General features: G+C 48.7%; 2 protein-coding genes across 2 annotated transcripts; one reads left to right on the top strand and one right to left on the bottom strand.

Annotated features, from left to right (window-relative positions):
- The first annotated feature begins 36,499 nt into the window (after positions 1–36,499).
- Positions 36,500–107,738, top strand: HK1 (hexokinase 1). Its single transcript, XM_058543291.1, has 18 exons — positions 36,500–36,634; positions 55,830–55,992; positions 67,903–68,051; positions 72,957–73,076; positions 76,242–76,337; positions 76,939–77,038; positions 77,152–77,335; positions 85,427–85,582; positions 88,529–88,762; positions 91,021–91,325; positions 92,741–92,889; positions 93,186–93,305; positions 94,690–94,785; positions 96,577–96,676; positions 99,585–99,768; positions 101,699–101,854; positions 104,957–105,190; positions 106,854–107,738. Exons 1-18 carry the CDS (start codon positions 36,572–36,574, stop codon positions 106,996–106,998), a joined length of 2,754 nt encoding a protein of 917 aa, XP_058399274.1. The 5' UTR covers positions 36,500–36,571; the 3' UTR covers positions 106,999–107,738.
- A 2,036-nt stretch (positions 107,739–109,774) lies between these two features.
- TACR2 (tachykinin receptor 2) lies at positions 109,775–123,413 on the bottom strand. The gene is made up of 5 exons (XM_058544368.1): positions 122,861–123,413; positions 118,232–118,426; positions 114,593–114,746; positions 113,171–113,367; positions 109,775–109,985 (listed from the first exon to the last, which is right to left on the bottom strand). Exons 1-5 carry the CDS (start codon positions 123,250–123,252, stop codon positions 109,775–109,777), a joined length of 1,149 nt encoding a protein of 382 aa, XP_058400351.1. The 5' UTR covers positions 123,253–123,413.
- Positions 123,414–142,845: the final 19,432 nt, after the last annotated feature.

Raw genomic sequence — 142,845 nt, 5'->3', positions numbered from 1 at the left:
TGAGTTGATTTTTGTGTGTGGTGTAAGACAGTGGTCTACTTTCATTCTTTTGCGTGTGGCTGTCCAGTTTTCCTAACACCATTTATTGAAGAGATTATCTTTTCCCCATTGTATATTCATGGCTCCTTTGTTGTAAATTAATTTGCCATATATGCGTGAGTTTATTGATCTGGTTCAGATTTTCTATTTCTTTGTGATTCAGTGTTGGTAGGTTGTATGTTTCTAGGAATTTATCCATTTCTTCTAGGTTGTCCAATTTGTTGGCATATAATTGTTCACAGTAGTCTCTTATAATGTTTTGTATTTCTGTAGTATCCATTGTAACATCTCCTCTTTCATTTCTAATTTTATTTGAGTCCTTTCTCTTTTTTTCTTGGTGAGTCTAGCTAAAGGTTTGTCTATTTATCTTTTCAAAAAACCAGTTCTTAGTTTCATTGATCTTTTCTATTGTCTTTCTAGTCTCTATTTCATTTATTTCCACTCTGATCTTTGTTATTTCTTTCCTTCTAGTAAATTTGGGCTTAGTTTGTTCTTTTTTTTCCTAGTTCCTTGAGGTGTAAAGTTAGGTTGTTTATTTGAGATCTTTCTTATTTGTTAATGTAAATGTTTACAGCTATGAACTTCCCTCTTAGAATGACTTTTGCTGCCTCCCGTAAGTTTTGGTATGTTGTATTTCTATTGTCATTTGTCTCAAGATATTTTTTTATTTCTCTTTTGATTTCTTCTTTGATCCATTGGTTGTTCAGTAGCCCAATTAAGAACTGTTTGTTTGCTACTGTCCCATTGAACCTGTGAACACAAGCCCCACTGGCCCCCAGAGTCAGGCCATCAAAGGATGTGTCCTTTGGATGGCAGCCACAAAGGCTGGGGTGCCAGATGTGTGCACAAACTCCTATCATGGAGACACTGGCAACCTGAGGTGGGGCAGAAAGGCAGCACAAAGTTGGTGCCTGCCAATCTCCTTGTTCTCTGGGGAGGATTGCTGTTGGGCTCTAGATGTGTGTTAAATTAGAAGCCTGACCCTCAGGCTGCAGTTTTTTTTTTTTTTTTTTTGTGAGGAAGATCAGCCCTGAGCTAACATCCATGCTAATCCTCCTCTTTTTGCTGAGGAAGACCGGCCCTGAGCTAACATCTATTGCCAATCCTCCTCCTTTTTTTCCCCCAAAGCCCCAGTAGATAGCTGTACGTCATAGTTGCACATCCTTCTAGTCGCTGTATGTGGGACACGGCCTCAGCATGGCCGGAGAGCGGTGCGTCAGTGCGCGCCCAGGATCCGAACCCCGGCCGCCAGTAGCGGAACGTGCGCCCTTAACCGCTAAGCCACGGGGCTGGCCCAAGGCTGCAGCTTTTAAGATCTGCAAATAGGCCTCTTTCACAGAAAAACTGGGTGTTTCAATCTGGTGCCTCTGCACTGTGCCCTAGGGGGATAGGCAGTTAAGAACTGTTTCTCTGTTTGTTACAGTCCTGTGGGACGCACAGATGTAAGCCCCACTGGCCACCAGAGCCAGGCAATCAAGAGGCATCCCCTGGGTGGCGGCTGCAGAACTCGGGGCACCAGATGTGTGCACAAGCTCCTTTCCAGGAAAGACTGGTGACCTGGAGTGAAGCAGAGGAAGAATGCAAAGATGGATTAATGAATTCTCAATTTAAAATATTGTATTTTTTCAATTGTAGGATATCTATGTTCCTTTTTAGCAGTTCAGTTTCTCTATTGACATTCTTCATCTTTTTATCCATTTTTTTCCATCTTTTCTTCTGTTTTTTTTTTACATGTTTATAATAGTTATTTTAAAGTCCTTGTCTGCTAATTCTAACATCTGGGTCACCTGTAGGACTGTTTCTGTTGTCTATTTTTTCTCTTGCTTATAGGTCACATTTTCTTTGCATTACCTATCTATCTCCCTATCTATCTCCCTATCTATCTCCCTATCTATCTATCTATCTGTCTATCTATCTTTTATATTGTGTATAATATCCATAGAGTCTGAAGTAGACATTATTTTCCCCCAGAGAGAGAACAACCCTTTCTTATCTCAACCAGCTAAGATGATGGACTCATTACTTCAGTCTGATATTGAGCTGGATGTGTTTACCTTTAGTTCAAATATCAAGAGTGATGCCAATATTGTGTTTATTGCAGGCCCTCCTTTTTTTTTTAATAATTTTATTTATTTATTTTTTCCCCCAAAGCCCCAGTAGATAGTTGTATGTCATAGCTGCACATCCTTCTAGTTGCTGTATGTGGGACGCGGCCTCAGCATGGCCGGAGAAGCGGTGCGTCGGTGCACGCCCAGGATCTGAACCTGGGCCGCCAGCAGCAGAGCGCACGCACTTAACCACTAAGCCATGGGGCCGGCCCTGCAGGCCCTCCTTTTGAGCAGACTTTTCTCCCCCAAACATAATAATATTTCAGGAAACTTTGCTCTGAATTTCCAATCTAGCCCCCAGTGTCCTCTGCTGCCTAGCACATAGCAAAAATCCTGTGGGCGAACACTGGCAGGTGGGGAAAACGAGCTGTACATTGGAGGCTTCTCCAAATTCAACTTTGTCAAGCCAGCCCACACGGCCATTAAAAGCTGTCTGGTTTCTCATTCTCTCTCAGAGCAGGTTTGCCTCTGCTCTGACAAATCCAACCTCCATCAGCCCATGCCCAGATTCAACAAATGTCCTTAGAGATGAAAGCAGTCACCCATCTCTACTCACCTTGGAAGGATTTTTTTCTGCGCTGGAATTTAGTTTCACTAGACTTCTTTGTATCCATAGCTTCCTAGTGTCTCTAGAAGGAAATATAATTTTTTTGGTTTATCCATTTTTTAAAATTGTTACAGTGAGTACAATGGTCTGCTTCTACCTTCTACATCTTAACCACCAGTTCTAAATATTTTAAATTCCCATTGATTTCTTATTTCATGCATTAGTTATTTAAAAGAGCTTTTAAGTTTGTACCATTATAATTTCCAAAAATATGAAGTTTTAAAATTTATCATTTTGTTATTAACTTCTAACTTAATTGTGTCTTGATTATAGAATATGGTGTGTATCAGGGGTTGGAAAACTTTTTCTGTAAAAGGACAGATAATAAATATTTTAGGCTTTGTGGGTGACATGGTCTGTTCCATTGTAGCATAAAAGGAGCCATAGACAATTTGTAAATAAATGGGTATGGCTGTGTGCTAATAAAACTTTATTACAAAAACAGGGAGAAGGCTGGATTTGGCATATAGGACATAGTTTGCTAACCCCTGGTCTATATTATATTTATTATTTAGAAATCTGTAAGGCTTGCTCTGTGAATATTTCATCTGTGCTTGAAAAGAATATATATTCTCTATTAGATAAAGACTTCTATACATGTCTATTAGATTAAACTTATTAATTTTATCATTCAAATCTTCTATATCTTTGTTGATTTTGTTTGTTTATTTGACCTAACAACAGAGAGAAATGTGTTTAAATCTCCTTTTAAAATGTGGGATTGTCAGATTCTTCCTAAAGGTCTAGCAAATTTTGCTTTAAATATTCAGAGGCCAATTTGTTAGAATTTTAATATCTTCTTTATGAATTGAATTTTTATCATTCTTGCAGTGGCCCTCTTTGTTTAATGATGCTTTTCATTTTATAGACTATATTATCTGATATTAATTCACCAGCTTTCTTTTAGTAGGTATTCACTTGGTATATCTTTTTTCATCCTTTTGCATTCAACTCTTATGTTCTTATGCTTTAGACATGCTTCTTCTAAACAGCATTTGGCAGTATTTTTGTTGCTTAGTACATTTTCATTTCTGTAATTATTAATATATTTGAATTTTTCTACTATCTTAGCTTTTGTCTATTTTATTTATTTAGTTTAATAATTTTATTTATTTTTTTTCCCCCAAAGCCCCAGTAGATAGCTGTATGTCATAGTTGCACATCCTTCTAGTTGCTGTATGTGGGACGCGGCCTCAGCATGGCCGGAGAAGTGGTGCGTCGGTGCGTGCCCAGGATCCGAACCTGGACCGCCAGCAGCGGAGCGCGTGCACTCAACCATTAAGCCACGGGGCCGGCCCTTTATGTCTATTTTAATCTATTTTTTACCTATGTATCCTTTTATATATATTTCCTTTTCCTCCTTTTTTGGGGGGATGGGGCGTGGGAGGTTGATAGATATATCTTCTCCTAAAGAAGACAAGTATTTTAGCATGCATTCATGTACTTTGGTCTCTCCTACCCTTATAGCCCATCATATTGACATTATTTAGAGTTTTAGTTCTGTTATTATTGATAAACTTTCACTTATTTGACTATTTTCTCTAAAAGTGTTTTCAAGGAGAGCCTTTATGTGGCAAACTGAGTATTTATATGCCTGAAAATATTATTATGCCCTTATATTTGAGTGATTATTTGGCTGGATATGAAATTCTAGATTCAAGAATCCTTTTCTTTAATTCGTTAAATGTATTACTCCATTGTTTTCTAAACTTATTGTTGCTGCTGAGAAGCCTAATGTCAATCTGGTTCTTGTTCCTTTTTGGGTCATCTGCTCTGTCTTTCCAGAAGCCTTTAGAATTTTTTTTGTTTTGTCTGTGATAGCCTGTAATGTGGGGTCAATTTCTCCTTGTATCTCTTGTTTAGTACTCTATGACCCTTTCAATCTGGGGTTCTTTGTTTTTACTTAATTGTAGGAAAAGCATCTGTTTGTTCTTTAAATATTTTATATTTCTATTTTTTTCCCCTCTTTTTCTGGAACTCCTATTATCCAGATGTGGGCACTTCTACTTCTATCCTCCATATTGTTTAACTTTTCTATTTCTTTTTCTTTCTCTACCGTTTCCTGGAAGAGTTCCTCAATCTGATCTTCCAGCGCAACAATTTCTTCAGCTGTGTCCATCTATTATGTTTTTGCCTTTTCTTTCTTTCTTTCTTTCTTTCTTTTTTGTTATTATTTACTTATTTATTTATTTTTGTGAGGAAGATCGGCCCTGAGCTAACATCTACCAATCCTCCTCTTTTTGCTGAGGAAGACTGGCCCTGGGCTAACATCCATGCCCATCTTCCTCCACTTTATATGGGACGCTGCCACAGCATGGCCTGACAAGCAGTGCGTCTGTGCGTGCCCGGCATCCGGACCGGCGAACCCCGGGCCGCCCCAGCACAGTGCGCACACTTAACCACTTGCGCCACCGGGCTGGCCCGCCTTTTATTTTCTTAACAGTGTTTTTCAAAGAGCAAAATTTTTAATTTTGATGAAGTCTAATTTATTATTTTTTTCTTTTATGGCTTGTAGTTTTTGTGTTCTACCTCAAAAATATATTCTTGCCTAATTTTCTATTATGTAATTTTTTCAGCTATCTATGTTATGGTTTTCATATATAATATTTCCAGTTTTTTAATAATTATATGTTATTATTTTTAATCTTTCTAAGTGTATCTATCATCCTTATTTATACTCTCGGTCTGCTTCTTATAATATTTCTGCTTCAAATTGTATGGGTTGCCTAGTGTGTTGATGTTCTTTTCAGGTAGTTTTGTTCCTCAGATGTCTAGTTAGTTTTGCCTGGTGAGCTTATGTTCACCCAGGATTACCCACTACTCTGTCTTGGAGTGTGTATGGGTCAGAGCTTAAAGCTAGAGTCAGTCTGAGTGAGTCCGTCCTAGTGAGTCCACTGAGAGGGGGGAGGCAGAGCTCTAGGCTGGAGAGTCCCAGGCCCCCAAATCCACAGTATAACACTCCTGTTAGCTCCAAGTGTCTCCTTTGGTCAGGATTTTTGGGGATTGGCCTTTAGTCTCCTAGGGAGAAGCAGGGCCAGGAGGAAATAGTTCTCTGCATTATCATCTACCAGCCCTTGGGGATGGGTGAGTGATGCCTGAGGCTAGTCAAGCCTCACCTGCTTTCCCCCAAGCTGGGCTTATACCCTGATGTTACCCCATGGACACCTGTACTGGGGTCTGAGTTATTCCTACCCCTAGTGAAGCAGTAGAAAGCATTTGTCTCAGTTTATGTGCACGGAGAGGGAGGAGAGATTTTAATCTCTCTTCTCTAAAGTTCACCATTTTTCACTTGCAAAAACAGACATTTCATATGGTGAAATTGATACACATGGATGTAGTTGTTTCTGTTTATGGCAGTGGTAATAAAAATGGAATTCTATTCTACACATTACTCTGTATCTAGCTTTTTTGGCTTAACAATACATCATGGATAACCATCATGATTTATGTCATCTTTTGTTTTTTTATAGCTCCTTATAAGCCTAAATAAAATAGTATTCACCAGTGCTTATAAAAACAGATTTTTGTGTTTTTTTTTGTGAGGAAGATCAGCCCTGAGCTAACATCCATGCTAATCCTCCTCTTTTTGCTGAGGAAGACCGGCTCTGAGCTAACATCCATTGCCAATCCTCCTCCATTTTTTTCCCCAAAGCCCCAGTAGATAGTTATATGTCATAGTTGGACATCCTTCTAGTTGCTGTATGTGGGACACGGCCTCAGCATGGCCGGAGAAGCAGTGCATTGGTGCGCGCCCGGGATCTGAACCCGGGCCGCCAGTAGCGGAGCGCGTGCACTTAACCACTAAGGCAGGGGGCCGGCCCTTAAAACAGTTTTATAGTGAACTGTGGAGGGACAGGAGACAGGGCTGTGCACAAAAATAAATCTGATGGTGGGATTAGGGCTGAGGAGAGCAGAGGAAAGGAGATTGACATTTCCCAGGGAAACTGACAGGTTAGCCAGTGTCCCAGGTCACATGCATCTTCTTGGAACCTGGCATTTCCTCTGACACCTAAAGGACTTACTATAAAGCACTTACTGCTCACACTATGGCTGCCTGGCTCGCTTTTTTTTGGTATATGGGTGCTTAATCTGGGTTATACCTATCAGCTCTTTGAAGGCTTCATAATTCTGCTCGGCTTCCCCATCCTGCCACTCACCCACACCTTTTCCCTCCTGTGCCTGGCACATAGGCAGCAGCACTTACTGGAGCAAATTGGAAATCCAGCTCTCCTCCCAAAGAGAGCTAGAGCTATGTGGTCAGTCTCTGGCCTCAGATTCTAGTTTGTCTGGATTTCTGAGTCTGCTTGTGAGGTCAGGGAATGCTGCTGGGTAAGGATGGAGTGGACTATCCTGAGATTGAAGCTTGGATCTGAACTATTGGACAGTGTCTGTTTTGCACAAAAGAGAATTGAATTGTAGCTCAGCTGGGAGGTTATTGTGATACCCTGGTGCCCTGCGCCTCCAGGGCACTGGAACCCTGTGGGAGCACATAGCTGGCATTTTTTGCTTGAGATTAGGAAGCCTTTTGCTTCCTCTGTAGAGAGGTTTGAATTCAATGGACTCTTGTGGTATGATGGAGACTTTTTTTTGGTAAAAATAAAACAGAGATTTGGCTCCAGTTGTTACGAGGTAGTGGGCTGACGAGCTTTCTCTCCGGCGTTTGTTGGAAAGCCGGGTTAAGAGCATGTGGTCACATTTTTGTCCGACATCATCAAGAGCATAGAGAAGCTGTGATTCCAGCCTCAGAGGAGGGAGCTTTTATCTCGATGTCTCTCCAAAGACCGTCTTTATGCAAGAAATGTCAGAGCCCCATTTCATAGTAAGTTTCTTTTGATGTTTTATTTGGTTGATAAATTCCCTATCATCACTCAAGGGTTGACATCATCTCCAGATAGTAGTGTCCCCAACAGCCTTCCCAGGCCTGGGGGTCACTGATCGGTGGTGGAATGACCAGGCTAAGAGGCAGGTCCCTGTGTTGTATTTCTTCCTGGGCTTCAGTCTGGCTCTCTGAAACGGGCTGATCATCTCCCTGCCCTCTTCCTCATGTTGCAAACGATGCTGGGAGAGATTGAGGGTACAAGTTTGAAAGAGAATTTAAGCCGCTCTTTTATACTCTGCCACATTTTGTTTTCTCTGAGTTGGGTCTTTTGTTAGCATATTCTTTGGGGTAGAACTTGTCTAGGGTTGACTTTGGTTTCTCAATTTGAAGAAGAAATTGGGTAGTGCCCTGTTGCAGGTAGACTGAGGAGGGTCTACTGGGATTGTATATGCAGAATGGTTAAGTGAATGTGTGAATGAACATACAATTGGTTGGATGTGATGAGGAACCTCAGAATGACACAAGAAACATATTCTGAGGACTATTTCTTCCCGAAACTAAGTAGATCTGGGGCTGTGAAGTAGTTAATACCAATGAATAGTTTAAAAATATGGCCACGAAATTTCTTCCTCACCAGCCAAGTCATGAATGCAGGACTTAAACCACATGGGAGAGGTGTCAGTGAGCTAGGGAACATCAGAGGTTTAGGCCAGAGTTAGCAATCAAATTCTTGTGACTTTTACTTAACATTCTCCAGAATGTAGGACAATCTGCAGGCCCAGCTGAAGGGCACATGTACTTGAAGTTTCTGTCATGTTCACTCTTGCTTTAATAAGAGCATTTATCAGTCCAGGGTCTTATACGTTGGTTGATCCATGATTTTGTCTTCACTAAGAACAGTGAATAAGCAAGATTGTCACCCTTGGGAGGTCATAGTGAAGGAGGAGAGCGTTTCTCTGCAAGAATCCAGAGAACTAAGGCCAACGGAAGGAGGTCAGAGGGAGGCAGATTTCATCATAGACATAACCAGCCAACAGTGGAAAAGGCTGCTTTGAAGGGTGAGGTACCCTTGTCTTAGAGGAGATTAGGAATGGGATATGATGTGCTAGGTTCTTTCCAGTTCTCAAATAAAATGCTTTTAGCTTCTGGAGTCTCATCCCCTGGGTAACTAATCTATGAATTGCTGAGACCCTTGTATTTTATCCTCCAACCCCCAGCCCCTTCAAACTACTTGTCCCATTTCCCTCTACAGCTGCAGACCCCTATTAGGACTTCTTTCAGCATATCATCTATGAATTCCTCTTCCACGTGGAGAGCATGAGAGAGCGGCAGAGAACCAGGATCTATTATACTTTTAAGGAGTGAATCCAGTTGACTGTAGGCTTCTAGAACATGGCTTTCAACTTTAGCAGGTCACAGAATCGCCGGGAGGGCTTGTTAAACACAGATTGTTGGCTCCGTCCCCAAAGTTTTCAATTCCATCTGTCTGAGGCAAGGTCTGAGAATGTGCATTTCTAACAAGTTCCCAGGTAATGCTGCTACCACTGGCCAAGGCACTACACTTTGAGAACCACTGCCCTCGAGGACAGAGGTCCAAGCCAGCCCATTGTCAGCAAGGCCCAAATCTGGAGGGGGCCAGAGGAGAGGGCCTGATAAATATTGGGACATGTCATCCCCCTGCCGCTTTCTCCTCTCTTATGAAGGCTCACTTGGCCCTGCCTCAGGACCATCCGAAGAAAACTCTGACTCCGACCAATGTGTCCCAGATCCAAAGTCACTTCCTGTAGGAAGCCTTGCATGAACCCCCAGGACTAAATGTCATGGCTCCCTTACTTCTTCATGGTAGTTACCACACAATTCACAGTTTGTACTTGTTAATTCGTGTGATTTCTTAATTCATCTCTCTCTCCCCCAGAGACTGTAAGCTCCACGAGGGCAGGATTTAAGGACAGTGGGAAAGAGATGAGGTAGTGGGTAGGGGAAGGGTGATGTGTCACCCCCAGGATTGTGGGAGAGAGTAGAAGAATAGGGGCTTTTATCCCCAAAGAAACGCCTCATGAAGGGAGGAGGGAGAGAGTAGAGAGGTTGAGAGTGCAGGAGCTAGAGCCAGCCTGAGTTCAAATCTCAGCTTGGCTACTCACCAGCTGTATGACCTTGGGAAGTTACTTGACCTCTTTGAGCCTCAGTTTCCTCATCTATAGGGAGGGATGAGGGAGGAGGTGGCCTGGGACATTCACAGGACTTTCGGCTTAGGTTTACCCCAGCTCCATCTGGCACCAACCAGTGGTTTGCTTTCTCTATTTTTTCCACCAACTTGGGCATTTCATTTCTCCACAGATTTTAAAACCTGAGTTGGTGTTACTAGCTCTGAGCTACTCGGTACTCTAAGCCTCAGCTACTGCACCCATAAAAGAAAGAGCTAAAGCCCCATGGCGGGAGAGACCTGGTTCAAAACCGGGCTCTGCCACTGCTGTGTTCCCATGAGCACGTAACTTAACTTCCCTAAGGTTCGGCCTCCCTGGGCATAAGGAAGCGGTTTCTACTTCCTGAAGTTGTTGGGAAGCTTCCTGAGTCAATGCGCATGAAGTCCTTAGCACGGTGCCTGGCACACCTGAGGGCTCAATGCACACGAGCTGCCATTGTCATCACTGTCTTCACCATCCTCTCCACTATTGTCACCATTCCTGTCCCCCGTACCCAAGGTTTCTGTGAGGTCCCAGTGGGACAAAGAACTTCGTAACCATAAAGCACTGTCTGAATGTCAAGGGTGCCAAGTGCCCCAACCCCTGCCCATGAGGCCGCAGTAACATCCTCTTCATTGCACATAAGGCCAGTGCCCTTCCTTCCACAGGATGCTGGTGCAGGCTCTACCCCTTCCAGTCCTTTGGTGACTCTTGATATTATGACAAATGCATCTTTTGTCCCTTTCTGTTCTCAGGACTCCAACTAACCAACCAAAGAACTGTTACCCAGACCATTGTTTCCGAGGAAGAAAAGAGCCAAACACCCACCCACACCTGCTTTGTGCCAAGAATCTACAGTTGGGTTGCAATCTACAGTTATGTTGTCCTTTTGGAAAAATGAGAGTGAGACCAAGTGAAGAGCCGGCAGAGGTGTTTCAAGTTATCCCAAGGCAAGTGAGTGGGTGGCCTCATGGTGGCCTCACTCCTCCCTGAGCAGGCCCTCCCTGGCCTTTTGCATGAGGCAGCTTCCTGTCCTTCTCTGTAAAATAAGATGAATAAAGAGATACCCAAGTCTCATGACCTCGAAGGGTAGATCCTGGAGTTTAAACCCAACTACTTTACTGATGAGGCCCAGAGAGAGACAAACACTTTCCCAAGGTTACACAGTGATTTGTAACTGGACCAAAACTCACTCCAGTTTGGTCTTTTTGTTTGAAGTAACTGGGCTAATGTCATTTACAGTGTGATTTTTTTTTAAAAAAAGGCACATGCTGTGCTCATCATAGCTTGATAAATTGTAAAAGGCCTCTCTCCCCTGAGTACTCGTTTGCCCTTCTTACTAACCTCAGTGTCTGAATTGATGCTCTGCTGTTGAGGGAGAGAGAGTGTAGTAGAAAGGTTGAGGGTGCAGGAGCTGGAGCCAGCCTGAGTTCAAATCTCAGCTTGGCTACTCACCAGCTGTATGACCTTGGGAAGTTACTTGACCTCTTTGAGCCTCAGTTTCCTCATTTATAAAATGGGATAATATTACTTATGAGTGGTGAATTAATGCCTTGAGTTATTTGTAGCAGTGAATGACAAATATGCTCTCAATAAATACTAGCTATAATTACCTCCAAGTGAGTCGCGTAAGTGGAAAAAGGGAAAAATGGGAAGTCAATTGATTAGGGGGTGCATGCTGTCTGAAAAAGAGGCTAAAATGATACAAAAAAAGCATAGCTGCAAATGAACAGGGAATCCAGCCATTAGCAGATGCAAATGAATTGTGGATATTTCTGTTATTAAAATGCTGGGAAATCAGGATCCCTAAATTCAGGTAAATGACACAAAAAATGAAGCATCTCTTTTGAAATTGTGTTCTGATGGTGCCTGTGCCAGCTTTCTTGGGACCAGCAACACTTGGTTTACACAGATGCTTTAGATTCTGAGGAGGGAGATCTGGAGAGATCTGTGTGAGTCCCAGAGAGAGAACCAATGGGCTCCCAGGGTAATTGAGTGGTAGAGGAATGCCAGCTTCCAACACGAAGTAGGTGTGCATGCAGAACGGAACCACTAGATACATCCCAGCCCTCGTGGCAGGCCAGTAGAAATGCCACCAATTTCTACATGAACTCTCAGCCGAGCAGTCTCTTGACAAAAAGCAACGCTGCTTTGAATGACCTTCAAGCTGAGTGCCCTGGGCCAGTCCTGAGGGTTTCTTTCTCCCTTCCGCTCCCGTCTCCTGGGCAACAGTAGATAGTGAGCCATGGAAGAAGGAGATGATAGCATAATCTTCTCTGTCATACGACAGACCTGGGGACTTGAAGCAATAAATACCAAAGGGAAACTTATAACATTTGTTCCCTGTAAGGTTGCTTTGGTGATCCAGAGCAGCGTTGGAACTAGACTTGGGAAGCTGCCCGGGTATCAGAAAGGAAGGCAGGAGTGCATGTGGAATTTGTTAATGAACTGCCTTGAATGCTAGTGGGCAGCTGGGCTTCTGCAGTCTCTCCTTGCAGAGAGCCTGGAACCGGGAGGCATACAGTTCACCCCACTCCAGCATTCAGTAGGCTGAGGCGTGAGGAGGGGTGATGACATGACACAGACTCTGGGGGAGAGGCGGCAGGTGGGGTGGGAAGAAGGTGGGCTCCAGAGCCCGTAAGATCTGAGCCCATGCTTGTCTTTCCATGTCCTGCTGTGTGACCTTGGGCAAGTTACATCACCTCTCTGAATGTCAGCATCCTCATCTATAAACTAGGATTGTATTATCTACCTTGTAATGGTGTGACCAGGATCAAATAATAAAATGTGTAAGAAATGGGATGCACAGTTAGTGCTCTGTGCATGCGACTCTTTCCTCTTGTGGCACTATGAAAGATTGTTGGGCAACAAAGTTTCTTTACTGCCAACTTCCATTCAGGTCATGCTAATAATAGCACCCTTGAGGGATCCAAGTAGCTGTGTGTGATCTTCACAATGACCCTGTGAGGGAGACAGGAGAGTGATTGTTATCAGGTGGCACTGAGGCTTGGCCGGGCTAAGCATCTGCCTTGAGACAATAGGTAGCAGGTGGTGGACCCAGGGCTAGAGCTGGGTCTCTGACTCCTAGTTCGGGGCTCTTCCACTGCAGCCTACTCCTGGGCAGGGACGGGCTCCTTGGGGCTCAGCTATCAACAGCTGTCTACAGCTGTCTACATCACCCCAAAACTTACTGGCTTAAAACAATAAGCTTAGGATTCTGTGTTTCAGCAATTTGGGCTGGGGTCATCTGGGTGATTGTAAAGGAAGAAACATTCCACCTGTGTTTCTCCTTCTCACTACTCACACTGAGCCCTCTGGTCACCAAATGTGTGGGTTTCTTTCCCACACCAAGCAATTCTGTGACACCAGCGGAGTATCCTATAATTTAACTCAATTCTGATACTATCTGGAGACAGTGTCAGACTCCACAGGTTAAGGGCTCAGTCCTACAAGACTGCCTCCTCCCTACAGATGCCAATCACAAGTCCAGGTTGTCACTTGTGCTTCTGACTGACCAGCTATAGATCAGAGGTTCCTATCACTCCCTCCTCACATTCGATTAATTTGCTAGAGCAGCTCATAGAACTCAGGAAAACAGTTTACTTACTAGAGTACCAGTTTATTATAAAAGCATAGACTCAGGAACAGCCAGGTGGAAGACACACATAGGGCAAGGTATGTGGGAAGGGGTACGGAGCTTCCATATCCTCTCTGGGTGCACCACTGTCCTAGTATCTCCATGTGTTCACTAACTTGGAAGCTCTCTGAACCCCATCCTTTGGGGGTTTTATGGAGGCTTCATTAGATAGGCATGATTGGTTAAATCATTGGACATAGATGACTGATTCAATCTCCAGCCTCTTTCCCTTCCCTGGAGGCGGCAAGGGGTGCTGCAAAGTTCCAACCCTCTAATCACATGCTGGGTTCCCCTGGCAACCAGCCCCTCCTTCATTAACATAAACTCAGGTATGGATGAAAGGAGCTTGTCATGAATAACAAGATGCCCCTTTCACCGTATCACTCTGGAGCTATTTTAGTAACTGGAGCTATTTGAGGACAAAATAATAATATATTATTATTTTATTATATATATTATTATAACAAAAGAGTCTCCCATTGCTCTTAGCACTTAGGAAAGTACAGGGGTTTTAGGAGCTGTGTGCCAGGAACAGGAACAAAGGCCAAATATATATTTCTTATTATAAATCACAATATCACAGAGGTTCTGCCCGTCTGAGCCACGTGTGGCTAGTCTCCGTTGGGCTCACTCCTGCATCTCAGTTGGCTCCGTGGTTGGTTGGGGGCTGGCTGGCCTAAGATGCTCTGCTGGGATGGCTCGTTTCTGTCCCATTGTGACATCTCATCGTCCAGCAGGCTAGCTGGGGCTTCTTCCCATGGCAGCAGTGACAAGGGTCCCAAGAGCAGCACGAGAGAGTAAGCCCCCATGCATAAGCACTTTTCTAGTTTTTTCATTTGCTGTTGTCCAATTGGCCAAAGCAAGTCATTGTCCAGGCCCAGGTCTTTGTGGATGGGAACTACCCAAGGGTATGGATACAGAGATGCAGGTCCATGATTGCAACAATCTACACGTGTACAGTGAGCAGGGGAGAAGGTGAGTACCAGGGCTCCACCCTTTCTCCAACCTGGGCTTCTGTGCCATGAACCAAAGGCTGGTGTTCTTATTTTGAAAAGCCTTCTTAGATTCCCAAGTATATATAGTTCCCCACCCTTCTCCCATCACAATGCACTATAATTGCTCTTTAATTGTCATAAGCTCTGCAAGGGCAGGGACCATGTCCATTTTTTCCACTGTGGTGCTCCTGACATCTGGTACTGAGACTGGCATGCAGTTGGTGCCAAATAAATACTTATTGAATGGACATTTGTATAACTTCTCTTTTGAGAATTACAGAGAGGTGTTTTCTCATGTTTCATAACTGGGCTATATCTGGCAGCCTGATACCCCCACCTGGGCTTCTCAGGGTTAGAATAATCTATTGCCCACTGTCAGTTAGTAAGTGTACATAAAACAAAACAAAACAGCTACAATAATAATAATAGTAATTGCCATTTATTTAGAACTTATAGTTGTCGCTTATTAAGTACTTACTGTATGTCAGGCTCTCTGCATTACTTAATCAGCAACACCCGTCAGGAGTGTTCTCTAAACCTTCTACTAAATTCTACTAAACCTTCAGATTCAATGACAGCCACGGGCCACCCTTGGCCCCAGTCTGCCTGCAAGGCTATGAGACAGGAACCACAGTTTGCCAGCAGGGCCATGCCAAGAGCTCCTTTTCTGAGAGAGTCCTTGCAGTAGTCCACACATGGAGCAGCTCAGATGGGAGGAGACAAGATCTCATTGGGCAGGTGCAGGATTTCCCCCTGGCTTAAAAGTCTCCTGCCCCACAAGAGCCAAATTCTCTTGTAACAACTCCACAGGGACATCTTCCAGAGTCCCTGCCTGGGACAAGACAAGAGTCATCTCACTCAGGGAAGCCCAAAGCTATGGCATCTCATCTAGTGTTTAGACTTCCTCCAACCCAGAAGGAATCTACTAACCAGGGGTCATTTTTATCGTTGGAAATGTTGCTCAGTAATATATTTGACCTACTACCCTTATCGGGTAACCAGGGGGAAGAGAACTAGAGAGTTAACATAAGGCCAAATTCTAATGCAGAAAGGGAAAAGGTTATTAATTCTCACCTATTATATCCCCCCTTTTACAGACAAAGACACAGGCTCAGAGCAGTTCAGTAAGCAGCAGAGCAAGGATTAGAACCCAGGTCCCAGGCTGCATTGCTGTTTTCACTGTTAGCTAATCTAGCATAATTAGGAGAACATCTTTTTATGAAAACAGTCAAATCATAAATTACAAAGCAAAATGTGTATTATGTTTAGGTCATGTTCTGCTTTGGACTGTGCCAGCTATTGGAATTTCATTAGCACAGGCTGATGGAGCCTGTCACCTCTTGTCAGTGTCTGTAGAACAAGCTAACAGAGGAGCCGGCAACAAAGCGAGACGGCTTTACACTCTCAGCCAGGGTTCCCCAACGTTTTTGGTCTTGTACTCCATCAGTAAGATAGTTTTGTAGACACATTTCCCCGTACATGTATTTTAATTATTTTGAGATTTTATACATTTATGATTCTACATATGTGAAATGTCCAAAATAGGCAAATCTATAGAGAAAGAAAGTAGATTAGTGGTTGCCGGGGGCTGCGGGGAGGGGCCAGTGGGGAGTGACTGCTGATAGGTATAGGGTTTCTTTTGGGGGTGCTGAAAATGTTCTGGAATTAGATAGTGGTGATGCTTGCACAACCTTATGAATATACTACAAACCACTGAATTATATACAAACTTCAAAGGGTGAATCTTTTGGTATATGAATGATATCTCAATTTAAAAAAATTAAATGCATTTAGTAACATACTAAAATAATGATACATTATAACAAATTGCTTTAAAAAGTTATAGGGTGAGTGGTGGCCGGCCTGGTGGCGTAGCGGTTAAGTTTGAGTGCTCTGCTTTGGCAGCCCGGGGTTTGCAGGTTCAGATCCCGGGCGTGGACCCGTGCACCGCTTGTCAAGCCATGCTGTGGCAGCATCCCATATAAAGTAAAGGAGGATGGGCACAGATGTTAGCCCAGGGCCGATCTTTCTCAGCAAAAAAAAAAAGTCATAGGGTGAGATTTAAAAAGTCATAAATAAAAGTTCTGATATTGTCTTCTCTCACCCCAATAAATTGTCTTGCGCTCTCCCAGTGGACCCACTGCTTTAAGCCACCTCTAAATAGGCTGCGCCTCCAATTATTTGCCATTTATGGCCCTTAGTAAAAGCCCTTTTTGCTTTCACAACTGTTTTGAATTTGAAAATTACTAGTTAATCAACAATAATAATGGTTAACTAACATACGTTGAGTACCTACCAGGTGCCAAGCACTATTCTAAGTGCTCTGTTCGTAAATACCCCTCACATTCCTATGTGATTCTGTTATCACTGTTACTCTCCCCGTTTCACAGTTGAGGAAACTGAGGTTCAGGTAAGTTAAGTAACTTTTCCAGAGTCAAAGCTATCACATAGGGCTTCAAACCAACAGCCCGACCTCGAGGCTGCGTTCATTACCTACTGTGTGCTCAGCACTGGGGACACACTGAGTCCCTGCACCCTGGAGCTTATCCTCTAGTGGCAGGGGACAGTTATCAAGTAACTGTAGGACCAGTACTGATATTTGTAAGTTCTCTGAAGAATATATAAAAGCCAAGTTCTGTGTCTCCTCTCTTCCAGAAACTCTTGAGACCAAAGGATTAAGTATGAGCTTTAAATCAAATCTTGTTCATGTAAACAAATAACAAAAAACTCCCACAAATTTTGTTTATGCCTTTGAGCTGTGCCAGAGATTTAGGGATGACAGGTATCCTGCCAAGACCAACTCTGGCGGAATTCACCAACCCTGAGCTATTGGGATTCAGTGGCTAGACGCCCAGCACTACGCCAGTGTTAGAAGGCTCGACTCTTGGCTTACCCTCTTAGAACTGAAAAGGCCTTAAAGAATAAGGAGGCTTCTGGATTTGCTGCAGCACACTAATTGTTAGGCAAATCACATAACATCTGTAAGCTGTTCAGGACATGGTAGAGACTTAATAAAATTGCTATGAATTTTAACTTAGGATATTGAATAGGGATTCTTGAGTTAGCCTTTCTATATATCAATTATACAGTATAACCAATTAAAATTGATGAGGTCTGTATTTATTGACGTGAAAAATTTTTTATAATATGTTATTCTATGGAAAAAAGTAGATTTAAAAAGAGTATTATAGCATGGTTCCATTTGGGTGTTGTTTTTGGTATGTAGTTACCTGGAGAAAAATCTAAGAAAAGATATATACCAAAATGTTAATAGAAGTTATTTCTGTAGGAGTAAAGGTGATTTTCATTTTTAAACTACTTGCCTATATTTTCTGACTTTTTTTGTGATGAGTGTGCATTGCTTCTATAATCAGAAAAGTAATTTTTACCCAGAGATACTCCCTACCCTGTTTAAATTAGAGAGGGGGAGAGAATGACACCATGATGATCACACTTCTGAAACTTTGGCCTTTGGAAGCTGTCTTGGCCACTTTCCGTTTCTATTTGATTTCCTCCCCAAAGCATGACCCTTTTGCAGACCTCATCTTAAGCAGAGGAGGCTGTAGTTGGTGAGAGGCACCACCTGCAGAAAAGGCTCCAGGGAATTCCTTCCAGAATAATGTCCTGCCAGAAAACTTAGGATATTTTATTTGGGATTATGGATCCTTCTGGAAACAGGGGCCTGCACTCTGCCCACGGTCCTCAGTTTCGGGGATTTGGCCTCCCAAGTGGTGAGGACAGGAATGAGGCTGACGAACCCCTGACGCTGCCTCCTTTGGGCTCTGCTTTTCTCCAGGTGTCCCAGCCTCTGCTGCTGAAAGGAAAAGAGAAGAAAGGCCCCGGGCTCAGCAGGTGTCCTCCCCACCATGGGGCAGACCTGCCAGCGAGGATGGGTAAGATCTCCCCTAGCTTTCTCTGACTTCATGTGGTCACATGCACCCTGGCCCGCTCAGCCCAATCTCTCTGCAGGGTGTTATGTTGGGGTCTGTTCTATGGGATGGCAACCCCAGCCAAGAGCACAGCAGGGACGTGTTGTGGGAAAAGGCAAGGGCCCCTCAGATCTCTCCTCTAATTCTCTGTGCAGGTTAATTCTCAGCTGGGCCAGGTAGGTCTTGACCCAGGGGAGCCCAGAAGATAGTTCATGCAACCCCTCTGGTTAATCCTTTCTTAGACGGTTATGCTGCGAAGTCACGAATGTGTGCTGCAAACAGGAGTGTGGCCTTTTCTCTCTAAGAGAAGCCTTCCTTGGCCAGATTTTACCTTGCCACATAAAAGCAGAAGAGAATTCTTATCTCTTAGAGAGAACTTTGCTTCTCCCCTGGATGTTGAAACAAACCTTGGAAAATGTTTATGGCGCAAATTACATTCTCCCGAGTAGCTGGCTCATTTTAAATTAACCTGTGCTGCAGATGACCGGAGCAAAGACTACAGTTGTTCCCTTTTTACAGTTTAAGAAATTGAGGCACAGTGAGGTTTAAACCCAATGGCAAACACAAGGCTAGGATTTATGGATTGTCCTGGGGGCCAGGACTCTCAGAGCTGCACCTCAGTCACTACCATGGCCCAGCCTGTTTGCTTTGTGAAGACTTTCCCCTGGTCAGCCCTTGGGTGACAAATTAGTTCCCAGATAGCATCTGAAACTGGAGAGGGATTGCAAGCTCAAGGAACTGCTTTTCTGTCCAGGTGAGGGGCCTGGGTATGCCCAGCAGGTGGGCAAATTTCCCTCAGTCCCGTAGGACTGGTTTAAAAGGGAGTGCCCTTTTCATTATTTCTGAGAAGGGCTTTGTAAAGTCCAGCCCAGACACATCCTTCGTATCTCGCAGGGCTTTGAGAGAATCGCATTCGATCCCGTTTCTAACGCCCAAGTGGGAGCTCAGTCTCATTTGCGGAACCCGAGGCGCCTGTTTGGGTTAAAGTGGAGAATGGAGGCCACTAATTACACAAACCCAAAGACTCCCCTTGGCCCCTGGACCTCTGACGCTTCTTCTTTCTCTTCTCCGTTGGTCAACCAGGGCGAAAAAAGTTTTACCTGCTCTGGGAAATGAAGAGCACCTCCAAACTGGGAGGTTTGTTTGAGATGTCATTACACCTCTCTTGGTCCCCACTGCTTCCTTCCTGTGCCACTGCCCAGCTTTGCTAGCCCCAGGCAGAATGCCACTGAGAGTTTAAAGCAAGCCTGGCCAGCCTTGGAGAGGTGGCACAAAGCAGCCAGTGTCACAGGCGCCACGTGGCAGTCAGCAGGCTTGGGCACTGGCATTGGGAGATCAATGGCAAACTCTGGGTCAAGGGCTGGTACTTGGGGGTCCAGAGAGAGGAACATAGGCCCTCAGATAAAAGATGGAAACCCAGGAGTTGAAATTGGTTTGACTGCTCAAGTTGCCCTGGGTAACCAGCAGTTCTTGCTCTGTGTCTCCATAAATCCGTGATCTTTGCTGTGGATACTGCCATTTAATGAGCAATTTCTCTGCATCAGCCGCTCCACTTTATACGTTCTCCTTTAATTTTCACAAAGGCCCAGCAAATTTGGTATCATTCCCATTTTACAGATGGGGAAACTGAGACTTAGGAAAGTTAAATTGCTTGCCCAAGGTTGCACAGCTGGCCAGTGGCAGATCCAGGACATAAACTCAGGTTTCCCTGACTCTAAACCTGTGCTCTTGCTAGCTCCACGTCAAACTCAAGGCTGAAGGTGAGGCGACTTCAACCACAACTTCCTAAGGACAGTTATATCTTGAGTTGTTCCAAGCTTAGAAATGTTGTGCTCTGGATGTTGAATTCCCACTCTTAATCTAAGGAAGAGCCGAAAATTGTATGGTTCCTTCAGTTTCTTTCTCGTTGGCTCCCTGGCTATTGCAAGCCCCAGATGGTAGTTTTCACTGTTGCCTTACTCTTAATTTTCACGAAGGCCTGTAAGTATCTGCAAGCCTTCGTCAGAGCCCTTTCAGCGCGAAGTTTGCTCTCATGGGCGTAGCGGTGTAAGGCCTGTGCTCCCTGGGCCTTGGGCATGTGGAAAGCTTGCCTAGATTGTCCTGGTCACTTGCGCTGTCTATGAGATGCCTTTTCTTGCTTCCCTAGGACCGTGATTTCTATGAAGCTTCTTTGATTGGGGCCTACTCAGAAGAGGGCACGGCTTTTCAGTTCATGAAAAGCAAACATTTATTGAGCACCTACTCTATGTGAGGCAGGACAAGACGTGCTGAAAAGATGGTCCCTGCCCTTCAGGGAGGATACATGGATTACCCCTGAGTCTTACAGCAGCTGGCTGCACGTCTGTGGGCTGCTATGCAACCTTCTAGAAACCTCAGTGTCTTTCCTTATACAGTGGGATTACCTTTTGTGCTCTGTCACTCTGGGTTCCATCCCTTCTCACCCACTAAGAGTGGTGGTTGCAAGTCCCAAAAGCAGCAAGAGAGGGCAAGCCCCCGGCACAGCGTTTTTCCAGCCTCTGCTTACATCACATTGCTCTTGTCCTACTGGCCAAAGCAAGTCACACAGCCAATCCCAGAGTCACTGCGGGAGGAGACTATGTGAGAGCACGGGCACAGGGAGGAGAACTGCTGTGGCTATTTTTTGCAAACAATTTACTACACCCTCCTTATCCCTTCAGCTGCCATCATGAAGAAATCCATATGAGCCTTTCTCTTTTTTTTTTTTTAATATATTTTTTATTTATTATTATTATTATTTTTTTTGTGAGGAAGATCAGCCCTGAGCTAACATCCATGCTAATCCTCCTCTTTTTTTGCTGAGGAAGACGGGCTCTGTGCTAACATCTATTGCCAATCCTCCTCCTTTTTTTTCCCCCAAAGCCCCAGTAGATAGTTGTATGTCATAGTTGCACATCCTTCTAGTTGCTGTATGTGGGATGCAGCCTCAGCATGGCCAGAGAAGTGGTGCATCGGTGCGTGCCCGGGATCCGAACCCGGGCCGCCAGTAGCGAGTGCGTGCACTTAACTGCTAAACCACGGGGCTGGCCCTGAGCCTTTCTCTTGATTGTCAGCAGCTTCCAAAATCTTTGAGGCATGGGAAGTTAAAAAAGGGTTATGAAAGGGCAGGATGCTAACCCACCAAGGATGCTAACTCATCAAGCTGGTCACTGCTTGATGGCTTGTTCCCTCCTTGCTCATTTGGGAAGCATTGCATCCTGAAATCTTGGGGTCACATGGGCCAATACTTAAGCAGGGATAGACCTTTATGTTTTCGTAGCTCCCCTCCCCTCTCTAGCAGCTCAGCCAGTGCTGTGCTTTTGCTTTCATTATTGATTGACACATCTGTCTTCTCTAGTGGATCGTGGGTTCCCTGAGGGAGGACCCACTGTTGTTTTTCATCTTTGAATCTTCACCTCCTAGCACAGTGCCTAGCACATTTGTAAGCACGTAATAAATGTTGATGTGAATAAATTTGTGAATCAGACATTTCTGAGCTCTGCCGCATTTCATCCAGAGATGAAATCATGTTAGAATTTGCCTGGCTATTTCAAGGTTACTTATAGTTACTTTTGCTTTCTGAGCATGATTAGTTATAAGTATCAATATGTCCTGAATGCAAGTTGGTAAGATGCCTTTGTAACACGGTAAGATGCCTTTGTAACACCTTATCTTGTCCTATCTTTCTTTAAGGATACAGCATCTAAAAAGACATTCCAGCCCCCACTTACTCAACATGAGGTAAGAAACCTAAATATTCTTTCCATTTCCTTCTGTAACATTTTCTGTAAAAGAGAGAATTGTGTGGCAATTCCTTTTGGGAGTGCTGATCATGGTTTTAGTGAGCCAAAGAGCCCTGCAGTGGATTCTCAAGGTAAGAACTCTAACCTGTTCCTACTGCGCCCAGCACACCCCCACAGGGCAGGTGTTTTCTGAGACGGTCTTTGTTACTAGGCTCACTTCTTAGCCCTTTCTTGGAAGCAAAATGCTAAGTGTCGGAGCTAACATCCTGTATTTAGCCCTCCTGCCTTGGAGCTGCGTGGCATACTGACTGTGGGAGAGACTCTGGGAGAGGGAATGGAAAGGTCTCTCCTTCTCTTGCCTTTTCCAATGTGGAGAATCAGGCATGCCAGGAACTTGGCACCCATCTCTTCTGCACTTGAACATGGACAAGTTTCAGATCTTTCCTATTGACATATCCCATATGGTTCCAAATCAGAGAATTTTCTGTGCTGTTTGTGATGGCCCCCTAACCTCGCTCCCATTCCCCAAGCTGCCACCTTACCGTGCCTTTGAAATTGCAATAGTGTGGATCTGAGGTGGATTGCTTCATGCGAAGGTGGTGAGGTGAAGTCTTTAACAGCCAACTTGCTGGGAGAAAAGTACAATAACTCTTGATTTCCCCTGCATCTGGGTCCATTATCTGGTCCCAGGTGAGGCCCAAGGTTGGGTCTGGATTCATAGCCACCACTGCCCTGCTCCCCATTCCCCTGATTGAAAAGCTATATTCTCGTTCTTTTGAAAATAAATAAGAGTCTCCAGCCTCTGAGGACTTATGACTGAGAAGTGAAGCTCAATATGCAAAAAAGAAAAAAGCTACAGCACAGGGTGACGTGTGCTTTAAAAGCCAGATGAGGGAGGAGTCAACCCCATCGTGGAGAGAGAACGGAGGTTGGATACAGGAGGCAAGATTTGCAGAGGGTCTTGAAGCAGAAGAAGGAATTTGCAAGGCCAAGGAAGGACATTCCACGCAGAGAGAGCAGCAAGTACCAAAGCAGAGCCTGTGACGGGTGGGAAGCCTGGAGAGGCTGGCTGGTGTGATGTAGTGGGGAAGGCAGGAGGGGAGGCCGATGGAGTTGGGTGGGGCTGGCATTGGATGTCTGGTTAAGGAACTCTATTGATGGGGCCCCAAAGATCTTTAGGCTGAGGAGTCACGTGATTAAGTTGTGTTCTGTCTGGCAGCAGCAAGGAGCATGAGCCTTGGGCATCCAGGGAACCAGACAGGGGGCAGTGGGGACAAGTGTAGAGAAATCTCCAAAGGGGTTGTGTGTGCAAAATGATCCACCACACAGTGGGAAGAAAGTATTACAAGTTGCATTGTTACCAATTTTTTAAGCACCAATCAACACTGGTAGCCTTGCTTGGTCAGCCTTCAAGACGGTTCCTTGTGTCATCCCGTACCCAGGGTCTCTCAAAATGAGAAGGGCTGTTGGTGGCCCCTTCCTTTGTTTCTCGGGACCATTTTCAGCATATTATGAGGCATTATCATATTATAACTACCTGGTTGAAGTAGTTTTATGCATCATGTTATTTGTCTTTAAACTGACCCTCACAAAATAAGCAAGTGGCTTAGAAAGATTTCTGCATAGGAACTGTGGATTAAAGCTAATGATCAGGGCCGGCCCTGTGGCTTAGCAGCTGGGCGTGCGTGCTCCACTACTGGCAGCCTGGGTTCAGATCCCGGGTGCGCACCGACGCACCTCTTCTCTGGCCATGCTGAGGCCCCGTCCCACATACAGCAACTAGAAGGATGCGCAACTATGACGTACAACTATCTACTGGGGCTTTGGGGGGGAAGAAAAAGGAGGAGGATTGGCAATAGATGTTAGCTCAGAGCCGGTCTTCCTCAGCAAAAAGAGGAGGATTAGCACGGATGTTAGCTCAGGGCTGATCTTCCCCCCCCACACACAAAAGCTAATGAACAATGAGAAAAGAAGAGTGCTGACGATTTTCCTATCCTTGCTATAAGCTACTCATCAGCCACATCTTGGGATTAAAAGAAAAAAATAAATATCTGATCAGATATAATAAGTAATCAGCCAAAAAAATTAAAAACAAGCAAGGCTATTTGAATTTTGGTTTTATTTTGTATATTGCTAATGATGAGCTAATCTCTATGTATACAGAGGGCCTTGAGATAATTAGCTAATGATATATTAGCCCACCACATTTTAAAATAGTTTATCCTTTTTATCTCTTTATTTTTTTTACTAAAGTATAGTTTACTAGCAGTCAAATGTATAAATCCTAAGTGTTAGCTCAATAAGTTTGAACACATGTATAAACCTATGTACCCATCACCCAATTCAAGATATAGAACATTTCCATCATTCCCAAAAAACTCCTCATGCCCCTTTCCAATCGCTACTTCCCCATACCCTGTCCTGAGGTTATTATTGTTCTGACTTCTAGCACCATAGCTTAGTTTTCCTGTTTTTGAACCTCATGTAAATTAATCATGCACATGTGCTCTTTTGTACCTGGCTTTAATGTTTTTATATTGCTGCATGTATCAAGAGGTCATTCCTATATGATTTTATATATAGAAAATCCTAAGGTATCCACAAACACAAACCCTCAAAAATTGTTAGAACTAATAAACACATTCAGCAAGTTTCCAGTATACAAATCAATATACAAAAATCAATCATACTTCTATATATTTCAATGAACAATCCAAAAATGAAGGTAAGAAGACAATTTCATTTACAATACCACCAGAAAGAACAAACTAATTAGGAATAAGCTTAAAAGAAGTGCAAAACATACTCTGAAAACTACAAAACGTTGTTGAAAGAAATTAAAGAAGATCTAATAAATGGAAAGACATCCTATGTTCATGGATTGGAAGACTTAATATTGTTAAGACAGCAATACCCCCCAAAGTGATCTACAGATTCAACACAATCCCTACCAAAATCCTAGCTGGCTTCTTTGCAGAAATTGACAAGCTAATCCTAAGATTCTTATGGAAATGGAAGGGACTCAGAATAGCCAAAACATCCTGAATAAGGAGAAGAAAGTTGAAGAACTCACATTTTCTGTTTTCAAAACTTAAAAAGCTACAGTAATCAAGACAGTGTGGTACTGGCATAAGGATAGACATATAGATCAATGGAATAGAACTGAGAGTCTAGAAATAAACCCTTACATTTACAGTCATTTGATTTTTGACTAGGATACGAAAACAATTCAATGGGGTAAGAATAGTCTCTTCAACAAGTGGTGCTGGACAATTGGATATCCACATGCAAAAGAATGAAATTGAACCATTACCTCATACCATACACAAAAATTCAAAATGGATCAAAGATCTAAATGCAATAGCTAAAGTTATAAAACTCTTAGAGATAAACATAGGTATGAATCTTTGTGACCTTGGATTTGGCAATGGTTTCTTAATATGACACCTGTTATGGGCTGAATTGTGTCCCCCCCCCCAAATTCATATATTGAAGTCTAAACCCCCAGTACCTCAGAATGTAATCATATTTGGAGATAAGATCTTTAAAGAGGTAATTAAGTTAAAATGAGGTCTTTAGGGTGGGCCCTAATCCAGTCTGACTGGTGTCTTTCTAAGAACAGGAAATTTGGACATACTAAGACAAATCAGGGATGTATGCACACAGAGAGAAGACCATATGAGGAAGGCAGCCATCTGCAGGCCAAGGAGAGAGGCCTCAGAAGAAACCACACCTGCTGACACTTTGATCTTGGACTTCTAGCCTCCAGAATTGTGAGAAAATAAGTTTCTGTTGTTTAAGCCATCCAGTCTGTGGTATTTTGTTATGGTAGCCCTAGTAAACTAATACAACACCAAAAGAACCCAAAAAGTAGAAACGACCAAATGTCCATCAACTGATGAAACAAATTGTGGTATAGCCAAACAATGGAATATTATTCATAAACAAAAAAGAGTTGAAGTTCAGATATGTACTACAACATGGATGAATCTTAAAAACATTATGCTAACTGAAAGAAGCCAGTCACCAAAGATCATATAGTGTATGATTCCATTTATATGAAATATCCAGGATAGGCACATCTGTAGAGACAGAAAGTAGATTAGTGGTTGCCTAGGGCTGGGGAGCATAGGAGTTTGGGAGGTGACAGCTAATGGGTATAAGGTTTATTTTTGGGATGATGAAAATGTTCTAAAATTGATGGTGGTGATGATCTCACAACTCTGCGATTGTATTAGAAATCACTTCAAATGGGTGAATTATATGGTATGTGAATTATATCTCAATAAAACTGTTACCAAAAAAAAAAGCATTCCTTTTTTATAGCTGAGAAGTATGAAGTGTGTATGGATATACTACGATTTGTTTATCCACTCATCTGCTCATGGACATTTGGGTTGTTTCTAGGTTTGGCTATTTCTAATAAAGCACTGTGAACATTTGTGTATAGATCTTTGTATGGACATATGCTTTAATTTCTCTTGGTAAATACCCAGTAATGCAATTTCTGGGTCATGGGTAGGTGTTTATTGAACTTTATTAGAAAAAGCCAGATAGTTCCAGAGTAGTTGTATCATTTTACACTCCCATTCTTCTCATCTGTTTTCGTGTCTGTGTCTTAGGTATGTTTTATAACATACATAATATATATTTGTACAGTAGTAAGCATTGATAGTTGTAAATAAATATACGTATTATTGTGATACATGATCAAAACATTTTTACTACAGAGATTTCTGAACAAACACGTTCCAGAGCCTGGGGCTAGGAGAGAATTGATATTGCTAAGGACTTTGTACAGTCATGCATCACTTAACAACAGGGATACGGTCTGAGAAATGCGTCGTTAGGTGATTTCATCATTGTGCAAACATCACAGAGTGTACTTACACAAACCTAGATGTTACAGTCTACCACACACCTAGGCTATGTGGTACTAATCTTATGGGACCACCGTTGTATAGGTGGTCCATTGTTGACCGAAATGTCATTATGAGGCACATGACTGTGTTAGTTTCCTAGGGCTGCAATAACAAATTACCACAAACTTGGTGGTTTAAAATAACAGAATTTGGGCCGGCCCCGTGGCTTAGCGGTTGAGTGCGCGCGCTCCGCTACTGGTGGCCCGGGTTCAGATCCCGGGCGCGCACTGACGCACTGCTTCTCTGGCCATGCTGAGGCAGCGTCACACATACAGCAACTAGAAGGATGTGCAACTATGACACACAACTATCTACTGGGGCTTTGGGGGTAAAAAAAAAAAGGAGGAGGATTGGCAATAGATGTTAGCTCAGTGCCGGTCTTCCTCAGCAAAAATAGGAGGATTAGCACGGATGCTAGCTCAGGGCTGATCTTCCTCACACACACAAAAAAAAACAAACAGAATTTTATTATCTCACAGTTCTGTAGGCTGAAAGTCTGAAATCAAGGTGTCAGCAGGGCCATGCTCCCTCCACAGACTCTAGGGAAGAATCCTTGCTTGCCTCTTCCACCTCTGGTGGCTCCAGACGTTCCTTGGTTTGTGGCTGCAGAACCCTTTCTAATCTCTGCCTCCATCTTCACGAGGCATTCTCCCTTTTCTCCCTGTCGTCTCTTCTGCCTCTTATCAGGACAGTCATTGGATTTAGGGCCCACCGGTAATTCAGGATGATCTTATCTCAAGATCCTTAACTTAATTACATATACAAAGACCTTTTTCTAAACAAGGTCACATTCACAGGTTGTGGGGGTTAGGACATATCTTTTTGGGGGGTACCATTCAACCCACTACGGGCCTGTTCTAGCAGAATGAATGGGGAGGGAGGAGAGGATGGATTTAAGAGAGCTTTAGGTTTGATTTGTTTGTTCTTTTTGTTGTTGTTGTTGCTGAGGAAGATTCGCCCTGAGCTAACATCTGCTGCCAATCCTCCTCTTTTTTTGCTTGAGAAAGATTAGCCCTGAGCTAACATCTGTACTAATATTCCTCTACTTTGTATGTGGGTCACCACCACAGTATGGCTGGTGAGTGTAGGATCTTTACCGTGAACCTGGGGCACTGAAGCGGAGCGCGCAGAACTTTAACCACTTGGTCACGGGGCCAGCCCCTGTTTTGTTTGTTCTTGAGACACATTTATAGGTAGACTTGATAGGATTTGGTGACAGATTAGATGTGGGCATTTGGGAGGGGAAAGAGCTCAATCAAGGATGATACCCAGGTTTCCAGCCTCGGCGACAGGGAGATGGTTCTGCTTAGAAGACTCTTCCCAGCCCCTGGCATGGCACACACCCTCATTTTATTTTGGTTTCTGCTCAAATGTCCCATCCTCAGAGAGGCCTTCCCTATCCATACTAACTAAAATGATACTCCTATCCTCTGCTTGATCAACCTGGGTTTTAGTTAGGTTCAGATTTGGCTGGTTGTAACGGAAAACCCACAAATAGCAGTTGGGTTAACACATTGGAATTTTATTTTTCTCTCAAGTTCTAGAAATCTGGAGGTAGTCAGTGAGGGGCTGATATGAGGCACTTTGGTGACAGGGACACAAGCTCCTTCTATTTTATTCTGTTGCTTTGTTTTGTGTGGCTGCCATTCCCAAGGTTATCTCTTAATCCCAGATGGCTGCTGGATCTCCAGCCAGTCTGTCTGTATTTCAGCCATCAGGAAGGAGGAAGGAGGGCCAACAAAGAGGAGGGAAAGCCGCACGATGGCTGTGTCTTAAGGAAGGCTCCTGGAGGCTACCATGAGACACTCTCACTCTCTTCTCTTTAGCCAGAACTTGGTCACCTGGCCACATCTTGTTGCAGGGGAGGCTGGATATGTAGTCTTTATTCTTGGGTGTGGGGGGGAGGTGGTGTCTGAATTCAGCTAAAACTTGGAGCATTCGTTAGTTAAGACAAAGGGAAAATGGAAATCGTAGGATGCAGCTGAGTTGGCTACACTCTGCTTTATTTCTCCTCCTAGCACCTGACCTAATGTATGGTTAATTTGTGATTTGTTTACCCACAGAGACAAGTCTGTCTCTGCCCACCACAATGTGGGCAGGGACTCTGTCTTGCTCAGCAGCACATTTCTAGTAACTAGGAAGTGCAGGACAGATCAGGTCCTTCACATATATTTGTTGAGTGAATGAATGACGAAGCAGGGAATCGAGAAGAAAGAGTAAGTTTAAGAAGAAAATGACCACGATGGGAGACATACAGTCACGCGTTGCATAACGTCGGGGATACGTTGAGAAATGCGTCCTTAGTCGATTTCACCATTGTGCAAACATCATAGAGTGTACTTATGTAAACCTAGAGGGTAGAGCCTATTATGTACCTAGGCTATATGGTACTAATCTTATGGGACCGCTGTCCTATATGTGGTCCATTGTTGACTGAAACGTCGTTATGCAGCACATGACTGTACTGAGTCTCAGGTGCCTTTGAGATATCTAGGAGGTGATGTTTACAGGCAGTTGGAAAGGTGGGTCTTCAGCTCAGGAGAGAGATGAAGACCTTGACTGGTGATTCTTTGGGTAGGGCACCCTGGGTTGGACCCACAGAAGACAGTGAGACAGGAAGGCACACTCAGCCAGTTCAGCAGAATCGACCAAGCCAGATCCTCACCCCCACCCCAGTGGGAGGGGCAACTGCTGCCATACCTCCTGTACAGCCCCCTCTGGTCATGGGGATCTGCCTCACTGCACCAGTTGGCTTGATAACGCCCTTTATAAGAGGGCTCTGCAGAGCTAGGGTCCATGTGCCATGCTTTACAAATCTAACCAGGTACAACTAAGTACCCTGGGGGAGATGCTCCATAACGCAGGTCCTTGGACCCGTCTGTGACTGAGGCATCATTGGGCCTGGGTGGAATAAGAGAAATGAAGAGAATATGGTAAAATGAATATTTCACCTTGTTAGGGCAACAGGATGGTCTGGTGCCTAGCTGTTCCTCTCAGTAGCTGTGTGACCTTGGAGAAGTCACTTAACCTCCCTGTGACTCAGTATTCTTATCCACAAATGGGGATATAACTAGTATCTACCTCACTGGGTTGTTCTGAGGGTCAAACAAGTTAATATAAATAAGAATTTAGAAGAATACTTGGTATGTAGTAAGTTCTACCTAAGCACGGGCTATTGTTATTATAAAGCCAAATGTTTTAGTTTAAAATTCAGTTTAAAAAGCAGTCCTTATTTTTACTTCTCTGGGTTAAAACATCTTTTCCTTCAGGAGCTTACAGTGGTAGGAGATGGAAATTATAACTTCAAACAATATCCTTTCTTAGCAAAATAAAAAGTCAGTACCTAGTTTTTGTTGGTGTGTTCAATTTGGTGGGCTGTGAAATCTCACAGCCTAGGAACCCTGCCTAAGTGGTGACACGAACTCTCTTACACGAGCATTTCTCTATTTTGGTGCTAATTCTCAGGGGCAGGATCGAGGACGTTTTGTTGGCCCTGTGATGGCGGTTGTATGTGGGCGCTGGGGAGAACTATCCCAGGAAACTCAGGGTAACCAGCAGGGTGATTTGAGATTGCTATGTTCCAACAAGATACCGGCTTCTTTTGGAGAGAGCAGGCCTGAGATAAGGAGCAGAGCTGAAGCCAGGCAGGCCTCAGCAGTCTGGTTAACCCTTCTTCCTCCAGGCCATTATTCTTTAGGCACAGGAAGCTTGTCAGGTCCAGAGGCGATGGAATGAGGATGGGATGTCCAGGAAGTGACCACCGCTGGACTGGGCTTCCCTTGGCCCCCCTGAGGGACCATCAGCCCGAGGGGAATAGAAGCCTTCTTAGGACAGAAGCTGGGAAAGGTGCCTCTGGGCGTCAGGCCCTTTCTGCTTTAGGTAAACAGATCAGGGCTGAGCAAGGGGCAGGCCGTCAGGGGCCTTAATGACACCTGCGAGGATTGGGAGACTTAGGTGAAGCAAGAGAGGGGCCTAGGGTGCAAGATCCAGGTGCCAGATTTAAATCTTGCTCACCTAGGTGCCTCTCTTGCCTCAGCTTAATCCCTGCCCTAATACCTGAGGCCTCCTGCCTGTAAATCCCAACTATCAGTTGAAAATTTAAATGCCTACAGGGGCCAGTCAGCAGTGTGTATCAGTGAAGCGTGGGCTGGGTGGGTTGTGGGGCAAGCTGCAGCACCCCTGCCCTGTCTGAAGAGGGCAGTGGGTGCTCAAGTCTAGTGATTGTGGCCACTCATAACATGGGCCCTGTGTGGCTAGACCTTAGGTGCCAGAAACCTGGATTTTAAAGTGAAATCTCCTAATTTTCAAGTGTCGGCTCATGTTTTTAAAACGGTAGGTGGGCCAAGTAAGATATGTTGTAGGCCATGTCTTAGCTTAGTGGTTACCAATTTACAACCTCTGTTATGACATCGTTGGAGGGCAGAACTTTGGGCAAATTAAAGAGGAAAGAAGACAGGCTGAGAATGTGATTTTTCAACCCCAGCCACTCCAGGGGCTGGACACCTGTGCCTCTTCACCAGCCCTCTTACGAAGAAAGCAGAACTGCCTGCAGAATTGATGAGAAAGTCACAATGAACTTTCATCCCAGTGTGCTCTGCATCTGCAGAGCCACTAAGATCCTGGAGGAACCACCTTCCGCATCCTTCAAGAGAGACTGCTAAAATATTACAGGTCAATTCATTTCAGAAATTTCCTCCAGATGTTGTTGTGGAAAGCTAGGGTCTAAATCAGTCGTTCTCATTCCTGGTAGCACCTGAGACTCACCTGGGGAACTTTTATTTTATTTATTTATTTTTGTGAGGAAGATCAGCCCTGAGCTAACATCCAATGCCAATCCTCCTCTTTTTGCTGAGGAAGATTGGCCCTGGGCTCACATCTGTGCCCATCTTCCTCTATTTTATATGCGACGCCCCCACAGCATGGCTTGACAAGCAGTGCATTGGTGCGCGCCTGGGATCCGAACCTGTGAACCCCGCGCTGCTGCAGGGGAGCGCGTGCACTTAACCACTACGCCACTGGGCCAGCCCCCTGGGGAACTTTTAAAAGGTGATGTTTGGACTGCGCCCCAGACCAATTCAGCCATCATCTCTGGGGCTGGGGACTGGGCATCAGCATTTGTAAAAGCTCTCCAGGTGATTTTTTATGCAGCCAGGTTGAAAACCACAGATCTAACTAACACAAATGCTGGGTCAGGCTCCCTTCGTGGTGCTTCTTTTCAGAATATGCGGTGCATGACAGGCCCCCCACTGTGTCAGGATTCCACGAAGCTGCTGTGGTTTGGGCACTAGCCTTAATTCTTTTTTTATTTTCTCTTTATCTTTGAGACCTTATACGAGCTCTATAACCTCGACAATCCTCATTGACTGATTAAGTGAGGATAATGATATTTGCCCTTCTAACCTCACTAGCCTGTTATCAGGAGAAATGAGGCAATAAATGAGCAACTGCTCTGTAAACTGTCAACATTGTGCAAACATTGCTGTCACAAGCACGCTCACAGGCGCTGAGGTACAGCTTTGATCCACTGGAAAGAATTTCTGGAGGAACATTCCTAGTGCCATGGGTCAGGTGTGAATTCTTACATTCTGACTTAGCCGCAGCTTGCATTCTCTTAGTTCTCTTACTGGCAGGTCTGTTTTGTGAGGTGGGAGTCCAGCACTATCTGATCTCCCCATCTCAACTTGAACAAGAGGAAGCACAGTAAATGAACAGAGAAACCCAGGGGACTTCAGGGAGAGGGGAGGCCTATCCGGAGGGTGACAGAATTATGGAACTAGAGTTCCTGTGGTCGAGGTCTTTGCCGCTCTTCCTGAGGGCCAGGGAGTAATCAGCAGGGGGCTTAGCTGGGGTCTAAGAGCTATGTGACAGCAAAAAGAGGCAGCATAACAAAGAAATGCAGAGGCCCGCCCCGTGGTGTAGTGGTTAAGTTCATGCGCTCCACTTTGGCAGCCTGGGGTTAGCAAGTTCGAATCCCAGGCATGGACCCACGCACCGCTCATCACGCCATGCTGTGGCAGCATCCCACATACTGGGATGGGCACGGATGTTAGCTCAGAGCTAATCTTCCTCAGCAAAAAGAGGAGGATTGGCAACAGATGTCAGCTGAGGGCCAATCTTCCTCACCAAAATAAATAAATAAATAAATAAATAAATAAATAAATAAATAAATAAATAAAATAAAAAATAAAGAAATGCATGAGGTGATAACTGGCATGATAGAGGCGGGACACAGCCCCAGCTCTGAGCCTAGCAGAGGGCACAGCAGTGTACTATGGGCTCTGGCCTCAGGAAGCTGTCTGATTGGGGCAGATAAGGCCGGCTCCCTCAGAAGATAGTCAACAATTTCAGGCTGACTGTTATGACTCAGTGTTACTTATCTGAGACCCAGGCTGCAGTGAGGTGGTGGGGAAGGATGGACAGAGCAATGGCTGGGCATCAGAACTGGGTCTGAGTCCCAGCTCCAAACTCTACCACAACCTGACACTGGGCAAGATGGCCCATCAGCTACATCTCAGGTTCCTCATCTGTAAAGAAGAGTCTTGGTCTGGATCTAGATGGACTCTGAGCACTGTCTGAGTTTGTCCTGTGGAGGTGCTGAGGTCTGGGAGACTGGGGTGAGTAGTCATGGTCAGGGAAGGCTTTATGGGAGGGTGGGCCAGCTGGGCCTTAGGCGAGAGGGACACTTGGTCAGGCGGAGGTGAATGGAGAAGGCAGGGCAAGCAAGGAAATATGAACAGGGGCTCAAATGGAATGGACTTGGTGGGGGCTGAGGACAGTGGCAAGTGGCCTTGCTGTGGCCAAGGGTGGAGGAAGAGATGAATGGGGAAGAGTGGAGTCAGATTACAGAAGGCCTCAGACACCAGGCAGAGATGTTTAAATTGCCTCTATCAGGAAGGAAGGGGCTGTGTCAAGCGATTTGGGGCAGAGTTATGATGTGATTAGGCTTCTTTTTAGCAGGAATAATGTGGCCTGGACCTCAGAATGACTTGGATGGTAGGAAGCCAGGAACGAGGGAGGGCAGCTAGAAGACTCTTGTAACATTTCTGGCCTGGGGTGATGAGGCCTGGGGCGATGAGGCCTGGGGCTTGGCAGGAGGCAGTGGGTCCAGCCTAGAGCTATTTCTCAGGAAATATTGACAGGCCTTGGGGCCTGGCTGCATTCAAGGGGTGGGGAGGAGTGAGTCTCTTTGAGAAGTAGCATTGGCAGCTTTCCTGCCAGCAAACAGAACATCTCAGGGTGGCCTGCACTGGGAGGGTCAACTTCATCCTGGCTCCAGCTAAGAGATCTTAGCTCATTCTGGGCTCATTCTACTTGCCAGTGCCAGGCCCTGCGTTAGGTGTGGGAGACAAAGCAATTAGCAAAGCACAGTTCTTGACCCTCAAGCAGCTTCCAGCCATGTGAGTTTGGCAGAATCACATTTGCAGGACTCAATTGGCACTTGAGAACTACCAAATTGTTCTCATTCACCCATTCTTGCTTTATGGCCATGTAGGAAGTAAAGTGTTTGATGGATGCCAGAAAGCCTGCGTTCCTGGTTTATAATGATACTATCCAGGGGGCAGGTCCAGGTTTTGTGGGGCTTGAACTTTAATTAATTTGGGGGACCCTCTTTGGAAAATAATTCAAAATTACAAATATAAAATTGCTAGGCCCTGTCAGGGCCTCGAATTGGGGGGATGCAAGTGAGAAGCCCCAAAGCTTAAACCTCATCAGTTTCCCAATCTTATAATACCTAGCATTTATTATTTATTCTAAGAAGGTATTTTATTCTTAGTAATCCACGACCACCAACAAGGGGTGGGCATTAGTATCTGTCTTATGGATGAGGAAGCAGGCTGAGAGAGGTGAGTCAAGATGCCACTGCCATTATGCGGGGTGGTTTGGGGGGCAGCTGTGCTTTGGGCTGAGTCATCTGGCCTCAAGGGCCACCTCTGAGGTCCTCTTCAGTAGGTGATGGCAGCAGTCAGGCCCCTGAGGTCCCTGAAGAGGGCTGCCCTGGACCTAAGCCATCTCCCCCTGATTCCACTGTACCTTTCCTAGGCCTGCCCAGGGGCCCCCAGGATCCAGGACTGGGGGTGGGGTGGGGTAGGGGAGGGGTTGGACTCTGGCCAGCTCAGCGCACCACGTGTTGCAGGCTTGGTCCCAGGATGGTGGCTTATTTAGGCAGAGGGGCTACATACAACTGGGAGGACAGCAAACCCCAGGGGTGAGCACCGGCTTTGAAAACACGAAGACCCAAGGTCTAACCTACGACTGGATCTACGACTTCCTGGTTGTACAGTCAGGCAAGATACCTGGCCTCACTGAGTCTCAACTTCCTTACCTGTTGAATCCGGATACTAACCACTTCTTTGTATTCTGAGCTCATTACACGTCATCTTGTAAGGCAGTAAAGCTCCTGGTGGTGTCCAGCACACAGAAGCAATTTCTAAGAACCCAACGTTTGCTATCAGTCCTAGTAGCAGCAGTAACACCTCTGATTCCGCACCGCCCCTTCCCGGTTTTAAAGCTGAACGGTTTTCTAGGGATTCCTTCCAGCCTGGCTAACTTCCTCTGCGGAAGTGAAAAAAGTGGCACCTAGGAGGGGCGCCTAAACTGTCCCCCAGACCCCAGCGAGCCAGGGTGCCCAAGAGCAAGAGGCCCGGGGGATGGGGACAGGCTGGGGCCTGCGGCCCAAGTCGCGCCCAGCGGCGTGCGCCCTCCGGGAGAGCCGCAAGAACCGGTGACTCAGGGGCGGGCGCTGTGGGGTGTCGCTCTTGGTTTAGCAATACAACTCCACAGCCGGAGCTTAGGCCGGTCGGGCCAGAGGGGCCGCAGCACGGGTGGGACGGCGTGGAGTTGGGGGATGCAGCGCCGGTGAAAACCCAGGTGGGGCTCCGCGCTCGGCCCCCTAGGCCCGCGAGAGCTAGCTGGCGCGGGGACCGGGGTGCGAGGACGGCGAGGCCTCCGGGCTCCGGTTTCCGCCGGCACAGGCCCAGCTCGCTTTCCACGCCCGCTTCTGCCAGCCCCCTCCCAGCGTCGCCCCCTCCGCGGAACTCCCGGGGGCGAGCCCTCCTTTCCGAGGAAGGGAACCGCCCGGCCGTGGGCTGCCCCGACCGGCACTAAGCCCTCTCGGGCCGCTCGTCCCGGCCGAGTCGGGTGGTGCCTCCTCCCGCGCCCCGCCTGCGCCCCGCCCGGGCTCGGCGCCGCCACGCGTGACGGTGCGCGTCCGAAAGAGCTTCCCGCCTCCGCGCGGGCTCCCTACGTGGGGGACGTGCAGGGTGATGCCGGACAGAGGGGCATTTCGCAGCGTAGCCCACCCCCTTTCCGGCGCAGGAGGGAGAGGCCGCCGCGCCGCGCTGCAGAGGCGCGCGGCAGCCAATGGGCGCCGAGGAGGTGGGCCGGAGGGCGGCTGTTACCCTCCCGGGGACGGGAGCGCGGAGACAGGGAGCGCGCGAGCCGCCGCCGCGCCCCGGCCGTGGGGGAGGAGCCGAGGGGGAGGAGGAGGAGGAGGAGGAGCGGCCGAGCAGCCGCCGGAGGACCACTGCTCGCCTAAGCTGCGGGAAACCGACCCCGGCCCCACGCCTGCCGCCCGGCGTCCCCGACCGCCAGCATGATCGCCGCGCAGCTCCTGGCCTACTACTTCACCGAGCTGAAGGATGATCAAATCAAAAAGGTGAGCCCCCGCCCGCGCCGCCGCCCGGCGCTCGGGCCGCAGCGTTGCATTTCGGCATCCGCTCGCCGCCGCTGCCTCCATCCTCCCGCGCCCAGCTTCCCCTAGGCCAGCACTGGCTGGACTGCAGGGCGGTGGGGAATGCCTTCGCCTTTTGATTCTCCCCAGGATTGTGTGTGTGTGTATGTGAAGACCCCCGAGACGGGGCTGCTTGCTGCAGTGTCCTTGAAACGGGCCAGGGATGTCAGATGGGCCCCCGGGCCATGCGGGGAGGTGGCCATGTGGAGACTGGTGGGCCGGTCCGCAGGCCCTGTTTGGGAGGGTCCGAGCGCGGTGGGCGGAGAGTGGATCGCAGAGATGCTGGGGAGGTGAGCGCGCAGCAGGCTGGGGTGCTGGCGGGAGGCCAGGCATCCCATATTTGGGGTTCCCGGCGGAGCGCGTCGAGTACCCGGGAGAAGCTGTTACCCCGGATCTCCCAGCTATTTCGGCTGCTCCTTAATCTGGGGTCGGGGTGACCCGCCCGGCTTCCCGGAACGAGGAGGGGCGCGGAGGCCACCGGAAACTTTGAGCGGAGGCCTCAGGTCTGGAGCGGCATGCCTGAATGGAATTTTTTATTCCTTTACGTGACTACTCTCTTGAGCTGTAATTTCCAGGCAGACCAGGAAGCTCAAGTAAGAGACTGGTCTTTTGAGTCGGGCGGTGGCCTTGAGATGTATGCTTATGACATGTGTGTACTTGCACATGGACACATCTCCCTGAGGTGTTGCTGCCTTTGACGTCTCCCCAGCATAAAATACTGCCCGCTGGCAGGTCTTAAAGGTATATCTCTCCCTTATGCCAGCTTTGCCACCATGTTTTTAAGAAGCAGCCTAGAATGTAGGGAAATACGCCCATTTTATCAGAGCCAGGCCTGGCACAGGCCCCTGACCCACCCACACCCGGCATGGGTGACATTGTTGCTGGGGTAAGCTGGGATGGACTAGCAAAGTCAACCTGACTTGGGAGTTCAAACGAGGGAGTGCTACCTACAGGTGAGAAGCAGGAGCGGCAGGCCTGGATTTTCTGCCTGGCAAGCCACAGGATGTTCAGTTTTCATCACATCCACCTAAGACAGCCTCCTCCTCCGGCACAATAGGAAACTGGCCTGCTGAGGGCAGTGACCTTATCAAGGTCACCCAGTGAGTTAGAGGCAGAGGCAGGGCAGACCCGGTCTCCGCCTCCCTCTACTGGGAACTTGACCCGGGGCTCCTCCTGGAAGTCAGCTGAGGAGGAGGTGCTGAGACAAAGGCCCTGGGGATGCTGCTTGCATCCGGGATCCTGCACTGAGTGGGGACCAGAGTAGGGTAGTTAGGAGACAGGCCTGAGAAACTGCCACAGTCCCTCACGGCTATAAGTGACAGTGACTCGGGCATAGTCAAACTGTGGGACTCATGCTCACTCCCATGGAGCACCCTGGAGCTTCCTTCTGGCCACTGAGCTCAGGGAGCTGTCATGCCAACACGTGCATTTCCTGAGTTTTCTTCAGTGGTGTTGTGTGTCACTAATGTTCTTCCCATTTCACAGTGGGGAATTTGAGGCATGGATGAGTTCATTGCCTTTTCCCTGCACGTGGTGCCCTCTGTAGCTCAAGACAGCAGACCGCTTGGGTGGGGATGACCTTGTAAGCCTCCAGCATCCACACCCACCACCACCTGTGTGGCCTCCAGGCGCTGAGTTGGGTTGAGGTTTAGACTGCAGTTGGTGGGTAGACACTGTTTATCAGACACGCGGTGTCTGGTGTGGCCCCAGAGCCTTCCACTCCCTGTGGTGGCCTGACTCACCTTCTATCCACCGGGCTCCTGTAGGCATCTGAGTGTGTGACTTCTGAATCAATTGATCCTCATATCCCTCCTCCCCTGAGACTGGAGTTCTGACATTCCCTCCCTGCTCTCCTCTGGCCTCAGAAACTTGCTGGAAGAGGGTCTTAAGGCCAAAGCTTCTGCCAGATAATGTTTCTGGTCAAGGAGATTCTTAAAAACAAGATGGCCTTGCACCTCACTGAGGACTTCTTATGCTGCTTTCTATGGGGGGAGTGTGCGAATTCCTGCCAGGGGATCACCTTGGCCTGCATGATGGGCTGTGTGGCACTGCCAGCCGTGGGTGTGGTCCCCAGGAAGCTTCCTGGGCCTCCTAAGGACATAGCAGACACTTGTTCTGGTCGCCTAGTCAGCTTTCCCAACCCCCACCTGAGCAGATGTTGGGGGACTGCATCTGCTCTCCTGGGACTCAGGACTTTAAATTAGAGACCAGCCCTTCCTCCCCACCACTGACCATGAGAAAGGCAGGGTGGGTGTGCAGGACTCCAAGCTTTGTTCTTCCTGCAAGAGCTGGGCCCTACCTGCTACCTGCCAGGGACCCCACCTGCTGGGCCCTACCTGCTACCTGCTGGGGACCCCTCTGTTTAGTGAGGACAGTCCCCTCTAAACCTGCTGGTGTGGACAGCCATGATGATTCAGCCCTCTAGCCCTAGGCGCCTCTGGGGCTCCGGAAACAGCCCTGACATCCCTTACTAACTCTCATCCATCTTCTTGCCCTCTGGCCTGAGGGTTAGAGGAGGGAAGATGAGGATGGTGCTAGGAAGGTTTTCCAGGGTTGTGCTCAAAAATGATCATAAAAAGGGTATCATTTCTCTCCCCATGGTCTATAAGACATGTCGGTAATTCAACCTCATAAATATATCCTGGGTTGAAACAGGGCAAGTGTCTGCCTTCCTGGCGTGGAGCCCCATTTTCCAGACTGCGTCTGCATAATATTGGTTAATGAGGTGTTGTGAAAGGGTGTCCTGGTGTTAGACTAAAGTAAGCGCAAAACATGTATTTTCCTTTCACTCTTCTATTGCTTTTAGGAGGAAGAGGAGGCACGTGTGTGCTTGTAAAAGATTCCATTCATCAGAATCCCGGACATCTGCTAATTTTGCAACTAGAGGCTTGGTCTTTTGACCTCCAACTAACTTTTAACGTATCTCTCATCTCACCAGCTTCTTCCACTCAGTTTAGACATTAAGAGCCTGGAGGAGGGTGAAGGATTGCATAGTGCTCTGTTTGTTTAGGAAAGGAAGATGAGTCCAGCAAAGTCAGAACTTAGTCTCTAAAGAAGGACTACGCTTCCTTTCTCCAGGGTTGTCAGGATGATGAGCAAACACCAGTGGATTTTCTCTGGGTGGGATCCCCATGACCCTAAGTAATTCCCATTAGCAGGTGAACAAACAGGTGTGGTTTGTCCAACAGCCCAAACCCAGGAGTCCTCAAGTCCTGCCCAGGAAGGCAGGGGAAAGTATGCTTAGCAGTTCAAGGGTTACCCAAAGTCTATTTTCTTGGAGCCCATGCATCCCAGCTGCAAAAGCAAACATTTAAAAAATGCCCTTTCCTTATTGCTCAGGAGTGAGAGAGATGAGCATTAGAAAATTATGAAAAATGTCTCATTGATCTGGTGTTATACAGATATCCAGTGAGAACCTCACTGCTTGGTGAATCATTTCATAATCCCTGTCCCCTCTACCTTGGATGTTCCTAGGAGTTCCCCCCCAAGTGAAGCCCCAACACTTGATTTGGTTTGATAATTTGGGACTGTCGTGAGGGAATAAACTGGGGTGGTGGGTGGGTATGAGGGACTTTCACATCTGGCCGAGCCACGTGGTCCTCCCACGCTCCTGCTGTTTTCTGGAGCAGCATGGGCAGCTCTCTCCTAAGAAGACTGATTAGGCGTGACTGGTACTGTCTCCGTGTGTGTCTGCAGTCAGGGATTCCTGCCTGATAGAATTAGCCACTGGAGTCAGCTCTGAGCCTGCCTGAGGAGGCCCTGGGGGAGATACTGGATAAAGAGAGGCAGCCAGGGGCCGGCCCAGTGGCGCAAGCAGTTAAGTGCGCACGCTCTGCTGCGGCGGCCCGAGGTTTGCCGGTTTGGATCCCCGGCGCGCACAGACACACTGCTTGGCAAGCCAGGCTGTGGCGGCGTCCCATATAAACTGGAGGAAGATGGGCACGGATGTTAGCCCAGGGCCAATCTTCCTCAGCAAAAAAAGAGGAGGATTGGCAGATGTTAGCAGAGGGCTGATCTTCCTCACAAAAAAAAAGAGAGAGAGGCGGCTGAACACCTCCGTGTCCAGGAAGCAGTCGTGGCTAGACTGCTGGCACCGGCTTATTGATTTGAGGCCCTTTAGAATCAAATCCGATCAGGGAACTCAATCATTTCTTCAGAAAATGTTTGAGTCCTTTATAATGTGCAGGGTACTGTGCTAGCCTGGGGTGACAACTATAAACTTGGTGGAAGTGGTCCCTGTTCTCATGGAGCATAAATAATTATTTGCTGTGTTATAAGTGCAAAGCATAGAATGCTATGAGAGCGCATAGGGGCCAGTGGTCAGATCTTGAGTGGGAAATCACTAGTTTAGGAATTACTTAAAGCCAGGCTCTAGATGTACAAATGGGAATATCATACTTAGAAGCTTTGGTATACAGTACAATACTACTCAGCTATAAAAAAAGATGAAATCTTGTCATGTTCGACAACATGGATGGACCTTGAGGGTATTATGCTAAGAGAAATAAGTCAGTCGGACCCATCTGATTTCACTCATAAGGAGAAGATAAAAACAACAACAACAAATAAACACATAGATACAGAGATTAGATTGGTGGTTATCAGACAGGGGGAAGGGGGTTGGGAGGAGGGCGAAAGGGGTGATAGGGCACATCTGTACGGTGATGGATGGTAATTAGTCTCTGGGTGGTAGACATGATGTAGTCTACACAGAAATCGAAATATAAGGATGTACACCTTAAATTTATATAATGTTATAAACCAATGTTACCTCAATAAGAAAAAAGTTAAGAAAAGGAAACTTTGTAAGAGAGAGAGTCAAAGTGATAGTTAGCAAAATGTAGTTTTGCTTTCTTTCTTTTTGATGGTTATCTCTGAGCATCCTGAAACACTTGATGGATGTCATATCAGATATCAGTTATGAGTGTGTGTGTCTATACATATGTCTATCTAACAATACACACAGATATATGTACATGCATGGTTGTGTGCGCATGCTTTCCTTTGATCTTTCACAAACCATAGTGAGGTTGTCAGGACAGGAAGTATTATCCCTGTGCATTCCAGGGCAGCTCCCTCCCTTCTCAGCTCCTCCGGGGCATCCTGCTGCCTGCCCACCACTGCTGCCTGCTTCTAGCTGCAGATAGAAGGCAGAGATTGTATTCCCCATTTAGAAATAGGGACTGAGGCCCAGAGAGGATAAGTGACTTTCTCAAGGTCTTAAGAAAATCTGGAATGGAATCCAGAGGGCTATTCTTACTCCCTCTGTTTCTTTCTTCTAGGAGAAAAACCTGTCTTTGTTAATTTTAATGATTTACCTTGGAATCTGTATTTTAATTCTCTCCTGCACAAATCAATACATATGAGTTAATTTTTTATTATGAAATATTTGAGGTGCATAAAAAATATTGAGGTTAACATAACAAACACCTGTGTTTCCACTACTCACCTTGAGAAGTTAACAGACACAATTACAAATACATTACAGACACATCTGAAACCCCTTCTATGCCTGTCTTCAGTCCCATTCGTTTCTCTTTCCAGAGGTGACCTCTGTGCTGAATTTGATGTATTTCATTTCTGTGCATGTTTTTATACTTTTATTACGTATCATGTATCTATAACCAGTATATAGTGTTACTTTATATGATTTTATAGTGTTACTTTATATGGTTTTAACCGTTCTTGTAAATGGTGCTGTACTGTATGTATCCTTCTGCAACTTGCTTTTGTTTAGTTCAACATTCTATATTTGGGATTTTTTCCATGTTGATCTGTATACCTCTGCTTCATCAATTTAAACTGCTATATGCTGGGGCCTGCCCGGTGCTTAGTGGTTAAGTTCCCATGCTTCGGCAGCCTGGGGTTCGCGGGTTTGGATCCCTGGTGTGGATCCCTTTATACGTGGCAGGCGTCCCACGTATAAAGTAGAGGAAGGTGGGCACGGATATTAGCCCGGGGCCAATCTTCCTCAGCAAAAAGAGGAGGATTGGCAGCAGATGTTAGCTCAGGGCTAATCTTCCTCACTGAAAAATATAATTAAAAAAAAATAAACTGCTATGTGCTCTTACATTATGGGAATACACCACAATTAATTTATGTATTCTTTTGACAGGCATCTGAGTTTCTAATTTTTCAAGTTACAAACAGTGCCTCACTGATCCTTCTCGTGCACATCTCCTTCAGTACACATGCAAGTTGCCCTAGGCTCTAGACTGTGTATCTAGGGCGGGAATTGCTAGGTGGAGGAGTTGTGTGTATCTTCTCGTTTTCAAGATTTTGCCAAATTGCCATCCTCTGTGGTTGTGCCAGTTTACATTCCCGTTAGAAGTCTGGAGAGGTTCCTATTGTTCTGCACCAACCATTGATATAGTCAAAGCTTTAAACATTTTTAATAGATAATTTTTAAAGAGTCTGTTTCTTCTCAGTCACTTCCATTCACATTACAGCATTCGAGCTTAGTTTAAAATTAGCCGTTTCCTAGTTTACCTTATCAAGCAGAGCCCTCATTGCAAAGTATTACTGAGTGAAGTTGACAGCTCTCGTTGTGAGCAGTGCCAGCCCCGTTGACTGCTGCTGCTGAAACGTTTGCACAGTAACAAGGTGGGGAGTAGATGCAGAGAAAGCCTTATGAAGACTCTCTCTGGCCCCTTGTGCTCTAGCGTGAATCCGTAAAACTTTTCTAGGAATTAAAACACTCATGTGTGCTTTTGCCCACACACCCTCTCTCTTCCTGGGTGGATCCAGCCCGGGCAGGGCTGGCTTATCAGTCCCCTCACCGTGCCCAGCTCTGTTAGAGAAAGTTCAAGCCCGCAGCCTCTCTCAGACTATCTTCCGTAAAAGGAGAGTGTGGCTGTGCCCCCTATAGCAGGGAAAACTGAAATGTGAAGTCTGCAGCCCAGCCCTTTGCAAACGGAAGCCAAGCGAGCGGTCAGTGTGCGAGGCAGAAAAATGTCAGATCTGGTTCATCTGATTCCATGTTTGATCACAGGCTCGCGGATGCTGAGAGCTTGAGGCTACCTTGAGGGAAGGGCACGCTGAATGCCTCTGAGGGGCCTATTTAATTCCTAACATAGGTCTTATTTTAATTGAAGCCAGCAAGTAGTGCCTGTCCCACTGACTGCCAGGTACTGTGCTGAAGTCATTACAGCCCCATAACGCGCCTGTGAGGTGGGCACTGTTGTGATCTCCACTGATGGATGAGGACCCTGAGGCTCAGTTAACAGAAGGGCCAGCATTCAGACCCTCCAAGTCCGATGGTAGAGCCTCTGCTTTCTTTTTTTTAATTGAGGTATTTCTTTTTTTTTAATGAGATATAATGCATACACCATGACACTCACCATTTTAAAGTGTACAAGTCAGTGGTTTCTAGTACATTCACAAGATTGTGCAACCATCGCCACCATCTAATTCCAGAACATTTTCATCACCCCAAAAGAAACTCCATACCTGTTAAGCAGTCACTCCCCATTCATCCCTCCACCCAGCCCCTGGCATCTACTAATCTGCTTTCTTTTTTTTATGGATTTGCCTCTTCTGGACATTTCATATAAATGGAATTATGCAGTATGGGGGCCTTTGTGTGTGGTTTCCTTCACTTAGCATAGTGTTTTTTTTTTTTTAATAATTTTTATTTATTTTCCCCCCAAAGCCCCAGTAGATAGTTGTATGTCATAGCTTCACATCCTTCTAGTTGCTGTATGTGGGACGCGGCCTCAGCATGGCCGGAGAAGCGGTGCGTCGGTGCGCGCCTGGGATCCGAACCCCGGGCCGCCAGCAGCGGAGCGTGCGCACCCAATCACTAAGCCACGGGGCCGGCCCTAGCATAGTGTTTTCAAGGTTCCTCCATGCTGTAGCATGTATCAGTGCTTCATTCCTTTTTATTGCTCAATAATATTCAGTTGTATCTGTATACCGCATTATGTTTATGCATTTGTCAGTTGATGGACGTTTGGATTATTTCCACTTTGCAGGTGTTATGAGTAATGCTGCTCTGAACATTTGTGTACACGTTTTTCCTGTGTTGACATATGCTTTCGTGTCTCTTGGGTATGTGTGTGGGAGTGGAATTGCTGAGAGAGTCCCTGTTTTTATCCCCCTTGAGTAAGGCATTGTCTCCATTTAGAAATGAGGAAACTGAGGCTCCAAGTGGTGAAGTGACTTGCCGACGGCCACACAACTCATACGTGGTAGATAGGGACAGGAACACTGCCAGGTCCCCTGACTTAGGAACCCATGTTCTTTCTACCACACCACACCCAACTCTCTCATTTTATCGTTGAGGGAAATATCCAAGGAGGAAAAGAGCTGGGGGAGGGGCAGCGCTGGCGCAGGGCCCTCCAGGTTCCCGACTCCTGTCTCTCTTTCTTCCCCATCCTCCCCAGCACCGGCCCACTGGCTAGTGCCTGCCCATTCCCATTTCCTCACCCCTCCACCCTGCCAGCTGCTCAGTGTTGACCAACACCCTCCACTTGGGAAGGAAATTGGCCCAATAAAGTCATTTACAATGGAATGTTAGAGATTTTTCCCTGTTTTTCAAATTTCTTTCTGTACCCTTTCCATTTGTCCCCCCCATCCTTGTTTGCATTTAAAAGAGGACCCCCAGGGAGGGCAATGCTTAATCTTCAAGAAGACCCCCTAATGCTCCCTCTAATACCCACTCCTAGAGATTGTCCTGGCATTCTCTCCCAGCCTCTGCCTGGCCTTACTGTGAGCCGCTGATTTCCTTGATTGATTGACACATGGGGTTTGCCTTCAGCCATGTTATTCAATCTGTCCTCATTTCTCTGGTGATTCCTCCTGCCTTCCAGGACCCTCTCTGGGTGGTTGGGGTGAGTGGAGTATGAGACCCACGCCACCGTTGTAATAAAGACACCACCTCACCTTTGCAAAGTTTTGTTCCGTTGACAAAATACTTTCATATGCTTTTGTTAAGTCCTTCCAGCAAGCTTGGATGTGGGTATTTCTTCCTGCATCTTACATATGGGGCAGGTGAGCTTCAGGAAGTGGAATTGAGTGGACCGGGATAGGGTCACAGGTCTGTCTGACACTAGTGAGCAGCTCTTGCTGTGCATGCAGAACCAGGAGTGTGGTCCAGGGCTTCAGACTTCCAAAGCAGCCATCACCCAAGGCTCCCATAATGGGGATGTGACTGGAGCACTGGAGCTGTGCTGTCCAGCACAGTAGCCGCCGGCCACATGTGGCTGCTGAGCACTTGAAGTGTGGCGAGTCTGATTTGAGAGGTGCTGCTAAGTATAAATACACACAGGATTTTGAAGACTGTATGACAATGAGATATATGAGATAGCTCATTAATAATTTTTAAAATATTGATTACATGTGGGAATAATATTTTGGATATATTGGATTAAATAAAATGTTATTAAAATTAGTTTCACTTGTTTTTTTAAAATGTGGCTACTAGAAAATTTAAAATTGCGTATGTGAGGCCGCGTCCCACTTACAGCAACTGGAAGGATGTGCAGCTATGGCATACAACTATCTACTGGGGCTTTGGGGGAAAGAATAAATAAATAAAATTATAAAAAAATAAAAATAAAAATAAAATTGCATATGTGGCTTGCATTATATTCCAATTGGACAGCGCTCTGCTAGACAGTGAATTTTATGGCTCAGAAGTTTGGACAGAGGCATTCTGCATTTAAAGCAGCGGGTTCCTGTGGGTCCTTGAGCCTCAGTTTCCTCATCTGTAAGACCAGGAGGCTGGTAATCCATTATTTCTAAAGGATCCCTCCAGCTCGAGCAGTGTTGTTAGATGGCCATGAAGCTCACTGGGTCTCAGTTTCCTTATCTGTGAGATGGTATAAATGATTCCTGCCTTACTGTCTGTCCATTTATCCAATTAGAGAATGGATGTGGAAACACTTGGAAAGTGTACAGAGCTGTACAAATGCCAGGTGTTATCATTGTTCACCCAGAACACACCTGTAGGCACCTTGAGAGGCATGGTGGGGAGTGCAGCTTTCTGGATAGCGGAGGGTAGGTGGCCAGAGCTCCGAGCTGGGGCCGGGATCCTGGGTGCCATTCTGCCTTTGCCACTGTAAGTTTCTGAAAAGCCTGTGTTCTGAGCAATCCACAGAGCAGGAGGGCTCCCATGCCCGCCACACGTGAAGGCGAGAGGGCCGTGTTCATTGTAGCACAGAGGTGAAGTGACTTGCGCAGGGTTATAGAGCGAGTCCGTGTAGCTGAAGGAGGCCTGAGCTCTCTTGATTTTTAGCCAGGTGTGCTCCCCCTACCGCAGTGTTTGCACCCGTGGCGTGAGGGTCTGGTTGTCTCACGGTGAAAGCAAAACTGCCCCTCGGATCCTCTCTTCCCTCTTGTCTGGAGGTACGAGGGACATTGGGGCCTGTGAGTCTGGAGGCTGGCCTTGGCCCAACCCATTGACCACAGACCACGAGGCCCAGAACGAAGCCTGTTGTTCTTGCCCGGCCACATTCCAGGGCCGTGCTGTTCCCCTTGAGGGACCGGGTGCCTCCTTTATTTTTAGCTAGTTCAGTGTGACGGCTTTGTCCTCGTCCTGGGCAAGGGCTTGGTCTCTCTCACCAGCCAGGAGGCCCCTGTTAGTGGGTGCCGAGGTCACCAGGAGGACCTTGAGTGTGACCTCAAGGCCTTACATGGTCCTCCGAGCAAGAGGAGTCTGGGGATAAGGGAAGGAGCACTGAGCATGGAGTCATAGCTGGTGCTGCCCTGGTTTCTGGGTGCTTGGGGCCTTTGGCTCAACTGCGCGGGTTCAGGTTCCTCCTGTGTAAAATGGGTCGATAACACACATCCTGCGAGTGTGCAGATTGGACCAGGGCAGGTGGAAGTGCCCAGCATGCCGCATCTGCGCTTTCTGTTATATCTTGGTTCCCAGAATTGCAATTTCCTCATCAAAAATGGGGATCCCCCTGATTTGTTGTGAGTAAACAGAAGTGTTGTATGAGCAACCCCTGGTGCTTAATAGGTGCTTAGTCCACGCTCATTGAAACAGAATTAGCAGTTCAAAGGCACATATCAAATGATAGGTAAGGCACCAAGAGCCATGTCTGACCTTGAAAAAGAGACTGGGGCAGGGAACCTCCCGTGCAGTGATGTAGCGCGCCGAAGGGGTCCTCTCTGCTCTGGTGATGTTCGCACACACATCTTCCGCTCAGGAACCTCTCAGGTGGAAGTTGTTTTCCCAAACACATTTCCTCTGGTGACATTTAGGTATTTGGCAGTCTCTGGGAGACTTGGATAGTGGAGTGAGAATCCTGATTATCTGCAGGGCTCTTGTGTCCCTCTGGGCGTCAGCCGTGAGATGCAGATGTTGTAGGAACAAGGTGGGTAGAGATCCCCTGGAACACTCTGTACTCAGGAGAGGCCGTTGGCCCACACAGGTTGCCCTGAGGCTGAAGTGAGGGGCTGGTGCTGGAGAAGTGCTGGGCTGTTCAGGGAAGAGGAGTCTCCAGCTTTATCTAAGCCAGCAAACCCTTCTGAGACTCCTGGGCTGGGCTAGGCATCACCAGAGGCCTTCCCGCCCAGCAGGCAGCCACCCAGCCCAGACACAAAGGGGTGGGTAGAAGGCATGGGCCCTGTACCCCTGGCACTCATTGTCTAGCTGGAGGCGCAGGCCATGCACGTGTTGCTGTAGTGCCCAGGAAAGACTCTCATACTGCGCTGGGTCCGCCGGGGCAGATTAATTCCTACACGGTGACACCAAGGGCCAGGAGGATGCTGAGGAGAGCAGCAGCTGGTGTTGGGTGGGGCAGATCATGGCATGCCCTTCGGAGGAGGTGAGTTTGGAGATGGGCTTTGGGAGAAAGAAGGAGCGGGACATGAAGGGGCCAAACAAGCAGAGCGGACAGCGGATCTGTGAGGAAGAACCGCTGTCAGGGCCCCGGGCTGCCTGAGGAAGGCAGGAGGGTCCTGGGAGTGGATGGTTTCTGTGGGGAGCCCACAGGGTCCACACTTTCTCCCCTTGTGGGCAACTCCCTCCCTGTGACCAGCTGCTGAGAGCAGGACAGAAACATAGGTTCCTTGGGCTGCCACCTGCAGCAGTGCGGTGGGGCTGGGCAGCCCGAGGAGCCAGGGGCAGACAGGAAGAGGGGTCGGGAGTCTGCTGCGGGGCAGGAGGAGTGGTTGGGCTGGCTCACATCTCAGTGGCGAGTCTCATTGGGCCAGGACCTTTGGGCTTGCTATGGCTTTTGAACTTCCTTCCCGGGATTGTGTGAAAGGGGAAATTAGCAGATCAGATAACTTGTAGCCAGTAGAGGGTAAACGAGGCAAATCACACTAGAGTGGCATGCTTTCTGCAAGGCAAGGGAGTGTGCTGCTTCTGGAGTGGATGGAGCTGCGGCATTAATGCCACCCGTATTCCCACAGCTCCCTGCTCCAGGAAGCCCCCAGCCTGGGCTCTCCCTGGGCTGAGCAAGAGAGGTACAGAGGAATGAGCACAGGAACAGGGATTGGGGAGCTTGGTGTCCACCCCGGTTCTCTCGCTGACCAGGAGCCTCTCTGGGCTCTGATTTTTCCTTGGGGCATTGGAAGGGTTGATACCTGCCCTAGTTCTCCGGACACGATTGTTTAGGGACCAACACGTGAAAGTGCCATGCAGGGTAGAGAGGGCTTTATAGATCAAAGTCATGTGAACACACCCATGTTGTGGATGGAAAGACTCAGGTGCCTACGGGATGGCAAAGCCAGGGTCAAACGCTGGTGTCTACATTGCCCTGTCTGTGCCCCGTCGTTGAACCAGGCAGGGTCCTGAGGACCCTAGTATGGCTGCTAGTGTGAGTCTTAGAGGCAGTTCCCAGAGGAAATAGGAAGGTGGAGTAAGATTTCCAAGGAGAAAGTGTTTTTGATATGATTCCATGTTTGTAAAACAAAATTAAAAAAACCAGGCTCTGTGTGTATGAGCATTTTCTTAGGTGGGAAAAGTGTCCTGGGACACAAGCTCTGTCAGCAGGGCCGTCTCTGGGAAGACGGGGGGAGAGCTTGTACTGTTGACTTTTTTGCATTTGGTGGTGTTTGAATATTTTTTAATAATAAGTGTATATTACTTATTGTTATATTATAATTTGCTGTTAGTTTTTTAAAAGACTGGTAAAACAGTGCAAATATTTCGGAGGAATTTTGCCAGAATCTTTCATTTGCTGTGGTTTCAGGCATATTGCCACCTTCCTTTAGTTTTCTCTTCTACGAAATGGGTCGATGTTTGGTAATTAATGCATTTTTTTAGGTATTCAGGTAAAAGGAGTTAGGGACACATGCTTATGAGTTAGGCAAGGGAGAAAGGGAGATGGCCTCGCTTTTGGTCATTTAGATGGGAGGGTGGGAAATGATACTCGATGCTTACTTTGTTCTTGACGCATTATTAAAATTCTCCCAATAGCTCTCTGAGGTGAAAGTATTATTATCCTTATCTTAAAAGTGAAGAAAGCAAGACTCAGAGAGGTTAAGTAACTTGTCCAAAGTCACACAGCTAGTAAATGCAGATCTTGGATTTGAACCCAGCTCTCTTCAACCACAGCCCCGTGTTCTTCCCACCATGTGAGAAAGAATGGAGCATAAGGAGAAGCTGAAAATGAGGGATTAGAAGGCCTGGAATCTAGACCCAGCTGCCACTTATAAACCCTGTGACTTTATGTGAGTCATGGGTTTCAATTTCCTATACTTTCCCGCCTACCTTGCTGGGTCGTTAGTGGGAGAAAGGGAACTAACATATTGAGCACCCTGGCACTTGGCATTCATGAGCTCGTTTGATGTCTTTCTATGACATCCAAATGGAATAATGTATGTGAAAGTCCTGTGTATAAATGGCAAAGCCCTCTGCAAATGTGAGCTATTATTAAAATAATATAAATCACCCAGATCTGTTCTGTCCTGAGTCAGTGTAAGAAAGAGAAGTGAATCCGATGTTGCAATCTCTACCCGGCCCTTAAGCAAGCGTCCTTCTTAACCCTTCACTGCCAGCTCCCCCATGTCCTTTGCAAGCAAAGTGCCTGGCTTGGAAAGTTCATTTTAAAGGTCTGTGCTGAACACCTTCAGTCCCACCTGTTGCTCTGCCTCATTCTTGATCCTCATGGGAGAGTGGACTAGAGAGGGGGTAAAAATTTTCCGTGGCCGTGCCCCCTTCCACAGGGGGTCAAAATGCCCTGGTCACCAGTGGTTACAGTGCCTCCTGCCACGACTGGCCTGTTCACTTGGGCTTGTCCAGTCTTGAATTGTTTTTTGTGTGTGTCCTGCTGGGAGCAGGAGGTGGGGCTGGGGTCGGACACAGAAATGTCTGCGTTCAACCCAGTGTGGGGCCACTGGGTTCTTTGATTAGCTGGACGGCTCTGGGCCAGGGGGGTTTGGTGAGGCTGTGTTCTCTCTTCTTTTTTAAAAATTATTTTATTGTGGTTGTATTGGTTTATAACATTGTGTAATTTCAGGTGTACATTATTATATATCAGTTTCTGTATAGACTGCATCATGCTTACCACCAGGGGTCTAGTTTTTATCCGTTGTGTTCTCTCTTCTGATATCTCCTTCTGCCTCTGCTGCCTTCCAGCTCCTGGAGCTGCTGAGAGCTTCCAGGCCCTCTTGGTCTGCCAGAAGGACAATCCGGGACAAGTGTTTGCACAGTATTAGGGCACCAGTGCCCACCCTGTGCAGTGGATCTGGCTCCCACCCTCATGAGAAGGGCTGTTCCCTTCAGGCGATGGTGAAAGATGCCTGGGAGTCTGGATGGGGTTCCTCATCAGCCTCAGCCAAGCAGGACCCAGCTTAGCGTTTGGTGTCTGGGATCCTGGCACCTCCCCATTTCCTTCCCAGCCTGACCAGAGTCCTGCATGCTCATGCCAGACACCATATGCGAGAGTGAGCACTCGGGGGCCTAGGGGTTCCTCTCACAGACTCCTGGGAGCCCCCGTCCTATGACAGACATCCTGTGACAGATGTTCTGGAGGCTGAGGCTCGCAGCTTGAAGCCTCCAGAAGAGGTGCTGTGCTGTGCCCTCCCCGTCACCAAAATTAGGGCTGGGGGTTGAAGGGACAGGAGGGATTCTTTGCGCCCCAACGCTTGTCCAGAGCAGTGAAGCAGCAGTGTTTTGGAGGCAGCCTCCTAAGAGTAGGATTGTGGAAGTGTGAGTGTGTGAGAGAGGGAGGGAGGAGAGGAGAAGATCTGGAGATGTGGTGGGGGGGGACAGAAATAGGAAAGTCGAAAGGACCACAGGTGTCGGCCAAACCCCCAAAGACCAGAAGTTGCCTTTTCCAGGAATGCATCCCCCTGCCATCTCTCCCCTCCTGGGCTGCCGGCCCCACTTTCTGTAAGAAATAGCAGCTCTCTTACTGAGTTTCTTGCAGAGTGCAGCCACCCCAAGATCTGGGGCAGGAATGGTTTTCCTGACACCTTTCCTTCCTCCCTCCCTCCACCACTACCCATTCTCAGCCTCTTTCCCGGGTAGCTGGGGCAGTCCAGCCAGCTGCCAGACAGGGCTGGTCTAAGCGAGGGGAAAGAGGCCCCTGGGTCAGTGAGGTGCTGGCACTCTGGGCCCCTGGGAGTGTTCTGCAAGTGTCTCTTGAGGTGAGCTCTGCTCCACTGCTTCCTGGGCTGCATAAAGGGCCACAGTCCATACGGTGCGGGTCTGCTGAGCCCTGTACCAGGTGCCTACCTGGCTGGGCAGCGTGGCAGGTACCTGGTCAGCCCAGCCCCAGCCCCAGGATCTACACTGGTTCAAAGGCCCCTCCTGAGCACCTGAGGACCAGTGGAAAGGGCTCCCCTCAGCTTGTTCTCTTTCACATGAGATCTAGGAGGCCTCAAGTTTGGTTCCAGCTCTGCCCAAGTGGTACCTTCCTTTTGGCCCCAGTTTCCACATCTCTTCTGAGTGGGATTGTACCACGTGATGGTTCATGAACCTGAACCAGAGGAGAAACGCCCTCCCGCCATGGATGCTTAGGGGCCAGGTGGTCTTCTATGTCCCCAGCCTGCCTTCTCGTTTGAGCTTCTAGGCTATATTTGGGTTTGGCTTGGCTGCCCTAAATGTTGGGATTCTTGGATCAGTGTCCCTGTGCTGAGCTGCACCTTGAGTTTGGAGGCAGGATGGCAGTGGAGCTATAGAGAGCCCTGCCTTTTCTAGAAGCTTCTCCCTGTCTAGCTGGAAAACCTCAGCAGCTTTACTTGGAGAGTAAAGAGTAGGGGACCGGCCTTCACTCAGGGATGGGGACGATTGTAGGGAGAACATTTGACTTGCAGGTATGAGACCTGACTCCCCCGGTTGTGTGCTTTGAACTGATCACTTAGCTTCTTGGAGCCTCAGTTTCTGCATCTGTGAAATGGAGATTAAGAATATCTCCCTGACAGGGTCATTTTGAAGGTTAGATGACGTACTGCATGTGACAGCACTTGATATACTGTAAACCACGATATCATCATAAAATGTTATTCCAGCTTCCAGGATTAATTGAATTCCTCTTTTGTGCCAGGCAACCAGTGAGTTCAAAGGTCTGTTTGACATCTTTCCTTTCCCTGGGGAACTCACGCGTTATCAGAGGAGACGGACATGTCAATAGACTGATAATCATGGTGTAGGATGAGGAATGTAGCAGCCGAAGCACGTCCAACATGCTAGAGTAGCAGTGTGACCATTACTGCACGCTCTTGCCCCTGCTCACCCATTCTCTACCTGGCACACAGCTTCGTCTTTCCGAAACACAAGTCTCAGTGTTGAGTACTCATTGGAGTCATGCCAAGACTCGCTGTGCTTTGGGGTCAAGTCTAAATTTGTTTACGTGGTTTGTAAGGCCCTGCACGATTTAGCTCCTGACCGTCTTTCCAGATGCCTTACTTCTTACACTGGCTGCTCCATCCGTATTGAACTTATTTCTGTTCGTGGCACAAACCACCCTCCTTGCCTTTGGCCTCCACACATGCTCTTGCTTGTGCCTGGATGCACGCTGATGCCACCCCTCCAGGACGCCTTCTCTGGCCTGCACTCGGTAGACCCCCGTGTGCTCCCATGGCCACTCACGCACACATGTATCATGACTGCCGCTCCCCCACCAGACTGTGGGCACCATGGCCGCAAGGACTGCTGATCTGGTGCTGCCAGCCTTGGGGGTAGAACAGAGCGTGTCTCCTCCTGGGGCCATGCTTCTGGCAATTTCTATTTCAGTTCTCAGTGGTTTCTGATTGCCTTTCTTTGCATTGCTTTATCACGAAGGGGAGAGGAAAAGGTGGTTGTGGTTGGTAAAAGAGGGGGGGCAGGATTGTCTGGCCACAGAGGACATTGGGGGACTCCTGCCAGTGCCCATATTGTCCATGAGGCAGGAGACACGCAGGGCCTGGGGGAAACGAGGCATGGAGAGCAGAGTGAAAAGGCTGCCCAGGACCAAAATATGCAGAAATGACCAGGGACTGGGGACTTCGTGTCCTTAAGTCAGGACATTTCCAACCACCCTGGAAAGTGAGCACGAGATGCCATTCTCAGAAGCAAATCAGTGTCAAGGTCTTTTCAGCCTCATTGGCTTGTACATCTGTCTCTCCATCCACTGGGAGCCTTCTGTGTGCAGGGCTGCACGTGAGGCACTGGGAGGTCGGGGTGAATGGAGCAGACACTGCTGGGGTGACAGGTGCAGAAAGCTGTGATCCGGGCTAGGCCATGCCAAGAGATCGGTGCTGAGAGAGGGGTTATCTCCAGCTTGAGGGACTCGGACATCTGCAGGAGGAGGTGGCATTTGACTTGAACCTTGAAGGGTAGGTGAGATTTGGATAGCTGGGAGGAGAAGGAAGAGCATTTCAGTAAGAAAGCCCTGGCACCTGCCAGCAATGTAGAGGTGGTTTGGCCAGAGTTCAGAGAGCATGGAGCCACACCTGCAGAGCCTTGGTGCCTCAGACATGGGGAGGCATTGCAAGGCTTTGAGCAGGGGAGTGAATTGACCACGGTCACTGTTTAAGAAGGCAAATGTGGCAGTGGTGTAGAGGATGGGTTGGAAGGGAGAGAAATTGAAGATGGAAAACCATTGCAGTGAATGAATCAGCAATCAGGAATCCAGGCACATGGTTTTGAGGACTTTCTAAGCCGAGGAGTGGCAATAAGAAAGAATGATGAGACAGAGACTTCCAGTGAACTCCATGAGGACAAGCACCGTGAGGACAGATGTCTAGCCTACAGCCAGGCACATAGTAGGTGCCCAGTAAATACTTTTTGAGAGAATAAATGGGAAGATACTATAAAGGAAGAACAACCGATGACAACCCAGGGGGCCTGAGGTTAGGAGCCTGGGATCCTTGAGAATGGGGAACCCAGGAAGAGGAGCAGGTTGGGTCAGTCCTGTTGAGGTGAGGAGCAGTCTGACTTGGAAGTGTGGGCACGTCGGCCCTGGCACATAGGCATGGGAGCCTGGGCTGTCCCATACTTTCTGGGGTAGTGGGGTTAAGGTCTCTGTGCCTGCTGCCCCATGTTCTAAAGGGTTCCAGCCCTTTGGCCACCATTTCCACCTACCTAGAAGTCATGCCCAAGGAAACCCACCAGTATCACTGTCTCGCATTAGTAATAATAGCTGATGTTTATTGAGCACTTTCTGTGTTCTAAGTACTTCTCCGTCTCATTTGATTTTCCAACATTTTGTGAGTTAGGTCCTATTTATCATCTCAGTTTTTCAGTTGAGGAAACTGAAATTCACCCAGCTATTAAGGGATGGGGCTAGGATTTGAACCCCAGGTGACTGGCTCTGGAGCCCTCGTTCTTAACTTTTGTGGCACTGCCGTCTATGTGAGGATGAGCCAGCCACCTCTCACAGAGGGATGGAATCCTGTGGAGGTTTATAGGTGCCTCTGGCATGTACTTGGGGATCGAAGGGCAGCTTTCATGTAATATTTGAGGGTTGGAAGGGACCTTGGAGATGTCTGATTCATTTTACAGGGGAGGAAATGGGGCTCAGAGCATTTGCAAGCCTGCTCTGAGTGACATGGTTGATGGCACTTGAAGGACCTCCCATTGTGTGATGTGCCAACATGGGTATTCCAGTGCCCGTGGGAGCTGGATTGTCTTAGGCAGGCGGGCATCTCAGCCTGCCCTGTCCTGCCTCAGCCAGACTTGAGCTGAAATGACCTTCCTCAGTCTTGGTCTCACTTTCTTTCCTTCTCATCTTTCTTCCAGATTGACAAATATCTCTATACCATGCGGCTCTCTGATGAAACTCTGATGGATATCATGACTCGTTTCAAGAAGGAGATGAAGAATGGCCTCTCTCGGGATTTTAATCCAACAGCCACAGTCAAGATGTTGCCAACATTTGTAAGGTCCATTCCTGATGGTTCAGGTGAGTCTCTCACTTAGAGATTGGGCTCTGAGGGCTGAATGTTCTGTGAAGGCATCCTTCCAACTTTCATTCGTTTGTTCATTCCTTCATTCTCTCACTTGTCCACTCATTCATTCATTTACCATTCTATCCATCTGTACTCCCATCTATCCATTCATCATCCATCCATCCATTCATCATCTATCCATCCATCATCCATCCATCCATCCATTCATCATCTATCCATCCATCATCCATCCATCCACTCATCATCTATCCATCCATCATCCATCCATCCATTCGTCATCTATCCATCCATCGTCCATCCATCCATTGAACATATGTCTACTGGGAATCTACCATGTGTCAGGCACTGGGGATACCATGGTTGGACAAGACTGACCTGCCCTCATTGGCCTGACTGTCTAGTGGCTTGTGATAAGAAAGTGTAGTGTTTATGGATCTTACAGATGCTGTATGAGTTACTCTTATGTCTCCAGAATATGAAAGGCTCCAGCACAAATGAAGAGGTCATTTTAGGAGAATCCCTCCATCAGGGCACCAAGGCCTCCCTTCAGTACCCCAGATAAGTAGCCTAGTGGCCAAGTGGGTCTTGGACTTGGAGGGGAGATTCAAGTCCCCACTTGAACAAAGTTCATAGATGCTAATAGGTAGCCTCTAAAGCAGAGAAATGCCAAAGGTAGGTAGAATTGAAAAAACAAAATTATCCTGTTGGTCTGCATCCCTAATGGGGAGTTGGGGGCTCCTTGAGTATTGTCAGTACCTCTTCCCCAGGGGAGTGGCCTCAGTCCCTGTACTTGGCAGAGTGGAGGCTGGGAGGGCACAGCCTGGCCTGCTCACTGGAGGCTGTTCTGTCCGGCTGACCCACAGTTAATAGTTTGCGGGGGTGGGTGCTGGGCCTGCCCCAGCTTGGCACTCACAGGAATCCCACTCTGAACTGTGTTCTGTGCTCCAGGCCGAGGTTCACCTGCTGCATGTGGGAGAGGGAGAGAGATTATGAGGAGCTCGGGTTTCTCTTGGGGTGTGAGTATGCGCCCTGAGAGTGTGGCCCTTACACGCTCCCGCTGTTTCTTCCCTGCTCTGGAGGCTCCTTGAAAGCTGCGATTTGGGGCATCTGGCATGCAGCCTGCAAAATGGACGTCAGGAAAACTGCAGCCGTTGCGGCTGATGCTCACGAAAGATGGGCAAATGCATGGCTTGTTGGAGCTGACAGACCGCAGTGGGCAAGTCCTCTGTGCCTGCAGCGGCCTCCAGAAGTCCTGCGTGAGATTCGGGCCCTGACGGAGGGCATGTGCTCTGTGTGCTCTGTGGCCGTGCATGGGGTTTAGTTCATGCACACACATTGACTCTTAGATCTCTGATGTCTCTTGACTATTTAAAATCTACTCCACCTCCATAGTTTTGTTTTCCTTGAGGTCTTGGTGCCCAGCACTTTAGGTTTTAAATATCCACTGAAGACATTCTGGCCATCAGGGTGACCAGACTGTGGTGTGCCCTGGATTATGTCCTGCTGTCTTTGTAGTTCACTCCTGCTTTTTCCCAGGCCTGGTTGGCACCCGCATCCAGGAGCATTTGAGCTTTTCCGGGATTAGCGGAGTTCTGTAGGAGAGGTGTGGCTGTGCCTGCTACCAGCTGAGAGATGAGGACCGGGAGGGCCTCTGCTCCGGCTTTGCTTGGGAGAGCTCAGAAGGATGCCTCATGCCTGCAGGGCACCTGATCCTGTGTGACTGGCCCAGGGCTGACACATCTGAGGAGGAGATGCCTTCCCTTTCCTCCTGAACCCTGCCCTCAAGCCAGTTCCCCTTCCCGGACCGGATGTGAGCAGGGGGTGCTCTCCCTCACTCTTTTACTAACCGTTTACAGGATTGAGGGTCTCAAAGTGTCATCCACGTACATTAGTAATCTAGCCATGTGCCCCCATCAGCTACTCTTCAAAACAAGGCCCAGAACTCAGACTCATTTGGGAAAAACAACATTCTGCATCTCCCTCTTAGAGATTCATAACAGACACCAAGATGCTAAAGGCCCTGAGCAGTCCTGCAGGAAAGAAACCTCTTTAACTGGCTGCCTGCCTTTTCCCCAAACCTGTTGGATCCTTTCCCCCCAACGTCTGCTACCATATTTTATGTATTTTCAGACACTTTGTTGTTTGAATATCTCTGAAATCAGCAATGCATTGTACAATAATTGCATCTTAAAATTATTACTGGCAACATTTTTTCTTTCTTCATGTTACATAAAATAGTGATGTGTCTCAGTCAGTGGCGTCTTAAGTGTGATGGCATATGTGGTAATACGCCCATGTTGGGAAACACTGTCCTAGGGTTTGTGGAACTGGAGCCAGCAGCCTGGGCCCCGGGCTTCTTTTGAGCCTCTTTTCTGTGTTGCACATGGGGCCAAAGGTTTAGGGCCTCTCAGGAGCACAGAGTGGTGTTGAGAACAGAAGGAGGAGGAGGAGGTGAAATCAAAGCCCTGAACCACAAGGACCCACCCTCCTGTGCGCAGGGCCTGGGTCTGCCTGCCTGCACTCAGTGCCCTTCCCCTACCTACCCCAGCCCTCCTCGTGCCGCCATGACTATTTCTTCACTCTGTATTACTTTCCAAGGCTGCCGTAACAAGTACCATAAACTAGGTGGCTTTAAACAGCAAGAATGTACTATCTCACAGTTCTGGAAAATACAAGCCCAAAATCAAGGTGTCAGCAGGGCTGTGCTCCCTCTGAGACTCTGGGTAGACTCCTTCCTTGCCCCTTGTAGCTTCTGGTGGTGGCTGTCAATCCTTGGTTTCGGGGCTTGCAGCTGCACCTCTCCAGTCTCCGCCTCTTCACGTCACATGGCATTCTCCCTGTGTGTCTCTGTCTTCACGTGGCGTTTTCCTCTTAAGGATACCAGTCAGATTAGGATCCACACTAATGACCTCATCTTAACTTGATTACATCTGCAAAGACCGGATTTCCAAATAAGGTCACAGTTACAGGTACTGAGGGTTAGGACTTTCACATATCTTTCTGGGGGACACAGTGCAACCCATAACATTCCCTATAGCCCTTCTCCCAAGTGGCTGTTCCCAGTAGTCACGGATCGGCTCAGTTCATGTGCCGCGGGACCCACACTCCCTCTGGAATGGTCCCTGCAGCCTGCACAGACATTGACATTGGTGGCAAGGCCTTGGATACCTGACCCCAGTCCAGTCCCTGCCCCTTTGTGACAGCAATGTCTCCACCTCCACCTTCCCTGCACTACTTTATCAGCCAAGAACCAGGAGGTCCCCTGGATCAGAGTGTGGGTCTCTTTCATAGTAAACCATGGTGCTGTTCTCTTTTTGAAACATTAATCACTGCTTCAACTCTGTAATTAGTCAGCGATAGAATTAGTGGTAATCCCAAACCACTGAAGGATAAATTGGACTCTGCGAGGTGGAGAGATGCCCCTACCCTTTAGTGGTGATGTGACTTCCAAGTCAAAGGGAGAAACAAACCTTTCCTTTCCCGCTGACCTTGACCCTGGTGGACCGGACTCAGAGTTTTGAAACTCTACCGATTTTTTGGAAATGTGTCAGCCCATTTTTATTAATTTTTTCTCCTTTAGACATTTTTTTATGGGCAGTGATTTTTCTTTAATTGCTCTTCAGTAATCTATACATTCATTTTTTAAACCCTAAAGTGGCTTTTAGCTGCTGCATATCCTTTTTGGAGTAGCAAAGGTATGAATAATAAATAAAAGAAGGAAGATATTGAAGACTTTTTACTCTGGTGACTTGGCTAAACAGCAGTTCCAGAAGTCTTCAGAGCTGCCCCGTCCCCAAGGAAGGATAGCTGCCCTCTGTGTCCAGCCTCCCTCAGAAGAGCCGGCTCACTCCCTGTCTCTTTCTGAAACCTCCCCTTTTTTCTCCTTTATCACTAAGAATTGGAAATATTGGAAACATCAGTTGCTGTAAGCTTTTTGAGGGTAAATTGAGTTGAATATTTCCTTGTTTCTGTTTCATGGTTCCTAGCATGCTCTTTACTCAAAGGCTAAGTTAAAAAATATTTCATGTGCGGTTTGGTCACAGTTAATTTTTTGGGCCCTAAATACATATAGTACTACTTTCCAGCCAAAGGAAGTCCCACGGCATTTGGTCTGGTCACGTACCTTACTCTCAGTTTTCTTATCTGGAAAGATGGTTGGATTATCTCGAAAGTTTTCTCCATCTGTGAAATCTCCTGTGTGTCTAGCGTTCTAGTTGGGTTTCTGATGAAGGTGTCGAACTCTCATTGCTAGGTGGATTGCAGACAGGAGGGAATGCCTTTGTGTCTCCTGTACGGAATTTAATTCACTGAGCAGGGCAAAGGCAGGCGTTTCATGAAAGTGGAGTTTTTGTTTGCCTTGTATTCCAGCGCAGGCCTGGACTCAAGAGAAACATCTGTCTCTGTGTTTGTTTTCCATTATTTGCTGGTAATAATGGCTGTCATTAGAAAGTGGAGAGTTGCCAGGGGCCCTTCAGATGTTTTGTTTAATGAGCCTTCTCTAGAAGAGCGGTTCTCCAGGCTTCAGTGGAAATGGGAAAGTTGCAAGTAGGAGTCACCAGTGGTGGAAATGGAAAGTTGAGGCCAGAGATTTGAAGCGGAAGTTGGAGGGAAGCCCACCACTGCAAAAAGAAGCTGAACTTGAAATTAAAGGAAAACAAATAAACTAAAAACCCAGAACACTGGATTAATCTCTGGCTCTGCTGCTTATTATCTGTGCGACCTTGGAGAAGTCACTTAACTTCTCTAAGCCTCCATTTCCTCATCTGTAAAATAGGCGTGATAATTCCTGCCCTACCTGCCTCAAAGGCTGTCAAGAGGATCAAATGAAAGTGCTTTGGAAACTGCAAACCACTGTAAGAGTTACAGTGGGTCATTGTCCTTCTCATCATTACTGTAATTTAATAATTGACTTTGTAAGAATTCTTTGGGAAGGCCCTTTCTACCTGATGCAGCCAGTGAGAGGACCCCCCCCCCCCCCATCATGCCTGAATGTGTAGGTCCAGCCATGGAGGAAGGATCCAGAGTTTTTCAGTATTCACTGGCATCCCTGTGATGTTATGGGAAGAGGAGGCAGAAAGAAGGGGAAAGGAAGCAAAGGCAGGCTGTCTTCACCCCCCACCCTGACACCCCACACAATGTGGATGGGCCCACCTCTGGTTCCTCTGCAGTGGGGTGACTGGACACCACAACTCTGAATCGGGGAACCAACCTGAGACAAAGGGGATTGATAGGTCCCCTTTGTTATGGAGGGCAGTAGATATTTGGGGGACTCATTCCCTAATAAAGAGTATTGAACTTGGGAGCCTTCTGGTTGTACCTGAAAGAAATCTGACTCAAATTTGTATAAGCAAAAAAGGTAGGGGCTGGCCTGGTGGCATAGCAGTTAAGTTTGTGTGCTCTGCTCCAGTGGCCCGGGGTTCACCGGTTTGGATCCTGGGCGTGGACCTACTCACCGCTCATCAGGCCATGCTGAGGCGGCGTCCCACATAGAAAAGGTACAACTCTACAGCTATGATACACAACTATGTACTGCGGCTTTGAGGAGAAAAAAGAAAAAGAGGAAGAATGGCAACAGATGTTAGCACAGGGCCAGTCCTCCTCAAAAAAAAAAAAAAAAAGACTTGCTCAAGCATGACTTTTGGGGGAAAAAAGGGAAAGTTCTAGGTTCGTATGACTGGGAAGTCTAGTTGTAAGTTGGCTTCTGTATCCAGGACTCACCTGTCTCTTATTTTTTCTGACTTTGTGATCTTTGTCTTGGCTTCATTCCTAGGCCACGTCTCCCACCTCTTCCTTGTGGTGGCAGAGATGCCCCGGCAGCCCACGCCGACACCTCACCTCAGATCCTAGTGATCCCAGTGATGGTCTTGGAGAGGGCGATGATTGGCTAACTTGGGTCATGTGCCCATCCTGAACCAATCATGATGGCCAAGGTGGGAGATTCTGGATGCTCATGGATCATGCATTGGTCCCCCTGGAGCTGGAGCAGGGGGTCAGCCTCACCTCCAACCTCATGGACCAAAACCAGAGAGGGTAGTCATCTAAAGAGGTGCTAGACAGCCAACAAAGTTTACCAGAAATTTTGTTGCCCTTACCAGAAGCCATTCCTTGGTGTCTTTTGCCTGGCAGAGAACAGGCCATGCATCTGACCCATGCAGTTCTTACTGAACTAGCAGCAGGCCTCAGTACTGGGGGAGGGAGGTAAGCATATTAAATTGCCCTTGCCTTCAAGTCGCTTATCATCCACCTGAAGCAGATAAGACATACACATAAAAAATACTGAGCATTACAGTATTTGCAAGTATAAGCGTGACTAAGAAAAGGGAGGGGCCCTGGTCTTGCCTTAGGTGTGACCATGAGCAAGTCATTCAGCTGGTTTGGTTGGAGCTTCCTTATCCATAAACTGAGACAGTGAGTTAATATTTGTCCCATGTTTCCTGAGCTGCAAATGTGATTTTCAGAAGAGGTGCCAACTGCCGTTTCTTTTAACAATCACAAACCCACCCTGGAACCAGGGTCACTTCTCTGGGAAGGATCAGGCTGCACTGGACTTGACAATGACTGCTTGTAAACCGCCTTCAGGGAAAGGGCCCCTTCAAATCCGTCAACTCCCACTGGCGGGTGTGTGGAGTATCCAGTATTCAGCGTTGTCCTGACATCTCAAGGACACCTTTTCTGGTCACCTTCTCTGACCCTAACACCCTGGGACCCCGTTGACCTGTGCTTGTTAGAAAAAGGAGCAGTGGAGAGCTGGGGTGGGCAGACCACAGCAGTAGGCTGGGACGGGGCAGGGCTCTTTGCAGAGCTGCAGAAGTGGGGGCCAGCCCCATGCACCCTGAGGCCAGGTTCCTCCTGGATCTACAGGCAGCTGAGGTCATTTTCACTTATCCTGCGTGAAAAATTTTAGGTCTAGGTCCTGCAAAGGTGCTGCCCGACACCTGACCCCTTCCTGTGTGAGGGGCGGAAAGCTCCTACCTGCTCTGTGCTGACGCTGGCACCAAGAAGCAGGAGTTCCCCCGCCAGCACCTGGAACTTGAGCACAAGAACCTGCTTTTACTTTAGGCCTTTGATTCAGTGGAAAATGAGACTTTTGACCAGGCTGGCAACGGAAAAATTTACCATGCTATTTTTTTAAAGTGATGATCAAAAGCCAGTGCAAAACATGAAATAAATGTTTATTTAAACATTAAAACAGTAAATAAATTAATTAAATAAAAATGTTGAAACAAAATTAAAAACACCCATGTTTTCATCCTAGCACAGCATTCGCTTTTGTGCCTATTATCTTCCTACGCACAAGTGGTTTAGAGTTGTTTACCAGCCTTAGTTTTCATTATCTTCACTAAAGCAGAACAAAACCAAAAGCTGCAACGAGTCATGGATGGTGAAGAGCCCCCAAAAGAAATGTAGCCATTCCTGATGTGCTGAAGTGTCACTCTGATGCCATCCTTGGGGATCTTTGTCCCCGAGGTCTGTCCAAGAGGCAGTTTTATGCAGTGGTTATGAATTGGGGCTTTGGATTCAAATTCTGGCTCTGCCACTGCTGGTTGTGTGCTTGGGCAAGTTACTTAATCCCTCCCAGCCTTCCCTTGCTCATCTGTAGAATGAGGATCATGACAGTACCTACTACACAGGGTTGAGAGGGTTAAAAATAGAATGATGCATCTGAAGCAGTTGGTGACTGGAGTGCAGAAAGGCTCACTGAATGTTAGCTGATGCTGAAATGCAGTGCTCTTGATGTTCTTGTAATTAAGCCTCCTGAAGGGAGCCACCTCATGCTGAGTTCAGTTTTTTAATCTGATAGTAGTGTAAGCACTGTGGGGGTTAGCATTTTGATGGAAGCCCAAAGAAAACCCTAAGCTGCTTTGAACAGCCCACAGTCTGGGTCAGAATTTCTTATAACTCTATGGCACCTGCTTCCCAGCATTCTCCCTTGGTCTCTTTTCTTTGGACCATAGAAGCAATTTAAAAACAGCAGCATCATGAATATAATTCAGCCATAAAAAGAAATGAGGTACTGATAGCTGCTACAACATGGATGAACCTTGAAAACATGGTAGGCGAAAGAAACCACAAAAGACCACATACTATATGAGTCCTTTGATAGGAAATATCTGGAATAGGAAAACCTATAGAGATATATGGTAGATTACTGGTTGTTGGTGGATAAGGGGGGTTGGGAGGAAATGGGGAGTGACTGCCAATGGGTAAGGAGTTTCTTTTTGGGGTGATGAAAATTTTCTAAAATTAGATAGTGGTGATAGTTGCACAACTCTGTAAATATACCCAAACCCACTAAACTGTACACTTTAAAATGGGTGAACTAATGATATGTGAATTATTTCTTGATAAAGCTGTTATTAAAAAAAGCAACCAACCAGTGGCATAACTGCTTCGTGATTAAGGAACAGCAAACAGAGGTGCGGTGAATGAATGAATGGGCCACCAGTCCCTGTGATGAAGGGCTACCAAGCATTCATTCAGTGTCCTGAGTGCCAAGGGGAGATGCAAAGAATCCTAAGTTGTGGTCCTTCCCTCGAGGAACTTCCCTCAAGAGAGGATAAACAGTATATTCAGTGTGAGAGTGCTTTGGTTTGTTCATTCATTCCTTTACACCCTCATTAGTTCAAGTATTTGTTGAGCTCTCTTGCTGTATGCCAAACACCATTCTAAGTTCCAGAAATAGAGCAGTGTGTCAGAGCTTACAACTTGGTGGAATCAAATACAAAGATGAGTCAGCTATAATTTATAAAAGAGAATGCTTTATTTTTTTAAAACCAACCATTACTTTAAAAAAAATAATAATGAAAAAGCTCAAGGGACCTAGAAGAGCCAAAACAATCTTGAAAAAGAAGAACAAAGTTGGATTCACTTCCCAGTTTCAAAATTTACTACAAAGCAACAGTAGTCAAGACAGTGTTGTACTGGCATAAGGATAGATCAATGGATCAGAATGGAGAGTTCAGTATGTCAATTATATCTCAATAGAAATGGAAAAAAAAAAAGAATTGCAAGTTCAGAAATAAACCCATAAGTTTATGGTCACTTGGTTTTTGACAAGGGAGCCAAGACTGTTCCATGAGGAAAAGATCAGTCCATTCAGCAAATGATGCTGAGATAACTGGATATCCATCTGCAAAAGAATGAAGGTGGACCTCTACCTCATACTACATGCAAAAGTTAAAATGAATCAAATACCTAAATATAAGAGCTAAAACTATAAAACTCTTAGAAGGAAACATAGGTGGGAATCTTTATGACCTTGGATTTGGCAATGGATTTTTAGATAGGACACCAAAAGCACAAACAGCAAAAGAAAAAATAGATAAATTGTACTTCATCAAAATTAAAATCTTTTATGCATCAAAAGTTACCATCTAGAAAGTGAAGGGGCCACCCCCGTGGCATAGTGGTTAAGTGCACGCTCCGCTTCGGCTGCCTGAGGTTTGCAGGTTCGGATCCCGGGCCGGACTGACACACCGCTTGTCAAGCCATGCTCTGGCAGCATCCCATATAAAGCAGAGGAAGATGGGTTCAGATGTTAGCCCAGGGCCAATCTTCCTCTGCAAAAAGAGGAGGATTGGCAATGGATGTTAGCTCAGGGCTGGTCTTTCTTACCGAAAAAAAAAGAAAGTGAAAAAACCCACAGAATGAGAGAAAATATTTGCAAGTCATATATCTGATAGGAACTTATATCTAGAACATAAAGAACTCTTGCAACTCAACACTAAAAAGACAAATAACCCAGTTTTTAAAATGAGCCAAGGATCTGAATAGACATTTCTCCAAAGAAGGTATATATGCATGGCCAATAAGCACATGAAAAGGTGCTCATTGTCATTAGTCATCAGAGAAATGCAAATCAAAATTTAAAAGATGGGTAATAAAAAGTGTTGAGGATGTGAAGAAGTTGGAACCTTCATGTATTACTGGTGGGAATGTAAAATGATGTAGCTGCTTTGGAAAACAGTGGCAGTTCCTCGAAAAGTTAAACATAGGTTACCACTTGACACGGCAATGCTACCTATAGGTATATACCCAAGGGAAATAAAAACATAGGTCCACACAAAAACTCGTGCACAGATATTCATAGCAGCATTATTCATAATAGCCAAAAGGTAGAAACAGCTCAAATGTCCATCAGCAGTCGAATGGGTAAATGAAATGAGGTATATCCATGCAGTGGAATATTATTTGGCCATAAAAAGGAATGAAGTACTGATACAGGCTACAGTATGATGAACCTTAAAAATATTTTTCTAGGTGTAAGAAGCTGGTCACAGAAGGCCACGTACTGTATGATTCTATTTATATGAAATGTCCAGAATAGGCAAATCTATGGAGACAGAGTAGATTAATGGTTGCTTAGGGCCGTGGGGGATGAGGGACTTGAGAGGTAATAGTTAAAGGGTATAGGATTTCTTTTTGAGGTGAAGAAAATGTTCTAAAACTGGTTTGTGGTAATGGTTGCATAACTGAATATGCTAAAAACCATTGCATTGTATACTTTAAATGGGTGAATGGTATGGTGTGTGAATTATATCTCAATTGATGCTATTACCAAAAAACATAATACTAAAGATGCTTCCCTAGGAAAATGAGATGTCCAGAGCAGACTTGTATTTACTGCTGTAGGGCTGAGCACTTAGTGGACCACTGAGGCTCAGGATGGTGGGGTGGCTGTCACCTCTGGCAGGATATACCTTGGGATAGTGGGAATGTCACCTTAGCAGCAGAAGTCAAATTAACAGATTTTAACTGAGTTTTGGGGAGCATGTTGGGGGATAACTAATGAGAAACAGTACAGAATGTTAGATGGTGGTTTAATGGTTTGGAATCCTACCCATGGCCCCCCGCCCTGGTGCTATATGGTGGTCTCGCATACAGTCCCATCATCTTTCTCTGTCCCACTGAGGCCCACCCCAGTTACTGCACACATTGGTCTTGAGGGATGTAACCGTATCAAGCCAGTTGACACTTATGTGACCAAGAGGGACTTCTGTTAAAAACATCCCCTGGGTGGAAACAGCTCAAGTGTCCACTGACAGATGAATGGATAAACAAATGTGGTGTGTACATACAGTGGAATATCGTCCTCAAAAAGCAGTGAAATTCTGACACGTGCTACAACATGGTTGAACCTTGAAGACTTGATGTAAAGTGAAATAAGCCAGACACAAAAGGACAAATACTGTAGGATTCCACTTATATGAAATATCTGAATAGGTAAATTCAGAGAGACAGAAATAGAATAGAGGTTACCAGGTACTGAGGGGAGGGGAGATGGGGAGTTATTGCTTAATGGTGATAGAGTTTCTGTTTGAGGTGATGAAAAGTTTTGGAAATAGATAGTGGTGATGGTTGCAGAACATTGTGAATATACTTAATGCCACTGGATCGTATACTTAAAAATGGTTACAGTGGTATATTTTATATTATGTATATTTTACCCCAATTAAAAAAAAATCCCCTGGGGAATAAATGGAGCCCTGGCCTGGTTGTAATCGGTGTCTGAGCTGACTTGGAAGGAACACAAGGCATGGGATGACCTCCGAGGTAGGGTTTCTCTGAGTTTAAATGCTATTTTTATTTTATGGATAGCAGTGTCATTTTTGAAAAAGGAATTAGAGAAAGATGGGGTGGGACTTTGTACTTAATCAGTCCTTCCATTCCCATGTTAGGAGTGAGAACGGGGTTGCTTGCAGCTGTCTGCCTGACGTTGCCAGGCTGGGAGAGGGTTTCTCTTGTCCCCTCTTCCAGATGCGGAAGTGGTCGCACGAGCCGCTGGCTGAAAGTGCCCTGCGGCGTGGGGAAGCAGGTGGCCGGACCCTGCCGAGAAGCGGCAAAGCATGTGGCCTTCTTGTGACACTGGAATCTGATGCAATACCTGTTGTCTCCCTGAACAGAAAAGGGCGATTTCATTGCCCTGGATCTTGGTGGGTCTTCCTTTCGAATTCTACGGGTGCAAGTGAATCATGAGCAAAACCAGAATGTTCACATGGAGTCCGAGATGTATGACACCCCAGAGAACATCGTGCATGGCAGTGGAAGCCAGGTGGGTCTCCGCTTCCTTCCATCAGCCCCAATGGGCCCGGTGTCAGGCCCTAGGGTACCTGCAGGAACCACACCCCAAAGCACTGGTGTCCTGCACGCCAGGAAGGAGTCCATCATAGGTGCATGTGGAGAAGGACTCCTGGGCGGAAGGGTGTGACAGCCTGAAGAGACCCCACTATCCGAGTTTACTGGTGGGTGGAAGGGAGCTACTGGAATTTTCACAGGGTGAAGGGTGTGAAGAGAGAGGCCCAGCAATTCTGTTGGGTAAGTGCATTCATCTCCTTAGGATCCTGGGCTTGGTTCCCCAGCGTAAGTTTAGCAGACAGAGCCCTGGGTGAAAACACCCCTCTTTCAAGTCATTGTCTTCCTCACCCAGCTCACCAAAGGCCCAGGCCTCATAGGGTATGGCTGTCACCTTGTGGGGCAGCAGGAATTTGAGTGTACAGCCCTAGGGCTATTCAAGGTCTCCTGACTACCTGATTTAATAGCCTCCTACGAGTCCTTGGCACAGAAAACAGACAGGAGGGCCTTGCTTGGGAAATCACTGTCCCCTCCTCTCTCACTCAGTACCTGAGCCCACTCCCCTTCAAGACACCCCCCACACTGCGAGGGCTGCCTGCCTTTGCTGGCTGAGGGCCATGGCTATGCTCAGGGAGGGCCTGTCCACCCTTGTCCCGCCCGTCTGGTTGCAGTGGGTGGTGGGCCCCTAGCTCACTGAGGACACTGTATCAGGGTTTAGGCAGCCCCTCGTCAGGTATTCAGTCATTTCTGGGTCCTATAAGCCCGTCGTGTGTGGGAGCCACTCCCCACCCTCTCCCGTAGACGTTCTGCCTCCTCTAGTTTGTAGCTCGCCTCCTGAGTCATGGCTGCTGGCCAGGACACATATTCAGAGCTCGCCAAATATTTATTTTAGGGAGGATGTGTTCACGGCAAGGTTCATGACTAAGTTCTCCAGAAAACTCATTTGTTCTGGGCTGGACTTTGAGATAAGACCCAGGAGTCTTCTCCTCTTGACTCCACTTTGTTTCTAAATTAACGTGGGTGGGACCTGGAGCAAGCTCTCTGCCTTTTCTTTTCCCAAGAGAAGAGGGCTAATCCTGGCCTTTAACCTGCTCCTGCAGGTTTGGGTTCGGAGCTTTTTAGACCATGTCACGGTGAGCATCGAAGGTGACACTGTCACTAAAAGAGAGGAACCGTGTTCAGTCAGCCACTGAAACGGGTGCATCACTCATTGGGTGGCCCTGCCTGGAGGTTCCCCTGCTTATCCCTGCTTTACTGGGCTGCAGAAACTGGCCTGTTCCCACAGTGTGTGCATGAAGGCTGCCAGCTGGTAGGTCTCCTAGTCCTGCTGGTGGTTGCTGTGCTGCTCTCTTTTGCAGGTCACCAGCAGCCTCAGGTTGGCATCCTGCTCTTTCCAGGCAGAAAGTACTGACCTGTCACTCTATTCCCAGTGGTCCTTGGGTTGAGCCCCTCTGTCTGCTGCCTTTACTGTCCAGACTCTCCCCCTGGGCTGCGGACATTCCTGTGTGCTTGGCCTGACCTGTTAGGAGCGGGGTTTGTAGATGAAAGGGGTTCCCCCCCAACAGGCGCACACTCACTGCATTCACTTCCACAGTGAACAAACACCTCCTTCTTACTGCTGCCCCCGGGACCTCGTCTCTCCCAGCCTCTGACCCCATCTTTTCAGCCCCAGGGTCCCTTTGTTTCCTCCTTTTTCTTCCTCTGCCCCTTTCAAGCAGTCTGCAAAGAAAAGATGATGATGGAGATGATGATGATGATGATGATGATGTAGTATTATTATAGCAAATCCATAGTGCTTGTTATGTACAAATCACTGATCTAAGCACTTTATATAGATTAGCTCACTTAATCATCACAACAACCCTACAGGGTAGGTATTATTATTATTATTCCCATTTTACAGATGAGAAAATTAAGTCTTAGATGTTAACTAACCAGCCCGTTTGGTCACACAGCTCGTAAGTGATAGAGCTGGGATTTGAACCCAGGCAGTTTGACTCTAGATGTTACAGTTTTAGCAATGTGGAACATTCTTAGGCTGACTTTTGTCTCTGTCTTTATTGTATTTATTTATATTTTTATTTATTTAAAATTTTTTGATGAGGAGGAAATATGAGGGCTGTAGGCAAGGAGAAAGGTCCAAGGGATGAGGGAGAGGGTTGGCATTTGAAGAACAGGGATGAAATAGGAACCTCTCTTCCAGAAGTTTGGTGTGAGGTTAGAAATAAGTATTAGTGGCCCATTTTTCTGAGATCTCCTATCGATCTATGGAGTATTCTGGTAAACCAAGGGCTCCATTCTGCCCATGAAGCAACTCAGACTCACAGACTATGAACAGTGCTGAATTCTCGGGGTTGTGATCTCATCTTCTGTAATGTGCAGGAATTTTTAATAGATTTTTAAACCTTTTATTTGAAATACTATTAAACTTACAGAAAAGTTTTAAGATGAGCACAAAGAGCTCCCATATATACCCTTCACCCAGATTCCCCAATTGTGTTAACTGTTTGCTTTATCCTTTTCTCTCTGTCTTCACGTACACACACACACACACGCATGCGTGTGCACACACATGCACGCACACAGTATCCCAAAAGTTTCAAGGCAGTTTTAGGCTTTAATAATTTTAGAAGCATAAATGCAACTTTTTAAAATATCACTTATTTAGTTTTGGGAATTTTGAATAGTGTTCACGTTTTTGTTTTAGTCATTGTCTGCCATTTTCAGTCGGAAGGACTGAGTCTGTGTGGCTGGATTTTTAAAATAATGGGCGTGTTGTCAGGAAGAAAAGAAACCCATTTTGTAGACACTAAAATTTTGAGTCCAGAGGGGCGAGGTCACTTCCCTCCCTGGCCGGCACAGACGTGCGCTCGCCCGGGGGTAGTAGCTTCCTGTCTCCTTGAGCAGGCTTGTAGCCCCTGGATTGTGGGCGCGCCACAGACACGGCAGCTGCCTCTTGACAGAACAGGTTAGAGGTTGTGTTTGGCTTGGATCCGGGAGCTGGTTACAGCACGCCGTCCGTGTCTCCGTTTCTGCAGCCTGAGTTCTCCCTGCCACTTCCCGCCGGCAGCCTTCTTTCCACCGGCTGTCTTTCCTGGGGGCCACAGGGAGCTTGGAGCCTCCGCGTGGAGATGGCGCGTGGGCTGTGCTGATGGACTTAGTACTGGGTTCATTCATATCACTTGGAAATGTAGGTCGCAGGCGGCTTAGTGGGGCCTCTCCAGGGAAGGTAGTCATGTGTCTCCTTGGTCGGAGTCGCCGGCTGCAGCTATAGCCTGAGTAACAGTGACCCAGGGACAGAGGCTCCTAAATCAAAATTGACAGGCTTTCCTTTACCCTGGTAGGAAAGTCAGATCTTAGAGCTGGGTCAGGGACATCTGGGGAAAGATGGCGATAGGAATAATGACTTCGGGCTCCGTCTCAAGGATACCCCTGCAAGGTAAGCCTTCAGGCAGATGGCCTTGTCTGGGGACGTGGGCTGGGGTTGCATCCTGTGGCTGTGTGGTTTGACCTTGCCAACACTGCCTTCTTCTGGGCTTCAGGAAGCTCCGCAGCTGTGTCAATCCCGTACGTAGGGGAGGGAGGTCTAGTGTTATGAAAATCATGTGAAAAAGACGGGGGTTACCTAGGCTGTGGTGTGGTTGCCAAAAGAGCATATATATGCTTTGGTTACATTAATAGAGGTATAGAGCTAAGGAAAAGGGAGGTTCCCAGTTCAACTAAGCTCTCCTCTGGTCAGAACACATATGAAACATTATATTCAGTTCTGGATCCATTTTAGAGATGAGAGGAGGTATTAGAGAGGTCCAAAAAAGGTTACCTTAGATGTAGTGAGCCTCCTGTGATTGACAGTATTCGTGCAGAGGCTAGGGAAATGTTCTGGGTTCTTTCTAGTGGGTCCTAAGATATGTATGCATATCCTAGGCAATGTGTTGTGGAGCAGGCAAGCTTAAATTGCAATCCTCTGAATAAGTTGTGGTGTAGTCACACCATAGAATACTACGCAGCAGCAAGAACGAACTGTCTACAAAGACACACAACAACGTGGGTGACTCTCATACACATAATGTAGAATGAAAGGAGGCAGACACCAAGGAGTGCGCACTGTCGTTCCATTTATGTACAGTAGACAGATGGGCAAAACTAGTCTAGTGTTAGAAGTCAGAGTGGCTGACAATTGCCCTTGTGCGGTTGGGTGGCAGCGGTAGTGACTGCAGAGGGCACGAGGAGGTGTCTGGGTGCTGATAATGTTGCTTCTTGATCTGGGTGCTGGTGACATGGTGGTTGCAGCTTGTGAGAATCCAGTGAACGCTACGCTTAGGCTGTGTGCATTTGTTTGTATGTGCATTATACTTCACTAAAAAGTAAAGCTATGATAGACTGAAGATCGTTAAATCACTCAAGTGGGCTGGAGGTTGCAGAGTTGCCTGTGAGCTTCTGGAATTTACAGAGATAGAGGGAGATAGAGAATTGCCTGTGAGCTTCTGGAATTTACGGAGATAGAGATAGAGAAAAGGGGCCAGGTGGCCATTCCACCTGGGTGGCTGGTGGAGGCCTATGTGTCATAGAAGAGTGAGCTGATTTTCTGTTATTTTTAAATTTCCTCAGTACCCAGATAATACATATCAGTGACCACTGAGAGGCCAGTTCTGTTTGAAGAGTTTGAGAGGCTTCCGAAGCTGTGCTGGCCCAGGGACAGGCTCTTTTTACAGGACTCTTCTCTACCATTCACACACAGTGGCTTTTCAAGCAGGGCCGCCGGCAGCCGTGGGGCCGGGCGACCGGGGTGGCCGTGCTCCTTTCTGAGTGCGTGGGAGGGAAACGTTGACATCTTTCCTGCAATGCTGAGGCCTCCCTCCTGACTGCTCTCCTGTGCTTCCTCCAGCTTTTTGATCATGTCGCCGAATGCCTGGGAGACTTCATGGAGAAAAGAAAAATCAAGGACAAGAAATTACCTGTGGGGTTCACATTTTCCTTCCCTTGTCGGCAATCCAAAATAGATGAGGTAAGGATGTTCTGGGGTTATCGGGCTCCACAGAAGCCCCAGAGGGGAGACGCTAACGAACCCTTTTCTCGACTGCTTTTCCGTTTTGCTTACCAGGGGGCCTGCATGTCTTGCATTTTTTTAGACACATTTGTAGAAATTAATGTGAGGTCATGATATTGTGTTTATTTTTTCAATTACTTGAGTTATTTATGTATTTTTGGAGACGAGTCATGGTATTTGTGACCATCAGGTAGAGAGAAACATTTATTAAACCAAGCAAGTGAAGGAAAAAAGTAGGTTTAGTGACAATGGAGAGAGGTTGGAAAACCCCTTGTCAGAGTTGCACAGTGTGGTGTTTACCTGGAAGCCAGCCTGGTCAGCGGATCTGGTCAGTACCCCACCCCTCTGGTGCCAGGACCCCCACCCCTCTGGTGCCAGGGCCGCCTCTCCAGAGCTTCTGCCAGTCAGTGGCTCCACTCCCAGAGAGGCCCTTGGTTCCCTTTTTGACTTCCAGGTAACTTGTTGCACCTGACTTCTTGTTTGTCATTGGTTCATTCATTCATCCGTCCAGCAAGGATGGACTCAGACGTCCCATGTGACAGTTTTGTACCTCAGAGCGCTGCAGGAATACAAAATAAATAGATGCAACCTTGTTTCTTTTCTACGTGAGGAGACAGAAAAAACCACACACACGCATACACACACAGCCACCTATGAATAAACTCCTTGAAATTGAAACTGGGATAGTTAACATTACTGAGGGTCCATCAGGCGTCAGGCTCTGTTCTAATAGGACTTCACAGCTCACATAATCTTCAAACACCTCCATGAGTGAAATGCTTATGATCCCCACTTTACAGATGAGGAAATTGAGGCTTGGAGGGGTTAGGAAGCTACTCAAGGCCACCCAGCCAGGAAGCAGTAGAGCCCGAATTAGCTCTGGGCAGTCTGGCTCCAGAGCGCATGCTCGTAACCAGTCTGCTTTTCTGCAGGATAGTAACGTGTGGGCATACGGCACCCTCCATGCTTCTGGGCAGCATCCCTGTACCCATTTTCCAGTAGGGTAAGTGCCCTCTCCTGGGTACTGCTTCATGCTGCTGGAGCCCTTACATGTGTATAATTTGTGCAGTCACACAATGTTAGAGCAAGAAGGGTCTTGAGGGTTCAGCAGGCCAAGCCCTTCTTTTCATAGATGGAAAATACGGCCTCCCAAGGTCATAGGGCTTGTTAATGGCACATCCAGCACTAGAATCCCAGGCCCCACCTCCCATTCAGTGGGCGCCACCACCACCACACACACACACACACACATACACGTACATGTCTAAAGGCCTCTGAGGTGTTGCCATCTCATCGTTTCTCCATTCAGGACTGCTGTGGCCAGCCCAGACTCTCTCTCTGGTATCTGGCATTGCCACACCTCCAAGGTGTTCAGATCACTCTGGCCTCCAGGGTGTCTTCCCAAACCTTTCACAAAGCCTGTTGTCAGTAGTTAGCTTCCCTTGGTTTTTGAGAACTGAGACATGACAGTCACGCTCTCTGGGCAGAGACAGTGTGGGACACCCCCCTTCCCACCAGGAGAGGTGGGAGGTGGCCTGGGAGTGAAGGGACTGCTCACCGCTGCTCACTCACTCATCAGCAGCTATTGGCCGAGTGCCGTCCCTGGGCTGGGCTAGGCCATGGTGGCCTGCCCCCCCAGAAGGCACAGTCTTCAGGAAAGAAGGCATTATGGGAGGGAAGGGAATGTCCTCAGGAGCATGAGAACCCTGCAGGGTGGAGCAGATGTGCCTGACAGAGGGGCGTTGTGGGCAGAGAGGGAGCCAAAGGCAGGGCGTCCACCTGCAGGCCTTGACCCCCACCCGGGGAGGGCTTCCTAGGCTGGGCTGCAGTATCTGCCAGGAAGCCAGTGGATCCCAGGCTCTAATTACACATCTAGAGGGCCGGGGCCACTCCTTGGGGGACCTTCAAGATTATCCCAATCTTGACCAGTAGTCTTATTCCACAGATGGACAAAGTGACCCTCAGAGGAGTTAGAGGAACTGCCCACAAGGAAGTGGGCAGAGGTGTGGAAATAGGACCAGGTCTCCTGATTTTTAACTCCGCATCCTTTTGACAACACCATGTTCTCTGAGGCTTTCTGGGGCGTGGGGTTGAAGGGGAGAAAGTGCAGCGTCCAGGGGCTTTTGGAATGCCTGGCTGAGCTGCGGGCCCTGCTGAGAAAAGAACCACAATTTCTCCCAATCGCTCACCCTTCCCGGTGCACCCTACAGGTTGTGTGGCTTTCATAGTGAGCAGGGGCAGCCCACATGGGCAAGCTCCCCATTCCCGTGTCACCCCAGAGCGGCAGCTCTTCCCAACCCTGCCGCATTTGTAGCGACTTTCTCCATTCAGAGAAAAACACTCAAGTATAACAATTATTTTTCTTTTCTGGTATCTTTGATTTTTTTAAAAGAATACAAAAGCAATATGTAAGTCTATAGAAATAATATAAAGATGTAAAGCAAAAAGTAAAATTCCTACCCTTCCACATTCCCAAGTGAATAACTATTGGATATCTATCCTTCTTGATGTTTCTCCATTAATATACAAACAGAAATGGAGCGTATTATATATATAGTGGAGTCGCTGCTTACAAATGGGAGTTAAGTTCCAAAGTTGGGGAAGAGGCTTAAATCAGATATAGTCAATATTATCCTTAAATCTCTAGAACCTGGCTCTTAGAAGCTCAGTAGCCAAGAATTATCTTAGCATTTTATTTTTCTTCCCAGTTTGGCTCTGACTTTCTTTCCTTGGGGCTATGGAAGTGGAGGTCTGATTTGAAAGTGGGGAAGGGTAATCAGATAATAACAGGATTTCTCTTGTTCTCTTTTTTAATGAAGTCTGGCTGTGTGGTTGACATCGGTTAGATTTGCATGCTGTGTGACACAACTATACTGGCAGCTACTTGCTGAATTCTGGTGTGAGCTGCAGGGTTTTTCCCATGGCAGCCCCCAGAGAAATCCATCATGTGGAGGGATGAACAGGAGATGGGACAGAGTCTGGCTTTGTTCCCTGGTGATCTGGAGCGAGACTCTTGTCCCCTCTGGGCATCTGCTTTATCACTGTGCTTAAGCAGGCTCCCCAGGGACATGGGGGTTCTGAGGCCTCTCAGCCCTCATCAGCCCCATCTGCTCTCCTTTGCAGGCCATCCTGATCACCTGGACAAAGAGATTTAAAGCGAGTGGAGTGGAGGGAGCGGATGTGGTGAAGCTGCTTGACAAAGCCATCAAAAAGCGTGGGGTAACTTCTCTCTGGGCCACGCAGCGGTGGGGGAGTGTGGGGAGGAGGCTGTGTTCCAAAACAGACCAAGGCCCTTTCCAGGGGGCAGTAATGCATGGCCTAAGGCATCACATGGGGGTTCTTGAAGGCCCCGGCAGGTGAGAGGTGGGGGTCCACAGTCCAGAGGGTCGGGTGGTTCAAAACAGAGCTCTCCAAAGTGCTGCCCAAAGGAGCCAAGCCCTGGGACAGGGGGTGGCCTCCTGACAGGAGGCCTGGGCTGTGTGGGCAGTGGGCTGGGTCAGGTGCAGCCTGCCGTGGTGGAACAAGGGCAGTCGGCACATGGATGTAGTGGGGTGGTTTGCAGAGAGCTGTGGCTCTGTGAGTAAAATCCTCTCTGAAAAGAATCTTAAGCCAAATAATTAAGGGGACTGTACAGTTTCCACAATTTAATCATTGTGCTCTAATCCAGTTAATTTGAGTACCAGTAGTAAAGAAAGCAGCACCACCCACAGGAGCAGTGGTGGCTATGAAAACAGGAGCTCTCTGGCCATGCTCTCTTTAAGGTTGGTGATCTCTGCTCTCATGTGTGAATGGATGGTGACACCCCGTTATCTGTCCCCAGGATTATGAGGCCAACATTGTGGCTGTGGTGAATGACACGGTGGGGACCATGATGACCTGTGGCTATGACGACCAGCAGTGTGAAGTTGGCCTCATCATTGGTAATGTCCACCCCTTTCCTCGTCCTTCCTTCAGCTGGTGTTTCCAGAAGGCACTGCCTCCTTTCTCATGACTTTGTGTGGTCACCGCTTCTGATCTTGCCTCTCTCTCCAAGGCACTGGCACCAATGCTTGCTACATGGAAGAACTGAGGCACATTGACCTGGTGGAAGGCGATGAGGGGAGGATGTGCATCAACACGGAGTGGGGGGCCTTTGGGGACGATGGGTCCCTGGAAGACATCCGCACCGAGTTTGACCGGGAGATAGACCGGGGATCCCTCAACCCCGGAAAACAGCTGTGAGTCCTACTTTTCTTACTAGTCATACATATGACTTAGGGGCCACTTAACAAGAGATTTAGGGTGGGAGATGAAAGGGGCAGAGAGCCAGGTGATCACAAAGACCTGTCAAATTTGTAATTTCTGTTGCTCCGTCTTTGGATAGATACACGGATGTGGAGTCTGCAGCTTTAAAAGCACGTTTCAAATGATTTTCTTTTTGTTTAGTTAACACTATGATTGTGTCCTTGTAAAACATTTTGAAAATTAAAAGCCCAGAGGCGTCAGTGTAAAGCTGAGGTTGAAAAATATTTCTGTACACTGTGGGCACTAGCATCGCTGCTCAGGGTGAGAGGCCACGCGGTGTGCAGGGCGACTGCCCAGCGGGGGAGAGCGAGTATTCCTTCATTCAACACGTATTCTTTGAGCATTTAGTGTGTGCTGAGCTCGGGGCTAGGCTCCGAGGATACAAAGTAGCTCCTTCCCTTCCGGGATTGACATCTAGTTGGGGAGATAAGTCACACATGCAAATACCTGTCATGCAGAGGAGTGGGCGAGAACCATAGGAGTCGTACAGACCTTAGGGAGATCAGAGAATGGAGAAACTTCTTCCATGTCATATATAGGAAGATGGGTCCGAGTTGATAAAGAGCAACAGACTTACTGGGCAAGTTGGTTTTGGCCTTGGAGAGCTCCTTGCTGCAGAAGGATGAGTGACAGTATTCAGGCCAGCGTGGGTGTTGCTTCATTGGAGCTCCATATTTCCTGAAGTGCATGCTTGTGTTTCTCTGTGATGCTAGCATACTGCTAGCTCTCTCTCATCGACCCAGCCTCCCAGCAGCCTTATCCTGGAGTTGGATTCTGTCAGCCAGCTGAGAGATGTTCACCCATCCTGTTGGCTTCACAGCCTTTATCCTTGTGCCAGAGAGAAACAGGAGTTTGCTGATTGTTTTGAAACCTGTCACCCAAAAGATCTTGATACCCTAGCTGGACGATTGGGCTTTCCACCCAAATTAATAGAATTGCATAAATGGCCAGCCCCCCTCCCCTGGGAGTGGTGGTAGTGAATAAACTAGGTTTCTCAGTGAGAGAATCCCAAGTTCTTAGACCCAGAGTTCAGCATCTCCTTTGCAGCCTGAGATTGGGGCACCAGCTTGGTGATAAAGGGCCCCAGTTCCAAAGCTCTGACAGTCAAAGGTTTTTTCTCCCTGATCACTGACCTAACCCCTAATCCGAAAACCTGAAGCTATTTTCTGTGCCTGTTTATACATTTCACTGGAGATCTGTGGATGTGCTGGATTACAGTGCTGCCTCAGGCACCTCTGTGGGTGTTCTGTAATATCCGCCTTATGCACGATATTATATCTCTAAAGTCCTCAACTTCACATTCCCAAGCACATGTGACCCCAGGGGTTTCAGATGAGAGATTAGGTATCTGTAGTCACTGTCAGTCACTTAATCAGAAGTCACCCTTCTGGGCAGAGCAGGTAGGGCAGTTATCTGTGATAACTGAGCAGATATAGCCCAGGCCCTTGTCTCTATCCTTAGCCCCAATCTGGGGATGCTGCTTGGGTGGAAACCTGGACTTCTCTGCCCTCCATTTTGATTTATTCCTGAATTTCTCTAAAGGGCTAGACTGTATCCCCAGGCTGAGCTGTGAACTGGGCTCACAGTTGGCTTGCAATATACATTTGGATGGTGGATGGATGGATGGATGGGTGGGTGAATGGTGAATGGATGGATGCATGGGGGATGGGGATGGATGGATGGGTGGATGAATGGTGAATGGATGGATGCATGGGGGACGGGGATGGATGGATGGGTGGATGAATGGTGAATGGATGGATGCATGGGGGACGGGGATGGATGGATGGGTGGATGAATGGTGAATGGATGGATGCATGGGGGATGGGGATGGATAGATGTGTGGGTGAATGGTGAATGGATGGATGCATGGGGGATGGGGATGGATGGATGTGTGGGTGAATGGTGAATGGATGGATGCATGGGGGATGGGGATGGATGGATGGGTGGGTGAATGGTGAATGGATGGATGCATGGGGGATGGGGATGGATGGATGGGTGGATGAATGGTGAATGGATGGATGCATGGGGGATGGGGATGGATGGATGGGTGGGTGAATGGTGAATGGATGGATGCATGGGGGATGGGGATGGATGGATGTGTGGGTGAATGGTGAATGGATGGATGCATGGGGGATGGGGATGGATGGATGTGTGGATGAATGGTGAATGGATGGATGCATGGGGGATGGGGATGGATGGATGTGTGGGTGAATGGTGAATGGATGGATGCATGGGGGATGGGGATGGATGGATGGGTGGATGAATGGTGAATGGATGGATGCATGGGGGATGGGGATGGATAGATGTGTGGGTGAATGGTGAATGGATGGATGCATGGGGGATGGGGATGGATGGATGTGTGGGTGAATGGTGAATGGATGGATGCATGGGGGATGGGGATGGATGGATGTGTGGATGAATGGTGAATGGATGGATGCATGGGGGATGGGGATGGATGGATGTGTGGGTGAATGGTGAATGGATGGATGCATGGGGGATGGGGATGGATGGATGGGTGGGTGAATGGTGAATGGATGGATGCATGGGGGATGGGGATGGATAGATGGGTGGGTGAATGGTGAATGGATGGATGCATGGGGGATGGGGATGGATGGATGTGTGGGTGAATGGTGAATGGATGGATGCATGGGCGATGGGGATGGATGGATGTGTGGGTGAATGGTGAATGGATGGATGCATGGGGGATGGGGATGGATGGATGGGTGGATGAATGGTGAATGGATGGATGCATGGGGGATGGGGATGGATGGATGTGTGGGTGAATGGTGAATGGATGGATGCATGGGGGATGGGGATGGATGGATGTGTGGGTGAATGGTGAATGGATGGATGCATGGTGGATGGATGGATAGATGTGTGGGTGAATGGTGAATGGATGGATGCATGGGGGATGGGGATGGATGGATGGGTGGATGAATGGTGAATGGATGGATGCATGGGGGATGGGGATGGATGGATGGGTGGATGAATGGTGAATGGATGGATGCATGGGGGATGGGGATGGATGGATGGGTGGATGAATGGTGAATGGATGGATGCATGGGGGATGGGGATGGATGGATGGGTGGGTGAATGGTGAATGGATGGATGCATGGTGGATGGATGGATAGATGTGTGGGTGAATGGTGAATGGATGGATGCATGGGGGATGGGGATGGATGGATGGGTGGATGAATGGTGAATGGATGGATGCATGGGGGATGGGGATGGATGGATGGGTGGATGAATGGTGAATGGATGGATGCATGGGGGATGGGGATGGATGGATGGGTGGATGAATGGTGAATGGATGGATGCATGGGGGATGGGGATGGATGGATGGGTGGATGAATGGTGAATGGATGGATGCATGGGGGATGGGGATGGATGGATGTGTGGGTGAATGGTGAATGGATGGATGCATGGGGAATGGGGATGGATGGATGGGTGGTAGCTGGGAGGTCGCTGGCTGGCTGGGAGATCGGTGAGTGGATAAACAGTTGGGTGAAAGTGAAACCTGGGATGAAGGTGCTTTTCTCCAGTATGCTTCCTTGCTTACTGATTACCATAAGTCAGGCCTTGTTAAGAACAATTCTAAAGAGATGACAAATTCTTGAGTTGCATCACATATTCCTAGAAATAGGCTGTTGGCCAGAGGGTTTTTTCCAAAGCAAATTTTTGCTGTTCTCTGAGTCTCCTGCCTGAGTTTTTGGGGTCTTCCCTATGTTGTCTTCAATGGAATGCCAAGTTCTTCAAAACCACTTTTTCCTCCTTGGGCTGGGAAAGCTGTTTGCTCCATTTGACTGATGGGGAAGTTACAGTACTGGGATAGGACAAAGCTGGCCCAAGACAATTTGTTCAGCTTTGATCTGGCTTAGGTTTGGGGTTTTCTGCCTTGTTTGAAAGTTTGAGTTTTTCAGAGTGAGCTTCCGGAATGTCTGAGAGGCATCTTTCATCATTTATGGACAAAAATCATCAAGGGTGGTCCAGAGGAGTGGTTTTTCGTCCCTGACTGCACATTAGAATTACACAGAGGCCTTAAAAAAACGTACCGCTGCCCAGGCATCATCCCACCCTACCCACCTCCCCTCCCAATTCCGATTCAGTTGGCCTAGGCTGGGGCCTGGCCTCGGGAGCCTGAAAGCTTCCCAGGTGATTCCAGTTTTTAACCAGGGTTGAAAACGTAGGTGTGTCAGATTTGTGCAAAGGCTCTCAGTGCCCAGGTGGGCGCTAGACGGCTCCACAGCCACTCATTGTTTTGATTGACGTTTGCATTTACTGAGTACCAGTTGTACACAGTTGACAGGAAGGGCATCGTCACCGTAGCTCTGTGGCTCCTACCTTCATTGTGATTGCTGGTTTCGGGACAGCAGGGGAACTGCTCTGAGTATTCAGGAGCCCAGCCTTGCCCCAGGGTTAGACAGTCTCTCTCTAAAAGAGATCAGACGTTGACTTCTCTCTACTGCCCTCCCGTTCCAAGCCTTTGGTATTCTGGTCACAGACCTGTCTCTTACTGTAGATTTTGGTGGCACCTTCTTTCATTTTTAATTCTCCTCCTCCCCTTCTGCCTTCTTGGGCCTCTTGCTCTTCTGTTTTCTCTGTTGTGTCTAGAATTTCGAATCCCATTTCCCTGTGATTCCTTATCACATCCTTCAAAATGCAAAGAGATACCCACCCCACAAAACAGCAGCAGCAGGGTGGTTTGGCCTGGAGAATTCTTTGGCCTAAATGGTGGTGGAATAACTGCACATCTTTCCGAGTGAGCCCCCAAACACCTTTCCTTACTGTTGTTCTGCCTGCTCATAGAACCTCTTGGCAGCTCTAATCCCAGTCATCGTGGCCACAGCCCTCTCCTCCTCTGTCCCTGGGCTGCCCGTTGGAGCAGACCCTGGCTGCCGAGGGAACTCCCCACTGGTGTGCAAGTCCTTGTTCCCCTTGTCTGAATGTGATCCCCTACCCTGCCCTTCCCAGCCTCCCCAGGCCCCGTGGGTCTCAGCCCCACCTGTGCCCACCGGCAGGCAGGGAGGCTGCAGCACCGTGGTGCTGCCTGCTGGTGTGTGGTTGTAGGCATCTGGCTGCTGAGAGCAGTTGGCATCTGACTTGTTTGGTTTCACCTGAGCAGAAGGGAAGCATATCAGTGGAGAAGGAGCCCTGCCTTCTCCAGGAGGCTCGTGAGAGATGCTGTTTCCTCCGACAGGGGTTCTAGGGACTGAGAAAGGACAGATCCCTGGCCCAGGGCTTCCTTTATCTGGAAGAGGGGATGTCAGTATCTATGTATGTAAAAGAACCATCATGTAGAAAAGGGAACAGATCATTCTGAGTGTCTGTGGAAGGCAGAGTGAGAAGCAATGGGTAGAAAGTGCCAGAAGGCTGATTTTAGCTCATCCTATGGGAAGAGCCTGTCCTATTGTCACATTGCCCACCAAGGCAGGGCAGGCTGCCCAGGGAGGAAGTGAGCTGGTGGTGGACAAGCAGAGGAGGGGTTAGGGATGGGGCTAGGTGGCTGTTAGCATGACAGTATAATAGCTAGTGTTTAATGACACTATCCATGAGAGAGGCAGAACAGCACAGTGGTTAGAGCATAGCCTCCGGGGTTGGATTTAACTGGGTTCAAAGTGTGGATTTTCCACTTATTAGCTCTTTGACCAACGGACAAGTTACGTAACCCCTCTATGCCTCAGTTTCCTCATCTGTGAAATGGAGACAATGATAATGTCTACCTCATAGGGTTGTAATGAGGATGAAATAAGTTACTATAGTCATGTGCCGTGTAGCGATGTTTCTGTCAACGATGGATCGCATGTATGACGATGGTCCCATAAGATTAGTACTATATATCCTAGGCTATACCATCTAGGTTTGTGTTAAGTACTGTAAGGGAGGGAGAAATTTTCTTCGACCTTTCTAGGTTCTTCTGGCTGGTCTAAGAATTAAATTGACATGAGACAGATTAATAGGAGAAAAACAAACGAAAGTTTAATAACATGTCTACATGGGAGAAACCCAGGAAAACTGAGTAACTGGCCAAAATGACCAAAGCCCTCACCTTAAGTACCATCCTCAGCTAAAGACAAAAGATGTTGGAGATAGGAAGAGTCAGGGACTTCAAAGGGAAGGAAGGCAATCCACAGGCAGGTGAAAAGGAGCAAACGTTTGGAAAACAAGTGTTGGACGACACAGAAACAGAAGAACACAGAGGGGAGCCCAACAAACAGGCTTTTCTAGGTTCCTCCCTGACCTAGTTCATGTTATGCTAAGGTGATAGCTCGCTTCCTGAGATAGGTGTTTTTAATCTGAATTCTTTTAGGCAGTTAAGGGGGAGGTAACAAGAAAAACTTTGAGTGTTTTGTTTCTTAAAAATAATCAGCCTAAAATAATTCTCATGTTAAAGAGACACATTTTGGGCTGGCAAATTTTGTTCCCCTTCAGTACACTCTGTGATGCTCACATGACGACGAAATCACGTAATGCCGCCTTTCTCAGGACGTACTCCTGTCATTAAGCGACGCCTGACTGTACATGTCAAGTGCTTAGTAAAGTATGAGATGCATAAGAAAGGCCTAGCACTCATTGTTAGCCAGGCACTGTGCACTTTACCTATATTAACCCATATCCTCCATACAACAACCTTACAGGTGGGTCCTGCCATTATCCCCCTTATATAGGTGAGGAAACTGAGGCCCAGAGGGGTGAGTAGCACAGTAGGTGGCAGAGCCAGGGTTGAGCCAGGGCAGTTTGGCACACCGTGGCTCCTGCCTGCTCTGAGATTTAGGCTCGGGGTTGCGCAGAGGCTGTTCACACAGATGCTTGGGACAGTGACTGGGCAGCTAGAACTCAGAAGGGTGCTTTCCTGCCAGGGATCCTTGACACAGGGTGTGGCTGGGGCGGTCCTGTCTGGTCCTGTCAGGAGCAGGAACAATGAGGACTGTGTTTCTTGGTGTCTCGTGTTGACAGGCAAGGGAGGGCTGGGTGCTCTGGTCCCAGCAGCATCCCTGGCTCCCGGGCCTGACTCTGAATGGAACAGATTGTTTTGCTGTGTCACTGCCAGCTCTGGGTGTGCCAGCTGGGCTCCCTCAGAGGAGACACCGGCCGCCAGGATGTGGACCTGCCTCTTGAATCTGTCCTGCTCAGGGCTTCCTCCGGCCCCTGGTCAGCCTGGACTCAGGGGCTGAATGTGGCTCAGATGTGGCATCGAGCCCTGGTTTGTGGCAGCCTCTCCCTTGCAGCATTGGGCTCAAAATGGCTGCTGCAGTTTCAGAGCCCACACCTCACACCGCACCTCCCAGGGGAGGCCAGAGAGCAGATTCCCTCTCTGATTGGCCTGGGGCTGACCATGGCCAGAGCAGTGGGATGAGCTGATTGGCTTTAAGCTCCTCAGAGCCTTGCCTTGGAGTTTAGGGTGAGGTCAGAGGGGGAGGAGTGAGTTTCCCAAAGCAAATTGCTGATCCTTTTGGCTGGAGAAGAAGATGGATGCCAGGAAGGTGACCAGTGACAGTGGTCCTGCTGCATTTCAGCACTGTCATCTACTCAGCCCTCCCTCAGAGAAGGCGTTTACCCCGTCTGAGCTGGGAGATGGAGAGGAGGCATACTGGCCACCTGCCCACGGGGCTTGGTGGTCTCCCCGATAGAGTGATGGAGATGAGAGCCCTTTAAAAAGTACAGCATAATGCTTCGTAAGAGATTGTCATATTCTGCTCATTTCTCTCTGGGGGCCTTCTCATCATCTGCAGTCTAAAGCCTAACATTTCCCTACCTCCCCTGCCTGCCCTGCCCTGGGTGCTCTCCTCCTGTTGCCCGTCCTGGGGATAAGCATGGAGTCTGGATCACCCCACCCCTCTGGTCTCCCTGTCTCCTCGTTGTTTAATCACTCAAGTGTGTGGTTTTACCGGCCAGTGAGACTGGGAGCCTGTAGGGGATGAGGCGTGCCTTCCTCTCCCTTTGTGTCTATCCAGCTCCTCGCGAGTTGCCCCAGTGGTGGGTACGTACGAAGGACCTGACAGGTGCCCGGTGCCTTTCTCCTGCAGGTTTGAGAAGATGGTCAGCGGCATGTACATGGGGGAGCTGGTTCGATTGATCCTGGTCAAGATGGCCAAGGAGGGCCTCTTATTTGAAGGGCGGATCACTCCGGAGCTGCTCACCAGAGGGAAGTTTAACACCAGTGATGTGACAGCCATTGAAAAGTAGGTGCCGCCCCTTGCGGCTTTCTGGGGGTCCTGGGGCAGAGAAGAGTGACAGGTCTCTCCTTACCCCTTGAGTCCTGGTTTGGTGGGCTTCTCCCCTCTCTCTTTTTTTTTTTTGTGAGGAAGATCAGCCCTGAGCTAACATCCATGCCAATCTTCCTCTTTTTTGTTGAGGAAGACCGGCTCTGAGCTAACATCTATTGCCAATCCTCCTCCTTTTTTTCCCCCAAAGCCCCAGTAGATAGTTGTATGTCATAGTTGCACATCTAGGTGCTGTATGTGGGCCGCGGCCTCAGCATGGCCGGACAAGCGGTGCGTCGGTGCGCGCCCGGGATCCAAACCTGGGCCGCCAGTAGCGCTAAGCCAAGGGGCCGGCCCCTCCCCTCTCTTAGCTGACCCATCCTGGACTGGTTTCCTTGCAGGCACCTAGTGGCAGGTCGTTAAAGAACGTTCTAGTTAGCAGTAAATGCTTCACGGATGGTTCAGTTACAAAAGCAGCCTCTTCTCCTTCACTCCCTTCCTGTTCCCCCCAAGTGAGATTAGAGTCCAGGGAGAGATGATTCTAGTGGTGAACAAGGAGCTGACTGAGCCTGGGTCTGGGTTTGGAATTCCCTCTTGGTATATCAGGACCTTCTCCAGACTGTTCCAGGGAACCTGGTGACCTCAAGGTAATTAGGTGTTCCCTGAAGAAAGGGTCCTGTGGCCAATAGGATGGGGAAATACTCATATTTATCCTCCATTTACACTATTCATTAGCATGTTAAAGAAAACCCAGTTCACTTTGGTTAACTCCTCATTTCCCAAACTTCTTTTGTGCCTGAAACACCCTTTCCCCTGTGCCTCCCCCACGTGCATTCTGTCAGCTGTTAACAGCCAGAAGAAATGTTCCCTGGCACAAGTTTGAGAAACATTGATTAAGAGATGAGACAGGACAGATAGACATAGAAGGACAGAGTCCAGCCAGTAACCTGACCACTACCTTTTGGCCTCAAGATAAGAAACCCAGACTTCTCTGCCTTGACTGTTATTTGCAGGCCTTCACCCTAAGAGGGAAGAAGGTAAACTTGATCCCCTGGCAGTTTGATGTAGTCAGGTGCCTCCAAGACTAAAGGACTCCTGTCTTGTGGCTGGCTTCCCTGTGCCGCCAGGTTCTCTTCTGTGTAGCCCCGTGAGGCCACCTTCTTAAATACACGGCTAGCTTAGTGCTAGAGATGCCCTTTCGTCTCTGCACGAAGTGGTCATTCCCACTGCCCCTGCTCTGGTCCTGGAGATTCAGATAGAGCCAGTGGCTTTATAGCTCTGGCTCCTGGGAGAAGATGTGCATCAGTGTCTTGGTTAGAGAAGGAGGCTGGTGGAAGTGGAAAGGAGTTTACCTGGACTTACTCTTCTGTCCATGCGCGGGCATTTACCCCAGGATTGCTCTCCTTCGGGAGCATTTGGTACAGGGCTGCAGTAAGCAGGGAGCCATGCCCCTGTGTGGAGCACAGAGCTTCCAACCACCTCTTCACAAGTCTCCCTGTCAGCTGCTGGGAGGGGAGGGGAGCAGGAGGCTCGTGGTTTGTCTTTAGAGTCACTGGCAAAGTCAGGAAATACCTGCCTTCCTCTCGGCCAGCTTCTGGTGTCGGCTCTTTGGTTACCAAGAAACAAAAACCCATTTGAACTAGCTCAGGATAGCATGTATATTGTAATAAAGGCTATCTCAGAAAAACCTATAAAAAACATCCTACCAGGGCAGATGCTAGAAGCATTCTCTTTAAAATCAGGAGCAGACAGTATCATTGGTGTCTATCCAGCGTTGTCCGGGAGTCTTAGCCAGTGTTTAACAGAAAAAAAGAAAAAAATGGAGAAAGCAATTAAAAGCATGAGAACCAAAAAGAAGAGGAAGTAAAACTCATTATTTACAGATGGCAATTGTCTGTATGGACCACTATAGACAAGTGAATAGAGTAACAGGAGAGGTTAGGAAGCTGTCTGGAGATAAGATAGAAAAGTCAATTATTTTTCTGTATATTGGCAATAATTAAAATATGTATATGTTAAATAAACCTTCTATTTTAGAATATTTTTAGATTTACAGAAAAATTGCAAAGATAGTATAGGGTGTTCCCACATATCTCTCAGCCAGTTTTCGCCATTGTTAGCACCTTACTATGGTACATTAAGGAAAAAAAAGTTATGTATATTTTTTTAAAAGTCACCATCTACAATAGTAACAAAACTATAAAGTACCTTGGACTGAATCCAACAAAAGATATACAAAGCGTGTATGCAGAAAATTAAAATTTGGGGGGCCGGCCTGGTGGCGCAAGTGGTTAAGTGCGTGTGCTCCGCTGCGGTGGCCCGGGGTTCGCTGGTTCGGATCCCGGGTGCGCACTGTCACACCGCTTGTCAAGCCATGCTGTGGGGGCATCCCATATAAAGTAGAGGAAAATGGGCATGGATGTTAGCCCAGGGCCGGTCTTCCTCAGCAAAAAAATAAAAATAAAAAAATAGGAGGTGGGTTGGCAGATGTTAGATGATCTTCCTCACAAAAAAAAAAAGAAAATTAAAATTTGACTGGGAAACATCTAGGAACAATGTATAAGCATCCAGGGGCAACTCACAGACCCAAAGAGCAGGAGATTTCCCCAGGCCACCGGAGCACCGAGCCATGGGGTGGAAGCAGCTATTTCTCCAGCTGTTCAGAGACCTTGTGGTCTCACCTCTCCACTTCTCTCCGTGTGTCTGGCATATCATAACCTAGATTAGTATAGTTTTTCCTCCTCCTACCTGGTATTGCTTATGGAGGAGAACCCTTCTCACGCTCTTCTCAGGATTTGACTGTCTTAATCCCGTGCCATACACACATGGTGAATGGAGTTCACCTTTCCAGAACCTTCGAACCTCAGTACTTTGCACTGCCTGATGTGGTCCTTAACTCACAAGTAATGGCCTCTGACCTCACAGGAATAAGGAAGGCCTCCACAATGCCAAAGATATCCTGACCCGCCTGGGAGTGGAGCCATCTGATGACGACTGTATTGCGGTCCAGCATGTGTGCACCATTGTCTCGTTTCGCTCTGCCAACCTGGTGGCTGCAACACTGGGCGCCATCTTGAATCGTCTTCGAGATAACAAGGGCACACCCAGGCTGCGGACCACGGTTGGTGTCGACGGGTCTCTTTACAAGACGCACCCACAGTGAGTCTGCCCTTCGCTATAATTGGCACTCAGTACTCTTCTGGACTAAGGACCTTCTCCCAGACTTTTGCACCCAGTGAAGTTTTTTTGGCAGACAGAACAATACCTAGTTCTCGGCAGAAAGGTCAGAGTTGCCCACTTGGGAAGTATCTGGCCCTCAGCCGATTCTCACTGGTGTGGCTTCTGCACTGCACTGTCATCTCTCCTCATTTCGTAAGTCTTGCTAGAGGTTCTATAGCTGCCAGGAATACTGGGTGGAATGTGTCTGTATGTTAATTTCTCTTGCTTGTCGGCGTTTCATCAGGGACCTTCATCGTTATTATAGCTTGGGTCGTAGGTGCAGTGCTCGCATTCCTGTTTTAGAAGCTCCTGTGCAAGTCCCCCAAACCCTCAGACATTACATTTTAAAATGGGCAACTTGTCGACGCTTTGCATCTGAGAGCTAGAGAGAGACGTCGTCAGTCATCCCCGCTGGTGTGCGGGGCTCCTCACTGTGCTGCCTTCTAGCCTGTTGGAGGCCTTAGCTTCAAAAGCCTGTGGCCGCTAAGAACGTGGCTTGTACCTTTTAAAAGGCTGAGCGTGAATTCTAAGTCTTTATATACTAAGTTTTAATGACGGCCTGTGGCATGGTTTTTTGTAAAAGGACCTCAGATTTTTTTCCCACTGTATGTATGATGTGCCAGGAAAGTGCCTGCACTCGAGGCACAGTACTATACCTTCACACCCAATTCTAGTGACTTAAACAGATGTTGATTTAAATTGAAATAGTTCTGTGTTGCTGAGAGGATAGGGTTTGAGCTAGTTAGATGTTATTATCTGCCAATTTCATAATTTTATTTCTTTGTATTCTTAAAGTATTTGTAAAACTCTTGATAATAAACTAGCCACCTTTCGGGGCATGTTTCTTGGCAAATATTTGGACAAGAAAGCTTAGGGATTTGCATCGTCACATTAAAAAATGTTTTTTAATTGTGGTAAAATACACATAATATAAAATTTACTATCTTAACCATTTTTGAGTGTACAATTCAGTAGTGTTAAGTATATTCACACTGTTATGCAGCCATCACGACCAGCCATCTCCAGAACTCTTCATCTGCAACATCACATTTTTAAAAATCACTTTGATTAAATGTTTCTTGTTTCAGAAGTAACATATATTTGGTATAGAAACCTTAGCTAGTTCAAAAAATGACAAAAGAGAATAGTAGTCATTTTTAATCCCACCCCCTGGAGTTGATTACTGTTAATATTTTGGGGTTCTGGTTGCCCTATTTCCTTTGGCAGCAGCTTTCCATATTTACAGCAGACCACAAACTTTGAGAAAGTTCTGTATCTCACTGAGAAAAAGGCCTCTTCTAGCCACTAAAAAGTGTCCAGACTCTTGGGGGCAGGGGGAAAAGGGCCAAGTGAAAATAAAAAAGAGCAATTATTTATTGAGACCTTGCTAAGCACTGGTTATTAATCTAAGCATTTAATGAGCTCAAAGCAAAACACACATAAAACAAACGATATAACCTATACCGTGTGCCCCTGGTCCATTCAGTTAACCACATGGTACTCAGTTTCTTCATCTGCAAAACAGACATATTTTAAATAGAGTTGTGGTGAAAATCTAAGGAGCTATTATATGTAAAGCTCTTAACGTTGTTCCAGACACGTGATTCCTCACTACGTTGTAGCTGTTAGAATTTAGGAGCAGTAATGTCAGTTGTATCCCCATTCTAGAGATGAGACCACTGAACCTGAGGGAACTTAACCAGCTTGCCCACAGTCACATCTGAGGTCCACACCCTGGTCTGCCTGACACCAGGCTCTTTCCATCAGCCTCTTAGCTCCCACCACATCACTGTTGGCCAGATACCCTCATCCTCCTTGACTCCAAGGTTAAGGAACGGGCCCGAGGTCACCTGATGTGGGAGTGGTGGAGCTCGCCCTTGTCTCCTGATCTGTCTGACTTCCACACACTGGGCGCTTGACCACTACTCTGCATTATCTCCTTGTCGTGGGGGAGGACAAAATCTTTTTCAGTACTCATAGAATAATGAGAATCCTCTTTTTCTGTGTGACTGGGCAATTTCATTTTTCCTTTTTACCTGTCTGCATTTGCTAACTTTTCTACAGTGGATGTGTATGACTTGTGTCATGAGAAAAGAAAGTGTAGAAAATGAAATTAAAGTGTGGGAAAAGAAAGAAGGGGGTACCAGAGGTCCCTGACAGATGGCTCACTCCAGCTGTTGTGGCACGTCCACCCCCAGGTATTCCCGACGTTTCCACAAGACTCTGAGGCGCCTGGTGCCTGACTCCGACGTGCGTTTCCTCCTCTCGGAGAGTGGCAGCGGCAAGGGGGCCGCCATGGTGACCGCAGTGGCCTACCGCCTGGCTGAGCAGCACCGGCAGATAGAGGAGACCCTGGCCCACTTCAGCCTCACCAAGGAAATGCTGCTGGAGGTGAAGAAGAGGATGAGGACCGAGATGGATATGGGGCTGAGGAGGCAGACGCACGACCAGGCCGTAGTCAAGATGCTGCCCTCCTTCGTCCGGAGCACTCCAGATGGGACCGGTGAGGGCCTGTGTGGGGAACTGACGTGCCCCTCCTGCTTCTCATACCATGTCACCATGGGGCTGCAGGGAAATAGGCTTCTCCAAGGGATGCTTGATTTCGGCAGGAGCTGGAAACTCACTCAAACCTCTGTTTTCCACTTTTACCACTGACTTGCCACCTGTGTGACAGTTGACTTCCCCCAGTCAGGCTTCCGGGGCGAGCGCCGTCTCTAAAACCACAGCCCTGCTCTGAATTAGAAAATGTTCTTAAAAGAACGAAGCTGGGCAAATCCCACAGTCCTGAGATTGTTGTGGGTTCTCTGACAAATACAGGAGACCAGCGGGATAGACACCCAGTGCAGCCTTCCTAGGTCCTGACAGCGTGTGTGTGAGGCAGACAGGGGCCTGGGGTTTTCACACTCGGGCAGATTGGAGACCAGAATCCAACCCTTAATGCTGACCTTGCTGGTCCTCACTGGAGCTGAGTCTGTGGGGACTCAGAAGGGCTTCTTGGCTGGGTCCTCGGAGTAATGAATGTTTGTGATAAGAATGTGTCCTACGTGTAAGGTAGTTACTATTGCATTAAATTTTTGTATTTTAAACCACCCTCAAACTTACTGGCTTAAAACAGCAACCGTTTATTATTGCTCATGGGTCTGTGGGTCAGCAATTTATTATTGCTCGTCTGGGCCAGCTCAGCTGATCTCTGCTGGACTCAGCCATGCGTCTGTAGTCGCTAGTGGGCAGCTGGGAGACCTCCATCCGTGTCCAGCAGTTAGCTGTTGGTCAGCGAGGGCGCAGGAGTGCCTGGCCAAGTGTCTCATCCTCCCGCAGGCCACTGGGCTTGTTCACCGGATAGCAGCAGGGTCCACAAAGGAGAGGGAAGACTTCAGAGCCTCTTGGAGGCCTAGGCTGGGACTGGCTCAGCTTTGCTTCTGCCACACTCTGTTGGCCAAAGCAAGTCATAAGGCCAGGCCAGATCCAAGGGGAGGAGAAATAGATTCCATCTTTTGATGGGAAGAACTGCAAAGTCACTTTGCAAAGAAGGCTGCGTACGGGGAGGGGAATGATTGTGGCCATTTTTGCAAACTGTACACACTGACATAAATTATTAATTTTTGTATGAGGTTCTCTAAAATCAGGTCGTTGTTGTCAGGCATTTTAGTAACCCTAGTGAAGTTTGTTTATTGTGACAACTGGTTCATCTGTGGGGCCTTTCGTCTTTCTCGTGTGGCTCAGAGGTTGTGGTGGTCAATGAGTTAGTGCCCACCCGTCTCTGAGCCCGAGCTGTGTGCTGGAGGGAGGGCTTACAGCTTCTCCCCTGTATTTAACATAAGGGATCCCCCCTTGAAAGTCTGGAGTCTCGGGGTTACGGGCTGCCAAGAGGTAAAACTAAGCTACTTTTGACGTTCTTTACGTGCTTGACCACAACAGAGCACGGTGACTTCTTGGCCCTGGATCTTGGAGGAACGAATTTCCGCGTCCTGCTTGTGAAAATCCGTAGTGGGAAAAAGAGAACGGTGGAAATGCACAACAAGATCTATGCCATTCCCATTGAAATCATGCAGGGCACTGGGGAAGAGGTGAGCCGGTTTTGCTTTTACGCCACTGTGGCGCGTGTGTGTCACACACACGACCAGTGGCACTGGTGGTCCCCGAAACCTGCCATGTGGTGCCCGCAGCTGTGCAATTGTGTCCCTGTGGCCTGAAAGCATCAGGTACCTTTAGCCATGCTGGGCTTAGGATGCTCAGGGGGCTGCGAAGATCCTGGGTGGGGGGCCTTGCTCTGCATGTGTCAGGTGTGTGTGCACGTGTGTGTACGTGTACACTCAAAATATGAATCCAGGGAGCACGGGTAATCCCTTTTTTTCTCCTAAAGCTGTTTGACCACATCGTCTCCTGCATCTCTGACTTCCTGGACTACATGGGGATCAAAGGCCCCAGGATGCCCCTGGGCTTCACGTTCTCGTTCCCCTGCAAGCAGACGAGCTTGGACGCGGTGAGTCTCTCTCCTGACGTGTCAGACGTCAGGCAGCACTGACTGCCCCGGGGCCAGCGTGGGCTGGCTCTTGAGGCCTCCTCCAGCCTCAGTGTCATCCCTCCATGTCTGGGATGGCTCAGATGTCATAGTGAGTTGACCCAGGCTTTATGTCACACCCTCCAGTTCATCCTAAGTCTCTTCTCTGCTCTTATCATTTAAAGCATTCACCTCTTCTGGGAAGCCTTCTGGTCCTTCAGGCAAAAAGAATCTCACCCTCCTCAGTGTTCCCTGTTCCCTCTAATGTTGCCTGAGTACAGCACTTTTTACATGGTTATTAGTGATTCTGTCTTTCTTTTCTGCCACGGCTATGCTCCTTGAGCAAGGACCTGTGTTCCTCACATGCCCTTGCACGGTGTCCTATCAGGAGATACGTAATAAATGTTTGTTCAGTAAATGGGATGATACGGGGTCCAATCAGGGCTTGAGCACCTGCTGAGTACTAAGTGCTGGGGACACAGCCGAAGGTTACAGTTCCTGTCCTCAGCAAGCCTGTCCAGCGGAGGATCCCAGTCTTACACCAGCAGCTCCAGTACTGTGCTAAAGGCTGTGGGTGGGGGCGGGGGGATGTTCCGTGCACAGGGAACAGATTCTGCAGAATTACGGAGGCAAGACCAAGCCTGTTGCGCTAGAAGAGCCGCAGATGCCTCTGTGTATCAGAGGTGGAGGTGTGGCCAGGGAGGAGGCCCTGGAGGTGGCATCACGTCACACAGGGCCTTAGGTCAGGGTTTAAATCGTATGATTGGCAGCACTAGGGAAGCTGGGTAGGGCCCCCTGCCACTGGAAGCCAGTTAATCCAGTCACTGTGCTGACTTGGGGCTTTTTTCTTCTTAAGCCCTTTTATATCTCAGCAGTTAGATCCATATAAACTCATTATTTTGCAGTCTCTAAAGGTCTGGTGCTTTTTTAAAGCAGTTCACTTATACCGTTGTCATAGTGAGTACACACCCAGCAAGTGTACACCTGCAATCCAGTCAAACCTTAAATTGACTTTAGATAGTAACAGTGTTACTAAAACCTTGCATTTTTCCACTTAGGTTGTTGGCAAACAGTTCTTCAGGAGTGCTAGCTAGTTGGTTATACTAGGGGCAGCACTGTTAACCTTCTATGCCTCAGTTTCTCCGTCTGTGAAGTGGGATTATAAAGCAGGCTGCTGTGAGGATGATGAGGAGGGGCAGGTCTGCCAGGGACAATTCATATTTTGTGGGTTTGTGCCTCGGGTGTTCCAGCATAGTCTAGCTGTAAATTCTTAGCAGATGTTTCTTTGGGAGGGAGGGAGTGAAACTTTGTGTTCTGCCCAGAGGGTTAATTACACAGGACTCTCCTGGGGCCTTTCCTGTTTCAGGGAATCTTGATCACCTGGACGAAGGGTTTTAAGGCAACCGACTGTGTGGGGCAGGATGTAGTGACCTTACTGAGGGATGCCGTCAAAAGGAGAGAGGTATGATTTCTAAGATCTTGACTGTCTTTTCAGGTGATAAAAAATTGTACTTGCTTGTAAAAAATTCAAACAATACAGAAGCATGTGACCTGGGTAATAAAAATCCCCCTGAGCGTCAGCAGTATAACAGAGGTGAACAATTTTGTGTTGTTAAAGGATAGTTTGTTTAAAGGTAAAATCATGAGTCTCCTGCACATGGAAAAAGAGGAAAGCAGCCCCTGGCGGCTGGGCCCAGCCTGGCTCTCCGGCAGGCCTTGTGTTCTCCTGAGGAACACAAACAGTTGTGCGGAGCACAGACATCCTTGCGGCCACTCGGTGACTGTGATGGCATTGAAGGAGAAAGAGCGCTCCCCAGTCACGTCAGAACTCGGCACACACCAGAGAATCGCCCTGCTTCCTGCAGCGTCCAGTCCTGAGCCACGCCCCACTTCTTTGAACCTTCCTTGAAACCAGCAGCACGGCTCCAGTCCTATAATAGGTGCTTTCTGACAGGTTCTGAGACACCCCACGGGGATGTGTTCTCCAGGGTTGTAAGCAGTCACTAAGCCCAGGTCTGTTCGACTCCAGGTGTGTTTCTGGTGGTCTTTGGCTAGAGGACATTGACAAAATATAAAATGAAAAATTCTAAAGAGTTTGTTTAAATTATTAGTTAATGAGGGACTCAATAAGAAGTACAAAAAAAAAAGTTCAAATGTCTCCAGTTCAAAAGAGCAGACAAGTACACAGTCAATCAGGAAGGCTGAAATGAGTGGGTTTGAAAGAGGATTGGTTGCACCTGGAAGAGTATGTTAGACAACAGCTAATAGTTTGTTGAAAAGAAACCTGATGATCCTTTTTTGCTCATTTCACAACTCTTAGTGTTCTTTCAGCTTACTTTCCATGCATTGCCAGCACGTGTATACACACATTTTTTTCCCCTTTCTTTTTTTTTTTTCCTCTCCAAAGCCCCAGTACTTAGTTGTATATTCTAGTTGTAAATCCTTCTAGTTCTTCTACGTGAGCCGCCACCACAGCATGGCTACTGACAGACGGGTGGTGTGGTTCTACGCCTGGGAACTGAACCCGGGCCGCTGAAGCTGAGCGCACCAAACTTGAACCACTAGGCCATCAGGGCTGGCCCACACATCTTTTTTTAGTGGGAGTCATACCATGTGTACTATATTACAACTCACCTTTTTCATTTAATGTGAAACAGGCATCTTTTCATGTCACTCCATATAGACCAACCTCATTCTTTTTCTTGGCTCTACAGGATTCCAGTGTTTGCCTGAACCGTGGTTTACATAGCTCCCTTTGATCTACATTTGGGTTGTTTTTCTTTCTGGCTCATGCAAGTGGTGCAGTAAATATCCTTGCATGTACCTTTGTGTACTTGCGTGGCTGTTTCTGAAGGACAGATTCTGAGAAATGGATTTGGTATTTCCATTTTGCCGATGGAAAAATGGCGATAACACTTTAGCCTCCCAAGAGAAAGAGCTATTTGGCCGTTGTCTCTTGTCTTTGCTCCATTCAGCAGTTCTCTCCGGGCTGCCTCACTAGTACTCAGTACCACCTGTAAAATGGGTAGAATACTTCCCTTCTTCAGATCTCAGACTTCAGATATGTCATTAATAGTGAGTGTTTAGTCAGTGAAGGAGCACTTAATCATCTTTTATAGGCTGGTAAGAAAACTATTTCAGATGATGCACCAGCGGCTTGCTGACTGCAGGGCAGCAGAGCAAACCTGCAGAATTCAAGCCTGCAATGCTGTCCGTGCCCTAAAACTAAAACTGTGACCCTCTCTTTCCAAAGGAATTTGATCTGGACGTGGTGGCTGTGGTCAACGACACGGTCGGCACCATGATGACCTGTGCTTATGAAGAGCCCACCTGTGAGGTCGGACTCATCGTAGGTGGGTGTCCTGGAAGGTCACTTTCTTCAGGGCAGGGCAGGCTGGGTTTTCCTGTTCTGTGGGGCCTTGAGCCAACAGCTCAGCCCTCGTGAGACAGTATATCTGTCACTACAGTCCCCTTACCCCCTCCAGAGTTTCGTCCTGGACCAAGGCTGCAGAGCTCTCTAGAGGGCTTTCCCCTCTCCAGCACCCACCCCGACAAGGCTTCACATTGATTGTGACTAGAATGGAGCTCTTCAGAAATGAGGCCACAAATGGTTGACACAACTTGGGTGGGCTGGGTGGGAGTACCTAGAGCTGGCCTGGCCACCAGAGCAACTCTTTTTTTTTTTTTTTTTTTTTTTTGTGAGGAAGATCAGCCCTGAGCTAACATCCATGCTAATCCTCCTCTTTTTGCTGAGGAAGACCGGCTCTGAGCTAACATCTATTGCCAATCCTCCTCCTTTTTTTGCCCCCAAAGCCCCAGTAGATAGTTGTATGTCATAGTTGCACATCCTTCTAGTTGCTGTATGTGGGACGTGGCCTCAGCACGGCCGGAGAAGCGGTGCGTCGGTGCACGCCCGGGATCCGAACCCCGGGCCGCCAGTGGCTGAGCGCGCGCACTTAACCGCTAAGCCACGGGGCCAGCCCCAGAGCAACTCTATTGGGCTTGTATGGAGGGGCTCTAGGCAGTTGTTGCAGGGCGGGAGCCTGCAGCTGGGAAGAAAGCAGAGCTCACCTCCTCCTGACTGCCGGAAAGAGCCAGAGAGTAGTCTTGGGTGCCATTTTGCCTGTAGCAGCCACTGTTGGTGAGCAGTCCTAGCCCCTGAAGTAGGTTGCAGAGGAGTTATCTGTTGGTATTGCAGGTCGTTCCCTTAGAGTCCAAGCACATTAGTGGCCTGGGCCTTGAGAGCACATAATTCCTGAAGCGTATTAATTTGGGCTGTGAGAAAACCATTTGTCCAATTGAGCTGCTCCTTGTATGAGGAGATGCTGAGAAAATGCCCACTTCTTAGCCAACATTTGTAGACTCTACCTGGACAGGGAAGGTAGACCTTTTGCTGAGCGTCTGGGAGATCAGGATAAGGCCCCACAGCAGGCTGCCCTCCTGGTGCCAGGAAGACCTCTTCATTTGTTAAACCACTCTTGGTGCCTGTGGAAATTCAAAAACCTAGGGAGCAGCTCCAGGTGAAAGGTTGCCTGGGGCCTGGCTTTGGAGCTCTTTTGTTCCTTTCTTTGTTTTGCAAAGCTTTCTTTCTCTGCCCCTCCCTCTCTTCTGTTTATGAATGGGCAAAGCTAGAGTGACACAGCACATTCTCCACTTGCAGGCCAGGCCTAGCCTTCCTGCCGGGTGGGAGGTCAAGCCCGCCCAGTTCTGGGCCAACCTATTACTGTTCCTGGCACTGGTCTGGGGCGGGGCTTCCCCACAGCGCTGGCTGCATTCAAAGCCACTTTTTCCTTCCCCCATCAGTTGATCTCTTCCCTCAGAACTCCCATGGATAAGAAGTCTGGTTTACATGTTTTGGCTTTCCTTGTACCCCTCTTCCGTTTCTGGGGCTCCTCTTCTCTCCGTTTTATACTTTGGCTGAAAGAGAGCAAACAAAAAAAACAGAACAAAAATAGTCCAATTACACAGTCAGAAATGTGTGCAAATTCTGCTTTAGTTTCTTTAAATGGGATGAAAACGACCAAAGCCCTTTTGGTCTAGCCTGTAGGGGTGTCCTTGTGTCCCCTAATGATGTTGAAAGTCCGTCTACATCTACATCCCGCCTAGGATGGGTTGATGGTGCTCTAGGGCCTTGCTACTGAAAGTGTGGTCTATGGTGCAGCTGCATCAGCATCCTTGTTAGAAATGCAGAGTTTGGGGCCCTACCCCAGACCTCCTGAATCAGAATCTATACCTTAACAGGCGGCCCAGGTGATTCAGGTGCATATTAAAATACCTGTGTGAAGGACTCCTTGGTTGGTTGGTTTTTAAATTTCCAGTCCATTCGCTGAGACAAGGCCAATGAGCGCAGGCTTGGATGTCATGGCAATTAAAACTGCTGTGAAAAGTTTAGAATGCGTCTTCTCAATTTCTGTACTTAACTCCTCCTGGATGAGAACAGCACACAGTCTGTGGTCCCGCCCCAGTCCTCCAGGGGCCACAGTTTGAGTAGCCGAGCTCTGGGGAATTCAAGGAGGAAATCAGAGGCCCCTGGAATCCACTTGTCAGTTTGTGTGTGTAACAGTGTGTGGGTGCACCCGGGGAAATGTTCCTTTCCTCAGGAGAATCATCAGGTTTTCAGAGAGGTCTGTGGTACCAAGATGATGAGGAACCATCACCTTAGAAATGCACCCTTGAAATGCTCAGGACACTGTCCTTCCCTGCACTAGCTGTGGGCTTCATTCTGGAACACATAGGAGAGTTTATTGAGCAGGCATAGTCCATGACCATCTGATTAGAAAAGATAAGTGGGCATCCATGATGTGATAGTAGACAACCCCCCAGTATAATATTTTTATGTATATATGTGTGTGTGTGTGTGAAGGAGGTGGGGAGAGAGAGAGAGAGAAAGAGGAGAAATATCCTTCCAATCTGAATATTGCCTAAACTTCCACCACTGAAGATACGTCACTTTGTTGTAAGACCATTTTCTATTAAAATAAATATAGCTCTGCCTAGATAGGTAACCACATGAAGCTCTCGGTATTGATGTCTTAGTATAAAGTAAGTTAAGTTAATCGCATGTTGTCTGGCTGGTTTTAACTCCGACTTTCCTTTTATATTTTGAGTTTTTTCCTGGAAAACATTGGGAAAGTGAAGCTATTCCTTAGTTCATTTCAAAAACGTACCCCTATCTGTGGAATCGCAGGCCCCAGCCCTAGTTGCAAGACTCTCCCAAGCGTGGTGGCATGGCCATTCATTCCCCCACCTTGTGTATTTCAGGGACCGGCAGCAATGCCTGCTACATGGAAGAAATGAGGAACATCGAGATCGTGGAGGGAAATGAGGGGCGAATGTGTATCAACATGGAGTGGGGTGCCTTTGGGGACAACGGGTGTCTGGATGATATCAGAACAAACTATGACAGACTGGTGGATGAATATTCTCTAAATGCTGGGAAACAAAGGTAATTTTGCCTGGTGGAGGAGACACAAAAGGGGTCAGGATGGGGAGGGCATGTGGTTGCATTCTGCCGGTTACAACAGAAGAAGTTTCTAGTAGGAGTGGGGTCTGGACAGAGGCTTGGAGACTGGTTCCTCAGGTTCCCTCCTGACCTTGGATTTTAGTCCAAGGAGAGCAGAGAACCGGGAGGAGGGGCCCCCGACATGGCATAAGATGGCCCAGGGTTGATGTCCAGGTGCCTCCTCTGGGGACAGGATGGCAGTGGCAACACTACTTCCCTCAGTGACTGTTTTCCTCCTGGAATATTCTGGCCTTCTGCTTGCTCTATGTTTCTTCCCCAATGGACTAATAGAAACTTCTTGATCAGTAGGTTTTGGTCTTGTTTAGTGGAAGTAGTACACGCTTGACCTGCAGTTGTCAAAGGGCAGGGAAAAGTAGGATATGGCCAGTAGGCATGGGGTTGGGGGTGAGCGGCTTCAGGTCAGGGGTGAGGCAGAGGCCCCGCTCAATTCATCCTCCCACAGTGGACCTCCTGCACCACCAAGTGGCTATTTGGAGCTCTGCAGCTCAAGTCTCGGGGACCCTCCCTGAGATGACAGTGTCCCAGCATGGAGACAAATGACCCCTTGTCTCAAGCTCCCAGGAATCAGGCCATCCTCTGCAATAGCTGGGATGAGTTGGTCCAAGCCGTGTCCCCAGGAGCAGAAAGAAGGACTGGGAAGTACCTCCCAAACATAAGGTGTTCTCCAGCCCCCCTCGAGATGTTTGCCTTCTCCAAATACCACCTGTGCTATGTTTACCTAATGTTTTTCTTTAAATCAGCTTATATTCTTTACTTAAATTTAATGAGAGAGAAAAAAAGAGAAAACCAGTACTACCATAAATAGATAGCAATCATAAAATGAATGTGGCACAGAACACCGTTATTCACTTCTAGCTACTGTTACCTCCCAAAGGCTCCAAACGAAGGCCCCCTTTGTTAAGAAGGGAGATCAGGAAGGGGTTAAAGCCATCTCAGTACCAACTGTGGTCTCCTTGATGGAATGAGAAAGACAGAATGGGAATGGATAATAATAGTGCTATTTCATGTTTTTTCTGTGGATCACCTGAAATCTTCTCAAGTATCCAGATTCCAGTAGACTCTTCCCTGCTTGGGGACACTGGGATTGGGTGTGTGCCATGGAAGCATTTACATCACTTGTCATTTCTTGAGGCCCTTGAGCATGGAGAGGGCAGGAGTTAAAAGCCCCAAGAGCAGGTTGCCCTCAGGAGTACAGCCTGGTGGCCGCCTGACTCCTCCAGCCTGCATGGCTGTATCACTCTGCTGCATGCTTGACCAGTGCTCTGGGCTTTTGCAGAACCTTCCAGAAATCTGATAGGAACTTTCCCCTTGTTGTCTTCTTGTCCCATTAAGACTCAGCCCAGTTGTTTGCTTATTCTGCAGTTACTTATTGAGCACTTGACTAAGAGCCTGGCACTGTGCTGTGCGAGGCCCTGGGACTCAAAGCTGAACAAGACACCTTCTCCATCCTCTCGAGGCTTTTGCCGCAGGGCCAGTGGGCGGCAGTGAACCCGTGTGCATTGTGAAGGGGAGGGGAGGGTGTATGGGACCCTGAAAGAGGCAGACAGCACCCCGTCTGGGGGAGGAGGACAGGCCTCCTGGAGAAGTGGTGTTTGAGCTCCACCGGGCAAAGGCAGGCAGTTAAGTGAGGAGGGAGATGGTCTAGCAGTTAGACTCGAGTGCTGGTGGTTTCCTTTCTGATCCCGGGGAGGGGTGAGGATCCCGCAGTCCTCCCTGGTCTCACTCTCTGCCTCTGCCGGGGAACACAGGGCTGGGCATGCGGATTGGTGATGCCCTGGAGGGCCAAGACGCCAGGCTCACTGTGAGCCCAAAGGCTGCACGCAGATGCCCCAGCCCCTACCTTCTGTTTCAGGTTTGAGAAGATGATCAGTGGTATGTACCTGGGTGAAATCGTCCGCAACATCCTGATCGACTTCACCAAGAAGGGATTCCTCTTCCGAGGGCAGATCTCTGAGACGCTGAAGACTCGGGGCATCTTTCAGACCAAGTATCTCTCTCAGATTGAGAGGTGAGTAGGAGGGGCTTCCCTGCAGGGGCCTGTGAGAGGTCGACCTGGCCAGGGGGTCGTGATGGGGGTGGTAGGCACCACAGGGGATGTTTTGGCTATTTGTGAGGGCTTTTCCCCCCTCTGGAGGCCCTGAGCAGTTGCATATTGAAATCATATATGATTTTATTATAAATTACTTTCCTTTTATTGGTCCTTTATGTTGGGGCATTCTATTGATTTGTTTGAAATTATGTGTATCAGTAGGTTATATGGGCTCCATTTCAGGATAGTAAAGGTGCATCACAGATATTTGTATTGAAGGGGCATTGAGTCTGAGAGAGCCAAGAACCTCTGGTCTAGCCCCACCCTCACTTTATCTGAAAGGCTGCCTGGGATCGCATAGCCTGGCCACCCAGTATGCATGCCCCGCAGCAAGTTGCTTCTGTCTTCCTCCTGTTTTTCTCGTGTGGAGTGAGCATTTCATCTCTGCCTTTGCCATCCTCTACGGCGAGCTCTGAGAGAAGGTGGAAGGTGCTCTGCAAAAGCAAAAATGGTCGTAGCCGGGCCAGGCCCGATGGCCTAGTGGTTAAAGTTCGGTGTGCTCTGCTTCCGCGGCCCAATTTCAGTTCCCAGGCACGGAACCACACCACTTATCTGTCAGTGGCCATACTGTGGCAGCGGCTCACATAAAAGAAAAAAAGAGGAAGACTGGCAACAGATGTTAGCTCAGGGCAAATCTTCCTCAGCAAAAAAAAAGTCATGGTAGCAAGATGAACATTGGCTCTGTTGGAGCCTGCTCACTGCTTTCCCCCGTGCCTGTGTCTGTAACCTGTAACTACCCACCAGAACCAAAGCTGTGAAGTGCTAGCAGCCCCAAAACAATAGACCCTGGAAGACTTGAGCACGTGGAATGGCAGCATTTCACAGCAACGAGGAGGGGAGGCGCTGTCAGCAAATGGTGCTGTGTGCCCGTTGGTGATCAGGAAACAGGTTCTCGCCTTGTTTCTCTCGTCATTCTAAATTCATCCAAGAGCTAAATGTGAACAATAGGAGCCATAAAAGAATGAGAGGGAAATATCAGTGAATATTTTTCTTGATAACATTTTTTATTGTGGTAAAATATACATGACAGAATTTACCTCTGTAACCATTTTGAAGTGTACAGTTCAGTTTCATTAAGTGCATTCACACTGTCGTGCAACTGTCACCATCATCCATCTCCAGAACGTTTGCATCCTCCCAATCTGAAACTCCGTACCCGTTAAACGCCACCTCTCCATTCCTCCCTCCCCCTTCCCCTGGTGACCACCACCCTACTTTCCGTATCTATGAATTTGACTTCTCTAGACACCTCATGTAAGTGGAATCATATAGTCATCGTCCTTTTGTGACTGGCTTATTTCACTTAGCATAGTGTCTTCAAGCTTCATCCATGTTGGAGCATGTGTCAGATTTTCCTTCCTTTTTAAGGCTATTATTCCGTTGTATGTATATACAACATTTTGTTTATCCATTCATCTGTCCATGGACCCGTGGGTTGCTTCTGCCTTTTGGTTGTTGTGAATAATGCTGCTTGTGAACATCAGTGTGCAAATACATGATCGAGTTCTTGCCTTGAATTCTTTTTTTGTATCTACCCAGAAGTAGAATTGCTGGATCATATAATAATTTTATTTTGAATGTTTTGAGGAACTGCCATACTGTTTTCCACAGTGGCTGCACCATTTTACATTTCCACTAGCAGTACACACAAGGGGTCCAATTTCTCCACATCCTCGCCAATAGTTGTTATTTTCTGCTTTTTTATTGATAGCCATCCTGGTGGGGGGTGAAGTGGTGGGAAAGTCTTTTTAAGCATAATAGAAAAGAAAGAAATCATAAAAAATTGCCAAATTTAGCTACATAGCTTCTATGATTTTAAAAAAATCAATAATCAAACTTAAACAGCAAACTAAGGAAAACATCTGCGTTGTTTATGACAAGATGCAGAGCAGGGCGTTGTGGGCGAGACCTTTGGCAGGTCTGGTCTTGAGACCTGCTCTGCCCCCCTGGCTGTGTGCTTTAAGTGAGTTACTCAATTTCTCCCAGCCTTCATTTCCTTGTCTTTAAAATGGGAATAATCCTACGTGCAAACGTTGTTTGTTATGAGGAGGAAATGAGGTAATGTATGTAAAGTGGGTGTCACATAGAAGTCCTCATAAAGGCTGGCTGCTCTTACCACCGTCATTGTCATCATCATGGGTCATCAACTTTTTCAATGTAATAAGAATGAGACAAATAGCCCAGGAGAATAAAAGTCTTGATATAATAGGTAGTTCATATGGCCAATGAACAAATGAAAAACAAGGTCATCCCTCACTAATAGAGAAGAATGCAGATTAAACCACAATGTCATTATTACCAAATTGTCAAATGTTTTTAAAAGTGATTCTTTCCCCTGGGGACAAGTACAGTGAAATACTGTGCTAGAGAGAGTAAATTGATACAACTGGGCAATAGGTATCAAAAGCCCTTTGACCCAGAAATATATCCTAAGGGAAAAATCAGAGTTGCACACAAAGATTTATAACCGGGAAACTTCATCAGAATGTTACTTTATAATAGCAGAAAATTGCAAACCACTTAAATTTCTCTAAACTGGCTAAATAAATTATGGTGCGGCCCCAGAATGGAATACTTTGGCAGCCATTTCCAATCCTGTTCTTAGATATGGAGGTAGGAGATTGCTGAGACGTATGAAGGAGGAAAAAAGCCAGAAAGAAGACCACATATAAAGGACGAGCCCGTTTTGCATGTCATAAGAACAAAGACACTGTTTAATGATATCCAGGGAAAATAGATTGGAAGGAAATATATTAACATGTTCATAGCATTTTCCTCCGGTGTTGGGATTGTGGATAGTTTTAATTTTCCAATTTTAATTTTTCTAGATTTGCCAGATTTTCTACAATTTAATATGTAATACTTTGGGGATCATTAAAAAAAGAATGTTATTTTGAAGGAGAAAAACCCCATGACCCTATTTGTGAAGGGCAGTGAATTGGGCCGGTCCTCTGGAGTCGGCTCCCAGGCTGTTCTCGTGGCTCCCGCTTCACCTGGCCTCCTGGCTTTTGTCCACCGCAGTGACCGATTAGCGCTGCTCCAGGTCCGGGCCATCCTCCAGCAGCTGGGCCTGAACAGCACCTGTGACGACAGTATCCTCGTCAAGACCGTGTGCGGGGTGGTGTCCAGGAGGGCCGCGCAGCTGTGTGGTGCAGGCATGGCTGCCGTGGTGGATAAGATCCGCGAGAACAGAGGGCTGGACCATCTCAACGTGACTGTCGGGGTGGATGGAACACTCTACAAGCTTCATCCACAGTGAGTGGGGCTTCCAGTTGGGATGGGCAGAGCTTCCTGGGCTGGCGAGTTCCCTTGATGGTTATGGGACATCAGGATGTGCTTCCCACCAGGAACATTCCTCACCGGCACACAGTCAACCTGAAGGCTGTGCGGTCAGGGACTGGGGCTTGTCTGGGATGAGGTAATGAGCTGTCTGAAGTTTAACTGGGACCGTTGGGGACCAAGTGAAGCCAGAGAAGTGGCTTCACTTGGCCAGCTCACACCAGTGGTGTGGCGTGTTCCTCTCCCCGCTCCTCCTGGGCCCCTCTTAGGTCAGGCGGGGTCCAGGTGGGGAGCAGGAATGGAGGTAAGGGTGGACGTGGGCTTGCCCACCAGCCGGGTTAGCTGCCGCCTGGCCAGGAGGCTGTGTTTGGTAAGTGGAGAGAGGGAGTGAAGGGAAGGGGAGGAGGACAATTGTCTTGTTCATCTGCTAAATCGGTTTGTCCAGAGAGTTGGAAGGCAGGGGCAGTTTTGGCCCTGGGCTTCGTAGCAGGGAGGGGGTGGAGAGTGACCTCCTTTGGTCAAGCGTCTGACCCCCCATGCTGGAGGAGGAGATGTGGCCCTGTCTGTTCTTGGATCCACCGCATGTCCCAAAGCTTGGCTCTTTAGGAATAGAGTGGCCATATTGTTTATTGTCTAAACTGGGGTGCTTTTGACAGTACCCCAGAGTGCTACTACTAATTGCACCGGGACCATCCCAGATAAACCGGGCCGTAACGTCACCTACTTAAAAGCAACCTCACCCAGCTCACTGTAGGCATTGCCTGCTTACCTCATGGCCATGGCTTGGGATGGAACCATCTGACTTGCCCCATCCCCACCTGTCTGTCCACCTTCCCAGCTGTCCTCTTCATCACCTGAGGCAGCACACGGCCGTGGTTTAGCACCGGGCTTTACGTGCTTGGATTTAATCCTGGCACCATCATTTAGAAGCTGTGCTCAACTGCTTTCTCTCTGCTACGTCTCGTCTTCCTCATAGTATAATAGGCACTGGCAGGATGAAATTACGTATATACAGTGGGAGGCACCTGGCAGGTGTTCAACAAAGGGCAGTCAGCGTTACCTCTAAGAGCCCCATTGCCCCGAGCATCCTCAGCCTGGCCCTGTCTCATTTTCAGCATAAAATGCAAGAACCTAGAGTTACCTCTCAATTAGAGATCATCCTTCATGGAGGGCCTCCCGCTCTTGGCTTCAGGTGCTGGGTGCTGGGCCGTTGAAGGTGCTGAGCTGGGTGTCTCAGAAAGCTGCAGCCAGGAGTGGATGATGTTTGTTCCCATGGAGCCTGCTGCACTGATCCAGCACTGGACCAGCTGGGGCCCGCCTCAGTGGTCCCTGCCTTGGCCCTAGCACCCTTCTTGATTTTCAGTCCCGTGGAAGCCTCAAGCTTTGAGGATAGGTGTGTCTGAGTGTGTTATAAGCTGTACAGAGTAGCTTCTTTTTGGATTCTCAGTTGTGCCTCCCTACTGAAAATTGTGCTAATGGGATCGGCTGTAAATCCACTTTCCTCCCGCCGTTCTCAGGAAGCCGCAGCTGCTTCTAAGCAGCCCCCTGCCATCTTGTGTGCCCTCCTTATTGTTGGGTCCGTTAGCATCTTCAGGTGGGTCCACTGTCTCTTCTCACCGTCCTCTGTTGTCTTTTTTAGCTTCTCCAGAATCATGCACCAAACCGTGAAGGAACTGTCACCGCAGTGTAATGTGTCCTTCCTCCTGTCTGAAGATGGTAGTGGCAAGGGGGCCGCCCTCATCACAGCAGTAGGCGTACGGTTCCGAGAAGAAATGAGCAGCTAAGAGCCCTGGACCCCCAGCCTGCTGCCCTTCCAGCACGTCTATCTTCCAGCGGCGACCCCCTGTTCTTCCCAGCGAGCTGTGCTGGGAGACGCTGGCGCCAGAGCCCGCCACCGCTGCAGCGGGGAGGAACACAAAAGCCAACTCATGGCGCATAACGTAGGGTACAAAATAGAGTGTGTGCTGTTGATAATATCTCTCACCTCTGGATCCCTCCTCACCTGCCCTCCACTCTGCATGATTTGATTTCAACCTGGTCGTACGTTCCCCACGTGTGAAGTTTAGTGGCGTCCATTTCTAATTTATGCATTCGTCCAACAGTTATTTATTGGCCCAAGATGAAAAGTCACACCATCTGACAGGCCTTATGGGCCTCCGCAGCCTGTCCTTGGGGCCGCACCCCCTGTGAAATGTATTATCACCAGCAGACACTGCCGGGGCTCCTCCCAGGGGCGCATTAGCCGCTTCTTCTGTCCCAGCACCCCCTGCTGTCAGGTGTCCCAGGGTTCCCGTTGGGACGTGTCAATGCCACTGAATTGTGTGTCCGTGGAACTGGTCATAGCCACATTGTGACAGTCTTGCATTCTGTTATCTTGGGGGGGAGGTGGGCAGTCCTGCGTGAAAGTGTCTTGTCTCCATTTGGGTAAAAGGAACCAACCAACCAACAGTGCCCTCGTTGGAATTTCCCATCGCTTTTGTGAGCCATGTTGTATGACCTAGTAAACTTTGTACCAATTCAAAGACCCGAGTGATGCTTAATGGCTGGGGATGGGGGTGGGGACATCTGGGGATGTGGAGAAAACCAAACCCTGGGGATTTTTGTGGCCTTCTGGGTCAGGGGGGAGTTTGAAATGAAGATTGCGTCCTTCAGCCCCAAGCCTTCTTTGGGTTTGAGGACTTGCTGCTCTCCCTGCAAAGTGTCCCAGAAGGAGCCTCTCTTCTTGTCTCCCAGCACCTGCCCTGCTGCTTCCTGCTCTAGCCCCAGGGTGCTACCCTGGGGAGAGGCTCCCACAGCCCCCACCCCACCACCTTTAAGAAGGTAAAGGGATGGAGGGCCTCTGTCCTCCAGCAGCTTGGTCTCCTCCCTTGTAGTTGGAACAAAGAAAAAGTCAACTTGGCTTCCAGGGGCTGTCTGGGATTCATGAGAGGACAGTGCGACTTCGGCCATCCCCTCTGCCGTCCCCAAGCAGATCCTGCCCTTTGTCACCTGCTCTGCCAACTCCAAGACAGCAGATGAAGTAGACGCCCTGCCCTAACACAGATGAAGTCTTGCAGCAGCCCAGGGTGGCAGGATTGCTGGACTCTCCCCCTCCTGGATCTTAAATGAACCCCTTCTGTAGGAAATTGGCCCCTATCTGACCCTTTCATCCCTCCCCCACCTCAACTTGGAGTTGGCTGTTCCCCCCATGGCTGCCATTTTGGATTCTCCCCCAGCTCGTCGGTAGATCCCACATCAGTCCGCATTATGGTGCCCTGTCGTTGAGGTGCCCCGTGAGTCTCCCAAGCCATGACTCCAGCTCTGGGTGGCTTCCCCCAGGACGGACTGCATGCTCACTGGGTTTGGTGAGACCAGAGTCCCTTTATTTGGCACTGCTGGTGCCTATGGCACAGGCATCTGTGTGGGAAAGACAGATAACATCAAACTCTTGATGTGCATTTACAGTGGTACATGGTTCCGGGGGGCACAGGGTGTGGACGGTGAGTTGGCAGGTAGGCAGAGATGTGCCCTTGGGGTGGACTGGGCCAGGCCTGGAGCTGTCTGGGAGTCGGCACAGTTGGGTTCTCTGCCTGTCGCCTTGCTGAGAGCAGTAAGCTGTGCTGCTGACTTGCAGGAGGCAGTCATGTAAAAGGGCTGGTGTGGTAGTAATAAAAATCATGGCTGCTGTTTATTAAGCACTTAACCTGTGTTTGGCCTGCTAGTTTATAGGCATCACTTCCATCATCCTCACAGCATTCCTGTGAGATAGTTTTGCCATTGGGAGAGGAAGAAGCTGAGGGTCAGAGTGACTTGTCTGAGGCAACACAGGTGAGGGTCCTTTTGACTCTTAACCACTATCTACACTGGGCTGGATCTGAGTTCTTAGATGCTGAGGCACAGAAGCCTTAGGTTGACTCACAGGTGATGGGCTTTGCAAAATAAGAAGCTTCCCTCCTTGTGTCTTTATCCTGAAAATGAATCAGTGTCATGGTTGGATTTTGGCCACAGGTGTTTGGTTTACCAACGTTTATGAAAATGTGAGCCAAATTTAACAAGTCTGGAAGTCTCACAAATTTGGACTTCTGGCTTCTCTTTAAAGATTTAGAAGACCTGGCAATAATGGGCTCCCATTACTACGTGGCAACATTTGTCCAGAGCTGATCAGCTGCTGTCCCCTTTGGATGCCTATGCCCTCCAGTTTGCCACAGTCCCCACCATTCCCTGTTACCCCAACTGCAAGTGAGTTGCCTTCTATCTTCACATTTGCAGTTTTTTTATACTGGATCCAATTTACTCATTATGTTGTATGCCCTGGGAAGGCATTTGAGCTTGCAACTCCTGGATTAGATACGCGTTAGCTCACACTGTCATCTTTGAGTCTTATTGGATCCCCTGAAGCGCTGTCTGAGAGGGAGGCTGGGTCCTCTTCGAGTCAGCGTCCACTGTAGAATTCCTGGCCCATCTTGTTTTTCCGTTGATGTGCTGAAGGGTGAGACATGGGCCAAACTTTCAGATCTGGTCCTCTCGACTGGCTACTTCTCAAAGAGTGCTAAGCCTCGCCCTGCAGCCAGGCGTAAGGCTTCAAGGTTCAGTAGGCAGCCCATCTTGGGGCCCTCCAGCCTGCCCGTTGGCAGCCTCAGCCACGTCGCCGGCCATGAACCAAATCTCTTTAGTGTGACACCTTTTGACCCTCATGGAGAGGGATGGAGTGTGAGTCAACTCCAGCTTATCCTCCTCGGTTGGCGTGACCCATGGGCAGCAACGGAAAGCAAGCCGGAATCCAGAGCGAAACCTGGGGGATGGAGGGTCACCCTGAGCAAGGGGGTGAGGGGACAGTTACAGGAGCTGTCATGTGGCTCCCCCACCTCCAGGAGCCCATCTCCCCTCCAGAAGAAAGTCGCTGCTTTACTCCTAAGAGCTCAGGGCCTCTGGAGAGACACATTCTTAGTGGATTTGATTTTTGGAAACAGCCGGAAGTAATCTGGAAATAAGCCTAGTGACTGAAGTGGGTGATTAAGCTGAATTAGACCATTTGTTATTACAAACACGCGAAGAAACCAAGTACAACTAAAAAGAAACAACAGATTTTCTTGTTTGACTTGTTAATTGGCTTCTAAAGGAGTATTCAAAGAGGAGTCTTAAAAAATTGGGGCTTCGGCAATGTTGGGTGGAATAAGGATGCTCTTCCAAGGGGACTGCTTTGAAAGAAAATATACACGAAGAACTACTAAGTTTTGGTACATTTGCTTAAAAAATAACTCCTGGGGCCGGCCCGGTGGCGCAAGCGGTTACGTGCGCACGCTGTGCTTCGCTGGCCCGGGGTTCGTCAGTTCGGATCCTGGGCATGCACTGGCGCACTGCTTGTAGAGCCATGCTGTGGCGGCGTCCCATATAAAGTAGAGGAAGATGGGCACGGATGTTAGCTCAGGGCCAATCTTCCTCAGCAAAAAGAGGAGGATTGGCATCAGATGTTAGCTCAGTGCTGATCTTCCTCACAAAAAAAAAAAAAGTAAAAAAAAAAAAACTCTATAGCAGCACTGAGGGTCCACACGTGAGGAAGCAGGCAGTGAGTGGAGGAAATGGGCTGGCGGAAAGAGAACGCTGGCCTGTTAGAGAGGAGCAGAAATAAATGAGACCCTGTGTGACAGCAGAGAGAGAAAGAGCTCCCATGTTCCAGAAGAGCAGGCTTGACTGGTTCCTCCCCTAGCAGCTCTACGAGATTCCAGTGTGGCTCCAAAATGCCTCCCTTATGGGAGCTTAATGGACACTCAACGTGTCCCAGCCCCAGCTCGCCATCATCCTCCCACGCCCATCCCTAGTCGTCCCCATCGCAGTGCCTGACAGCTGACACCTCCGTCCTTCCATTTGTTCAGGCCAAGAATCTGGGAGTCATCCTTGACTCTCGCATGCCACCTCCCCTCCATCAAATCCTGTTGGCTCTACCTTAGCAGTATCCACTTCTGCTTTCAGTTTAAACCCACCATCTCTTGCCTGGATTACTGCCCTAGTCTAACCATCTCCCTGCTTCTCCCTTTGCCCCGCTGTGGTCTAGTTCCAACACAACGGCTGGACTGATTCTTTTAAAAGGGAAGTCAGAGCGTGTGTCTCCCCCGCTCAGAGCCCCACAGGGCTCCTCATGTCAGAACACCGGCCCAAGTCCTCACCCTGACCACAGGGCCCTTGCCTCGGCTGTTCCCTCTGCCTGGAACACTTCCCCAGACAGCTGACGGCCCACTCAATCCTCAGTCTTTGCTCAAAAGACTCCTCAATAAGGTACCCCTGACCATCCTGTAAAACTGCAACCCTGTGCCCACTACTTCCCCCGGTGCCTCTGTGCTCCCTTACTCGGCTCTAGTTTTTCTTTTTTCCATAGAACTTATCACCTAACACGCTGTGCGATTCATTTGCTCCTTATGTTTGCTTTCTGTCTGTCTCTCCCCATGAGAGTGTCCGCTCCCTGAGGAAAGGGATCATTGTTCCTGTTCACTGGTGTAACTCAAGTGCCTGGAACAGTGCCAGGCACACAGCCCCGTGGTGAACATTTTCTGAATGAATGAAGATTCCTCCGGAAGCAACAGCCCTCCTTCAGAGCTAGTGTCATCAAACACTGAATGATTCTGAAGTTATTTCAGGAACCTGTAGAGCCCTGGGGTGTTGTTCAGACGCCCAGGGACTGTGTTGTTGGGCAGCAGGAGAGTGACCAGTGCACAGACACAGGGCTGGGGCCCCTCCCTGATGTGACAGTCCCCATCTCCAAGCTCTCACTCCTACAAGCTGCATGCAAGAGACGTGTGTGATGTGGGGATAAGATTACAGGCCTTGGAGACAGCTGGAATCCTGGCTCCATTGCTTGCTATACGAGTTTAGGAGTCTTCCTTTCTGGGGCTCACTTTCCTCATCTGTAAAATGGGGACAACACCTCCCTCCCTCCTATTATCTACTTACTTCTCAGGAAACAAGTGGGGGTTCTGGTACCCATTGAACACTCCAAAAAAAAAAAAAAAAAATCATAGTTCTCTTACTTCCTTCTGGCCTGCCCGGGTGGGTGGGATGTCTGAGCAACACAGACCCTAATGGCATTATGAGTGGCCAGGACCCATGGGCGGGGAGGTGATAAAGGCACGAACAAAGAGAGCCAGGGCCAACCTCACCCACATCACTGTCTTGCTGAGGCCAGGACTCGGGGTCCAGCTCTCATGTCTGACCTGGCCCCACCTTCAGGGTTTTCTGAGGCTGAACGGCCTGCTCTGCAGGCAGGACTCCTGGGTGCTGTGGTTCTCGCCCGGCCCACCACCTCCCACCTCTCCAGTGCCCCAGAGCAAATGCAGCCCCTCTCTGGGACTCCACCTCCCCAGAAGTACGAGGGCTGGAGAACCAGATGGTGTCTGAGGGAAGAGTGAGATCTCGGCTCCTTCCTCTCGCTGTCTCTGCCAAGGTCACTTCTCAGCTGCCCTGACCGCCCTCCGAGGGCAGGAAACGCACTGTGATCTTCCCAGGGAGCGGCCTGCCTCCCTCCAGCCTTGGCCGCGGGCCTCCGACGGCGTGCTTCATGCTGCTGGGGTTGGTGCATTCACCTCGCCCAAGGACAGTCCTCGGTTCTTCCGCACTGCAGGAAGCTCTTAAAAATGTCCCCCCTCCTTTCCCTGGCTCTTTCCTTCCTTCCTCTCTCTGTCCTTCTGCCTCTCTCTGTCTCCCCCTCCCTCCATCTCTCTGTTCCTCCCTTCTCTTCTCCCTGTCCCAGATGTAGCCCCAGAAGAGAGAGCAGGACAGACAGACGGTGAGAGCTATGGCCTGGGCAATGGGCCAAGGCTTGGAGGAGGAGGTGGGGCTCAAGGTAGGCCCGGACCAGAGGGCGGATTGTGCTGTGGGCTCACTGTGAGGATGGCAATCCCGCGTGGGGCTGGGGGCACAGGGGCACAGGCTCAAGCTGTGTAGGGGCCCAGATGGGGCTGAGGGCAGGGCCGGGTGAGGGCTCACCTGTGGTTGAGGCAGCAGTAGATGACGGGGTTGTACATGGTGGAGCTCATGGCCAGCCAGAAGAGCGCCAGGTAGACCTGCTGGATGAACTTGTGGCAGTAGATGTCCTCCTGGAAGCTGCCCAGGGTGAAGTAGAGGTGGTAGGGCAGCCAGCAGACGGCGAACGTCACCACCACCAGCACCATGGTCTTCACGATCTGGTCCGGGAGAGGTGCAGCTCACTCCTCAGCCTGGAGGCCGCACGCCCCAATCCTCCAGATGGTGGGAGCGGGGCACCCCTCATGCCAGCCCGGGAAGCCCTGTGGCCTCAGTGCCCTGGAGCATCTGCTGCCCAGACACTCCTGGGCCCTCCATTCTGGGGCTTTCGCTCAGGCTGGTCCCTCTGCCCACATTGCTGTCCTTCCTTTGAAGTCCTCACTCCTCGAAGCCCAGCTCAGTGGCCACTAAAAGGCATCCCAGATCCTTCACTCAACAGCTCCCCTCCCTGGAGAGTGGATGGACTCTTAACCCCACCCTTAGAGGAGCCCCTGTGCCAGCCATGGGGTCCCATGCCCCCCTCTCCCTGGGATCTGTGCCTGCCACAGCCCTTCTATCCATAGGTAGTGAGGCTCTAACCGGGGACCCCAGCCTCTGCCCAGGGGCCAGCTCCCTGACCTTTCCCCCCTCGCGGCCTGGTCTCTGCAGGCACCCTCGAGCATGGCCAGTACCCCGTGAGGGGTGGAGGGCAAGCCAAGGATGGCAAATGGAGACCAGCTCTCCATGAGGAGGGACACCAGAAGGTGTCCCATATCCAACTACTACTCCCTGAACCACCCTGTGAAAGACGTCTAAGAGCAGAGGAGAAGCCGAGACTCTGACCCGATACCTGATACAATCGACCCACTGGTCGCCAATGGGAAAGGGGAACGGAAGAGATAAGCTTTGATGTGGAGAGAATGGAGGGAGTCTGGAGCATAGTATATCAGGACCCTTGGGGGCCCCGAATGGTAGGGAGTTGGGGGGACACTGCTACTTCGGTTGGAAACTGGGGACAGACAATGTAGCTGGACTACACTCCGGTCTCCACGATCTCTGGGGTCTGCAGTTCCAGCCTTTAAGAATTCTCCTCAGATTCTATCTAGGAGCCTCCTGTGGTTCTGTGAGGCTTCTTAAATTCAACATTCTGATTACTCAAAAAGTCTAAGATTTTAGATTCTATCACTCTAAGATTCTTGAAGGTATCCGAAATTCTCTGGGGCTTTATGATTCCCCAATTCTCCTAACATTCTGAAAAGTTCCTTTAACTCGGTATTCTGCCAAAGACTAAAGTCCGCCCGCCCGGGAAGACTGAATTCAGACTCTGGCCAGACACTTGGGACAAAGGCAAGGTATGGCTGGATCTTGTCCTCCACAGCACCCCCTTGCGGCCCCCCCCATGCCCACCTTCTTCTTGGCCCGCAGGTGGCGCCCGTTGGCGCCGTGCGCCTGGTGCCCGGGGACCGCTTGTCTCCAGAGCGTGAGGCCGATGATGCTGTAGGCAATGAACATCACCACGAGAGGCAGGAGGTAGATGAGGGCGATCACCACGAGGTGGTACCTGGAGGGAAAGCCAAGGGCCTGGGCACGGGGCGGCCCGGAGGTGACTCTGGCATCTACCAGTGCTCAGGCACCCGGATCCCATGGGCGACCTTGAGCCGCCTCTCAAGGCCTTGGTTTGTTTTAAAGAAAAAAATGATAATAAAGGCAACATTGGCTAGCATGTGTGCCCAAAGAGGGCTTCCCCTGCCGCAAAAGGGAAACAGCGTTAGCCCTGTGTCCTTCCAGCTGATAAAGTACCAAAAAAGAAAATAAATAGGAATGAAAAAATTTGTAAAAAATTGGTTTACAGTTGAAAATGCCATTAAGCACAAAGGAGGAAGTAAAATTACTTATCCCATCCTCACCACTATTAACAATTGGAAATATTTTCTTCCAGAATCATATGTGTGTATATATATATACACATTTGTAAATATACAAATACACATATGTATTTGATAGATGATGTATATAATTGATATCTGCATCTGTCTGGATAGATAGATTTCCTGGAGTGGATGTGGTTCCATTCTGCACCAACATCCCTATCGCGGAATGCAGCAGTGGAAATGCACCACACTATACATGCCATTGGGTCATCTCTTCCTGCCCATCAGCATTTGGTTGGGCACACGGCTCGTGTCAGCAGACACTCTTTCACACCAGCTTTGAGCAAGCAGCCCAGAACACCACTGTTGGTTCCTCATCCAGGTCCCATGGAGGACACCCCAGGCTGTGTTGAGGCCATTTCATTTCCTTTTGGAAAGATGGTGTAAAGGAGATGGGTGCTGCCCATTTGGCTTCTGAGCGATGCTGCAGCTGCTCTCCAACAGGGCCCAGGCGGGAGCATCCTGTGAATGGGCCTGAGACCCCTGGCCCTGTCATGTGACCATTTTCTAGGAAGGCTGAGGTGTCCCAAACCCCCCACCCCCACCCACCAAGTGCCAGTCCTGCTGGGCCCCTTTCAAGAGGCTCTGCCACCCAAGGGAGAGGAACAGGTGGCTCCAACAAATGTCTTCCCTAAAGCCTGTGTTTAGAATTCTGCTTGCTTGCTCTTTTGGCAAGCATGCTAATTACAAAATGTGTGGGGGCTCCTAGATGCCCTGATCCTCATCTGGTCCTACTGTGGAGCAGGTGAGTGGGGGGAGGAGCAGCGAGCGCCAGGCCCCTGTCACCTTCCCTTCATTGTGAAGTCACAGAGTGTCTGAGCTAAATAGACCTTGAGGATCAGCAGGGTCACCTGCCTCAGTGTCCAGAGGGGGAAACTGAGGCTCCGAGAGGCACAGGAGGTCTGTGTCATATGACTCAGCGCTGCAGAATTAATCAACACCCAAACGATTTCCTTTCACTGAGGCTCAGCCCAGTGGAGTCAGAAGAACTGCGTTCATGTCCAGCCTCTAACTTAAAGAGTGACCTGGGGCAAGTCAGATCTCTCCCCCAGTCTCAGTTTCCCCACTTGTAAAACGAGGAGGAAATCACTAAGATCCTTCCCCAATACGAGTGACATCTCTCTATTGCCTCGTTCTTTCCTTGGAATGTGGTGCAGGATAGGAATTCACTCTGGGCTAGGGCTAGGCTCCACAGAAGGAAGCGCCAAGGAGCCTTGGGGACCATCTTCTAGGGTCTTCCCAAATCAGGGGTGCCTCCTCTCACAGCCTGCACTGTCTGTTCTGTATTTGGATTTTGGGGGTGTATGTGCATTTTAACCTGGAGAGGGCATCTGTAATTTCATCAGATTCCTACACACGCAGGATGTGAGCCTGTGTGGATGGAGTCCCCAGTCTAGGTCTCAGAAGCTTCCCCACTCAAGAACAAATAATACATTCTCACACGTAAAACCAGGCTTTCCCCAGATCCTCTCAGAATTCTAACACCGAAGTATAGACTTCCCAGCCCACCTCTGACATCCTGTTTTTCCCTGTTGCCTGAGTCAGGGTTGGGACTCACCATCCCCAGAGAGCTGGTGCTTGGAACCCTAAGTTCTTACTGGTCCCCCTCCCAGGGAGAAAAGCTTGTATTAAGGTGGAGAAACACCGCCCCCCAGTGGCCAGTCATGAAATATTCTGCGCTCCACCCTCCCTGAGCCGGAAAGCCGGGTGCTTCCCTACAAGGACACCGCCCTTCGAACAGTGAGTCCGTCTGAGAAGGTGGGGTACAGGGTGGGGGCAGAGACCTCGGCCCTTGAAACTCATCAGTCCCCAGGAACAGGCTTCTCAGAGGAATGGGCCTTCCCCAGCACTGAAGACCGCAGCGCCGCCCCCTTCTGGCCGGTGCTCTGGACAGATGGAGATCAGGTAGGGGTGGACGTTGGGGGAGGTGTTAAAGGAGGCGGGAGTGGGGGCTGTGTTGCCATGGTGACCTGGCGGTCCTCAGCTCCGAGCAGGTACATCCTCATGCTTTGGGGCAGCTGGGCCTTTGTCGGACTAAAGCTGCCACCTCCAGGTTTGGTTTCATTTGTTCTCTATTTAAACTGCCACATCCTGGGTACCACTTCTGTGCCAGGCCCGGTGCTAAAGGCGTCACGTACATTTTCTCTTGTGTGCTCACAACAACCCTTGAGCAAGGTTCTCTTACTAATCCCCATTTGAGAGAGAAGGAACCAAAGGGTCAGAAAGGTTAGGTGACTACAAAGGGTTCGCCACCCAGGAGGGGACAGAGCAGGACTCCTACCTGACTACTGACTCCAAAACCTCAATCAATTCTTTATCCTCTACTAACCAACCACACCATGCTTGCGGATCACGAAGCCACGCCCTGAGAGCTGGGCAAACTGAGGCCCAGAAAGGGAAAGGACTTACCCAGGGTCACACAGTGGCTGGACCGTGCCTGAGTGCTTCTACCCCCTCCCCCACCTCCCAGGCCTAGGTGCCCATCTCAGCCTGAGGCAGGCCCCAGCTGTCCTCCTGAAAACATCTCAGGCTCTGTCAGCTGCCCTTTCTTTCTGCCTCAATACCCTGACCCTCTGTGGCCTGAGCATTTACAACACCCTGCCCCAAACACACACACATTCCCAAACACATACCTGTGTGCACACACACTCCCACAAACATACACACACACACAGACACGAGTGGGGGCAGCATGCCTGCACGTGTAGCGTCGCCTGCCCATGTGCACGCATACCTGTCCTCATTTAAGGACACACGCATCCTTATTTAAGTAGCAGAGTGGTGAAGAGCCTGGGCTCTGAAGCAGGACTGCCTGGATTTACATCCTCGCTTCACCACTTACTAGCTGTGTGGTCTTGGACACATGACAATTTTTTAGTGCCTCAGTTTCCTCATCCGAAACATGGGAATAATAATAATACATAGCCTGTATTGTTAGGAGAATTAGATGGGTTCATATACGTAAAGTGCTTCGAAGAAGCCTGACACTTAGTAAGTACTAAGTGTTACTTTTAGTCAATACATGTGCTCACATAATCCCCAATACACTCACAGACACATGTGTACACACACACGTGCACACACACAACATGCTCCCCCACTCCCCAAGCCTTACGAAAGGAGCGTCTTGCCGCCGCTGTCTTCAGGCCACGCCACCACACACTTGGTGACGCCCTGGTCCGTGGTGACGGTGGAGTAGAAGCACTGGGGGAAGGCGAGTGCCAGGGCCACCAACCAGATGCCAGCAATAACTGCTCTGGTGCCGGGGGCTGAGAGCCGTGGCTGGAAGGGGTGGACGATGGCCATGTACCTGTGAGCAGAGGGCGGTGTGAACAGTGGGCACCCTCCCGTGGGACCAGCTCCCCACCCCTCTCTCCCCCGCCCCAGGCCCACACCTTCTAGCCCCATTCCCCACACTGCTGCGGGGGACCTGCAGAGAGCCAGCTGGGATGGTGACCCTCCCACAGCCACACAGCACGCTGGTGCCCTCAACCCCAGCCCAGGCGCCCACCACACCGCCTCCCTCTGAGCGTGGATGTGCTCTCAGGTGGCACAGGAGAACAGAGTGGCCACACTGGAGGTCCGTCTCCTGGTATTCGCCTGAAGCTCAGCCCTGCCGAGCCCCTCAGCCCCACGCCGCTCCCTCTTCTGTTCAGAAGCCTTGGCAGAGCCCGACAGTCTCCTGGACAAAGCCCAGTGCGGCGCTGCCCACCAGTTTTCTGCAATGGGCACGTGCTCTATATATGTATGCAATGTCCTGTTTGGTAGCCACTAACACACGTGGCTATGAGCATTGGAAGCATGGCTAATATGACTGAGGAACTGAATTTTAAATTTTAATTAATTTAAACGCAAATAGGCACCTATGATTGTGGTTACACTGTTAGACAGTGGAGGCCCAAACCTTTCAACTCGGCCTTCAAGGCCCTCTGCACGTGGCCAATGCACTTCCCAGCTCCTGTGTCACTGCTTCCTGCACCTTCCCTGGCTCACTCTGATCATGGAACAGCCTTGCATGTCTGACCCTCTGAGGGGGCATTTCCTCCCTGTCTGCCTGGAATTCCTCCTTCCTCTCTGGATTCATTAACATCCAAGTGGAAGGCCACCTCCTCGGGCGAGTCAGCCAGGGGCAGGCTGGTCTCCACCACTCCTGCCTCTCTCTGGGGGAACCTGTGGGGATTTGAGCTGCCATTTGGCACTCCTGTGTCTTGTGACCGAGTTACCTCGGGGAGGGGCTGTTTTCTCCGTTTTCCACCCCACGAGATGGAGGCTTAGAGAAGTGGAAGAAACAGCTTGCAAGAGGCAGTGCTGGTTTTGAACCCAGGTCGTGTAGTTCCCCTCTGTTCTCAGGACTCCCAAAGCCACTGCGGGGCTGAGGCCTCATGGGTCGAGGGCCCTGACTGAGGAAGGGGAGGTGTGGGCAGCCGCCTGCTTCCCCAAGGTCAAAGGAACCCAAGGGCTCCATCCACCAAAGACGGGGGCCCCACCTCTGCCCCCATATTGCCTCCACCGTGCTGTGACCTGGGGCTTTGGTGTCCTCCTTGGAAGAAGGAGGGTGTGGGGCTAGATGGGGGGCTCTCCTGTGTCATGGACCTGTTGGCTGCCCAGTGAAGCCCACAGACCCCTCCTCAGAATGAGGTTTTTATATGAGCAAATTATAATACGCAGAATTAATTTTTTTTATTTGTTTATTTATTTTTTTCCCCCAAAGCCCCAGTAGATAGTTGTATGTCATAGCTCCACATCCTTCTAGTTGCTGTATGTGGGATGCAGCCTCAGCATGGCCGGAGAAGCGGTGCGTCAGTGCGCGCCCGGGATCCGAACCTGGGCCGCCAGTAGCGGAGCGCACGCACTTAACTGCTAAGACACGGGGGCCGGCCCATATAATACGCAGGATTATAAAGACAACCAGTTATACTGAAATACAGTTATCTAGATATAAAATAAATTTGGGACGTAGTAATATCCGTGCTTCTTTATCAACTCACTAAACAACAAGACCTAGCAGCAGGTCCGGAAACTGTGGTCGTTTTGAAGTAGTCACGAGTGTGGGTGGTACTCTGAGATTCCTGCACAGCCAGAGTGTCCAATTTCTATTGGTGACATAGTCCCAGGCACTGCTGGAGTCCCAGCAAACCAGGGTGTGCCGCCTACATTTGTGATTGTGACTTCCCCCCACACAAGTCCATGACCCCTCGGATTCCTGCCCATAGTCCGTGGTCGCAGGTCCTGCATGTCTGGACTCGATGATTGTTGACCCCCTCTCTCCTCGTCACAGGACCTTCTCCCATGGCTGTGGCCCAGCCCTGGGCTAGTTCTACCCCTCGACCGTCTGGACCCGGGCCGAGTGCCTCAGCAGGACAAGAGGAGTGGGCCACTTTCCTCAAGGTTCTTGGGCACGCCTGTACCCCCACAGTGGATGAGGTGACCAGAGGGTCAACTTGGGGGCTTAGGGACCTTTGCTGTCCTAGGAGGTGGGGTGGGAAAGAGGAGGCTTTTCTTTTCATCCTATCAATGGAGGGGCAGGCCTGGGACTTTGGATTCAGACTGATCTGGGTTTGAATCCTGCCTCCACGGCTTTCCAGCAGTAGGGTCTCGAGCAAGCAACCTACGCTCTCTTGGCCCCCGTTTGCTCCTCTGTGAAATGGAGTGATAGTAATTTGTGCCATTAGGGTTGTTGTGCAGAGCAAATGAGATGCTTGAGAAGTGTCTGCAGGCAGCAGGGGCTCGGGATTTGAAAGCGTGATTATTCCTATTTATTTATTTCCTTTAAATTTACCAGAAATGGCTTTGGTCCTAGATGACCTCTGGACCTTCCTCCTGGGATTAATCTGAACCTTGGGACAAGGCCAGGACAGTAGGTCGTGGCCTCACATTTTAGTTAGCCCTCGTCCTGAGCAGGAAGTTCACGCCTCGGGCGGGGCCTTGGGCATTAAGTGAGCGGCAACTCTCGGCCTGGGAGCATTTCCACCCTGTCTAGGTAAGGACGGCCCTCCTGCTGCCGCTCACACACTCCAGCCACGCACCCGCCGCAGGCCTGCTGCCGCTGCGTCTTCTGCCTGGAACGTTCTTTCCCCAGAGCCCACGGGACTCGCTGTCTCTTCTCCTTCCTGTCTTTGCCGATCCTGACACCCTACCTAACATCACAACCTGTCCCCACCCCACCACGCACCCCAGCACCTCGGATCCCCTTTCCCCTCCCTAATATTTTTCCAGAGCACTCATGACCTCAAAATACAATGTATAACTTATTTATTCTTGTGTGCATTATTTGAATTCTCACCAGGTCAGACATCTGTATCTGTTTTTTCCCCAAGGCCCAGAACAGTGTCTGTACATAGTAGACACTGAACGCAAGAATGAATGAGGAAATGAAGAAATGAATGGACGAGTCTCCACTGTGACTGCCCTGACCTGAGCACCATCCTCTCTCACCTGGGTTACTGTTCAACAGCCTCCTGCCTCCTCCTGGCTCGCACCCTGCCCTCTACAGTCCATCCCCCTCAACCCCCTCCTTTAAAATGGAAGTCCATGAGGCCATGGTTTAGGGACTATTTTTTCCACTGGTGTATATTCCCCAGTGCCTGGAACTGTGGCTGAAACAGAGGAAGCACTCAAATATTTGTTGAGTGAACGAGAAGAAAACCTTAGTGGGACTTGCAGAGTATCCGGGGGTATTAAGGTGCTTTGAGTGGTGGAGGGTGTTGTGATCAGATGAAGGAGATGCTCCTGTGCTGACAGCCAGGGGGTCGGAGTTCCAGGCACCTGGCCCTGCCCCTGACCGGCTGGCTGACCTCGGGCCATCCTGCCCATCTCTAGCCTCGGTTTCCTTGGGTGCAAAATTAGAAGCTTGGTCCAGATGAATGGTTTTCAAACTTTCTTTTGTTTTTAATTAGTAGAAATAAATTTCTCAATTGAAATCTTCAGGGAAACTCCATAGCAAAACAGTCAAGAATAGAGAAGTGAGCTGCTGTGGGTGAGGTGGCTGGGGCAGTTAGGTTGGGATGGAGACTGTTGGGGGACAAAAGGGGACCTCGCCCCATCGAACCATCTTGACGAGGAGTCTGTATCTCCGAGGGTCCCTGGTCCCCCACCCCACCTCCCACACATGCCTGGTGTCTTCCTCTGTCTCTTTTTGTTTGCTGTCTTAGCCACACTCCTCCCAGGGGCACACAGTCCCCTTCCTTGTCGAAACTGGGCCCTGCCTGTCCCAATCAGCTTTAAAAGGACTCAAGATTTGCCCACCGATCACTCCTCCACCCCTCCCAGCCCTCTTCAACAGAGGGTCACTGTCTACAGCCCCTGAGAGCAGCATCGGGAAAATAATTGGCCCCATTGTAATTATATGGTAACTACATGCAATATTAAATTTCCGCCCATATAATCTATCTAGGAATAGGAAAACAATATAAGCAATTTCCTGCAGTAAAAGAAAGACACCACACAGAGATCAACTCCAGAGAAGAACATTCCAGAAGATCCCTAAAACACTGCCACTCTTCCCTTGCAGCCTTGAACAACCATCTAGTGCAGAGTTCTTCCTTGTGTCTAACCTTAACCTCACCTGCTTCAGTTCCACAGCCCCCGTCTTCCAGATGCGTAGTTTTGGATCACGATCAGTTGGGAGGCAATTCCCTGGATTTTATCCTTAATTTGCTCTGTGACTGTGGGCCAGTCACCAGCCCTTCCTGGGCCCCAGCAAAGTGAGACGGCTCCCCTCAGCTTCCCCGCTGCCCCCTCTTACCTGTCGGCGGCGATGGCAGTCATGGAGTAGATGCTGACGAACATGGCCGTGATGGGGAAGAGGTTCTGGAAGTAGCAGAAGGCACGGCCAAAGTACCAGATGTTGTGGCTGGCGTAGACGAAGTTGAAGGTGGCATTGAAGGCGGCCATGCAGAGGTCGGCCAGGGCCAGGTTGACGATGAAGTAGTTGGTGACGGTGCGCATCCTCTGATGGGCCAGGATGATCCAGATGACCGTGGCATTGCCCGTCATAGCCACCAGCACCAGAGCCAGGTAGGCTGTGGCCCACAGTGCCAGCTGCCAGGCGGGCATGGAGAAGGCTGTGATGCCTGTGGTGTTGCTCTCGAGGCCAAATGAGATGTTGGCGTCAGTCACAACAGCACAGGCCCCCATGGCTGCCTCTTGCTCCTCGGCTCCTCCCGGGCCCTGGGGCCCTGCTCAGATGTGCTATAGAAGAGAAATCCTCTTTGGTGCTTGAGTGTGAGGGAGAGAGGGGAGTAGGGGCAGAGCCAGGCACGTCAGGGGAGCCGGGGGTCACTCCCAGGTCTCAAGCAAAGATGAGTTAGGCTGAGCGGACAGCCAGGTCCGGAGCCATTGGCCTTTCAGAGTCCCATGCCCCGGCCAGACTTCGCCAATGTCACATGGAAATCTAGAATCCAAGAGAGTTTCAGAGCAGGAAACATCATTGTAAATCATCAGTCAACCTCTTCACTGCAGAAATGGAAAAAGAGATTCCAGGAGGGGACTGGCCCAGGTCACTCAGTAAGGTGGTGACAGCCAGAACTCAAACCCAGGTCCCTCCTAACGCTCTTCAGGAAACATTCCAGATCAGATGAGGCACAGCAGCGGTCCGTGGAGCCACAGGTCAGCTGCGCAGCAGCCTCCTCTCCAGCCTCGGGGTGCAGGCTGGGCTGCTAGCCCCCGGAGCCACCGCCTTCCCTGCTGCTCTCCAGCGCAGGGCGGGGCAGGGCCTTGGCAGAGGTGCTGCCTGCTCACGGGATGGGGCTCTGGCTCCTGCCCTCCATCCCACCCTCTGCTTGGATGGCCCAGCCAAGTCTCTTGAGGAAAGATTTGAACTGGCTGTTGAGGCAGGGAGAGACCCAGGGAACCAGGGGGCCGCTGGGGCGGGGCTGGCCCGGAGGGCGCAGTCCTGGCGGGGAGGTGTTTACATTCAGCTGAGAGCTACAGCTACAGAGCTGTTAGGAGCACGTGCCTGCGGGCCAGACAGGGTTTGAATTGGCCTTGGTGACTCCAGGCAAGTCTCTTAACCTTTCTGAGCTTCGGCTCCCCCACCTAAAAAAATAGGGACAATACGGTACACATCTCACAGTATACTTGTGAGTTTAAATGAGATAATATACGTAAAGGCTATTTAGCACAGGGACGGGCACATAAAAATTGTGAGAGGTAGTTGTAGTCCACGGGAGACCCCCCTGCCCCCCAACGGCTCCGGGCTCTGCAGCAGGAAGACAGAACTGAAAGCATTTCCAGCAAGTTCTCAGGTGATGCTGATACTGCTGGTTCAGGGACCTCACTTTGAGAACCACTGTCTTGGGACAAGGACGGGGCTCACTGCCTCTTCCGTGAGCCCCAGACAGCCTGAGGGGCTGTCTGCCGGAGTGCTCTTGGTCGTTGACTGTGTACGTGTGTGCCAGGCACCACCTGAAGCTGCAATGCTGTTTCTGAGTGACTGTATGTGCGTGGCCGACGTGTGTAAGCACACACACACTTGTGCGCCTGTGCACACCTGGGCACACTTGTGGGTGTGTGGACCCTCCAGGTGGGGCAGGCTCAGAAGGGCAGGCTGTGTCCATCATTAAAGCCGAGGAAGGCTCTCATTCACCAGCACTGGTGGCCCTGCTGTGCTGCTGAGTGACGTGTGTGCTTGGTCTCCTGGGAATCCAGCCCTGCTCCTCGGGGAGGGGCTGCTCCCTGGGCCCCTACCCCCCTGTAGGGGTGTGTCCTGTGGGGCCTTGGGACTCCTGCCCTCCCAGAGTCGGCTGCAGACACGACTGCTCCAGCCCCTGCCAGGCGGTGGGGCGGAGGCTGTTCCTTCTCTGGAGCGGGCCACCAGCCTCTGTTTGGATGCCTGTCCTCCCTGAAGGGCCCTCCGCCTTTGATCTCTTTTGGCAGCTGCAGCAGCCACTCAACTTTGGGCTTGTTTGTCTCATGCTCCGCTGGCCAGGGTTTTAGAGGTAGAATGTGTAGAAATGGACACAGCACAAGACAACCTTCTCTTTGCTCTTCTGCGTCCTACTCCCAGGCAGCGGAATTCGTTGAGCTTCAGGTGTGAGCACAGTGCAGGGCTGGGACACCTAAGAGCGTGTCACCAGTCATAGAAGCCCAGAATAGTACACGTTCCTCCCCGCCCAGCATCCCGCCACCACCATTGTATATGTCATGGGGATTATATTGTGGAGCTATTAGATCTAGAAGTTTTTATTTCCCCCTTAAATCATGTGTCCTTGAAGCTTTCCAACTGTGCTCTTGTAGCCTCATGGACGGAGAGGGTGGGGGCCGCCCTGACAAAGGGGTTGCTGATAGGCCTTGCTGCTCAGAGCTGACCTGCTGAGTCTGTCGCTCGACAATGGTCCTGAAGGCTAGTTTTGATTAAAAGAGAAAAAAAATTTTCTAAATTCCTTTAGCTCCTATGGACACATCAGGACTCCAGTTTGCTCCTCGAGGTCCGTGTATGGGAAGGCCCCTCCGCCAGGAAGTGGAGGGGGGAAGGCTGCCCATTGGTCCTGGCTGAATGGGCTGAGCTGATGGCGCGGGTTGGGTACCCCTGGGAAGAGACTCTGATTCAGACTTGAGAGAGCAGGATGTTTATTAAGAGGCGTATTGGGATCCACATCTAGGGAAGGGAGGGAAGGAAGCAGGGGCGGGCGGAGGAGGAAGTTGAGCTGCGCTGATGTTAGACAGCAGCCGTGGACAGCCCCACGGGTCCGGCGCTCTGAACTAGAATGCCCAGTAGAGTTGCCCTTTGTAGGGCAAAGGAGGCCAGGCCTTTACACGTCCACACTGACACTGGATGTAGGCTGCCTGAGAAGGGGCGTGACCTCAGACAAGGCGGCTCTCTGCAGCTGAGGCAATGGCTGAAGGCGGTGACAGAGGACCGCCTTCTGCCCCCAGCACTCCCAGCAGCTAGAGGGGCGTGTGGGAGGCACACGAGTGTCCGCTGTGACTGAACAGCAGCCGCCCCCGTTACACAGGGCGTGAGCTGGCGAATGCTCCTCTTGGTCTGCGCTCTTGTGGCCCCTGGGCTGGAGGCCTGGAGACTGGCGATGGGAGGGGAATTGGTTCTCAGGGAGTTTGGGGGAGGAGAAGGTGGGAGCAGCTGCAGGGACGGGGGAAGTGGATGGGAGAGGAAAGGGGGGCTCCAGGAAGCCTTGTGGAGTGGGTGCCCCTTCAACAGGTCCGAGAGATGCCTTTAGAAGTCTCCTGACCATGTCTCTTGCCTGGAGATGGCGCTGGGCTTGGGCCACTTGGTCACAGCATCAGTGGGTCACATGCAGCAGTATCATGGGACATTCGTGCTGGAAAGTGCTGTGGGTCATCTGTGGACTGGGCAGGATGAGGACAGCAGGGACAACGCAGCTGGCTTTTTATTCAGCTGGATGAATCGGTTTGAAGGCTCAGCCTCCGTTCTGAGACTATATGCCCGTCTTGCTTTTTGGGTTAAAATGTCCTTTCTCTGGTGAAATAATGGTGATGGCAGATGGGAATTGTTAGCCTGTTTCCTTTGTCTCTACAGTTCCTTACTCAGTGGAATAAAACGTTGGTGAGCGGTGTGGCTCTCTCAATTAGGTTTTTGATATATTGTTGGTCCGTGAAATTCAAAGACCCAGGATCCCCGATCTAGTTCCTCATTTGGAGAGGAGGACGGGGAGCCCCCGAGAGGGGAAGGCTTGCTCCAGGTCCCATTTGCCGGTGAGGTGGGCCACATCCCTGATCTCGTGCCTCTGTCCTGCACAGCCTTTGCCGGTCTGTCGGCCTCCTCTCTCTGGAGGCCTATCGAAGCCACCTCCCTGGTCACCTCCCTGTCACATGGGTGGGGAGATCCTCAGGGCCTGGATTGTCCAGTGTCTAGGAGAGTGGCCAGCACATCGTAGGTGCCCTGTAAATGTTGGTTGAATAAAAATGATGAATAAAATTTAAAATATGACTCAGGGGTGAGGGATGGGGAATCTTATATCTAATAATATGTATCTATCTATCTATATCCCTATCTAACATATATAGATATAGATAAGAAAGCCTTAAACTAATGGGACTAGCCCTGATGATGGGATTTTAGGTAGCTTTGAGTGGCAGGGCAGTATAATGCCTGGCACATCAGCACATAGTAGATGCTTGATAAATGTCAGATGAATAAATGAATAACACATGATAAAGTTTAAAATATTTCCATGTCAGGGGTTGGGGGGGTAGCATTCTTATTTTCACAGGATCTAAAGCTTAAACTAAACATGTCTGCATAGGTCAGGCAGGGCTTCTGGAGGACATCAGAGTCTCCAGAGCATTTCAGTGTTTATTCCTCATGGATAGCCCCCCTTTGTCTATAAACCAGAGGGTCCCAGGCTGGCCCCTTTAGGAGATGAGCTCTGTGCCCCCTGCCCCCTGGCCTGAGCATCAGTGGCCTGGAATCTGAGCCTTCAGCTCGGAGAGGGAGAGCTGGCCTTTGCCAAGAGCATGGGCTGCAGCTGACACCTTTTTTAAACACTGTGAGTGTGCTGGGGCGGCGCTCGCCCTGAAAGCCTGAAGTTTATCTAGCTGGAGGAGAGAGGCTGCGAGTGTTTACATCTGCTGTGGTCCTGGTGTACACAGACCTCAGAAGCTCTTAACACACCACGGGTTCATTTCCCAACATCAGGCTCCAGCAAAATCTGCCCATCTATGGCCAGCGGAGGAGGAAGTGGGCAAGGCTTATCCTAAGAGGGGGCACCCCAACACCCTCTTGCTGGTGAGATAACAGGGCTCATCCCTGAGGCAGCCTGGGTCCTGCAGACAGAAGGGACTTGGTGTCTGCCCAGGGTGTCGGCAGATGTGGTAGCAGGTGCCGTGGTGTGGAGGAGGCGAGGAGAGGGGGTTGACAAAGGGTCAGAGCCTCTGCTGAAAGGCCCCAGCCCTGGGCCTGCGGCGGGTCTCTCAATGGGGCAGGTGCTCCGATGATCAGCCTAGAGTCGGGAGAAAGCGTCACGTCTCTACCTTCGTGAAGCTCCCAGCCAAGCTGGGGAACCAGGTCCCGGCACAGCGGAAAGAACTCACCATACTCATCTGTCAAATGGGTGACACCGTGAGCTTCAAGCCTCAGAGAAAGGAGGGAGAGGCGTTTGGTGGTGCAGGGAATAAGGGGGCTGCCACTTGAGTGGCTCTTGGAAGTAACGGAGGAGGGGACATGGGAATGAGCCCGACCCTGCAGGAAAGGTCAGACCAGCCTGGCTGGAGCCAGAGTTCCCGCAGGAAAGGAACTGACTGGAGATGTAGCAAGTATAAATCTCGGTTCACAAACTCAGGGGCGCAGGAAATGTCCTATTTCCTCATTCTCTAAAAATCAACTTAATCTTGACTCCGAGGCCCCATCTTGTTGAGCTGGCAGGGAAATCCCACCTTATTACTCCTGGGCCCCCCTGCCTACCCCCCGGGGCTGTCTGTAGTGCCAAGGACTCTGGGATGGGGCCTTTACATGTCACTAGTCCACACAGGCCACTGCAGTGGTACCTCGTCTCCCTGTTTCTGCAAGACCCTTGAAGTCAGGGGACTATGGTTTCTGGATCTGGGAGCTGTGGGCTCAGCTGGGGATCCGGTCCTGGAGACCCATCTTTCCAGAGTCCTCTGCCCCGATCATGGCCATTCCTCCCAGGGCCCTGCCAAGGAACAGGACTGAATACTCACTACGCCTGGCCGCACAGTCCTCTCTCCTCCCCATCCTCTCAAGGAAGTCCTGCTTCTGCAAAACCTCAGCCTCTTCCAAACCCCACCGTCCTCCATGCTTTTTCACGCTACCTCTGATAAGGCTCAGAACACTAGCAACCAAGAAAACCATTCTGCTTTCCCAAAGGGCATGGAGACCTTTCATCCTCAGATCTTCCTAGGAAGTGAAAAAAATATTGGCCTTCTATCCTTCAAGTGTGGCAAAGAAAGGTAGGAAAAACCAAAGCTAAGGGTCCATATTAAAATGAGCGAGATATCCATCTCCTGCTCCAGAGATGAGGCTGGCAAGGGAGAGTGGAGTCTGACGGCGAGAGTCTTGCATGTGCTTTCTGGGACACCTTGTCTGAAGTCACCCTACTGGTCCTTCAACAACCCCTCAAGTGCTGCCTCCTTGAGGATACACCAGCATGTGCTCTTTGGGCCACATGGTCTACTTCTTCTTTTTTTTTTTTTTTTTGTGAGGAAGACTGGCGCTGAGCTAACATCAGTGCCCATCTTCCTTTATTTTGTATGTGGGATGCCTGCCACAGCATGGCTTGATGAGTGGTGCATAGGTCCACGTCCAGGATCCGAACGTGTGAACCAGGCCGCTGAAGTGGAGCGTGCAAACTTAACTGCTATGTCACTAGGCCGGCCCCCACATGGCCTTCTTAACCATTGATCTTGACCCTGAGATGGTCCACCTGAGGTCATTTACAAAATATGTTTTCCCCACCCACCTCCTAGTAGGGGAGCAGAGCCTGACCCGGTTACAGGCTTGGCTCTGCTGCAAATCACAGCTGACTGGCTCTCGTGATATCAGCTTGGGTACTCAAGCCTAGTTCCACTGAAATGACATCATGAGGCTGGGGATTGTGAAGCCCACCTGACCAATGCACAACAGGGATGGATAGTGTGCCTTCAACTCATGTTGGAATCCCATCTAGTCCTTGTCATACCGTGTCATACAAAAATTTTTAATTGGCCAAATATGTGCCTGGATCCATATGCCCTTCTTTTATTTTTATTTATTTTTTGCTTCAGGAAGATTGTCCCCGAGCTAACATCTGTGCCAATCTTCGTCTGTTTTATATGTGGTATGCCACCACAGCCTGGCTTGATGAGCGGCATATAGATCTGCACCCGGGACCCGAACTCACAAACACTGGGCCGCTGAAGCAGAGGGAGCGAACTTAACCACTATGCCACGGGGCCGGCCCCTCCATGTACCCTTCTGTCCATCCCTACCAGGTCCAGGTCACTATTATCATCAGATTTCCTGCAACAGCCTCCTCACTACGTCTGTGCTATCTGGCTGCCTCCATTCCGTCCTCTGCCTCAGTGATCCTTCCACAGAAATCTGACCATGCACTTCCTGCTTGAAACCCTTCAATGACTCCCTGTCCCTCTCAGGGTTAAGAGGGAAATAGCCCCGCTTCTTTACCAGGTGTGACTGCCAGCTGTCCCTCAGGACCACTTTCCTCTTCTTATTTTTAGCAGCAGAACCTCCCTGAGTGTTAGCTGTCATCTGGCTGCCCAGCTAATGACTACATTTCCAAGCCTCCCTTCCAAGCTGGATGTGGTCACAAACAAATGATCATGCATTGCTCTTGAGGCTTGCTGGAGAATGTCACTTTCTGTCTCTTGAAATTCTCTCCTTGACGCTGGCCTGCCCAGGAGACTGAGCTCTGCCAGTGAGCGCACCTGTTTCAGTACAACCCAGCACCTGTCATCTCTGTGGTCACAGCAGTAGCTGTGCGCCAACCATGTGCCTGGTGATTGAACAAGTCATAGAACCTCTTTGTGCCTCATCTTCCTCATCTGTAAAATGGGGCTAGTTGTACTACCTCATAGGATCGTTGATTAAATTAGTCGATGCATGCAAAGTGCTTAGAACAGTCCCTGCCACATGGGGCAAAATTCGTGTTTGCTGTTGTTATTTTATTATAACCCCATTTCACAGGTGGGAATATATGCTCAGAAAGGTTAAATAACTTGTCCAAGGTCACACAGGTGAGGGAGCCAACAGTCAAAGTCTGCTCTCTCTGACTCTAGAGCCCATACCCTTTCTTGTCTTACCAGGGGCTCCTCTGGGATGACAAGTTTCTCCCGAATGTCCCAAGGGTGGGGTGTCTTCCCACAGACACTATTTATTAATCCCTTTAGGGCCCAGATGGAATGCTGCCTCCCCCTAGAAGTCTCCCAGGGTACCTGTTCTATGCTCCTCACTGGCACTTGGCAGGCCCTTCTGGAGAACACCAGAGCTGCCACTTGTTTCTTCTCTGGAGGGCAGAGAATGTCAGTCTTGGCCACAGGCACAGTCTTAGCCCTCCAGAGATGCCGAGTCCTGATAAGGACCCCATGCCCAGGCAAGGCTCTCACTCGAGGTCAGACAACCAGGACTAGCAGAGCTGTGCCTGGAGCTCAGGCCTCCAGACTCCCTGTCCAGTGCCCTTTCCTCTGCTCAGGGCTTCCTCCATGACATGAGCACTTTGCAGAGACAGCTGCTCATTCAAAGGAGACCCTTACTCACTGTTGGGCTGAGCATGGGGCTCCCCTGTGTCTTACTCATTTCCGACCTCCCACCTCCATCCCTGTCAGGTGTGCCAACTACCACCTGAGTGCCTGTAATACATAGATGATGCCACTAGAGGGCGACCTTACTGCTTTAATCCTTGGACCACAAGGCTTTTAAGCAGCCTCTTGATCAGATGATGATGATGATGAAGATGAGGACAACACGATGATGATGATGACCACAGCCAGGGCTACTATCTATTGAGCCAAACTGCCTTGTAATAAGCACACATCATCTCTAATCAGCAGGTCTTCCCACGCACACCCCTTTCACCTGCCGTTTTCTGCATCTCGGAAAATGGATCACATCCACCTAGTTACCCAGGCCTGAAACCTGGGCATCACCATCAGCTTCTTTCTCTCTCACTCCCTCCCCACTATCACCTACTCCTGTTTATTCTACATCCTAAATCTTAGCCCACCCACTTCTCTCCATTCCCACTGTTTGTCTGTCCCCTCCAATTCCCCATTCAATTTACAGAGAGCCTCAAGCCCTGGTGTAGACCAGTGGTTCCCAAATTTTGCTGCACATTAGAATCACCTGGGACTTTGAGAACTCCTGATGCCACATCACCCCTCAGACCAATTAAGTCAGGGTGTTTGGGGCTGGGAGCCAAGCACCAGTGCTTTTTAAAGATCTCCAGGTGGTGCCAGTTTGCAACCAAGTTTAGGAAATACTCTTCCCTGTTCCGAGACCACCTCACCGCCTTTCACCTGGAGGACGTCCACTTAATCTGGCAGGCCTCCTGTAACATTGCTGCCTCCTGGAAGCCTTCCTGGAGCACACACAGATCCATGCAACTGCTCCTCCCCCATCTCCATACTTACCACACTATGTTGTTACTGCTTTTCCAAATGTCTGCCTCCCCCCCTCACCACCCACTTCTTCACTGAGTGAAAAGACTGTGCTCCGTGTTTTGTGGAAACATGAATGGAACAAATCTTTGCAACAACACGAGAGGTAAGCTTCATTATTCTTATGATTTTGAATTTTGCCCCAGGTTTTTATTTTGAAGTTTATCTGTTTACAGTGTTTGAAGCGTAAAGAAATACCTTTTCTCTTCAAATGTGGATGTAGATATAAAGACGTCTGTTCTTAATACTTTAGAAGCTAATTTGTGCCTGTGTGTGTGTGTGTGAGGAAGATTAGCCCTGAGCTAATATCTGTTGCCAATCCTCCTCTTTTTGCCGAGGAAGATTGGCCCTGGGCTAACATCCCTGCCTATCTTCTTCTATTTTTTTTTTTTTATTTGTGAGGAAGATCAGCCCTGAGCTAACATCCATGCCAACCCTACTCTTTTTGCTGAGGAAGACCGGCCCTGAGCTAACATCTATTGCCAATCCTCCTCCTTTTTTTCTCCTTTTTCTCCCCAAAGCCCCAGTAGATAGTTGTATGTCATAGTTGCACATCCTTTCTGGTTGCTGTATGTGGGACGCTGCCTCAGCATGGCTGGACAAGCAGTGCATTAGTGCGCGCTGGGGATCCGAACCTGGCCCGCCAGTGGTGGAGCGAGCGCACTTAACGCTAAGCCACGGGGCTGGCCCTCTTCTTCTATTTTATATGTGGGACACTGCCACACCGTGGCTTGATAAGCGGTGTGTAGGTCTGCGCCCACGATCTGAACCCGCTAGCCCCAGGCCACTGAAGCAGAGCACGCTGACTTAACCGCCGTGCCACTGGGCCAGCCCCTCGAAGCCAATTTTTACCTGTTTTCTGTTTGAAATTCCCAAGCTGTGGCTCATATATCTGCCCAGGGACCTTGAAACTATGGAAAATACCCCAAATGCTTGTGGTTTATGGAAAAATGATACCAAAACCACAATTTTAACCAAGAAGTGAAACCAGGGTGCTGATATGTGGAGTGAATCTGCAAGTGCCTGTGGCTGGGGGTCCTGCCTACGCTGGGGAAGAGGATGAGAGTGGACACCTGTCCATCCCGGGAAGCTGAAGCCCAGCCTTGTCCCCTACTATCGTGACAAGTCAATGACCCATTTTACAAAGGAAGAAAGCCAGACCTACAGGCTAAATGCATCGCCCAAGATCCTACTACGAATAAGCAGGAGAGGCAAGATGCAAACGCAGCCCTGCCTGACTACCCATATTCTTTCCACTGTATAAGGACGGGTCAAATTCCCAGATCTGCTCTCCCTTCCCTCTTTAAAGTTTTCTAAAATTTAATTTAATCAAAGTAATATATTTATATAGTTTAAGAAGTCAACAAATACAGGGGCTGGCCGGGTGGCATAGTGGTTGAGTTTGTGCACTCCACTTTGGCAGCCCGGCCCAGAGTTCACGAGTTAGGATCTGGGGCGCGGACCTATGCATCACTTGTCAAGCTGTGCTGTGGTGGTGTCCCACATGCAAAGTGGAGGAGGATGGGCACAGATGGTTGCCTCGGGGCTAATCTTCCTCAGCAAAAAATAGGAAGCAATCTTCCTCACCAAAAAAAAACACAAATACCATAAAGCTTATAACAGTAAAAAGTAGTCCCCTGTAATCCTTCCCTAATTCCAATTCCTGTCTCCCAGAGGCAACTGATTTCAATTCTTTTAGCTATTTTTCTGGAATTTATGTCCATATGTCCTAATAACATATCACTACTATTTCTTGATTTGTAAGTTTGTTATCATCCACTTACTTTTTTCGAGTGGGGGGATATATTTGGCTGATGTTTTATTCTAATTTCTTAAATTGAACGAAGTGATACCTTTTCAGTCTCTCATTTTAAATAAAAAAGAATTTAAGGCTGTAATGTTTCTTTTGAGTACAGCCTTACCTTAACTCATAGGTTTTAGATGTATTCTTTACTTCATTACTTCTAGAAAATCTGTTATTTTAATTGTAATTTTCTCATTGATCTAGGACTTCTCTTAGAAGAATGTTTCGGGGCTGGCCCTGTGGCTTAGCAGTTAAGTGCGTGCGCTCCGCTGCTGGTGGCCCGGGTTCGGATCCCTGGCGTGCACCGACGCACTGATTCTCCGGGCATGCTGAGGCTGTGTCCCACATACAGCAACTAGAAGGATGTGCAGCTATGACACACAACTATCTACACTGGGGCTTTGGGGGAAAAAAAATAAATAAAATTATATTAAAAAAAAGAATGTTTCATAATTTTCACATAGTTGGAATTTTGGGGTCAAGTTTTTTCTTGTTGATTTCTAGTTTTATTGGCCTATGATCAGCATATGTTACTCGTGAAATCTCTGCTTTTCAGAATTTATTGAAGTTTTCACTGTGACCAAGTACCTGACTAATTTTAGAAAACTTTCCAGGGATATATGAAAAGGATGTATATTCATTATTTCTGATGTTAAAAATTCTGAACATATCTATTACATTGAACTTGTTGATTATATTACCCAGATTATATTACTCTGCAGATTAGATTATGTATTGCTTACTTGATCTATCAAGTTTTGAAAAAAGTATATTGAAAGGTCCAACTATGTCTTAAATTTGTCTACAGGTCTAAGAATTTTTACCTTATGTCCTTGGCTGTTATGTTATTTGGTGTATAAAGGTTTTTAGCTTTTCCCCAGATCTTTAAGTCACATAATATACTATTTCATGCTTTTGGTCTGTATGTCACATTGATATCCATGCTGTGACTCAATTTCTTTTTTTTGCATTTGCTTTTTATCTCTTTGCTCATTCTTTTATTTTCAATTATTCCTTTTCACTTTTTTTGTGTATATTTCACATTAACCACATATAGCTAGATTTTTTTTTTAATGCAACTGACAATCACTATTTTTTGCTAGGAGCATGAACCCATTCACATGTGACATTATAACTGAAATGCTTTCATTCTTTCCGTCAATTCTACCCTTATGCTTTATTTTGTGCAGTGTGGTCCTTTTTATCTTTTTCTTTTTTCTTTTGCTTCTTGGTCAAATTCTAGAATACCTGCTATGGTATTTCTAATAGCCATAATTAAACCTTTAGTTCTCTATTAATACTTAAAGATTAAATAACTACATCCACTGTAATAAGACGTTTTACCTACCCTCTCCTTTGCAGGATAATGAAAACTTCCAGAAAGCTTTGTCTTCCCCCTCTCCACCCAAGCTGCTGGGTTTTGCAGAGATCACTTAACTTTTTTAGTCTGACCTATTCTTAAGTATAGATCTTCTATTCCACTAGTTCACACTAGAAAATTTATTCGAAAAACCATATCCAGTCATGTTATCATCATCCATTTAGATTTAACTATATCTATTGCTCACCACTGTGTTCTTTCTCTCTTTCTCCCATCTTGAGATCTCTGTTCTGACTTAAATTGCCATTTGGTTAGACTACTTCCTGGAGGATTCTACTCATGGATGATAGGTACAAGGAAAGTATTCTCTCTGAGATCTTGCATGTCCAAAAATACATTTCTTTTATCTTTCAAGTGAATGACATCTTGGCAGGATTACTATTTTTTTTATTTTTTATTTTTTGTGAGGAGATCAGCCCTGTGCTAACATCTGCCAATCCTCTTTTTTTGCTGAGGAAGACTGGCCCTGGGCTAACATCCATGCCCATCTTCCTCCACTTTATACGGGACGCTGCCACAGCATGGCCTGACAAGTAGTGCGTTGGTGTGCGCCAGGGATCCAAACCCCGGGCCGCTGCAGCGGAGCGCGTGTACATAACCACTACGCCACCAGGCTGGCCCCTCAATAATCTATTGATGTTTCCCTATCTTCTAGAATCAAGAGCTAAAAATGGAAAACCTAGTGTTTGTCTGAGACGCTTTTCTTTAAGGAACCTGCTCTTTCTGCTAGAAGATTGTAGCTTTTGCTCTTTTCTCTGTGGAATTCATGAATTTACCAATTTATGCCATGTGTATAAAAGTGTATCCATTTTAAGTATGGTACTGGGTGAGTCTTTTCAGTTTTGTTTTTTTTTTTCTTTTTGTGAGGAAGATCAGCCCTGAGCTAACATCCATGCTAATCCTCCTCTTTTTGCTGAGGAAGACTGGCTCTGAGCTAACATCTATAGCCACTCCTCCTCCTTTCCCCCCACCCCAAAGCCCCAGTAGATAGTTGTATGTCATAGCTGCACATCCTGCTAGTTGCTGTATGTGGGACACAGCCTCAGCATGGCCGGAGAAGCGGTGCGTCAGTGCGCACCTGGGATCCAAACCCGGGCCACCAGTAGCGGTGTGCGCGCACTTAACCACTAAGCCACTGGGCCAGCCCAAGTCCTTCAGTTTGAAAACTCAAGTTTTTCTTCACTATGGGGAACTTTTCCCCTATGATTTCTTTAATTATTCCTTATATTACTTAGGAATACTTTCAGGTGCAAGTAACAGAAAATTTGAGTAAAGAATGACTTAAGTAGGTACTTATTTTTCTCACTTAACAAGAAGGTTATTGGTAGGCAGTTGCTGGCTTTGGTTCAGTTGCTCAACAATGTCAGGGTTTGGGTTGGCATCTCGTCAAGTCTCTTGGCCTTTCCTTTTGGTCACAGGATGACTGCCGCAGCTCCAGGCACCATGTTTGTATTCAAGGTAGGAAGAAGGGAGAAAAAAGCGCGACACCAATTGCATATGCATTTTATATCAGAAAAAACAAAAGTCTTCCTGGACGCTTATGTTTCATGAGCCAGAACTGTGCCATATAGCAAGGGAAGCTGGTAATAAGGGTATTCCAGCCTCCATAGTGGGGTCAGAGAAGGAAGGAGGTGGTTGGGAATGGGGTTGAGTTGGTCAGCCTACAGCATCTGCTACGTTTCTTCATCTTGGTTCTGGCCTCCATATCTTTTATCTTTCTCTTCTGATTTCCACCTCTTTGTGTTTTTGCTCTGTACTGTGAGATCTTTCTCTCACTTTATCTATTGGACCACTGATTATTCTCAGCATCGACGGTCTCTATTGAATTGTTATATTTGAAAGTCATACTTTTTAGTTTGCAAGAATCTTTTTGCATGTGCTCCGACGACATCTTCTTGAGAGTTCCCATAACCTTTTTTAACCTCTTTGAACTCCTCTTGTGTCTTCCCTGCTAGTTCTAATTTACATGTTCACCTAGGGCTTCCTCCCTCATGTTACTGTGTCCTTTTAAGCCGGTGTGATTTTTCTTTACTTGCTCATAGTTTTTTCCCTTGGTCCCCACGGAGGTCAGGCTGTCAGTATGATTAGAGGAGGGCCAAACCAGTAAGTGATAGAAGACAAAGCAGTTTCTGTTCTCCTCGGCCTTTGGTGAGGAAAGGGTCTGGCAAACAATCACTCCCTCACCCCTCTCTATCCTAGGTGTCTCCAGATGCTCACTGGCCAGCTGGGGTCCACCAGTCCACCAGTGCAGATCCCCGCTGGTCTACAGTGGTCAGCTTGGTGGGTCAGACCCCCCAAGGACCACACATAGCCTGGAGGTAGAAGCATCCCCTCCCTGAGAAGAGTTAGGATTCCACTGGTAGACTCACCTCAGGGACCAGAAATTCTCCTCTACCTGATGTTGAGGGGAGGATGTGCCTTTTCTCCCACCACTGGTCCTTTAGCTCCAGCTCAGGACAGTGGAGCCCGAAATCTGTCCTTGCCCTTGGAGATGTCGGGGCTCATTGCGGCCTCAGGTGCTCCCTCCAGGCTTCCTGGTTACGTTACCCAGAGAGAGTGAGCTGGGAGGGGGAGGGGGCAATCTGCTCAATCGAGGAAATTTCAAGACTCACTCGAGACAAGTTGATAAAGGTTTTGCTTTTCCTTAATATCTGGATACTTTCTGTACAAATAAATGTTCTATATCCAGGTACGACTTACCTGCTTGCTAAAACAGTCTTCTCTGGAGATGTTCTGTCAGTCGTTTGACTTAGATTGTGGTTCCAAACAGTGGGTTATGACTAGCATTAGCACAAAAGGGATAGTATAGAAAATCTAAGAATGCGTTGCTTGCTGAGGGTGAGTTTGTTTCATGCACCTTTTGCTCAGTTGTGTGTTTTGTACGTACATTGAGTTATATAATGTAAAATACATTTCTGGGTAATTGAACTGTATGAGCCATGCTGAATTAGAGAATGTTCCAGGGGCAGCTGATTTGGCTTTATGAGTCAAGTTTGAGGAGAATTAGATTCTTTACTAAAAGAATTCCCCGACTCCCTCCACCCCCAGCAGACTTTAATTACCAGGTACCCCGCAGCATTTATGATACGCTAGAATTACATAGTAGCCTAAACCCACACTGGCCTTCCCCAGCCCCCTGCTTGACCCTCCAGAGCCCAGACCAGCCTGGTTTCTCTGTGGTCACTGTGAAATGCTCAGGGCTATTTGCTCGGACAGAGAGAGGAAACATCACTCCAGTGTTTGGAGGGAAGCTTGAGGAGGGGGAGTAGGGGGTGGGTGGAAACTAGCCCCAGGTTCTAGTCCACGCAGGGATCCTAAGGGCCATGGGACTGTGGGCACACTCTCTGAGACTAAGGCTCCTTGTGAGTAAAACAAGAAGAATTCTCCCCGCCTTGTTTCCCACACAAAGCCATTCTGATGACCCACGGGAGAGAAAAAAACAAGTTCGGTCCACACATGTTTGTAACAGAAAATGGTATTTTGCTAATGGAAGGCCTTTTGTTTCCTCAGAGAGGGATGTGGGTAGCAAGACTGAAAGTAGGTGTTGCAGCCCAGCGGATTTGCTCGGCAAACAGGAACGAGGAAGTTGAAATGGCCTGAGGGAAACTGTAGGAAGTAGGAGAGAGGAGTGAGAAAGTCTGGGATAAGAGAAGCCACCCACCTTTTTACCAAACCAAAAGTGGGTTCTCCTCCTGGAGAGATACAATCAGACTCCGGATCAGAAGTAGTTGTCACACAAAGTAGGACTTATTTGTAGCAAATAGGAGGCCACGCGGTGTCATTTCCAAAGTCGTGGGGTCCCCAAGAAAGGAAAGCAGGGACCTTTTATTTCCGATGGGGAATGGATATTCAAAAGGGAGTGGTGGGCATTCGCTTGCTCAGGCTCAGTTGGAAAACCTGCTTCAACGTACCCTTGCTGGTTATGGTAATGAGGCCTAAGCTCCTCCCAGAGTGGAGATAGTAGTATTAAAAATGAGGCAAAGGTCATGGGCATAGCTCTGTGGTGGGGCTTAGTCTGGTTCAGTGTGGTTGGTGATTGCATCTCTTAAACAGTTAAATGCTTCCCAACCCACCTTTGAGTTCCTTGGGGCAATTTGTGGGTGACAACCCCTCCTGGTGACCCAAGTTTTTCATCCAATGCCCGGGTGACCGGATGTCGTGGAAGTCTGGGGAAGGACAGAACTCTGTAGTCTGAAATGGCGCTGCAAGCAGAGTCAGCCCACACGGCCAAGGGGACAGCTGACTTGTGGCTTCCACGTTTAATGAGCAGCTACATGTGCCCGCCACCCCGCCAGGCACCCAGATACTGTGGCGCTAAGATGGTCCTTGCCTCATGGTGCCGACAATCAGTGGGGCGGGGGACAATATCCAAATAGATCTGGGAGTGGGGAGTGCTCTAATGTGTGGGGAAAGCTCTTTCTAAACTGTACCTGGTGACATCTACACTTAAGGCTGCTGGGAGTCCCATAGCAACCAGCTCATGGCAGCACTCTGGCTTGTTAACTTTCCTGGGGGAGACCAGCAGATCATGTATGTCTTCTGAGTGTAAAAGCCTTCCATCCCTTCTTTAATAGCTATAAGATCAAGTCCAGACCCTACTTCTGTGTCCCCTGGACCCTATTATTGGCACCCTCAGACTGCCCTGGGATCCCGGCCAGCTCCTCTGAGCCTCTGGGGAGGCTCCCCTCCCCCAGCAACACCCAGCCTTCCGGGAGCAGCTGCCCTGCCCTCCCGAGTGACAGGTGGAGCTACTGCTGCAGCCCCAAGGCCTGGGTAGCCTGCCACTCCCAGTGAGTCACACGGGCCCTGCCCAACACCCCATCAGCCAGCCTTCCCAGGCTGCTTTCCCAGAATGCCCCCCTGAGCCCCAACGAGGCCAGCCCGTACTGTGGCTGGCTCCGAGACCCTTCATTTGTCAAACTCTGTGAGACCATTCCGGACTGTCCTCAGCTAGAAGGCCCCTCTGTGGGGAGAAGAGGTGGGAATGGTGTTTCCTCAGCCTGTCAGCCCCAGGCATTGCCCGCTTAAACAGATCTATTACTTAACTGGAAAATGTTCAAAGGATAAAAACAGAAAATTTATAGAACAACAAATGGCTAATCTACTCAACTTCACTCATCATTTGCATTTGCCAACGGAAGCAGGTTTTCCAACTGAGCCTGCGCAAGCAAACGTAAATTAAAACAAGAGAACATTTTCGTTTTTAAAAAACATTTTATTGTGCAATATAGCACACATGTAGAAAAGGACACAAAACATAAATATCCAACCCTGGGCAAGACGGCCATTCATGAGGGGTTGGACGAATGACGTCACAGATCCTCCCAGCTCCTGCACTCCCTGAGTCACCACTGTCACTCTCAGTTCACTGCTAATTCCCTCCGCAGCCTGGGGAAAACATCCTAACCTCTCTCTTATCTCATTCACAATTGGGCATACAAACACCTACCCAACCTGTCTCACAGCATTGATAGTAGCTGCAAAAAGTTTTGAAGGAGAAAATCAGCCAGAGGACAAACATCTTAGGAGGGAGGATGCCCGGCACAGGGCCAGGCCTGGGCTATGAGGAGAAGGAAGTGGTTCTGGTGGTCTCTGAGGTCTTGCCTCATGTCCAGCGGTTCTTGGCGCATCCCCTGGGCGACTGGACAGAGAGGTGTCAGCTGTGAGCAGATTCAACTCCCAGTTACGTAGCATCTGCTTTGTTCTAGGTACAGGGCTTGATAATTTCATTTAGTTACCCCCAAGGGTTCCCATTTCACAGGTGGCATTGGTGTCCTGAGAGGGTAACCAAGGTTCCCAGTGTCCTCATTCAGAGCTAAGGGGGCTGACTCACTCCCCATATTCTGCCTCTGAATCAAATGTTTTTCACAACCCTGTGCTGCTTCAGGGAGCTCAGCTCACCTCAACGTGTCCCATTGGTCCCACTTTATCCCAAGGGATCCCTTGGAATGAGTTTCTCCCTTTCCCTCTGACAGCCTTCAGATAGCCACAGACACTGTCCTATCCCGAGTCTTCCCTTCCCACTTCTCTGACTTTTCCTCTGAGGGCACAGGTCTGAGGCCCCTCACCACCAGCTACTCCCCTCTGAACATCTGGGAAATGGAGGGAAGGCTGGAAAGAAGTAGGGTGACCAACTCGTCCTGGTTTTTCCCAGGACTTTTCCAGTTTTAGCACCAAAAGTCCTGCATCCCAGGAAACCCCTCAGTCCCAGGCAAACTGTTGTGGTTTCTAGGGACTGTCCCGGTTTTAAAACTGAATGTACCATGTGCCATGAGCCACCCTCAGCTGTGGGCAAACCAGGATGATTGATCATCCTAGAAAGAAGGGACAAGGGAAAGGAAACAGCTTGTTGGGGCATCCATTTTTTCCCCTGAGGGATCCAGAGGGCAAGAGATTGGGAAGGAAGAGGCCCCTGTGCCGTCAGTGTCCCAGGGTAGGAGCGGGGAGAGGATTCCTCCCAGTTGTCCTGGGAACCAAGTGTGAGGCAGGGCCTGGCTGGCGTCCGCGTGTTTGGAGCCCAGGCTCATGTCTGCAGTCAGTCAGGGCTTCTGGGAGAGCTGCAGGTGATGCACTGAACAGGCCAAGTGTCACACATCTTCAGGAACATGTGGCCTCAGGGCCCTGTCACCTGCTGAGGAATGAAAAAGTCCCAAAGGCTGTGCAGACACACCTGGGGCCCAAGCTGGGAAGCCAAGTTGTGTAGGAAAGGACTGGACATCTGCTGGTTTCCCGTTTCAGGAGAACTCCCTGCTACCTTCTTCTCAAAACAGAGCCCCTCTTTCATACAGGTGAGACCTCACACCCTACACATGGAGGGGCAGTAAATTTTGGGAAAAAGCTTTGATCACATTGAACTTACCATTGAATATCCCGCTCCATTTTCCACCTCCCCCCAGTCATATCATGTAATAGGGCTTCTGGTTCACATAGCCCCTCCTCACCTGGAGCCCAGAACCCCAGTTTTGAATCACCCCCTGGGCTGCCCCTAACTCATGCATCCATCCATCACGCTGAGGCAGTATGCATTCAGGGCCTGTCCCCTCCCAAAGAGGCTTATGAGGCACAGTAGACAGAATCCTAGTGGGCTCTGCCAGCTCCTGACCCTACTCCCAGCCCTGGGACCCCAGCCTGGACTGACCATTCCCTCTAGGACCCACCCACCTGCCAGATCTAGGAGGCTCCAGCTTGGTGCTCTGGGCTCTGGCCAGGGCCACTCTCTTAGTAGTCCCCAGATGCCCTCTTCTAAAGGCTGACAATATTTCCTCCATAGGCTCTACTCCCCTGTGACACCACCCTCTGTTCTGCGAACCATCACTGGGGACAGAGGCCCGGAAAGCCTTGCTGAAGTCTCAGAACTAGAAGAACCCAACTTACGCCCAACTCCATCCCCAAACAGACGGACAAGCCTCAGTGTATGGGCTCCTTGGCGTGGCTGTGCCATCATTCGTAATAGTCC

This window comes from Diceros bicornis, chromosome 6, assembly GCF_020826845.1.
Source record: "Diceros bicornis minor isolate mBicDic1 chromosome 6, mDicBic1.mat.cur, whole genome shotgun sequence".
Classification (NCBI taxonomy): domain Eukaryota; kingdom Metazoa; phylum Chordata; class Mammalia; order Perissodactyla; family Rhinocerotidae; genus Diceros; species Diceros bicornis.
Note: the sequence above shows the minus strand (reverse complement) of the source record. Positions and strands in the feature narration are given on the sequence as shown.

Bases quoted from the DNA above. Each gene is read 5' to 3' on its own strand.
- TACR2 (XM_058544368.1), bottom strand. From the start codon at position 123,252: ATGGGGGCCTGTGCTGTTGTGACTGACGCCAACATCTCATTTGGCCTC. The intron at 113,368-114,592 runs GTGGGCATGGGG...CTCCCGGACCAG, and splicing joins ACCTGCGGGCCAAGAAGAAG to ATCGTGAAGACCATGGTGCT. The intron at 109,986-113,170 runs GTGAGCCCTCAC...TCCATCCCCCAG, and splicing joins TACTGCTGCCTCAACCACAG to GTTTCGCTCTGGATTCCGGC.
- HK1 (XM_058543291.1), top strand. From the start codon at position 36,572: ATGATCGCCGCGCAGCTCCTGGCCTACTACTTCACCGAGCTGAAGGAT. The intron at 94,786-96,576 runs GTATGATTTCTA...CTCTTTCCAAAG, and splicing joins ATGCCGTCAAAAGGAGAGAG to GAATTTGATCTGGACGTGGT. The intron at 99,769-101,698 runs GTAATTTTGCCT...CTTCTGTTTCAG, and splicing joins CTAAATGCTGGGAAACAAAG to GTTTGAGAAGATGATCAGTG.